This window comes from Phocoena sinus, chromosome 9, assembly GCF_008692025.1.
Source record: "Phocoena sinus isolate mPhoSin1 chromosome 9, mPhoSin1.pri, whole genome shotgun sequence".
NCBI classification, from domain to species: Eukaryota; Metazoa; Chordata; class Mammalia; order Artiodactyla; family Phocoenidae; genus Phocoena; species Phocoena sinus.
This window is the reverse complement of record NC_045771.1, coordinates 17469124-17578119: the sequence shown is the minus strand read 5'-3', so window position 1 is coordinate 17578119 and position 108996 is coordinate 17469124. Positions and strand designations below refer to the sequence as shown.

The following is a 108996-nucleotide window of genomic DNA, read 5'->3' as shown; positions in this document are numbered from 1 at the left end:
ATGATGAAATAATCACTTGCATTTGTTCCTTAAAATATTTGTGGAACTTTTCAAATAAATCATCTGCCTGTATTTCTCATATAGTTAATAGGATGGCTGCAGTTAGAGAAAAAGAATTTACCCAATCACCACTCTGTTTCTTGCCTGATAGTATTTATGTGCATGTGACTACCTCATCTGAAAGTCCGTTTTCCTGTTTCCAGCCAAAAATTATTTCAGCCTGATATATAGAAGAGACTGCTGAGAGGGGAAAGAGTCTTGACTCTAAGGTAGTGGCAGAAGATTAACACTTAGTTCTATGGTGTTATGGAGGTTTTACCCTTATAATAAAATTTCCATGGCTTTTTAAGCATTTATAAAAGGCTTTGTCATTGTTATTGTATTTTGAAATTAATCTACTGCCTACCACTTATAGATATCAAGCCTTAGCTGTAAAGCATCCTATTAATAAAGAGCATTCTTAGAGGGATGTGAATGAATAATTAACTGGTCCAAGATATAGTAATACTGGCTGTTGCTCCACTGGTGAGGCATATGGTAAACTTTATCCTGTGGAACACAGGCATGAACACAGAAATAATCAAAAAGAGCCTGGGGCACAGATTCAAAGCATCTTATAAACCTCTGAAGTGTGAAGCCTTCTGCAGGACAGAGATATTAGCTAATTTGGAATTAGTTAAGATTTGGGATTTACTAAGCTTCTTTATTTTGTTTTCCCATCATTTCTTCCAAAATTACAGCAGACTGGGGGTCAAAAGTTAGGGCAGTGGAGAAGTGTGTGGGAGGGAGGAGAAGGAAGGATTGCAGCTGCACGTATGCTACTTTAAAAGACTGACCAGAAATGCTGTTTGTGTAATAAATACGATGGGGAGAGGCTAGCACTCAAGGCACACGCCGCCTGACTCAGCACTGTTTCCTGGGGCGTGGAGAGAGGCTGTTGGATGCAGCATGTGCTCTTCAGCAAAGCAAAGGAGATTGAAAGAGATTTTAGATGGCTTGTTTAAAAATGTTTTAGCATTTAAAGGTAGATTCATCTGTTCCTCAACAATAATAAATATAGGATCTTAATATGTTGTTTTTACTGAGTTAATTAGTTTGGTGGAATTAGAAAATCAAAAAGAGGTGAGTACCTTCTTCCTAGTTATTAGTGTTTTAGTTTTGATAAATTAGTGATGTTTAAATATAGCTGTCTGAGCTTTAGCTGAGCTATTTATAAACGCAGTCATACACAATCTAGTCTTTTCTAAGTATTTGTCTCTTGTTTTCCCAACTTATTTTGACAAACTTTGAATCTTCATAAAAGTTGAAAGAAAAGTAATGAACCCATATACCTTTCACCTAGCTTCATCAGTTATCAATATTTTGCACATTTGCTTTATCTCTTTTTTTAATATGTATATATACTGGTTTGCTTCCTTAACTATTTAAAAGTAGGTCGTAGACATCATGACACTTTATCATTAAATATTTCAGCAGGTAAGAACAAGGATATTTCCTTCCTAACCACAGTACAATTATCACACTTAAAGATGTTTACCTTTTAAAATTTTTTTGGCTGTATCTCACAGCTTGTGGGATCTTAGTTCCCTGACCGGGGATTGAACCTGGGCCTTTGGCAGTGAGAGCAAGGAGTCCTAACCACTGGACCACCAGGGAATTCCCAACAATATTTTGTAATGTTTAGTCCATATTCACATTGTCTCAGTTGCCCCGAAAATGTACTTTTAGAACTTTTTTTTAAACCCAGGATTTAATTATCACACGTTACGTTTAATTATCTCTTTAGCGTCCTTCATTCTGAAACAGTTCCTCTGTCTTTTGGGGGAGGAGAGGGTCTTTTACAACATTAACTTTTTTTAGCTGTTTTGAAAAGGGTATTTGGTTTTTCTTTATTAGATTCAGGTTAAACATTTTTGTCAAGAATACTGCAATTATTCAGGTGATATGCCTCGGCGTGTCATATCAGGAGGTACGTATCAGTTTGTCCCATTATATTGTTTGATCATTTGGTTATGGTAGTATTCGACAAACCGTCTCTATTGTAAAGGTTCTCTGTTTCCCATTGCAATGAGTAATCTGTGGCTTGATATGCTGAGACCATGAATATCTTGTTTCTAAAAAATCTTTCAACCATAGCTTTTATCATTCATTCCAATTAAATATTTTTATTAAATTGCATACTGTTTCAATCATACAAATAATATAGTCAAGGTAATAAACGCCCATCTGGGTGTTCTGTTCACTCTATCATTTCATACAGCTAATTTTATCAAATCTTAAAATTAATTATATTTGCTATAGATCTTTCTAAAGAAAGAAATATGGGGAATGTAAATTGGTGCAGCCACTATGGAAAACAGTGTGGAATTTCCTTAAAAAACTAAAAATAGAACTATCATATGATCCAGCAGTTCCACTCCTGGGTATATATCCAGAAAAAATGAAAACACTAATTCAAAAAGGTACATGCACCCCAATGGTCATAGAAGCACCATTTACAATAGCCAAGACATGGATGTAACCCAAGTGCCCATCAACAGACAATTGGATTAAGAAGATGTGGTATATATACAATGGAATATTAACCATAGAAAAGAATGAAATACTGCCACTTGCAGCCACATAGGTGGACCTAGAGAATATTATGCTTAGTGAAATGTCAGACAATGAAAGACAAATATATGCTAGCATTTATACGTGGAATCTAAAAAATAATGCAAATGAATGTATATGTGAGACAGAAACAGACTCAGATACAGAAGACAAACCTGTGATTACCAAAGGGGAGAGAGAGGGGGAGGGACAAATTAGGGGTATGGGATTAACAGATATTGTACAAACTATATAAAATAGATAAGCAACAAGGATATATGGTTTAGCACAGAAAATCATACCCATTATCTTATAATGACCTATAATGGAATGTAATCTGCAAAACTACTGAATCACATCACTATGCTGTACACCTGAAACTAAGACAGTATTGTAAGTTAGCTATACTTCAATTAAAAAAATATATAGATACAGTTGAGGTTCCTGTGAATTCTCTGATCCCATTCCCCTCCCTCCTTCTCGGAGATAAACATTATCAAGCATTCGTTGTTGTTCTTTCCCATTTATGCTTTATACTTCCACTACATATGTGTATTCATAGGCATTACAAAGTATTGTTTTGCAGGTTGTTAATTTATATATGTGTATCATCAGGTTATTTTTTTTTCTTTTCTTTGGCTGCACTGCATGCGGTGCGGGATCTTAGTTCCCTGACCAGGGATGGAACCCGTGCCCCCTGCATTGGAAGCGTGGAGTCTTGACAACTGGACTGTCTGTGTCATCGTAGTATGTCATCATATTATGAAGCAATTTGAAGGTTGGTTTTCTTGTTTTGTTTAGCATTGTGTTTTTGATAATCCCTCATGCTCATTTATTATACTTATGGAATTATAGTATTGCATTTTACAAATACCCTAATTTATTCATTCTACTATTGGTGAGCTGGTAGACATTTAAGTTCCCAATATTTTGCTATTACCATCAGTGCTGCAATAATGATTATCATACATATAAGAGGGCTTCTCTGGATTATGCAAATAGAAATGGAAATCCTGAGTTGGAGATTAAATGCTTCAATTTCACTAGACATTGCAATATTTTTCTTAGGGATCGTACCAATTTTCTCCTACCCATAGGGAGAGCTCCTGTTCGTCCACACCATTGATAACACTTCCAGTTGTCATACTTTTTTTAAGAGCAATTTTTTTTTTTTTTTGCGGTACGCGTGCCTCTCACTGTTGTGGCCCCTCCCGTTGCGGAGCACAGGCTCCGGACGCGCAGGCTCAGCGGCCATGGCTCACGGGCCCAGCCGCTCCGCGGCATGTGGGATCTTCCCGGACCGGGGCACGATCCCGTGTCCCCTGCATCGGCAGGCGGACTCTCAACCACTGCGCCACCAGGGAAGCCCCAAGAGCAATTTCTGTTTTACAACAAAATTAAGAGGAAGATACAGAGATTTTCCAAATACTCCCTATAGCTACGCCTGCATAGTCTCCCCTGTTACCAACATCACTCACCAGGTACATTTTTACCAAGGATGTTCCTACATCCTACACTGACACATCATAATCAGCTGAAGTCCATGGTTTTTATCTTAGGGTTCACTCTTGGTGTTGTACATTCTATGGGTTTGGACAAATGCATAATGACATATGTCCTTCATTGTAACATCGTACATCGTATTTTCACTGCTCTAAAAATCCTCCGCGATTTGCCTGTGCCTAATCATTTCTCCACCCGCCCTGGCAACCAACGACCTTTTTATTGTCTCCATAATGTCATATAGTTACCTTTTGCAGAATGTCATATAGTTGGAATCATATAGTAAGTAGCCTTTTCAGATTAGCTTTTTTCACTTAGTAATGTGCATTTAAGTTTCCTCCATGTCTTTTCATAGCTTGATAGCTCTTGTTTTTTTTCTTTTAAGCACTGAATAGTATTCCGTTATCTGGATATACCAGTTTACTTATGCATTCACCTACTGAAGGACATCCTGGTTGTTTCCAAGTTTTGGCAATTATGATCCAAGCTGCTGTAAACATCCATGTGCAGGTTTTTGTGTGGACATAAGTTTTCAACTCCTTTGGGTAAATACCAAGGAGCACGATTGCTGGATCATATGCTAAGAGTATGTTTAGTTTTGTAAGAAACCACTAAACTGTTCCAAAGTGGCTGTACCATTTTGCATTCCCACCAACAGTGTATGAGAGTTCCTGTTGTTCCACATCCTCTCCAGCATTTGGTGCTGCTATCAGTGATCTGGATTTTGGCCATTCTAATTGATGTGTAGTGGTATCTCATTGTTGTTTTAATTTGCATTTCCCTGATGACATATGATGTGAAACATCTTTTCATATGTTTATTTGCCATCTGTATATCTTCTTCGGTGAGGTGTCTGTAAAGGTCTTTGATCCATTTTAAAATCAGGTTGTTTGTTTTCTTATTGTTGAGTTTTAAAGTTCTTTGTGTATTTTGGATAACAGTCCTGTATCAGATTCATCTTTTGCAAATGTTTTCTCCCAGTTGATGGCTTGTCTTCTATCTCTGTTGATAATGTCTTTTGCAGAGCAGAAGTTTTAAATTTTATTAAAATCTAGCTTATCATTTATTTCGTTCATGGATTGTGTGTTTGGTGTTGTATCGAAAAAGGCACCACTATACCTAAGATTATGTAGGTTTTCTCCTATGTTATCTTTTAGGAGTTTTATAGTTTTGTGTTATATATTTAGGTCTATGATCCATTTTGATTAATTTTGGTGAAGGGTCTGTGTCTAGATTCATTTTTTGCATGTGGATGTCCATGATCTAGTTTTACTTTACTTACTTTTTTCCCAGTTTTCTTTTTATGATTCATTGAATAGCCCGTGCCTTCTCACCGATCGGTAATATTGCCTCTGTCATATGCCTCAGATATGTAGGAGTTCTTTATATAAAGGAACTAGTCCCTTGTCATAGGTACAAATGATGTTTTTCTTTCTTTCTTCTTTTTCTATTTGCCATACTAACACTTTGCTTTTTTCCACTTATACTGAAGATCCTTCTATATCAACACATATAAAGCCTCTCCCTTTCTTTCTGTCTCTCTCACAAACACACATATACACACAGTATTTCAATGTATGTACATAGCATGATTTACTCAGTTACTTATTAACATTTCTTTTTTTTTTTTTTTTTTGCCATGATGAATGTTTTTGAATATACACAAGTTCATGCGATTGCTGAGATAAAGGATATGCTCATTTACACTTCTGATAGTTTTGGCCAAATTGTCCTCCACAGAAGTTTTTAACAGTTTGTTTCCGGACTTCCCTGGTACTTCAGCGGTTAAGAATCTGCCTACAATGAAGGGGACACGGGTTCGAGCCGTGGTCCTGGAAGATCCCACATGCTGCGGGACAGCTAAGCCCGTGCACCACAACTACTGAGCCTGTGCTCTGGAGCCTGCGAGCCACAACTACTGAAGCCCACGCGCCTAGAACCTGTGCTGTGCAACAAGAGAAGCCACCGCAATGAGAAGCCCACACACCGCAACGAAGAGTAGCCCCTGCTCGCCGCAACTAGAGAAAGCTCACATGCAGCAACAAAGACCCAATGCAGCCAAAAAAAACCCACCAACGACAAAAATTTGTATCCCCATTAGTACTGTATGGCTATGCCTGTTTCCCTACTTTTTCCAATACAGTGTATAATCAAGCTTTTTGATTTTTGCTAATCAGGAGAAAAATGACACCTCATTATGGTAGTAATTTACATTTCTCTTAGTGTGAATGTCACTGAGTATCTTTCCATATGTTTGAGCCATTTGTATTTCCTTTTCTATGAGCTGTTCATATCCTTTGACCACATTTTCTTGGATTGTTGGTCTCAATGAATTGTGGGAGCTCTTTACATAAAGAAAATTAGGCCTTGTCACTTATTTTACAAATAATGTTTTTCCTTCTTCCTTTCTGCCATACAGAAAATTTTTTATTTGTATGTAGTTGATTTTATCAGTCTTTTCTTTTATGGCTTCTGGGTTTTGTACCATGTGGGTCATGTGAAAAACCTTCAAATTTGGAAATTATAAAAGAATTTCTCCCTTTTTAGTGATATTAATATTTTTTTTTGTTTTGCTTTGTTTTATTTAGGTTGTTATTTATTGTAACTTATTTATGTGTAAAGTGTGAAGTAGGAACCCAACATTATTCTTTCCAGGTGGAAAAATAACAGTGAACCTCATTAGATCAATATCATTTGTTGAATGATCCATGTTATACGTGTTTGATGCTCAGAATCACTGGTATGGAACTGAAAAAGGCAGACTGATCAAGAATTAAAATTTTGAAATGCAAGTATCACAGAATGGCAATGGATATGAAATTTGAGGCTAATGGTCCTTGATTGAAGTTCTGATCTCTTGGGGGTTTAGACCAGACAGAAAAGGGTGAAGCCAGGAGGAAGCTCATAGCTTGTGAGAATATGGAACAGCTGAGAGACTGGACATCTGGCTAAGGTCAAAGAGTTGATAGGATAGAAGGTAGGATTTTGAAATGTAATGTTTCACAGGTGGAGCAGGTCCAGGAGGTGACAAAGTGTGGGTTATGAACATGATGGTGGATTGCTGAAGTGGTGTGAGGATCAAAGTCATTAGAGGTAAGGATTCTTTGAACATACAAATGTTCATGGCCTTTGAAGTCACCCATGATGATGATAGCTTGGAGTCGACTGAATGGAAGGCTGTTAGATGCCAAACCTTCAGTGAATGGGGGGACTGCCTAAGGAAGTCAGTAAGTTAAGGCACTGTGAAGGGGTAGAGGGAAGACATGAATTTTAAAGGAGGTTTTTAAAATATGAGAACATTTAAGTAATAACCTGAAAGTAGTCAAAGAATCCTGCCTTTTCCATGCCTCGTGGTTATTTGGGGTTATGGAGAGAGAGCCTTTGAAAAGGCCTTAGGGGAAAAGCCAGACTTCATTTAAGGCTTTATCTGTAAGGAGACAAGGTTTTATACAAGGAATTTCAATAAATATTGTGTTCACTTTCTGGGCACTAGGAATGGAGTTGTGAACCAAATACAGTCCTCACCCTCATGTAGCTTATAGTCTGGTGTCTTGTAACTCAAAGCATGGTTCACAGACCACTAGTAGCAGCATCTCTTAGGAGCTTAGTAGAAATACCGACTCTCAGGACCCAACTCAGATATGTTGAATTAGATTCTGCAGTTTAACAAGATCCCCAGGTTATCTGAATGCACATTAATTTTGAGAAGCCCTGGTCAAGACTTGACTGACTCAAGTTTTAACCTAGACATATTGGAAAGTAGAGTGTGTTACAGCCATCTACCAGCATCTCCTTCCTCTTGGCAGCCACTTCAGTTCAAAGAGACCCTGTCCCTTCTAGTTACAATTGATTGGAAAGCAACTGACACCAATCATCATTCCTTTCCCAGGTATCTGAAAATAGTAATGAAAGAGTGATCCAGTCTTTCTATTGGATGGACCATTTAATGAGTAAATTTAAGTAACAGTGGCCATATTCTGGAAAGCAGAAAAAAAACATAAAGCAAAGAGAGAGAACAATGAGACAGATGTATGGAGAAGGGCAGAAATGGAGAGAAAATGCTGCTTAATTCCTAATAGCTTTCCTATTCCTCCTTGTTGTCTACTGTATAATACACTTTCATTTGGTTTAAGCTAATATGATTTTGTTTTTACTATTTGAAACCAGAGTTCTACTTAATATAGCAGATAAGGGTGAATTCAAAAGGCTGAGAGCAAAGAGAAGACGGTGGTCTTACTTTGTAAGTGTGTGTGTTGATGGAGGTTGTAGAGGGATTCGAAGACCAGGAGTAGGAGGTGGCAGCTCTGTGTGCAGAGAGGCCAGGAAGAGGTCTTCCAGAGCTCACTGTCCACACCTGACACAAGACAAGCATTTATGGATCCCTTACTTTGTCTCATTTGATCCCCCTACAATTCAGCAAGGGAGCTGGTGCTAGCCCCATTTACACTGAAGAAAAGCAAACTTCAGGGAGGTTAAGTAACTCGTTTCTGGCTGCCCCAGGAAGTGCACGGCAGTCATGAATCGAACCCAGCTGTGCCAGACTCCAAAGGCCTCCATCTTAACCTCTATCACAGATCCTCAACGCAGGTTACACAGCATTATCTGTGGAGCTTTTGAAAAATACAACTCTGCGTGGGCCCCCAGTGGAGTATATCGCAAAAGCTCCACAGGTGATTCGCTTTGCACGTGGGGATGGGAACCACCGCCTCCTGTGATCCTTCTAGGCCAGGGAGTTCTAAGACTGGCTGTGCATCGTAAGTGTGGTGATGCCGGTTAATAATATAGATTCCTGGGCCCCGACCCAGCTTTACAGAAGCGGGATTTGAGGACTGGGCCCTGGAATCTGAATGTTCAAAGCTAATGCAAGCCCGGCTTGGGGCTTGGGACTTGCTCCTAGCCGGCCCCGCCCGCTCGCGCCGGGCGGTGAGTTCAGGAGGTGATCCCGAGGAGCTTCGGCAGGGGGCGCCAGGAGCCGCTTCCGGCTGAGGCGAGGCGAGGCGGAAGGTGCCAAAGGGGCGGAGCGGGGCGTGAACCGGAAGTCGGCCGCGGGCTCCGCCCGTCGCGCCGGAGGAGGCACTCTCGGACGGCCCACGGAGCTGCAGCTGACCTACGAGTTTTCCTTGCCGACATTATGCTCCAGTTCCTGGTGAGTGGAGCTGCCGAGGAGCGAGCTGGGAGCCCTGGGCGTGGGTCCCTCGGGTCCCACTGCCCCCCGCGCCTGCTAGTCGCCTGGCGGGGTGGGCTGCGGGGTTTTGTTTCTGCCTCACCCAAATCCTTTGGCCGGCATTTTTCTGCCTCCCTTCAAGTCCCTAAAACTTTTGAGGGGTCAGAGCGTGCGTTTTCAAAGCTCTTCTGTGACGTGCCCGCGTGCTTTGTGTATTCCTCGAGTTAAGGCTCCCGGGGTCCTTAATGACTTTTTCTGCGCTGCCACCCCCTGACGTAGACACATATCCCGTCGACTTAGAGCCCTGCTGGTTGGCGTCTTTGAAAACGTTGGAGGGCCAGGAATAAACTCTAAAGGAGTAAACCGCCAGAATTAGAGGCCTGGGGAGCCCTCATCAGACCTTTTATAGCTTCCAGACGGAGGATGGCTGGTTGCTGGCCTGAGTCAGGCCCTGGTGTACAAATAATTTTTCCAAAATGCTCACTCTAGGGTAAAACGACTCTTACCATGAGTAAACAAATTATTTTTCATGGGTCTTTCAGTTAAAAGCGGGTTTTCTGGCAAAGCCCCATGTGTTTCAAAGATTGCCTGGTTGAAGGTTTCAGAAGGACTTGCCAAACTTACAGGTGAAAGTCTTTCTTCCGGGTTTTCGCGCCTTCAAAACTGGATGTTTAAATTCTGATTCTGGTAAGAGGCAGGTATTCTAATACCTTCCAGGTGACCGATGGAAATTGAGTGCTCTTGGGATGAGATACTTTCCCAAATGTTACGTTCTTTATGAAAGAGTTTAAAGAAGAAAAAGTGCCCCTCTGTCCTTTTTGAGATGGTAATTAATTTTTCAATCTCTAGGCCGGAAAGAGAGTATCCTTGACATAAACTGCCTAAACAAGACATGGCTACACCTCTGCTTCTGGAAGTTTCTCCAGTGTCCTAACTGGGTATTAGCTTAGGAGTCAATAGAAATAATTACTGCCATATGGTTGTAGGAAACACTCAGGTTAAAAACAATGTCAGCCCCGAAGTGTGAGATGATGTAATTGAGTCTCTGGTACAGCCGTAGCTCATTGATAACTGGGAGGAAGCACATGGATTCATTTACACTTAACTTTCTAAGTACCTTTGCAGAGTGACTTTATTTGGTTTTGAAATAAACTTTTGCTGTGTATGAATATGGATGTGACTGATAAGCAAATTCAGAATTCTCGGCATTTAAGGAGAGATACCGAAGCCATTCATTAAATTCCTAGCTCAGAAGTAACACGGATATTCTCCCACCTCCTCATTGCATTTGTTGAAAGAAGTAATAGCATAACTTTACCTTGATTCTAACTCTGTCAAATGATTTACCAGCTCATTTGAACTTGGGCGAATCTTTCTCCTTGCTTTCAGCCATTTCATCTATAAAACAATGGGGTTGATGTAGGTGATCCCTGAGATCTCCTCGAGCTTTTAACCTGTGACCAGCCATCATGTCCTAGTGCTTAAGAGGTCAGATTCCAGAATCAGACTCCTGCCTTTGAATTATCATTTTTAAGCAATGGGAACTTGGGCAAGTTATTTAAATTCTTTATGCTTCAGTTTCCACATCTGAAAATGGGAGCCTACTTCATGGTTTTATTGTGAGGATTAAAAATGAGTTAATACATTAAAGTACTTGAAACAATGACAGTAAGGACTCAGATGTTGTTCATTTCTCCTTGGATTAAAATATTTGCCCATCATCCCTATATCGAAACTTGCTCCTGTGGTCCTGCTGCGTCTTTCCCCTTGCTTGTACTGCAGTAGCATCCTTAATCGCAGCATGGTTTAGCCAGTTTGGTGTAAGGAAACTTTTGAAGCTTTTAAAGGGAAACCTGATATGATGGGCACTGCTCGTGGCTTGTGTACACTGCCTGTTGTACTGTTACTGGGGTAATGTATTGCTTTTCCTATCTCTCAGAGCAGCAGCACCTGGTACTCTTAATCACCTCTTTAATCCCTCCTCCCTCGGCTTTTGGATACTGCACCTCAGTGCTTTCCAGTATTCTTACACATTGTAACACACATGGACATTTTTTAAAAATAAATTTATAATTTTATTTTTGGCTGTGTTGGGTCTTTGTTGCTGTGCGTGGGCTTTCTCTAGTTGCAGCGAGCGGGGGCTGCTCTTTGTTGTGGTGCATGGGCTTCTCATTGCAGTGGCTTCTCTTGTTGCGGAGCATGGGCTCTAGGCACGCGGACTTCAGTAGTTGTGGCACGTGGGCTCAGTAGATGTGGCACATGGGCTCAGTAGTTGTGGCTCGCAGGCTTTAGAGCACAGGCTCAGTAGCTGTGGTGCACGGGCTTAGTTGCTCCGCGGCATGTGGGATCTTCCCAGACCAAGGCTTGAACCCGTGTCCCCTGTATTGGCAGGCAGATTCTCAACCACTGTGCCACCAGGGAAGCCCTGGAGGTCCCAAATCTTACTGTTTTTTTTTTTTAATAGTTTTGAGATACAGTTAGTTCACACATCATACAATTCACCCATTTAAGGATTTAGTGGATTTAGTAGGATTTAGTGTTTTTTCAGTATGTTCACAGAGTTGTGCAAGCATCACCACTATCTAATTTTTATATCTAATATTTTATTGCCCCCCACAAAGAAACTCCATACCATTAGCATTCATTTCTCATTCCTCTCACACCTAACCCTGGACAACCACTAATTGATTTTGTGTCTTCTCTCTGGATTTGCCTATTCTGGACATTTCCTTTAAGTTAAATCATACAATACGTGGTCTTTTCTGACTGCCTCTCACTTGGCTTAATGTTTTCAAGGTTTATCCATGTTGTAGCATGAATCAGGACTTCATTCCTTTTTATGGTTGATTATTATTACATTGTGTGAATATGCCACATTTTGTTAATTCATTGACCAGTTGATGGGCATTTGGGTTGTTTCCACCTTTTGGCTATTATGAATAATCTTGCTATGAACATTCATGTAGTTTTTGTGTAGGTACATGTTTCAGTTTTCTTGGTCATATACCCTAAAGTGGAATTGCTGCGTCAGATGGTAATTCTGTGCACAGCTTTTTGAGGATTTGCAAGACTTTTCCAAAGTGGCTACATCATTTTACATTCCCACCAGCAATGTATGAAGGTTCTCCATATCCTTGCCAACACTTATACATCTTTTGGATTTAAGTTGCCCTAGTGGGTGCGATGAGACACCTCATTGTGGTTTTGATCTGCATTTCCTTAATGACTAATGATGTTTTCATGTGTTTGTTGGCCGTTTATTTGTATATCTTCTTTGGAGAAGTGTCTATTCAAATCCTTTGCTTGTTTTAAAATTGGGTTGCCTTTTTATCATTCACTCATAAGAATTCCTTATGTATTCTGGATACAAGTCCCTTATCAGATATATGATTTACACATATTTATTTCATTCTGTGGGTTCTCTTCACTTTCTTGTTGGTATTCTTTTTTTTTTCTTTGTGGTACATGGGCCTCTCACTGTTGTGGCCTCTCCCGTTGCGGAGCACAGACTCCGGACGCACAGGCTGAGCGGCCATGGCTCACGGGCCTAGCCGCTCCGCGGCATGTGGGATCTTCCTGGACCGGGGCACAAACCTGTGTCCCCTGCATTGGCAGGCGGACTCCCAACCACTGCACCACCAGGGAAGCCCTCTTGTTGGTATTCTTTGAAACACAAATGTTTTAAATTTTGATAAAATCAAATTTATCTATTTTTTTCTTTTGTTACTTGTGCTTTTGGTGTCATATCTAAGAAACCATCGCCTACCCCAAGATCATGAAGATTTACTCGTATGTTTTCTCCTAAGAGATTTACAGTTTTAAGTCTTACATTTAGGTCTTTGATCCATTTTGAGTTAAGTTTTGTTTATGATGTAAAGTAGGGGTCCAACTTCATTCTTTTGCATGTGGATATCCAGTTGTCCCAGCATTCTTTCCCCATTGGATGTCTTAGCACCCTTGTTGAAAATCATATGACCATAAATGTAAGGGTTTATTCCTGGACCCTTTATTCTATTCCATTGATCTTCATTGATTTTAAAGAAGAAAAACAATTCATTCGTGTTTGCTTGCTATCCCGTGTGCCTTCTCTAATCTGTATTTTTTCGGCCTTTTTTGGGAACAGCTGTCAGGTGAGTGCTTACAAAGCAGGACTTTCATCACGTTGCTGCTGGTAAAGAGCAGTCAGTGGCTCCCCACCGTTTTGTAAATGAACTAAACTCCATTGCTTGTTTTTTGAAGTCCACCAGCTAGCCCTGCCCAGCTCTCTGTACTAGTATTTCTCTCCAGTTTTTAGTTCAAATCCACTTTTCTTTTTTTTTTTTTCAAATCCACTTTTCTAATTGGGCCTATTTCTTTTATTCAGGTCATCACATTGTCATTCCTATCTTGTACCTTGATTCTCTACAGTCACGTCCCTTTCCAGTTTAAATTTTAACACTTCCTCAGCATCTTTAGAGCCTTTAATAACAAGTTGAGGTACACCGATCTCTTTCAGGTATGGTTTCTTAAAAGAATCACTTCTGTGTCACTCATTTTGTTACTTAATTCATGACTCAGTTCTGGTTTTTCATGCATGTATTACATTCAAGATCCTGTGCTGGGTGCTGCTTTCTCTTGTTATATAACTATTTTACTTATATGTGGCTTTTCTGTCTATACATCATATAAATTCTTTAAGATAGAGACCATTTTATAATCTTTTCACAGGGCTGGATATGAAATTGATTTTCAGGATATAAGGGACTGTAATCCTTTAATCAAAACCTTTGGAGGCCAGATGTATGTGGGAGGATTTTTTTCAGATTTCTTCTCACCTGTTTGTCCTTTACATTACTTCGCTCATGTCACTCCTCAGTCCCCAAACTTCTGGTGTTTTACCATTTATTGTCCCCAATATGTTTGTGAGAAGAAGCTACGTATTCCTAAAGTTTCAAAATGATGGCAGAGAGGACATAATAGTGACGTATTTAGTGTTGAGCTTGGGAAGAAGGCATTTCCCTTCCTTCTGCACTGTCTTGTCTGCAGGGAGTACTATGGGGGGACCCTGTGATGTGGAGGAAGACCATGGTGATAGCATCCAGCCATCCGGATGGACCACTGAGGAGGCTTCCAGGTCTTGGCCTGGAGGAGGTTAAGCATTCTTGGCCTGCAGAGAGGCTTCAGACTCATTCGAGACGTTTTATACTCTGGTTCCAGTCTAACTTCTCAGACTAATGAGTCCCTGTTCCTCAGATTTAGATTTTATTTTTTGAGATCCTTTATTTATTCAGATTAAAATTTTTTACCTGTCTAAACTTGTCTATTGAGTATCCCATGAACAACATATAAATGCTTTTCTGGTGTCATGCATTTTCCTCACATTTCTCTTCATGTGTCCATTTCTCTCATGTTGTTTATGTAATTTTACAATATCCCATTGGTAGACCTAGCAATATTCTGAAACTGGAATTGGATATGACTTGTCTAGAGACCCATGGTTTTTGTTTTGTGTTTTAAAATAACTGCTATTTTTTTCATGTGCCCTGATGCTTCGTGGAATTGCCAAAATGAAGACACATTAGATATGCCATATTTATTTTGAGACACACGCGGTAAGAACCAAGAATCCTAGAATGTTGGAGCTAGAAGGAGCAATGTTAGTATAATGTTTTAGAAATCAGGAAACTCAGATCAGCAAAGCGCCAAGGAGGTTAAGTGTCATGCCTAAAAGTACACAGCTAGACAGTGGTAGAACCAGAACTCTAATTTATTTTTCTTGAAATTTTTCAACCCTCTGTTCTTTCTGTTTGGTGTTAGAGCTAACATTCTTAGATGATTTTTTTCCCCTCTTCTTTTTTTTTTTTTTTTTTTTTTTTGGTACGTGGGCCTCTCACTGTTGTGGCCTCTCCCGTTGCGGAGCACAGACTCCAGACACGCAGGCTCAGTGGCCACGGCTCATGGGCCCAGCCGCTCTGCGGCATGTGGGATCTTCCTGGACCGGGGCACGAACCCGTGTCCCCTGCATTGGCAGGCGGACTCTCAACCACTGCGCCACCAGGGAAGCCCTTCCCCTCTTCTTTTAAGCAAATTTAATACTCTTTCTGGATTTGGAAAACCTCTTACTGCCTGGTTTCAACCCATAGGAGTGAAAAAAATCATTTTGCTTCTTGGTGCACATTGGTAAAAATATTCACAAGATATGTTTGATTAATCAAATGATCAGAAGATGGTCTATGGTTAGACTTGATAGCCTCTTTTATGCTTCTTAACTTACAACAAACCTATTTAAATTATGCTTTTGGTGTTTAAAGCTTAGTAAGCTTAAAACTTATTAAGGATCCAGCTGTGTTCTGAATTTCTCCAACTTGTTCTCTGTTCTCCAACTTGTTCTCTGTTCTCCAACTTGAAGACGATTTGACCACACCACATATGACCATTAGTGTTAAGTGCTGCGCTTTGTTTTTCTCTGTTAACCTCTGCTGTGTATTGAATAGGAGTGACACTGATTAAAGAAAATGATAAAAAAATCAGATGCCAGTTCACATTTATAACATTAGAAGTTAGGCGTTCAGTTGGAGATTTTTTATTATTGGGGGAAAAAAACCCAGGAAATTATAGATCATCATTGAGACTCCAATCTTAAGGAACTTTGAAACTCTTTTGGTGTGAAGGGAGTGCTTTAAATTTTCATGAAACAGGTTTTGTTCAGGAAGAGTCACCCAGTGGCATAAACACTTATAGTTCTCTAAAAATCGTGCCTGTCTCTCTTGTCACTGATTAAGAGATGGTTAGGGGACCTGTGTTCTCTGCAGGTCTTAAGTGCCCTGCCCATTAGACTCCATCCAGGGCAGAGTGCTAAACCATGTGCTGTCTCAGTTGCACGTCAGCTTCCTGCTTTATCTCACTGTATATTTTAGTGTTTGAGTGTGAATCTAATTTAGGTTGTCCTATGCTCCTGTTATGAATGGCCATGTCCTAGGCCTCAGGTGCCTCTTGAAATATGAAGAGATTGAACTGTGAAGGTCCCTTCATTTTCTAAGATCCTACGATTTAGCCGAATGCTTTTTAAAATTGAATACTTTTTACTTGATGTAGCAAGAAATAAAAAATCTCAAAACCATAAAAATAAATAAACTGGCTTTTAACAACAAAAATCGGAATTTTGGCTTGAGTTTCTAGAACTTACAGCCAAATATTTATAAGGTCGATGTGTTTAGTGCTACTGTATATTCTTTCGTGTACTCTTTAACCTTTTGGGAGGATATTTCTGAGTTTATTTTATAGAAGAAAGATGTGAATTTCATGCTATGCACGGCCCTAGCCTGGACGCCGGGGTCTTATAACTGTCCTGCGCTCCTTAGGAGAATATTATCCATGTAGTCTGGTGTGGTATCGGGTAGCACAGAGCTCCGTCTCCAGTGTGACTCTTCCTGTTCTATCCTTACAGCTTGGATTTACTCTTGGCAACGTGGTGGGAATGTATCTGGCTCAGAACTATGACGTAAGTGACCATATTCACGTCTTCCTTGATTTCACGTAGCTAATACATAGTGACTTGTGTTTGCTGAAGTAAGGTATGCCTTCCAGCAAACAAGGTCCATAGGTCTGAGGAAAAAGTCCTGAATTTTGTAGAAAGATTTTCCACTGTTTGAAAAAATAACAGAACTCACAGAAGCACCTGTCACCATAGGAGTGCAAAAATCCCATCAGTTTAGGTGGTCTCATGGTGATCCTGATGAGCTGGGTTTGTTAGCATAGAGTAACACTGTTAGATTCTTACAGTTCTATGGAAAATCAAGTGATACTTAAATTGGATAATCTTTTCAGCACCCTACCCAGTAGTAGAGATGACTGAGTACTTTGGAGGTGGATTCATATAGTGCAGCACATTTAAGGAGAACAGTGTTTTGTGAAGTAGGGAGTTGTATTAGCTTCACTTTACAGATGGGGAAGTTGAAAATCAGGTGACACAAATGCCCATGAATGGGGATCCTAAAAGGTAATGCTTATTTTAAAGAGATATGGAAGGGAAACATGATATTAACTTTTGATTTGTTTTATAGTGAAGCTTTTAGTGTGATAAAGGGAATTCCCTTTGTCAACCTTCACCTGAGTCATGTGGTTTTCTAGGCAGGTGCTTGTTAATTTATGTCACATTTATTGTTTATATGTACAACTTTTACTTGGCACTAGATTGAGGGGCTGAGTGGGTATATAAAAGTAGAAGTCAGGTTCTGGCTTTTGGGGAGGGAGCCTACTTTAACTTACATCTTTTGGTATCCTTCTTAGGCAGTTATGAGGCCAAGAAAGACCACTGTTGAGCAGGTTTCTTTTAGAGGAAAAGTAAAAAATCCATTTATCTTTAGAGGAAGAGAAATGAAAAAATATTGATTAGGTAGATGAGAAATGATAATAATCTCTTTTCTCTTTAAAGATACCAAACCTGGCTAAAAAACTTGAAGAAATTAAAAAGGACGTGGATGCCAAGAAGAAACCCCCTAGTTCATGAGGGTGACTCCAGCACTGCCTCCTGGATAAACTGATTCTACTGTTCTTGAGGGCCTCCTTTACCATCTGAACCAAAAGCTTTTGTTTTCATCTCCAGCCTCAGCAGTTTTCTTCTTTGCTAGACCCTGCATTGCCTTACAGCACAAATGGGGCCACAAGTTAAGAACAGCCCTTACTTTTCCAACATCCTCACTTCTTCCCTTCCTCCTTCCAGCCACTTGGGAGGTCCTGAGAATGGAATTATGGTGCTAGATTAGTAAACGTGACCTTTAATTAGTAGTCTCTCCCTTATTCTTTGGGGTTTGTACTACCGTTTTCAAAAGAAAAATTGATGAGTTTTGTATAGCTGATGAGATATAAATAATGCTGATTTCACAGTCTAGAAATTATATTGGGTGTTTAAACCTTTGGTACTAAATTATGTTGTTTCAAAATAGTAATTAAAATGAAAATCTAGAAGCCAGTTTCTGGTGAGTTATCCACTAATTTTATGTTGTTGTCAGGAAGCTCCATAGTTGCTAATTTAACCAGTAAATCAATTTGCTATTCATTAACCAAGAAACTCTGTTCTGAGAACCCTGTCAGGAACTGGGGAATTGAAAAGTATTTAAAGTAATGGCCTTTGTCCTCAGTAGAATTCATAGTCTAGTATGCATGTTTTTTCCTAATGATGCATTTGATCTGGCTCTGTTCTCTCATAAGAATCATACTTATTTTATGGGATTACAGGCACATTTGACATTACATGGTAGATAAATGAGAAGTTGTCTATAAAGGAAATTTTATGCCTTTTTACATTAAAAAATATTTAAATTATAACTTTATAGTGATTCTCATAAGAAGACTTCTTGTGTTTTTCTTTCTGCAACCGTAAATTACTCTTGTAATTTTTCAAGTGTATAATCAGTCCATAATTTTTTTTAATTGATAAAAAAGTTTAAATACCTAACTTTTCCCCTGGGTCAGTACAAAGTGATCTGTGTTGTCCCTCAGCTCCTAGTTCTTCTCCCTGGAGTCAGGCACTCGCTAGTTTCCTGTATCCTTTTGCAAAAGATTTTGTGCCTGAACAAACACATGTACATGGGAGTTTTTATACAAATGATAACAAACTATATACAGTGTTTTCCCCAGTGGAGGTCATTCCGTATCAGTAGGTAAGGAACAAAGAAACTTTCCTTTTTTTGGCTACATAAGGTTCTACTGAATGAATATACCATAATTTATTTAATCTGCTCCTGAGGAACATTTAGGTTGTTTCCTGTCTGTTGCTATTACAGTGATGACCTTGAACCTAACGTTATTATACATATCTCTGCAGGGGGATAGCTCCAAGCTAAAGTCCTGGAAGAGTATTTTGCACTAAATATAAATAAAGGCCCATTTCACTGGGTGTTTGGTTCCAGAGGGCTTGTTGGGCAGCTTCACTGATGATGCCATTTCTGAAGACATTTTAGCAGAATTAGTAAACTGGAAGAATGGTTTAGAGACTGTTTTTTTCAGACAGTGATGCCACTGATACTAAATGTGATTATAAAATAAAGTGATTCTGCTTCTCTTTGGAAACATGGATCTTTCATACATGGAGATAAGTTTTGTCCCTGCAGGTTGTACTGGTGCGTGAGACAGGTTAGGATCATATTATGGTTGGCTTCTCCCTTGCAATGTGATCAGGGGCAAGCAGCTTGTTTTTCTGAAACTGTTGTGTTCTCTGTAAGATGTGGATACAATACCTACCTCACAGGGCTTCCATGAGAAACAGTAGAAATAATGTATGTGATGTGTAGCACATTGCTTTGCAAATTGTCCAATAAATAGTAGATATTAGTCCAAATATGTTGCTTTTGGTCAGAATACTTTTTCTGCACTCACTTTTGGAGCCAGTTTATGAACTGTGCAAAATTTGTCATTATTCTATGGTCACTCTCTTTGTTGATGAAAATCTATAGTATGCACCTTGATCATACCACCTGGCTTACAAGGTTTGATCTTGAACGACCAAATCCTCGAAGGCTAGAGGTTTACCATCCTTGAGGGTATTCAAAATGCCACAAGCTTGGAAAACTGTTTCCAAAGAGGCATCCCTTGTTATCAGCCGTGGAGCATTGTTATTTGTGCGTGTGTTCTCCCAGAGTGGCTTCTTTGAGGGTCACTTGGACGTTGGAAAATTAGGTCTCTATAATTATATATTGTAAACAAAGCTCGTTTGGACTTGGAGCTTCCCTCAGGAGTGACACTTACCTCGATGACAGGATCATTTCTGCCAGTGGGAGCCACCCAGCAAATCACCTTCACCGTGTAAACTGCTACACAGTGAACGCAGGCTGACTTCCTGGTCACCATTCAGAGCCCCTCTCCTAGTTTTAGGTTCTTGCAGGAGTGAAAAGGAGCTCGGAGTTCTCAGGCAGGATTATCTTCACTGAGATATATTGTTGGAGGAACCCAGAACCATCATGGCTTTTAAGGGGTGTGGTTATTGTGATTGTGGCACTGAAAGGTACATTTCCTGGGTGTTTTGTAGAGGCCCTTGCCTTACAAAGCAGTGGAGGGATGGGAAGAACCATTGCAAGACATGCCTTTTTTTCTTTTAAAAAAGTTTGAAAACAACTGCTGATGTGACTTAAGGAAACTTTTTGCTACACCTGACCTTAAGAGTGTTACATAAAATTCTACTGAAGGTTACTCATGTGTGAAAAATAAGACTTCAGGGTTTATGTTGGGAACCTAAAAAATACATTGAACTGGAAAGCTTATTCTTAAACTGTAACCCTCCCAAACAAAAAAAAAAACCAAAGGGAGAGAAAAAAACAAAAGAACTTCACTTAAAATTGTTAAAAGGCACTGTATTTTATGAGTTGAAGTTACCAGTTGATGTCTTTAGATGTCTCTCTGATTTAGTGTTTTATACAGTTAAGCAGTTTTGATTTAAAGGGACAATTTTATTTCCTTCTTTCTAACTCATAGTGAACTTCAAAAAAAAATTTATGGCTGCATTGGGTCTTCACTGCTGCACGGGCTTTTTCTAGTTGTGGTGAGCGGGGGCTACCCTTCGTTGCGGTGCGTGGGCTTCTCATTGCAGTGGCTACTCTTGTTGAGCACGTGGGCGCGTAGGCTTCAGTAGCTGTGGCACGCGGGCTCAGTAGTTGTGGCTTATGGGCTCAGTAGTTATGGCACACGGGCTTAGTTGCTCCATGGCATGTGAAATCTTCCCGGACTAGGGCTCGAACCTGTGTCCCCTGCATTGGCAGGTGGATTCTTAACCACTGCGCCACCAGGGAAGCCTCTTCTTTCTAACTCATTTACTCAATTTTCATTTGTGTGACTCTAGAGAAAAGTTAGGATGTGTGGGTTTTCCAGTCGTCTGTACTTAACGGGTTCATGGAGCATGTAACATGCATCATGTTTTCACTTCCACTGGGCAGTTCACTCCCTAGGTACTAATGCTGATGTTTGTTTTTCTGCGGAGCTCTCTCACATTTTAAATGCTTTTTCTGTTACTCCTCCTGAAGCAACACTATATACCGTACTGGAGCATATGAGGCTTTCCTTCAGCTTCCCGGCTCGGGACTTTGCACGTACCATTTCCATGCCTTACACAGATGAATGAGTTCTTCTCTCCCTACTGACTTTTAGGGCCTTGCCTTATGGAAAGGAACAGGGCGGTGAAGGGGAAATATATTGAGACCTTGCCTGGTCTTAATAGGGAGTCTGTGAGACTTGGATTTTCCAATGTTCAGTTTATACCTTTCCTAAATCTGGGTGCAACATAGTCAAGTACTGAAGACCTAGCGGATGGCATGTTTTGAGGCACTGGGAGAGAAACAACCCAACGGTGAAGATTCGTGGAAAGTGCATGGGGCAGGGTGGGACATTGCAAAATCTGAGTTCTGCGCCTGCTCTGAGTTCTGCGCCTGCTTAGGAAAAGTGCAGTGAGGTTGCCTGGTTCTTAGCTGTACAGCTGTACAGGATTGGGCCAAGCAGAAGGTGCCCTGTAAATAGTGCGGGCAGCGTGCTCCACGATCCTTCTGTGAGCACAGCCCCAGGACGGCTCCCTGTGCCCTCGGGTGCTGTCAGTTCCCTTTCTCTTTTAATGGTTTGGATATCTCAGCAGTGCATGAGGGTGATTCTAGTGTTCAGATGTATTTTTCAAACAGGGTCCTAAAGCCACCTGCTTTATTTGGGCTCAGCTAAATAAACAGGGTTCTATTTTGACAATGGAGGAAAAACTAGCTATTTTTTGCTTCCTAAGATGGCATGTGTGTCTTTTTCATGTAAATACTAACATAAAAGATAGTATACCCTGTACTTCATGGGTGACTTAAAGGAATTTGAGAGACAACTTTAAGCAAATTTGATGTATAATCGAGAATAAGATGCAACTCTACTTAGTGTTTCTCAGTTTCATCATCTATAAAATGAGCTGGTATAAGATGATCACTTATAGCTTTTCTGCCCGTGTAGAGTTGTGATACGAGAAGATAAAATCAAATTTAATATATTTGCAAGAGACCAGACTAGTAAGTACAGCTATTATTGTAGTTCCTGTCCAACAGCAGAGTGATTTTAGAAGACAAAGAATTGTTAGTCATAGCTGACCATTTGTTAGTCATGTCTGGAATGAGCAGTATTCTTTGGCCTGAATCTGTGGTCTGGGGAGAGAACAGTGCTGTTCAGGCTACTGACCAGACCAAAATAAACACCCTTTCTGAGCTGGCTGCTTAGCTGACTGGCGGACCTGGCAGCAGCTGCAGGGGGGCTCCACTGCTTTCCCTTTCGAAGTGAGTCAGGGTCTCAAATAGCTGAACAGGGGCCAATGATTCTAAGTCAACTTTTCTTTCTCTTTTTACTTATTTATACTCCCAGAATCATCTTATCTGTGCCTTTGTCTTATTGTCTGACTTAAAGGCTTGGTGTCTAGGTTCCGTAATAGGTCGGACATTCGAGGATTTGGCTACCCTGACATTAGGAGTGACATTCTAACTCTTCTGAACATTTTTTTTTTTTTTCCGGTACGCGGGCCTCTCACTGTTGTGGCCTCTCCCGTTGCAGAGCACAGGCTCCGGACGCGCAGGCTCAGCGGCCATGGCTCACGGGCCCAGCCGCTCTGTGGCATGTGGGATCCTCCCGGACCGGGGCATGAACCCGTGTCCCCTGTATCGGCAGGCGGACTCTCAACCACTACGCCACCAGAGAAGCCCCTGAACTTTTTTTTTTGCTGTATGCGGGCCTCTCACTGTTGTGGCCTCTCCCATTGCGGAGCACAGGCTCCGGATGCACAGGCTCACAGGCCATGGTTCACGGGCTCAGCCGCTCCGCGGCATGTGGGATCTTCCTGGACTGGGGCACGAACCCGTGTCCCCTGCATCGGCAGGCGGACTCTCAACCACTGTGCCACCAGGGAAGCCCCCCCCGCTCCCTGAACATTTTAAAGCCACGTGACTGTAGTGATCTGGCTTCGTCAAACCAGACGTAGTGTACCTAATACTGGTATTTCACATGGGCTCATTCACTTTTATAAGTGGCCAGATAATTTGGCTTAAGCTAATTGGCAGAAGCAGTAATATTCCTGATTAAACCTGGTGCAAGTTTGGTACAAAAGAATTTTATAACTCACAGATACTTGGTAAACTAAGGGAGTAACTTATTGATTAATTATTATGGGAAAACTGCACGTGTTATCAATACTAACTTAAAATCAGTTCAAGAAGTGCAGCAACTATGGGGTCCTCCTTTTCCCATAAGGTGTATTTAGCAAGTAACTGATGGTAGAAATCAGAAATGTGTAATGCCTGAAGACTGGAGGGCCTGGGAGCTTCATCCAGTCCTATAGCAAGGACCTCTGTCTTGGGGGAAAGGGTGTATAGTACAGGAGGAAGGAGGAGGCCTGGATTTCCAAAGTGATTTTTCTCAAAGGAAACGTTTATTGAGCAGGTACAGTTTACTATATAAGTTGTTGGGGACTTTAGGAGACGTAAGACATCTCCCCTCCCCTCAAGAGGCTCATTAACTTGTAGAAAGTGACTGATGTGTTTGGACCTTTCTGTGCTTGTCTTCTCAGGGACGAACTACTTATTACCTCCAGAAGAAAGTCCATCAAATATCATTAATAATGCTATGGTCTTAATCACAGTTTCGGCCTCCTTAATAAGACAAGTATGAACGTTTTTTCTCCCTCCCGACACTTAACCAGCACGGTGGTATTGATGGTTAGTGATGAGTGAAGAGAGAGACACTAATCTCAATGTGTCTTCTTTCTCTACTTCCTTTTCCTTAGAGAGAACAGCACCAGCCTCTTCCTGAAGGGGACTATTTCTTTACAGGAATTTGGTGCCAAGGTATAGAGAAGCCATTGAAGAGAGACACTTAAAAAGGAATCAGAGTAGTGATAAAAGAGTACTGATTGCCACAAAGAGGACTTACTAAGAACTGCCTTTTTGTGGAGAAAACTTACGATAGAAACACTTGAGAGAAAGGAGGCAACATTAGGTCTCAAGTTGTAGGTGAGATTTTCCCCCAAAGAGCAGTCACTGGTGTCACTCTCTGTGCATAGGTAGGATGATTTGTATTTCTCCTTCTACTCCTAAAACGGATCGAGAAATTAAGAATAACATCAAACCCAGTGAGACTAGTCAGTTTGTGAGGATTAGCCTCTGAGGGGCAACAAAGACAGACTTTTGTTTCTTCCTGTCTTCAGAAAGAGCTGATTGGAGAGACTAGATACAAGGAAGTGAGAACGGTTTTAGGTTTCCTTGAGCTGTGGTGCTAAGGAAGGAGGGCAGAGCAGAAGACACTAACATCCGAGCCTGTGCATTTGGTTGTTGGAGGCTCCCTGCAATTCACTCGAGGTGGTAGCTGGCGGAATCTTCTGCTGGGGGTTTTGCACTCCTGGTGGTTTGCTTGGCCTGTTGGTCAGATTCTGCCGGGTGCTGGCAGCTCCTTTGGTTGGGCCATTTGCCCACTTGTGTTAGGCCTGATCAGTGATGTTACTGACCTTAGCCCAGGCGGGAAAAGTGTCCAGGTGGAAGAGGCTAATTCCCCATGTATTGATGGCCACCATCACTATCACCAGGCCAATGACATTGACCCCCAGACCAGCCTTCACCTGCAGGAGACAAAGCAGCAGGACACACAGACTAGTCACTGAGCAGGCAGCAGCACAGATCCCCAGATGCTCCCCACCTGTGTCCCCTGCCTGAACCTCACCCCCGATGTGATCACAGCCCACCTGCTTGGCCCCGATTTGTTCCAGTGACTGCCTGGGGTGCCCTAGTGGTGCCTCGTAGGGGGCACAGGACTGTTGAGGACAGGAGAGCAGGGAGGACTTGGGGCTGGGAGACGGCCGTTAGAACCTTCTCTGTGTTTGTAGCACTCTCGCTATTACATGGAGGCCTAGAAGCTATGTACTTGGAACACCAGATCTTGGGATGTTAAGTTACGCTAAAAAAAGGGTTCTGTAGCTACATAATAGGGAATGTGTTCATCAAGATTAAACAGAGCTTGTAAAGCAGGAACCTCTCAGAGCCTTTAATGTGCTGACACATACATACGACTCATAGGAGAGCCTGTATTCTATGACTGTTACCTTTTTTCCCCCAAGGAACAGCTCATGGAAGTAGTGTACCTTAGGTTCACCTGGGGCAACAGATCAGCTGCCTTCCCACCAGCCCTTCCACAGGAAGGTGACACAGGCACCCTGGCTGGCATGGGGCCTTTGCTGCTTTCTCCTGAGGGAATGTCACCTCCACAGCTCTGACCCCTTCCATTTCTGTCATGGCATTGACACTACCAGGCGGAAGGGGACGTGAGGGATGGCAGAGCCAGGGCCATTTGGAAAAGTGTACAGTAAGGATGGCTGGCATCCTACCAGGTGATGACCAAGTATACAGCGTGTCACCACAAGTCCACTAGCTGGGACTGAGTTGGGAAAGTTGCAAGGGAAAAATGAATGCCAGGAAATTGTTCTAAGCCAATGACTAGATGTGCCTTTCTGCCTTCTGGCTCAAGGCCTGGACTTATTAATCACCCTGGCCTCCTGGGCCTTTTGGCCTGGAGAACTGACCATGTTTCCTAGCAGATGAGAGGAGGCAGGTTCTAAAGGAGCTAAATTAAGGCCGTTTTAGAGCTGAAAGGGACCACATAGAGCATCTAGTTTGAACCTCCTCACTTAGCAGGTGAGGAAACTGAAGTCTTTAGTCGGTGCCCAGGCTGGGAATAGAACCCAGGACCGGCTCACTGCTCATCATCCAGTGCCTTTAAAAATGACTCTTTCTTCTTAGAGGAAAACATAGGCAGAACACTCTATGACATAAATTACAGCAAGATCCTTTTTGACCCACCTCCTAGAGAAATGGAAATAAAAACAAACATAAACAGATGGGACCTACTGAAACTTAAAAGCTTTTGCACAGCAAAGGAAACCATAAACAAGACCAAAAGACAACCCTCAGAATAGGAGAGAATATTTGCAAACGAAGCAACTGACAAAGGATTAATCTCCAAAATATACAAGCAGCTCTTGCAGCTCAATATCAAAAAAACAAACAACCCAATCCAAAAATGGGCAGAAGACCTAAATAGACATTTCTCCAAAGAAGATATACAGATTGCCAACAAACACATGAAAGGATGGTCAACATCACTAATCGTTAGAGAAATGCAAATCAAAACTACAACGAGGGTATCACCTCACAGCAGTCAGAATGGCCATCATCAAAAAATCTACAAACCATAGATGCTGGAGAGGGTGTGGAGAAAAGGGAACCCTCTTGAACTGTTAGTGGGAAGGTAAATTGATACAGCCGCTATGGGGAACAGTATGGAGGTTCCTTAAAAAACTAAAAATAGAACTATATGACCCAGCAATCCCACTACTGGGCATATACCCTGAGAAAACCATAATTCAAAAAGAGACATGTACCACAATGTTCACTGAAGCTCTGTTTACAATAGCCAGCACATGGAAGCAACCCTAAGTGTCCATCAACAGATGAATGGATAAAGAAGATGTGGCACATATATACAATGGAATATTACTCAGCCATAAAAAGAAATGAAATTGAGTTATTTGTAGTGAGGTGGATGGACCTAGAGTCTGTCATACAGAGTGAAGTAAGTCAGAAAGAGAAAAATACTGTATGCTAACGCATATATATGGAATCTAAAAAAAAAAAATGGTTCTGAAGAACCTAGGTGCAGGACAGGAATAAAGACGCAGATGGTAGAGAATGGGCTTGAGGACATGGGGAGGGGAAAGGGTAAGCTGGGACGAAGTAAGAGAGAGGCGTGGACATATATACACTACCAAATGTAAAATAGATAGCTAGTGGGAAGCAGCCACACAGCACAGGGAGATCAGCTGGGTGCTCTGTGACCACCTAGAGGGGTGGGATAGGGAGGGTAGGAGGGAGGGAGATGCAAGAGGGAAGAGATATGGGAACATATGTATATATATAAAACTGATTCACTGTTACAAAGCAGAAACTAACACACCATTGTAAAGCAATTATACTCCAATAAAGATGTTAAAAAAAAAAAGACTGTCTCTGATCACTGGATTCCAGGGTAGAAGGCAGGGGTGATCAGGGGAAGCACATGGCAGAGGGAGCGGGCCGGGGAGAAGCGGCGGGGGTGGTCTTCGTGGGGACAGGGGCGTTGGGGCAGAGCTCAGTAGGGGCAGACAGGGTTGTGTAGTAAGATCTGAGGGGGACAGAGGGGTGGCTGTGACCTCTCTTCCCTGAAGTAATACAGATGACTCAGCTGAGCAGTTTGAAAGTAGAAAGGATCTGAATATCTGCTCCCAGCCTGAAGCTCTTCCTTTTCTTCATTTGATATTTACAGGGCTGCTGAGATCAAGTTTGGATCTGAGTGAAAAGTAAATAGGCCCTCAGCAAGGGTGAAGCGGCCGGGTTTCAGTCAGCCTGGCCCAGTCATCTGTATTAGTTTTTTCCTCCTTTCCCAGCCCCGTCAGCCCTGGGTATTAAAAAGCACAGCAGTGCGCATAGGTTGAGGGGTGGAGAGTGGATGTGCTGCACACTAGAATCGGCGGCAGAATGTACCCTCAGAGCCGTCTCTCGTGAGCCTCGCTGAAAACTAAGAAATGAGCTGAGTGCTTCATTTTGTAGTTGCTGCTTCGGGGGTTCCTTGCTTGGGGGAGAGAGTTGAATAGAAGGATCCTGTTCTTATCACCCTAGGTTCATGCAATGTCTCAGACTTAACCTTCTGTGAATAAACCAGCAACTCTGAGTGAATATCCCCACAGTCCAATGAAGAAACTGAGGCAAAGCCTAGAACAAGCTCTTACCTTCTGGAACTGGGTCACATCCCGTGTCTGTCCCAGCTTTTTCTGTCCACATTCCCACTTTCTCCCAGATTAGGATTTTGGGAAGAGCACATTTTTGCTATTCTTGGTGGGCATGGACCATACAGAAACCTTTTACCAGGACCGTTCTTTCTGCCACAGCAGACTGAGCTATGACAGGTCAAGGGCACCGCTTACAAAATAATAAACTTGAGAAGGCCGTGGGGCCAGTCAGCCGTGTCCTCATGGCAGGTGGGCCTGGCAGGAAGAGGACACCCGCGACTCACCATATCTTTAATCTGGCAGTGCCCATAGCTGAAGACGATGGCGTTAGGGGGGTTTCCCACTGGCAGCATCACTGCAAAGGAGATGCACATGGTGACTGGGATCAGGGTGTAGAGTGGATTTATGTGCAGCGTTTCGGACTAGGAGAAGAGAGAATTCACAGAACCATTAGCCTTGAGATTAGACTTGCATTTCCTGTGCTTACTCTCATGAATGTGCTTTAAATGATGGCCGTGTTGGCTAACCTTGGCTGGACACCATGTGCTGGGGGCAGTTAAATCACACCCTCAAAAGCATGTAGTGCTGGGCTACTTGGACGGGTTCCCGCTGCTCACTCACTTCCCATGGAAACACGGGCTCCAAGTTACTTCCCAGAAGGGATGTTTCATTTCTTGGTGCTGGTCTAAGGAAGTGGTTTTAAAATTTGATTCTTTAGCTGAGAAATTCTTCAAACACAAATCTCATGAATAAGCTGCTTTGACTGGAGTAGGCATCTCTCGCTCTTGGGGTGCAGAATTAAGCTTTTTTTTTTCCTAGGTAAGATAATTGCCTTACATGGGACGTGAGCCCGTGGTCTTACCCTCAATGCTGCCAAGTTTTAACTAAGTGCATTCCCATGCCCGCACAGGCAGGGTGACGGAAGGGAGAAGTTGGAGGGAGTCGTCTGAGCAATGAGCAGAGTGGCCGGGAGGAGTTGGGGTTAGAAGGAGCAGGAAGACATTATTTTGTTGGCAATGAGAAGGAGCCTTCTTTTTACAGGTTCCACCTCACAGAATGGGACAGAGGCAGCATTTTGTTTGGTGCATTACCTGTGGGGCTGCTTAGCCAGGCTGAGATCTGGCAGTTGCTCCCTCCCCTATTCCATTAATAACAAATTGTTCTGAGACCGTGGAATGAGGCTGGCATTGCTCATAATTCTCAGAATCTCCTGGACAGAGAAGCTGGGTGGAGGCGCTGATGACAGAGTTGTGGTTTTGGTCTCTGCAGCCGAGAGTACTTCTGGGAGCATTTTGCCTCCATTTTCTGTAGCTATTTCTCCCGCCCTCCTGTTAGGTCTCATCTTAGGAGAGAAAGGTTGATGATGATTGTGGGGAATTAGAATCCTAGGGTTTTAAGGTTATCTTGTCCACTCTTGTTTCCATTCAGGGCTGCCCCTAAACTAAGCCTAGTCCTTTGGAAAAGGGTTTCTAGAACTCTTGCTGTTATTAATTATCTATTTACTTATCAGTTACTATTTGAAATGGACTTCATTTATCAAACTATGGCTTGAACACCAATCAGTGAAGGCTGTGGCAATGACCAGAAGAGAGAGTCCAGCCATGGAACTGCCCCTGGGCCCGGGCCTGCCCCTGTCTGTTCCTGTGGTAGCCGGTCTGGATATCTGGGAACCCTGCTCTACTCACCAGACTGCACAGGATGGGCAGGAAGATGGTGATGGTGGCCGGATTGCTCACAAACTCTGTGACAATGGACACCAGGATGCACGCCAGCAGGGTGACGGCCCACGGTGGGAGGCTACTCAGAGACAACATCTGGTGCCCGATCCACGTGGAAAGGCCGGAGCTCTGCAGGAGACAAGGTGATGCAGTGAGAAGAAAGCGGGAAAGGCCACTCCCAGTGGAATTCTTAGCCTCCAGAAGGTCAGGGATGGTGAGGGGCTGAAAGGGACCACCAGGAGCCATCTAATTTGCTTCCCTGTTTTCAGGCAGACTGGACCCACAGGCATTCCTGATTTTTTATGGTTAGATCACTATGTAGCCCAGCAAATTCTTTTTTTTTTTAAATGATTGTACACCCTTCAGTCTAATTAGGGCCTCCTGGTCAGTCATTGTCACAGGGCATGGAGAGCCTCTACTTGCTGAGATCCTCCTTAGCCCTGATATGACTTGGCAGGGATTGGAGATCTTTGGGGTGATGAGCCCCTCAACTTCAAACTTGTTACTCTTTCTCCAGCCTCTGACAGTCTCATGCTGTGCATTCAGTCAACAATGCCCTTTACACAGATTGCCAAGTGTAATCCTTAATCCTGCTTTTGAAATCTATTTCTCTTATTTTATCACCCGTGAAATGGGAAAAATTATCAACATGTTTGGATAGTAACCTTTCCTCTGGTTTTGGGGGCCTTGAATGGGCAAGACTGAACATTAGAAGTTTTACATGAGTAATGAAGGAGAGAGGGATTACAGTTCTATCTCCACGTAGTGGGGAAGGTGCCACATCACTGGCCTAGAAACAGTCATTCAGTCTCAACCTGTGTTAGGTTCAAATCTCATCATGGCTGACATCAGGATCTACCATCTGCCCATGCTTTTTGGCAACACGATATAAAGGCATATTACCATTTGGAATAATTCATTAGGTTGGAAGATGTTCATCTGCCAATGATGAGGGCTCTCCCCCTCCCCTAAAAACTGCCAATGATGAGGGCTCTCCCCCTCCCCTAAAAATGAAGGGCACAAATGAGTTTATGTTCTTAAAAAACCCCAGGTTGCCATATGCCTTCACCAGCTCTCCCCACCCTCCCTCCTCTCCCTTCTGTGGTTGACAAGCTCTGACTTTTCCTATTTACCCTCTAGATTGCAAATGCAATAAAGAAATGGGCAGTAGGGCAGAAAGCAAGGTGAGACATTTTATGATTCCTCAAGCTGTAAGCCCTACTCATGTTCTACTGTTAAAGACTGCCTTACTACACTGTCAGCAGGCCACCCTTTCTCCTCTTTTCCAAGTTCATCAAAACCTCATTTGATCTCCACAGCACCCTGGCCACTTCATGACATGCTCATAGACGACTGATGACCAAAGGGCTTCAGAATTCTCTCATGTAGCCATTTTTACCTTGGACCACTTCCCTTTCTTTTTTCTCAACTGACCGAGAGCTATAAATCCAGTATGTGGGGACTACCTCAATTAATGGTGGGTGCAGAGTCTCGAGGCCTACAGGAACTCTGTAATTGTTATCTCTTGTGACACATTAAACTTTGCTCTCTGGACAAAGAGAGGGGAGGGAGAGCAGTTAGCTGAGTGGAAACAGTATATTTTATAAAGAAATGGATTTTTATTTATCATGTTTTCCACATAGTACTTGTAAGTAAAGTGAAATAATGGCAATTTTTTTTTTCAGAACAACTAGTTGATACTATAATGAAATAAACTGGTAAATTAGACTGCAAAGTTAGGGAAAAAACCACAACAAAGGAAACCTTAATTTTTTAAACCCTTGGTATGAAAACATTTTTTATTGGATTTTCCTCACTAATGTTAAGACTGAAATTATTTGAAATTCAGTAGGAATCACACATATTGTACCTGAATTATATTATTAAAGTAGTAGTCAGTAGGTTCTACAGTTATACCAACTATACATGCACAATTTTGGTTAAAAAAGAAAAAAAAAAGATCTTGCCAGGCTAGGCTCAGAGACCAAAACTAACCACTGAAATTCAACAAAGATAAATATGATATTGTGAACTTGGAATCAAAAATATTGACAGCATATATACAGGGTTGGTTGAAGGACTTGAAGCTTAATAGTGGCTAACGATGAAAAGAATGAAGCGTTTTAGTTGACTGCAGTTTCAATACAAATATTGACATGAATGACAATGAAGCCTTATAAAAGCTTCCATAAAGATACAGGATGGGGCTTGGGTAATTAACTATTCTACCCTGCACTAGACCGACCACCCCTGGACTGTGTTTGAGCAAAGGCAAAGTGGTCCTAAGGAGAAAGACCAGCATGGTAAGGGGTCACTACTATGAGGAATGGTTAAAGGAACTAGGGAGTTTTAGTTGGAAGAAAAAAATGATCTCAAGGGACCTGATTGTCTTTGTTGTTTTAATAATTATTACAGGAGAGGAGAGGGTTCCTGAGAAGAAAGCCAGAACAAAGAGTGGAAGACATCCAGAAGACCTGAACTGAAAGTAAAGAACAATATTCTCTGTTGGCTGTGCAGGGCTTGCCCTGTCACTGGAGGTGTCCTGGAGGGAAATCTCTATTTGGGTGGGAAGATGGGACTCAGTGTCGCTCCATGGCTCCTTCCAAGTGGAGGATTCTGTGACTTTGTTACTGATGCAGAAAGCATTTAGGCCCACAATGAATGGGCAGTGAAAAGTGAGCCAAGTTTAGAATGGGTGAACGTAGATAGACGAGCTAGAGGAAGAAAACAGGGAGACCCCTAACCTGCTTGATTCTTAGGACTGTTTATTTCAGGAAGGGCTAACAATCTAGGAAAATCAACTATTTCCCACCAGCCCCCTTTAAAAGATCTCATCCCGAATCCTCCCAGTCAGGAAGTGGGGGGCATTTACATCTGCTTTAGCATACATTCTCCAAAGGGTCTCAATATATGCATATGGAGTCCATATGCATATGGACTCACAAGTTGCTGTGAGTCAATCTGGAGCATCTCTGGGCCCTTACACCTTACACCTATCACCACTGTCAAAACTCCAGAAGGACATGCCTACAAAGTCCAGTACATCTTTTGCTTGTAGCAGTGTGGGCCCATAAGTGAGGTGTGAATGCCTGTGTGCCGTGACTGTGGCACAGCTATCTGTAACTCTGTTCCCAGTAGTGCCAGCTTAGAAGGCGGGACAGGATGTCCATTCCTGGCTGAACTGCTTCCCTTCCCAGTGACTTGGGTGAACATTCACCTCTCAGCGCCTTTGAATCTTCCTTCCCGGCACCATAATGACTCATTAGGTCAAGCTGCTGGAAAAACATTGGACCCAATAAGAACAGATTCAAGGGTTACCTTGCTGCCAGAAGCCAGAGCATAGCCTCCTCCCACCAGAATGACAATCTCCCAGGGCATGGTCTTCTGGAAGTCCTTCCACGTGATCATGGGCTCCGTCCCCGGTGAGGGCTCCTGGTCTTCCCCTGGATCACAGGTAGACAGCGAGGCAGAGCCAGATGAACCCTAATGGGTGTGATTTGTGGAGACAGGGGCCTAATTGATGAACCAGAGGATACTCTGCTATTCTGGGAGGAGTTGGAAGGGCTTTGGTAAGGCTCCTCCCAAAATTTTGACTTCGACCATTATTTGACCAGAGCCAGCCCCAACTTCTTCTCTTGAACTCCTCTCACCATCGTTCTTTTTCCCGAAGCAAGGCTTCTTCGCGGGAATCAGGAAGAGGAGGAAGCCAAGGAAGACAGAGACTGTGGCGTCAGTGCGGTAGCCCTTCCTGGCGAAGAGACAAGAAAAGCTGGGGAGAGGGTCAGGAAGCCCAGGGGTAACACAGTGTCTCAGGACAGCCTGTCTGAACACAGTGCCTCTCTTGACCTAGTCTAGAGGGGACATCAACCTTCCTTCTTGCCAGTTGCTGCCATGCTGTCCGGTGGTGGATTTAATGGGCAACAGTTAATGTCTGGAGGCAGGGCCTGGTTAGGGTAGATGTCTTAGTGTGAATTTATGGACCTATTAAAAGGAGTGGTCAGGAGTTATTTAGATAAAGGAGACTAGAAAAAGATGAGTTCTCTTTCCTGGGAGGGTCACTAGCTGGCACTGAGAGCTTGTGGCCTGTGGCCCTGGCCCTCGGGAATATGTAGGGATGGGACAGGCCTCGGCCACGATGGCCATGGTCTTTACAGGTGGTGTTTTACTCTACAGACATATTCTCCTTTAACTCTCATAACAATTGAGGTTCCAAGAGCTTAAGTAACAAGACCAAGGTCATGTGGATGGTAAGTGGCAGCTCTTGATCCCAAGCCTGGACTCAGACTCCAAAGACTATTTTCTTCCTGACTCCACACTGCAGCTTCCCTAAAAAAGGGGGACTTTCAAGGGAACAAAGTGCTTCCTGGGTTCACGACTATCCCGAAGAATCTGGGAGGGGACACCGGCGGGTACTGCCTGAAGGGATTGGGTTAGCGAGCGGGTTGTTCTCAGAGACAATATCCTTTACTTTTCAAAGAAGGAATCCCAACCAGGAACAAAGCCAGGCTCCCGGGTAAACCACAGCACCGTCATCAGGATGAAGAAAAATCCAGTCACCATTTCCGGGTAGCTATAAAAGAAAACAGACCCACTCCAGGAACTGGGAAGTTTCTGTTAGCTTTCAAACTTTGCTTTGGGATGCTCCTGTATGCAGAGCTCCAATAGTGGAGACCTAAAACGCAGCTACTGCTTAACCACTTGGACTTGGAATACAGCAGAGGGGAAGGGTGGCCCTTAGAGTCTGGGCCAGCTTGACTTTGGCATTAAGTAGCACCTCTAAATACCTAGATTCATAGTTGAGGAAAGTTCCCCCAGCTCAAGGGACCGCTGAGAACAAGCCTGCTTCTGTGCACACTTTACCTGCCACACTTTCTCCTGGGGAAGGAGAGAGGGTGAAGGGCTGATTCTTACGTAATGGCTCCCAGCTTTTCATATTCCTCTTGGATCCTCTTCTCTGATAACTCCTCCCTTTTGGTCTTCTTCTTCTTACTCAGAGAGCAGGTCTCTTTAAAACTGAGATGGGAGAATGAGCAAAAGAATAAAGGAAGCACACTTCTGAGGCCCGGAGGAGAACAGGTCTTAAGCAAATACTAAACTACTGGCTGGCTGGCTGTGATGGCGCTTCTCTCCACTCGCCCCACCTATCACGCGACTTGATCTCTTGATCTGCCAAGTTACACAGCCTCTCATCAGCCTTCTCCCCAGCCTTTCGGGTATATCTGGCATAGAAATGTAAAGTCATGTCTCATGGACTTGTGCAAGTGTACTTGTGTGAGGTTGTTTCTACACACTTGTCTTTTTAATTTTTTTGCCCAGTTGGGTTTTTTAATTAATTAATTAATTAAATTTGGCCACTCGATGCAGCATGTGGGATCCTAGTTCCCCAACCGGGGATGGAACCCGCACCCCCTGCATTGGAAGTGCAGAGTCTTAACCACTGGACCACCAGGGAAGTCTCTACACACTCGTCCTTTACATAAGTGAGAATCGATGTGACGCGGCATATGTGTATAGATGCTTATATATTTGTGTGTTGCATACACACATAGGTGCGTGCATGTGTATCTGTCTAGAGACAAGGCTTGTCTGGGGTGAAAGTGGGTGTTACTTTTCAATTAGCAACACTGGAGGCATAGAAGTATACAGTTATCTTTGATTTGACAATTGTCTCTGAGTTATTAAAAAAAAAAAAGTCAACTCAGAGAACATTCCCTGAGCAATGGGAATGTTGGGTCTCCGGACTAATAGCAAAACATCATATACATCTTCCCTTTATGTGTTCGGAGCTGATCAAATTTGGAGTAAGCATCCGTAATGGGTAAAAGGCTGGCTAAGCAAATTAATATTAGAAATAATATTGCACGAGGAATGTCTAATATTATTTTGAGGGATATGAGCATATTTCATACAGCTACTAAGTATAAATCAGTCATGTCTATAAAATTAAGCCTAAGGGAACTTCTACTTGGCATCATTTCTTTTTTTTTTTTTTTTGTGGTTCGCGGGCCTCTCACTGGCTCCGGACGCGCAGGCTCAGCGGTCATGGCTCACGGGCCCAGCCGCTCTGCGGCATGTGGGATCTTCCCAGACTGGGGCACGAACCCGTGTCCCCTGCATCAGCAGGAGGACTCTCAACCACTGCGCCACCAGGGAAGTCCTTGGCATCATTTCTTTAGAAATTAGTTCAAATTACTCTGTATGGAACTACATTAAACACTCTCCGATTCAGACTCTTTATGAATCCAGCACTTCCCCTGACCAGTTGGTTGAAATTAAGAACATTTCATTGCAGAGCTCATAGTGAAGTGCAGAGTCCATGTATGTTCAGAGTGTCTGGAAGACGTGATGCCCGACTCCTCATCTAGTCCACTGCATCCTCCGGGCACCCTCTGTGGTTACTTGGCAGCTCCCTGTTGGATGGCACCCTCCAGGGCTTGTGCCATGGCCCTGGATGGACAGGAGAGCCTTGCTGGCAGGGCCCTGGGACTCACTTGCAGCCCAGGAACAGCCAGTGCATCCAGAACCAGCTGACCACCAGCATGATGAGGGAGATGGGGAAGCTGAAGAGGAACCAGGTGCCGAAGTTGACCACTTCTGCTGCTGGATACTGGCTGGAGGGGAAAGAACCAGGTCAGTGATTGGAAAAGGGTGGATTTCCATTTGGTATTTTGGGGTAATAAGCTAAATGGTCCTTCAGAAGACAGAGCAGAGCTAATGGTAGAGATAATGATAAAAATATGGTAAAACATTATCTAGAACTCACTTGGCAGCTGCAACTGTACTGAGCCCTGCCAAGAATTATGAAATAAGCTAAAAAAGCATCCAAGCAACCAAAATCGATACCACTGAAGTGTATATACTTTGCACTCAGGAGAATCACTCTGGATCTGTTTGCTCTTAATTTATGTAGAGATTCTGATCTGGATTTCAAGACAACAGAATAGAGGAGGCAATCTGATGTACTTTGTTTATAAAGTCACTGAAGGAATGTTTTTTTTTTAATTTATTTATTTAATTTATTTTTGGCTGCGTTGGGTCTTCATTGCTGCGCACGGGCTTTCTCTAGTTGCGGCACGTGGGGGCTATACTTCGTTGCGGTGCGTGGGCTTCTCATTGCGGTGGCTTCTCTTGTTGTGGAGCACGGGCTCTAGGCGTATGGGCTTCAGTAGTTGTAGCACATGGGCTCAGTAGTTGTGGCTCAGGGGCTCTAGAGCGCAGGCTCAGTAGTTTTGGAGTACGGGCTTAGTTGCTCCGTGGCATGTGGGATCTTCCGGGCCTAGGGCTCAAACCCGTGTCCCCTGCATCAGCAGGCAGATTCTTCACCACTGCACCATGAGGGAAGCCCCCAAGGAATGTGTTTTGACTGGGGGACACAAGGCATCAATTCTGGAGAACTTCGGTCTCTAGAGCCTCGTGAAGGTTCTAGATGTGAACTTTGCCCACAGGAGAACCATGGCTTGGAATCTCCAAATCTGTTATCAACATCCACTGCTTAGGGGGCCTCCTTGGTCTTAGGGGGCCAAGGAGGTTATCTGGTGGACTACTTGTTCATCATTGGGCAGAGCTGTGGCCCCAGCCCAGGTGTCCACCTGGTCATCTCAACCTCTGTATCAACATTTCCTCGTCTTTCCCCTCATTTACGTCAAGGGCAACTCTGTTTCCCCAGCTGCTGCAGCCCCAAGCCTGACAATGAGACTTGGGCTTTCCCTCTCTCAGGCTCTTCCTAACCCTACCCAGGCTGGTCGAGTCTCCCTCTGAATGTTGCTCAGATCTGGCCATTTCTCCTCCCACTGCTGCCCAGGCCACCATCAGCTCTCTCCTGGGCATCTGTAGCCATGCCCTGGATTATCTTCCTGCTGCCTGCCTTTTCTGTTCCAAACCATTGTCCATTTTTAAAATCCAGAATGAGTTTTCAAAACTGTAAATATGATAACCTCACTCCCTGCCTAAAATTCTTCAAAGGCTTCTCACGGCCTTTCGGACGAAGTCCAAGTTCCTTAGTGGGCCCTGCGAGGCCCTCTGTGATCTGCGCATCCACCTCCCTGGCCTCCTTTTGCCCTCTGTCATTTTCTTTTACGTGCTCTGCTCTCTTGCCTCTGAGCCTACTACACTGTTTTCTTTGTCTGGAAGATCTCCCTTCATCTAGTTAACTCCAGCTTGGCCTACACGTCTCCACTTTCATCGTCACCTCTTTGGGAAGTAATTTCCTCCCTCTAGAGTGGGTGGGGTCCCTCAGCAGGGCTCCCCCAGCAGAATCCCACCCTTCTTGTCACATTTAACTGTAATGACTTGATCATCTTTTTTCCCTCTTAGTACAGAAACTGCTCTGGTTCGATTTTCTGTGGTATACTCAGCACCTGGTTCTGTCCCTGACACACAATGGGTGGTTAGTAAATATTTGTTGACCGAGTGAATTACTTACTTATTGAAGTGTTCCAAGAAAATGAGGCTGGTGGAGGTGCCAATGATGGTGGTCAGGCCCCCAATGGTGGCGGCGTAAGAGATGCTCAGAGAGAGGCATTTGCAGATCATTTGGTCATGCTGGGACTTGTACTTTCTTTTGAGTTCCTGGTTCCTGGGGCTGGGGGTTAGGACTGGTGGCTTTTCCTACCAAAGGAAAATCAGTGAATTTCTCCAACCCAGCTTGGGCTGTCTGGCACACAAAGCATGAAAAACAGGGGCACCATTGTGCAGTGGAAAGCTTGGGTGTCAGAAAAACAAATCCCAGTCCCAGTTCTACCTTTTACCAACTTGGGCAGCCCCATCTCAGCTGCAGTTTCTGTAAAATGGGGAAAATCCTATTTTCTCTGCCAGATTGTTTTGAAAAGTACATGGAAAGCACTTGGAACACTTCCTGGCATTTAACAAATGGTAAGCTATTATTATTTTTGTTATGGGTATTAACAGCACATTCTGTTTTTCGCTTGAATTCCAGTAAAACTGACTGCTCTCCAGTTTGTGTCTAAATACCAAATAGAAGGTGGTTATTCTACGTGGAATTAAAATACAGTCCTGGTTGGGAGATGACTGAAAAATAAGCTTTGCATTATAGAAAGAGTCCAGCTTTCACTGGGCGGAGAGTCAAAGTGTGTGATTCTCTCCTCCCTTCTTTCTCACTTTTTCCCTTCTTGCCTATTGGCTTTTCCTTCCCGCTTTCCCCTCCCCCTTGCATATAAACCTCAGCCTGGCCATGGTCCTTTCAGGCCCTGCGTGGTCCATGTGACGGCCTTTCAGGGTCAGCATATAAACCTCAGCCTGGCCATGGTCCTCTCAGGCCCTGCGTGGTCCATGTGACGGCTTTTCAGGGTCAGCGGTTGCTGACCTCTGGTCTAACTGTGGACTAAAGAAGCAAGTGCCCCTCTGTCCTGCCAGGCCTGGCCCCAAATTGTGAAACTAGGAGTAGCCTGGTACAAATGTCAGCAGGCCAGGTCATAGGAAAACCAAGGGGAAGAGACCACCCTGCCACATTTCTCAAAGCCCGTAACCACTGCCCCATCTGCCTAGGAGGGCCCGGAAAAGGCTGGATCCCACCACATTTTCCTAAAAGATTCATTGATTATAAGAGCTGGGGGAGACCTCAGAGATTCTCTGGTCCAGTGGTTTTCCACAATCCTTTCTCCTAATGAAAATTTACATGGACCTCCAATAGAGAAAACAAATGTAGCATTTAATGGGCAAACATCTATTTTTTAACTGAAATTATACACGTAGGGTCAGGGAGACTTGGATTTGAATCGAGGTTCTCCTCTCACTAGCTCTGAGGCCTTGGGTACATGATTTCATCTCTCTGCGTCTCTGTCAAAATGGAGTTCAAAGTTGCTCCCTCTCTGAGCCAAGACTAGAGAGCAAATGCTCAGCCCAGCGCTTGGTGTTTAATAAACAATGGCATTTATTTATGATGATACGGGTGTTACGTAATTGAGATGATTTTGATGAACACAAAAATTTGAAATCAAGGGCTATAAATAACGGTTGCAATTTAACACCACCTCTTCGACGTCCATTGTACTTCTGCATTTTGTTTCAGTGATAAAGTACCAGGAAAATCAGGGAACAGAAAAGCAGTTGCCTTAAAATCTCAGGATACTCGAATAAAATATTTGCAGTGCCCCTGAAGCACCTTTGAGGAGTAGTTTGAACACCTCTGATCTAGACCAAGTCTCAGTTTTTATAGCTGAAGAAACTGGGGCTCAGACAGTGGAATGACTTGCCAAAGTCAACAGTGAGTGGGATGTCTTATCTCCGTGGCACACGCAGGCCAGACACACAGATGGATGAAGTGTGCCTGGCGACAGCCCGCTAGCCTAACACCCTCACAGCTTCACGAGCAGGGCCCCTTGGGAAGCTCAAGGCACTTCATGTAGGAAACAGGATGAGGCGGTGCAGTTCCATTACCTGAGATGCGTGCTGCTTCTTGTCCTGGTGGTTTGCTGTTCTGGCGGAGCTGGTGATGGCAGGCACGCCATTCAGGTTCTGTCGGGACACAGACCGTCACACTATCACGAGGAGACTGTGGGGCCTGAAGAAGCCACCTGATCACCTGGGGGCACCCACGCCCCCTCCCTGTGGGACTCGGAGACCAGAAGCAGGGCGAGCAGGTGGTAGAGAGCCACCCCTACTGTGCCTGCCTCCTTCTTGCAGGTTCCCCATTTGAAGAGGCTTTTGAAACTTGGAAAAACATGGCTCTGTCCTTATGGGAGAGCTTGGCTTTCTAGAACTTCATTAGCTAACGAAGAACCCTTCATTTTTCTTTAACACAAAGAACATGAAAAAAAAATCGCACACAACCAAGTCCACAGTTTGGACGGATCAAAGCCCATCCATTGGGACTGAGGTAAGAAGAGATGTAAAACCAGCCCTGGGCAAGGGGGTGAGGCCACGTAGAGTGTGCAGGCAAACTTGGCTTTCCCCTATAAACGTGTCCCCTTTTTATAATAAGATTTTTGTAAACAAATCCCTCCTGAAAGGGATCCTGAGGCTGAATACGTGGCTCTTGAATATCTGGATGGCTGATTATTGGGTTTATGCGAGGAAAGGTTAACCTGTCCTTTGTGAAGCTAAGCCCAGTACTCAGGGCTGGGGCTCAGAACTGCCCAAAGCCTCACGCATCCAGGCTCAGGGGAGCACCCCTGTGCCCTCACATCAGAGAAGGCTGCTGGGCCCTCGATAAGCTGCCAGGCTTCTCTGGCCCTGAGTTATCTTGAGGGTCTTTCAGGTATCTCAAAGCACAGAAGAAACCCAGGGCCATACCTTGTTCTGCATCAGAGAACTGAAGTCTGCATTCGACGTGCTGGAAGAAAGCAAAGGAAGTGGGAAAAACAACAGTGGCCCAGACTTGATGAGATGGGAATTCTCCCCCATGGTGTTTGGTATTAGTGACCCTTCTAGACTCAGGTGTTCTATGCTACACCTAGAAGAAGACGAAATCTCACCTTCCAGAGATGTGGTGAGGATTTGTGGGAACAGGGGCAGGGCATTTCCTTTGGAGGGAAACTGAGACTCCTAATAATAGCTAACATGGAGTGCTTGTTAGGTGCTGATCACTCAAATATGGGCTTTAATCCTCACGACAGATCTAAGGGGCGGGTATCACCACCTGCATTTACAGAGTAGGAAACTAGGCAGAGAGAGGTTACTAACTTCCCGAGGGCACCGGGTGCTAAGTGGTGGTGCCAGAGAGGAACCTGTCTCTGTCTCTGCCTGGAGAGCCTGGGCCCCTGACCTTGTTCTCACTGGCTCACTTTCTAGAAGGAGAAACATGAAATGCTTATCTAAGGTGACAGGAGCAGGGAGGGCCAGGGCCACACATGGTAAAAAGCATGTGAGAGCAAGAAGATGGGGGTGAATTTCTCATCAGCAGCTGCACCTCAGAGGGTGGCAGGCAACGCGTGTGCTGAGTCCCTCCCACTCTTACTGGTCCCCAGTCTTTGCCTTGAGGAGAGAGGAAGGTGGGGATTTAACTACCAGCATTACGGACTTACACTGAGCACTAAATGCATGTTTCTGGTCTGTCCTAGTTCTGAGGACAGTGGGTGCTATGAGCTCAGCTGCTGGGAAGGCCAGTGAGAGGGGCTGGACACACGTGCAGGAAGTGGGGTCCTGGGGTCGTCACCCACCTCCAGGCTCTATCAGGGAAGGATAAGGCGTTGACGGGGCTCCGGAAGCATTCACGGGAGAGAGTCTTTAGGCTGGGGGGAGTATTGTGATGTTTCCCCGCCTTCCTTCCCAAATCGGGTGAGGAGGCTGGCATGGAACCCCTCAGACAGCATGGGAGGTGCTGGCGTGAAAGAAGACCGCCAGCCTCACACCGTGGCAGCCCTGGATCCCCCCTGCATGCCGCTGAGGAAGTCCGGGACAACTTGGGCTTTGGCTTTGGAGTTTGGGGACATGTATTTTCATCCAGAAAAGAACAAAGGCAAGAGGCCAGTGTGTGCTGCCCAAGAGACCAGAGTGAGGAGAAAAGGCCCGCTGCACTGGGAGCAGGCTGTGCCCTCAATGACCAGTGGTCTTCATTGGGGGCGGCACAGGGAAGGTGGCTGGGCTACTGCCACCTTGAAAAGGCCCTGCCCGAGAGGCCAGAGGCGTCCCCAAAATAAAGAGGCTGGGGAGCAAGCCACCAGAGCACAGAACCGAGGGAGCCCAAGCGGTCACCCAAGAGCACCTCGTGCCATGAGGCCCAGGCTCTGCAGAGGTGGCCTCAAGGGGACACTCCGAAGACCCTGAAGGTAAGTGCCCGACGTGTAAAAGAGTTGGGGCCTGAATCTCAGGGCACTGACCGCACTCTGGAATACCTCCAGCCAAGACCCTCTTTGCCCCTTTATCTTTCCTGCTCGCTACAGCCTCTGCCCTGACCCTGGAGAATTCAGACGCAGAGTTGGTGAGGGGAGAGGAAGGAGTGTGGGGGAAGAGTAAGAGAAAAGTCAGTTGTCTCACCTGCTCACTTCTACCTCTTATCTTGCAGGCCTGGGCTGAAGGGGGGTTGGGTGAGAGCGTGAGAGGAGGCGGGGAGAAGCTTCCGACGAGGGATTGAAATTTTGCTATGAGTCTGGACTAGACTGCCGAGTATCTAAAAACGAGATCATTCTAATATCTGAAAGGAACCAGAAGAGCTATAGGATTTGCCTAAGATATGGTCAGGGCTGGGGAGGAAAGTCCAGTATATTATGATTGGAGCCAGTGACGGGAGGAAGATAAGCTGATGGCACCCTTCTGCCTCTGTCCCTTCACATCGTGCTGGTCTCACTCAGTGTGAGTTCTCCATTTTTCAGTGAAAAGAGCAAATCGCAAAACTGAGCTCTAGTACAAATCCAACTTTCCAAATGTCCTATTCATCCCAGTATTCCTTGAAGACCACATTTTGATATTAGATCTCCAAAAGAAATCAGCTGTTAATGGATCTACCCCACATGGGTGTTTGAGGCGATATTTCTCCTTTTCTAAAAGCTGCTTTTTTCATCAGCACATGGCTGTCTCACCAACTGTCCTCGAATCCCCTACCTGCCACCTAGTTTTTCTTTGCCATATCTAATAAGACCGAATCTAGTAAGACCACATCTAATATCTAAAAAATACTTTGTGATTCTCTAAGAATCTCCAGTGACATCTAAACTGTGAGCCTTTTTTCATTAATAGATTAAATATATTATTCTCCCAAGAGGGACATCAATTTAGCTGAAATGCTACTTGGTAGATGTACAGATAGTCCACATACTCCCTCACATTCAGTGTAGTCTTTTCCGCTCTTCCCTCAGCCCTGCGATACCCGGTGGTTAAGGGAGGTTCCCTCAGGATCTTGGCAAGTGGCTCCCTGGTATGGAGAGGAGAGTGGGATGGGGGGAGGTGGTGGTGTGGCAAGATGTGAGCTTGGCCCATGCAGCTGAAAGAGGCCCTGTCTGGGAGGAGGGAGGTCATACTCACTCTTCATTGACAAAGATGAGTTCCAGGGAAGGTTGGCTGTTGTTTACATCGAGATCTACGGTAGCAAAGGAAAGCAGGAAGTGAGATGTGGAGTCTGGACCTGACCCTGAAGGGCAGGGGCTCTGGGCTGGGGCTGGATAAGGAAACAAAGGCATCAGGGCTCCTGCTGGGCCTGGTGCCTGACGACTCCCCTTCCCTCCGCTCGGAAGGCATAGTGGGACTCAGCGACACAGACAGGCCTGGGGTCTTGTCGTAATCCTTGAGCGTTTGGGGGAAAGGAGCAGCGGTGGCTGCTTTAAGTAGGGCAGGAAGGAAGAGCTGGGAATGGGGGGCACAGGGGAGCTTCAGGTTACAGGGCTGGTACGGGGTAAGGGGCCAGGAAGGGGAAGAGGCGAGACGAGAGGCGGGACGCAGGTGAGGGTCAGTGGGGGCAGGCGCAGAGCTGGGCAGTGTCACTCGGGCGGAGGAGCAAAGGGGAGATGAACTCTAGCAAACTGTACTGATGGGCTCGGCCTCTTCGGCGCTGGAGCTGCCGGCCGCGAGCTGCTCCTCCTCGGCCCTGACCAGCTCCTGCAGCACGGCCTCCACGATGGGCATGACCATGGCGGTGGTGGACGTGTTGGAGAGCCACATGGACAGCAGCGTGGTGCAGCACATGAAGCAAAGCAGCAGCCTGGAAGGCAGGGAGGCGCAGGGGGAGCATCACAGCATGCCCACCTCCCCGGGTGCAACTTGCGACCTCGCAGGGCTCCCTCGGGGCCTCCTGCAAGCCTGCTGGTGCTGGCATTTATCCAGAAACTGGGGGTTTTATGTCATACGTTCAGCTTTGTACTCCCAGGGCTTGGTACAGAGTAAACATTAAATAAAGATGTGTTGAATGAATGCATCACACTTCGTGGGCTAGTGGCCTCAGCCAAAAAAAAAAAGAAAAAGAAAAAGAAAAGCCCTTGCTTAAGCAAAGAATAGCTTTGGTGGTAGGGTCACAGGGCATGGACTTCCTGATTGCTCTCGTCCGTGGACATTAGCTTGGTGATGATGTGTGTTTTTTGTGTATAAAGGAATTCTTTTCTCGGCCCTTGCAGCCAGCAGTCCTACGAGTACCATCCCATTCCTTGCTTTGCAGCCAAGTCACCGCAGTTATTAGCGACCAAATAGAGACTAACGGACAGAGCTTACAGTTCCGCCCACTACCAACCGTTGAAAGCATAGCCCCCAACGGCTCAGCAGTGTCCCATTGCACTGTGTGCACTTTTTCAAGGCTGCGTCTATGAGTTGACACTTGGGGGAAAACACAAAGATAACTCTCGAGTTCTCCTTGACTTTGAAAACATGCACTGTGTGTTTGTACAGATATAGTTCTTATTTCCGTAAGAGAAGCCAGCGTAAAGACTACCCGTGTTGATCACCTTAGGTGGGATCATTGACTTTTCACAGTTTGGGGCCAGCACAGCTGTCCTGTGGATCATGACCGGGTAGGTGCCAGAGCCCTGATGGTGTCTCTGTTTAGGCTGATGGAGACATGAGTTTGTTCGCCCTGGACGTGCACCGGCAAACAGAGGGCCCCGTGGTGGGTGGAAACTTGCTGGAGGGTGCAGTAAATAGAGACGAGTAGAAACGCAATGGGATAAAAATTCTTGACGATAGTACCCGGGGGTTTCAAAGAGCCGCCGAGCCTTAACATGATGTGGGGAAATGCCATTGTGTGTCTAGGAGGTCGAGTGTGGAGTACAACATCTCAGGTTATTACTGAGTGATTATGCCCTGAGTTAGGCTGTGGTTAAGTGGGAGACAGGAACGTCTTTTTAAGTATAACATGTCTTCATCTAATGACTAGGGATGAAAACTAACACCATATTATTTATTTCTGCTCTGTTGGACTCCCAGGAGAGTCAGGGCAGCTTACATAAAAAGTGTTGCAAGAAAGTTGTAAACTAGGAGGTGAGGACGATATTCCAAAGGGAAGATAAGGGCAGTGTTATCCAACAGAGCGGGAATGAGTTCACGCAAAACCATCAATCCTGACCTTCCTGCACATTCCTGAGCGGCCTTCTTGACAGCAGAGAGAAAAGAGGAAGCAGCTGAGGGCCTGAGTGCCTTGCAGATGCCGGGTCAGATGCCACATTTGACAGGCCTCTGGTCTAAACCAATGGCGACAAGAACTCAGGGTGGATGGGAGGAAACCTCCATGCCTCCTTAAATGACAGAGGAGAAGACACCACTTCCTCATCCAGCCTGTTCCCTGATACAAGGGAAAAAGGTTGGGAAGCAATTTATGTTGGTCCCTCTTGTTTTACCAGATGAGCCCCTTAGCCCTTGTAACCTGCTGCCCCGGCAGTCTAGGTTACTCAGGTTATTAGAGGACACCAAAGTCACCCACTCAAGTCTCCATTCCATGGTCACAGGCCCTCTCACTGGAGGGGGAGATGGGAGCCTTGAGGCCCTGGTGTCCTCCCATCCCCACTGGTAGAGAGCCTCAAGTGGACGTCCCTCTGACCGTCCAGGGGGCCCACTGGGAGCTGAGGGGATGCACTAAGTGTGACTTACATGCCCGGCTTGGCTCCGGCCATCAGGACCATGCGCAGAGCGATGCGCTTGTGCAGGTTCCACTTCTCCACAGCCGCCGCCACGCAGATGACACCCACCAGCAGCAGCGTGGTGTTCTTGAAGTACTCGGCCGCCACCTGCAGAGGCCAGCTCGGGTCACCCCTACCCGACCCGGGGCCTGGCCCCCGCCCGACTAAACTCAAGCTCAACCGGAGGCTAGCAAGCAAAAAGCAGGGAGATGAGGGTTATTAAAATAGCCAGTTGTTGTATATTACATATATATATAATTTTAAATTAAAAAAATTTATGTACACGTACATACATACATACTACCTTGGGCAGGTACTGTGCTATGCACTTTACAAAGATTTCATTTAATCCTGCCAGCAACTCTGGAGGGTGGATGTTCTTCTCCATTCTCACTGTGACATGAATACGATTTCAAAGAATGAACGTATTTACAATTTTACCTTCATTCTTAAAAATTATGAAAATAACTCTGGGTTTGTCAACTAATCTCATTTTCTTTAGCTTTTTAGAAAATTACGTTCATTTTTTTATTGGAAAGTTAATACATGTTCATTATGGAAAACTTTAAAATATAGAAAAATTAAAGATAAAATTACCCTTAATCCTACTACTGTTAGTACTGTGGTATATTTTCTTCAATTTTTTAATGTCTATATAGATACATAATTGGATTTATACAGTATGTACTGGTTTATATCCTGCTTCTTTTTTTCATTTGACATTGTACCCTGATCATTTTCTTATGAGACTTAAATTTGCTGAAAAAATTCATGCTAATGACAGCATGAAGCACCATAGAATTTACTTAGCCGTTTTCCTTTTGTTGAATATTTAAGTTGATTTCTTTTTTTCTTATCTTTGCTGCAAATGGAGCAAAGAATAATTTTCAGCTTATATAAATGTGATTATTTCCTTAGGACAGAGTTCTTGAAGGTGTCTTTATAACCTGCCTTAAACCTTTAAAAAAAACTTTATATTTGAATAACTCTTTAACTCCAAATAATTCCAGAGTTCCAAAGGGTTCCAAAATGATAATAGTGCAAGAGATAGCCATCCACTGTGTGTATGGGTTTTTGTTTTTTTTTCCTGAACCGCTTGAGGGTAAGTCATATACATTTTGGTCCTTTATCCCTAAACACTTCAATGTTTATTTCCTAAGATTAGGCGTTTTCTCTCACACAACCGTAGCACCAGTTACCAGCTGCTTCTTCTTGCTTTTTAATGACGAGGTAATTGAGACCTAGTCCTGCTCAAACGTGTTTCCTATGTTTGGGCTCCAGGACCAACTCTTCGTTGATTCCCTCTCTTGGAACATTCTCTCCTTATCTCCACTTTGATGAGACTTCAAAGCCCAGTTCAGGCCTGGTGGTGTCCAGAAAACCTTCCTTGTGACTCTAACCTCTGACTCCAGAACATTCCTTGTGGGTACTATTAACTCTACACATCACAGAGCACATAGGGCAGTGCTAGAACTGTTGCTTCATGCTTGTACTGTTTATTTTTTTATGTGTCTCTCTCTTGTTTCTGTATCTCTTAGCACCTAATAGGATAATACGGAAAAGTCGATGCTCAATAAATACTTGTCACATACAAGAGAGTTGTTCCCAACAATGCAACCATGATATAAGTTGGGAGGAAAAGATATAGAAAAGTTTAACTCCTAACTTAGAAATCGTCTTAAAGTGAGAAAACAAGAACATTTTTAACTGCAAGAAAAATAAAAACTGAACAGGGAAGGAAATACAAATATAGTAAAATCTGCAGTGTTGGAAGTAGACAGAACTTATATAATCATACTGTTAAACTTTGATTATTGAATTATATGCCTGTACTGGGAAGGTAGAGGGAGGAGAATTGGGTGATGTAAGAGTACAAAATCCTCACCTGCTATAATCAGAAGTCAACTGATAATGTCTAAAAGTGATAACTCAAGAATTAATATAAGAATATCATATAGGACCTTGGAGCTTAATACCAGAAGCAGTTAACAAAGTTAAGTTATTGACTCTGGGTCAGGGGAGGTGGGATTTGGTGGAGGGAGGGGTGGGGAAGGAGTCTGCTGTTTTTTTCATTGTGACCTTTTCAGTATTATTTGAGTTTTTTTTTTTTTTTTTTTTTTTTTTTTTTGCGGTACGCGGGCCTCTCACTGCCGCGGCCTCTCCCGTCGCGGAGCACAGGCTCCGGACGCGCAGGCCCAGCGGCCATGGCCCACGGGTCCAGCCGCTCCGCGGCACGTGGGATCCTCCCGGACCGGGGCACGAACCCGTGTCCCCTGCACCGGCAGGCAGACTCCCAACCACTGCGCCACCAGGGAAGCCCTTATTTGAGTTTTAAACTCTGCACGGAACACCTTGGTAAGATAAGAGCCCCCAAAAAGGTAACCTGCTCCATTTCTCCCTTCTCACTTTTTCCCCACAGAGATTTCCTTGTGTCTGGTTGATGAGTTCTGTGCAACAGAAGGGTCATCTCTCCTCTCTGAGACCATTTCCTGGGGTAAGAAGCCTCTGCTTCTGGTTAATCTAGTCCTCGTCCTCGACCCCAGTCCTCATGGACACTGTCAGTAATGCTCCCGGAGGGCAGAGAAGCTGTGCTGGGCTTGTGACTCTGGCGCAGAGTCCGCATTGGGAGGGACAGGAAGGCCTCGGGCCCTGACGGTGGGTGGAGGTGCTGCCCCCTAGTGGGAGGTGGTAGCACTGCTGGGATGGGAGGGCTGGCTGAACTGGGGGCCTAGGACCTTCCTCACTGCCCACTCATGTTCCTAGGCAGCTGAGAGGCAGCTTTGTGGTGGAATTGGTGTTTTAATTTCATCTGTTTACCAAGGAGAGGAACCCACAGAAGACTTGAGACACCATTGTCCTCCTGGGTGATGGTCCCCCACTGGCCCCATGACTCATGGCTCTCTGGGAAGCTTTTAAAGACTCAGTGTTACCACTGAGGTACTTTCCCAGGGGACTGACTGACAACATTTTAGTTTTCTGCCTCTTTGGCACATATCCTAATAGACCCCAGTTGGTGATGGCCTTTTAGGGGGATCAGAGCCTGCACAAGAGGTGGGGCTACTTTCTCGGGGTTCCTCTCAAGGGCAAGGAGAAAGGAACCAACATGTGGTAGAGTGCCTTTTACATGCCAGAAATGTATTTTGCATTCACTTTCTCACTTAAGGTGAGGAAACAGACTCAGAGACGTTAAGGAACTTTTCCAGGGTCACAGTGTGAGGTGTGGAGTTGGGATATCAATCCAGGTCCATCTGAATCTAAAGCTACTATTCGACATGCCACTCAGGGTGGCCAAGTAGAAACACTCATCTAATTCAACTCCAGGGGAAATTCTGGGTACCCCAGACAGCACGGGCCAGCCCACATTCCTCATCTTTCTTCATACTCACAGTCCTGACACTGGCCCCAAATACCTGGGCCCGGTCCAGTGAAAGCCCCAGGCCCAGGTTTGGTAGGATATTGGCCCTGTGATGTTTTCTTATTTGGTGTTTGGTGTGCTCAGGTCTGTTCATGTGTCCTTCCTGCCCCCTTGTAAGCGATGCCAAGTGTTTGGTGATGTAGCCTGGGTGTAGTTTGTGACTCGGCTGTATGCTGGGCAAGTTATTCAACCTCTCTGGGCTTCATTTCTCTCATCTAAAAAAATATATGAGGATTATATGAGTCCCAATCTTCTGTAAAGCTGTTGTGAAGATTAAATGACACATGCAAACCAGCTAGCGTGGCCCGCCACATTGACAGCCAGGGTTCCTGGTGGCTCTTCTGTTACTATGTGGTCCACACAGAGGCTGACCTGGTCTGAGGCTGTTAGCATACAGAGAGGGCCCAGGCGCAATCAATAAAATCCTGTCCAATGGTGTTGTTGGTTAGTTTTCTAGCCCACTGATTTTTTTTTTCTTTACAATAAAACCTTGGTTATTTACAACCCCTCTGGGAGTTCCAGGATTCTTGAGGATTATTTTAATCGTTTTCTAAAATGTGTTGCGTCCTCACACTTGCCGTGAGCATTCCTTTCCCCACTATCTAATTTCCAAGACTAATATTCTGTGAGTTGGGAAACTAGATAATGAAAATTGTTAGAACTATTTGCAAAGAGAAATTAGATTCTAAAACAAGTGCTCCTCCCATGGCTAGACTGCATGGATTTTGTGACATTTGTGTTGGCAGTGTTATCGCCTTTACTGCATTTCTGCTCTGTGGTTTTTCTCAGTGTGCCCAAACCCCAAGTTTGGAGAGCAGAGATGTTTCTGGACTGTGTTTAAGAAGAGATGGGCTCAAGGAGGCCGCTCTGAAAAGGTGGAGCAGAGGATAGCAAGTAAGAACTCAACCTGGGTTCAAATGCTTGCTCCCCACAGATGAGTTGTATGTTCTTGGACCAAATACTGAACCCCTGTTCCCCCATCATTTCAACCTTTTAAGTAGTAATACACAACACATTGAATCCGTATGGGCCTTAAGTAAGATGATACAAGACAGGCCTGGCACATAGGAAGTGCTCAGTAATGGTCCATTATTATTGTTAAAGAAGTGAAAAGATGAAACGCTTCAAGATGAGATAGAGGCTTAGGAATCATGTATGCCAGCATGACCACGTGGGGGAATAAGAGAAAGAAATGAAGTAAGAAGGAGCAAGGTGGACCTAAAAGACAAAGTTTCCCCCAAACTTTCTTAAGTGAAGGGTGAGTACATCTCAAGAGTTTTCTAACCCAGCCTGGATTGAGAGGCACAAGGACAGAAGTGTTGACCAATGTAGTCTTTTAACGAACTAGTTCATTGTTAGTAAATTGCAGGTGACATCTGTTAGTGATGAGCTTTTAAAAACATCACTCTCTTTGGTCACGGAATTATTTGTTGCTCTCTGGATATGTCAGGTTTTAATTTTTTTTACAAAGTTTTTTTTTTTTTTTTTAAATGGGAAGGTGAGGGGAGTTGTGGCTTTAATCCTAGAAGTTTGAGGAGAATGGAAATCTGGATGCTGATCTCAGTTCAGTGCTTTTCTCACTAAGAACAGGGCCATCGTCAGAGAGGAAGACAGATGGACCAGTGAATCATTCGTGCAGATAAGCTGGGTGCTGTGATCTGTCACTCAGGTAGGTCTAACATCCTCACAGCTTCCCACGAGGTGGGTATGCCTATTATTCTCATTTTCCAGATGAGTAAAATGGAAGTTTAGAGAGGTTACACACGTAAAGAAAAGAATGTTGCCCGCCATTCCAGTTCTATAAGGATCAAGCCATTAGCCACTGCAGTCGTGTACCCTGAGGGGAATTCAGGATGGAGAAAAACAGGAAGCATTCTGTACTTTGGGTACTGGCCCTAAATAGTTAAGATGCATATCTAAGGGATCATTTCAATGACCCCAGATTCTTACTTCTTCCCATAGATAGAAAAGCACTAAAATCATTAACTTGAAATGGCTGTTGTGATTAGCAGTAGTCTTTTGATGTCTGACTACATGTTTTTCCAGGAAAAAAAAATTCATATATTTCCTGGCTCCTACCTTACCTCTTAGGAGCAGTACCTCAGTTACCTAAGAGGGTGTCTCCCAGGCCATAGTCCTCAGTAAGTTCCCCAAATAAAACTCAACTTGCAACTTTTATTTCAGTCAACGCACAACTTGCTCAAGACTGGTCAGTGAGAAAACTGGATTCAAACTCAGTTCGACCCTACTCCCAACTTGGATCCTGACCCTCTCCACATTGCCAGTGTCCTTGCTTATAGTGGTGGCAGCCAGAGACTGGCAGAATGCGTGGATCTGAACGTGTCCTGACGTAGGCATTGGTGGCGTTGTATGGGCCCCGTCAGAAATGCAGCCAATCAGCACGCTGCTGCTGGCTGGACACACCTAGGCTCTCCTTGCAAGTTGCTGTGGCTCTTCACGCGGCAGGAATGTGGCATTCCCTCAGGAGACCAGTGGTGGTCTCTGGAAACGGACCTATTTTGAAGCTCTTTTGGTTCATCTGAACAATTTTGCTGCGACCCCAGGATGGGATGCCTGGGCTGAGCTAAACCCCCATCAGAGCTGAAGCCCCTCACTACACCATTCCAACCGCCACCCTGGCAATGCAGCCAAGTCCTGCGTGGCTGCCTCTCCGCCTTTCCCTGGGGGCAGGAATGCTGTTTCTGCTGGTAAGTCTCTGGGGGCTCAGACACCCTCCTAACCACCTGTCTGTATTCCCTGAGGACAGAGGTTTTCAAACCACTCACTGCCTCTGAAACTTCAGCGGCAGCTGTGGGAACAGGGTGGCCGTGAAGCATTGGGAGGGAAGGGCCCGGGCAGCCAGGGCTCTGGGCCCCCATGCCTAATCAAAGTAGGACTTCCCCTTCCATCTGCTTCATGTATTGATTTTCCTAAGATTTAGTTTAAAGGAAAGGTTTTGTTGCTTAAAAAACATTCTTTGTAAACCCTACCCCAGAGATGTCTAAAGCAGAGAGACCCAGATGGGTGCTGACCTGACCCGAAGTCAGCCCAGCTCCTGCAGAGCTTGGAAATGCTGACTCATAAGGTGTCCCCAGTTTCTTCAAGACTGAATGATCTGCCCCTGTAGCTCTTCCTATGGAAACATCAGCTTGGCCTCAAAAGGCTGCAAGATCTGTGGGTTCCTGGTATCGGGCCCACGTATGGCCTGGGTGTGCGCTCAGCTCTGGGCTGTGTCTGGATGGCTGTGGGTGAGGGTGGGTAGCTGGGCACAGATGCTCAGCCTGTATCCTCACAGGCCTGTATGTGTGGCTGGGGGCGTGGAGGTAGGGGTGTCAGCCTCCATAGTGAGTAGAGGCCAGAAAGGCAGAGTGGAAGGTGATATATGAAATGCCCCCAGGTTTACACACAGCAAGTCAGGGTCTAGGCACTGGTCAGGAATCCAGTGGGTCAGAAAGATCAAGAGCAAACAGGGAAGCAGATTTCATGACATCAGACTCAAGTATCACTTGGCTGTAGAGGCTGTTTTGTTTCTCCAGCTGGAGCTGCCTTGCTGCCTCTCTTGCCTTGGCAGGAGCTAGAATCTGAATTAGACTTGCTAGAAGCCTGCAGTGCAGGGCCACTGAGACAGCAGAAGGAGCGTGTCTGTATGCGCGTGCGCGCATGGGTGCATGTGTTGGGGGGGTAGATAGAGAGCAGGTGTAATCTCTACCAGAAGTAGTTCCTGACCCTGGGCATCTCTGAGGCTCCTTACAAATCCCAGTGTTCAAACCATGCTCTTTAGTTCCCCAGAGAGCTGCTTGGTCCCCACATCTATGCCATTCTCCTATAAACAGTGAATCTCAGCTCACTTGATTGACACAGGTACTGTCCCCAGCTACGGCAACACAGTAGAAAGGCTTAGAGGACTTTCAAGGCCTATATGATGACAGTAACGAGAGTCACAATGGAGGCAAAACAAAAAAACAGACCTAAAAACAAATCGGAAATACAGGACTGAGCTCTGTACACCAGCAGAGGGGAGCAGAAGCTGGATGCTTACAAGCCGATAGAATCCTAAAGTCAAGGGGCCCTTAGAGCCCAGCCCCTCTCCCGAGGCACACAGTCTACCTCTAGTATCCTTGACGTGGTCATCTGGCTTGTGCTTCTGGGGACAGGAACACCAGGACCACGTGTGGCCCCCATTTCAGGGTCCTCCCTCCCAGAGAGGGGATCTACCTTATGGTGCTTTGACTCTGGTTCTGGTTTGACCCTTTGAGCCTGGTATGTTGAGCTGTACAAGCCAGGAATCATGCCCCTCTTGAGGCTTTTCTTCATTCCTCATGTGACTTAGCTTCTAGATTTCAGACACCTTGGCTACCTACCTCTGAATGAGCTCCTTATCCAGAATTTCCTGCTCTGAACACATACGTTTATTAATTGAGCAGATTTCAGTACATCCTGGCTAGCCGTTAAGGGTGAAAGTTCTGGGGTCAGGCAATTCGGGCTTCAAGTCCTGGCTCTACTACTTACGAGCTGTATCACCTTGAGTAAGTTACTTAACCTCTCTGAACTTCAGTTTCCTCCTCTGTAAAACAAAGATAAAAATAATAGCCACTTCACAGAGGATTAAAAGATACAGTGCATGTAAAGGACCTCCCACTGCGCCTGACATGTGGTAAAGGCTTGGCATTTTGGCGGCCACCCTGGACAGAGAGCTGACTCCCACTGTGTCTATACTCAGCTGAAAGCCAAAGATCTTTTTCACACACACTGCTAACATTTATCCTTATTAAGCTTCATTTTGCCTGGACTTCCCTTCCAGTCCATTGTCTCTTCTTGGCAGCACTGATTCTGTCACTGTACATTAGCTAGTCCATCTAGCTTTGAGTCATCTGCAATCCGATAACATGCCTTTCTTATTTCCATTTGTGCTCTCTCTCCAGCGCGATGCCAACATGTTACTCAGATTCTTTCGGTTCAGCTATTCAACCAGCACTCAAGTTACTCAACTGTGCTGTCGTCCAGCCCACATTTCTCTGACTGAGAAATTGTTATCCCTGGAAATATTGAAGGCTCCAAAGAAAAAGTTAATTTATGTTCAGCAACATTTGTTCAAAAGACCAGGGAAATTATAAAGCTTTGTGGAAAGACCTCAGTCAAAAAGTGGTCAATATAAAGTTTGGGCACACGACAGGGTAAATTTCATTTATATAGAACATTGCCTCATGTGAAATTGTGTAAATTGGGGTCTGCAAGGCCAGAAAAAAAGGCATTACTGCATAGGGTCTTCTGTGTTATTCCATGTGGTTTATACTTTCTCTCTGCTAGAGTAGAAACTTCTCAAGGTCAGGAGCCATTTTGACCATTTTCTATCTCTTTTCAGCATCTGAGTTCGGCTGATAGAAGACAGTCTAAGCTTTGCACACAGTGAACTCTTAATACCTGCAGACTGACAATTCATCACTGTACAATTTAACCATTTATATGCACACATCCAGCCCTAGGGGGAACTCAAAGCATTAGCTATGAGATTCAAGAGTGCAGAAATGATATATTAAAAAAAATTTTTTTTCTTTTTTTGGCTGCACCACACAGCATGTAGGATCTTAGTTCCCAGACCAGGAATTGAACCCGTGCCCCCTGCATTCGGAGCAGAGTCTTAACCACTGGACCACCAGGGAAGTCCCAGAAATTATATATTTTTTTCATTTTTGTCACCTGCAAGGTATCTGTAACATCCCATATTGTATTGCACATGGTAGGTACAGCACTCAAAATATTTTTCTGAATGTTGACTGAATAACCTGAGGGACAAAAGCCACAGATTCAGGGTCACACTGATCCTATTCACATGCCTTCCTTCATATGGAGAGTACACTACTGACACACCATCAAGAAACATTGCAATCAAGAAACGTGAACTAAGGGCTAGTGCAAGAATGGCCTGTAAGCATAAGACATCGTAAATCCTAGAGGGCGTGAAATCTGGGTGGAGAGAGGACGTGTCCACAGCAAGTTTATATCTGATGTATCTCATGTACCGTTTAAAGGACAGAGGTATCAGGGGGCTCCAAGGGAAGTGAACAACTCTTTTAGCTGAGGTTTTTGGAAAGGCTTCAACCAACAGGGTAATTGGGTAGGATCTTACAAGCTGAAGGAATTGGAGAGAACTTTCCAAAGTGGAAGAGTGGCCTGAGTCCCGGCAAGGAGCTGGGCAAGCACAAGGTGGGTTTGGGGAGTGACAAGTGGATGATTTGTCTGGAGTAGGGGGCGCCTGCAGACCCCCAGCCTAGCTTTTCCCAGGGAGCCATGGCACATGCTGGTGTAGGGGAGAAGTCGGTGGCTGTGGAACAGATATTTTCTCTGTCTGCAAAGTCAACTGGCTCACAAAGGGCTATAACCCATGTCCTCTACCTGATCGGCATGTCCTTTAATCTGAGTTTAAAAGGCTAGCTAAACAGATTATATTTGGCCTAAACTGCTCTCTGGAGCTCAGCTGTTAAATATCACCAACCAAAGCCACTTTATCAGACAGATGGGGTAGGGTTTTTCACCTCAAATGATAAAATTGGCCCCTGGCTTCTCCAGTGTTTTCCACCTCCAGCTCCAGCAATAGCAACACCCAATCTCTCCCTGGAAAGTCTTCTTTTTCTCCTTACAAAGTCCTGTTGCCTTTGAAAACAACTGCCTCCCTAGACTCCTTATAGGTTGAGCCTTCCTGGCTGTGCAGATGGGCAGGCCCTAGGATGAACTGTTGCCTAGCAACATCCCTAGTGTGTGGAGGGGCTGATTGGCCCACCTGTCTATAAGATTCCGCTGCAGGAGGCCCTTGGGGAAATAGAGACATCATCTACTTTAAGACTAAGGCATACTGTTGGCTTTGGGGCTGCCTGTAGTGAAATACAAAGATATTAGTCTTTTAATGAATAGTTAGCTCACTTTAAAAATGTTACTTAAGTTTCAATTCTTTCTATAACTTCACTTCTTCCTCTGCTCTCTACTTTCACCTCCCGACTCATTGGCTTTCGCTTTCACAATTTTAAAGAGAAATCTGCAAGACAAGTTCATTTATGTTTCTCTTAAGAAAAGTAATATTACACTACCAAACGTAAAATAGATAGCTAGCGGGAAGCAGCCGCATAGCACAGGGCGATCAGCTCGGTGCTTTGTGACCACCTGGAGGGGTGGGATAGGGAGGGTGGGAGGGAGGGAGACGCAAGAGGGAAGAGATATGGGAACATATGTATATGTATAACTGATTCACTTTGTTATAAAGCAGAAACTAACACACCATTATAAGGCAATTATACTCCAATAAAGATGTTAAAAAACAAAAAAAGAAAAGTAATATTGGTGCTTGTTCCTTTAGGCATGCACACAGACCCAGACAGACTACCTGTTCTCTTTCCACAAAGGAAGGGGGATAATTGGAGTGATTGCCTAGTGCTTCAGGTCCCAGGCTAGCTTTTATGTGGGTCCCCAGGATATTGGTGTTGGACCCATCTCCAGGAATCAAAGCACTGCTGAGGGTTTTGGGGATGCTATCCTTTTTGGAGAGTCTGAGGCTATTATGATTACTAAATGGCAACAAAGGAACTAATGTACCAACAGCCTCCAAACCAAACTGCCCCAAACCAAAACAAACAAACAAAAACCAGCCATTTGAGTCCATGTAGTAGAAGGACAACTTGTTAACTTGTAGTCAAGTACAGCAATTAGGGGATGGCCTAATTTTTATCTCCGGACTTTAAAAAAAATTCTGTTATCCATGGTTAAGGCATCCCATGGACCCAGGCTCATTATTCCTTCCTCACATCACACAGGTGAAGAGATGTACAGTTCTTAGTATTAACTCACCATGAAGCTACATAATACATTATGGAGTGTTTTTCTTATGGTACAGTAAGCAAGTGCATAGACTTTGAAACCTGACAGGTATGAGTTTGAATCCAATTCTGCTATTTCCTACTTTGTGATCTTGGGTAAGTTTCTTAACTCTGTGAAACTCTTTCCTCATCCGTAGAATGGAAATATTAATATCTACCTTGTAGACATCTTGGGAGTATTAACTAATACAGCACTTCTGGTGTAGTGCCTGATTCTCAGTAGGAATTCAAACATTAGTTCCCTTTCCTCTTTCTTCTGTGCCTCTGTCCTTAACTAACCTCTACCATTCAATCTCCTTCAGAAACCCTAAGCGGAGACCAGGTGCTATAAGGAGATAATCCAAATGGAACCAGGTGTTAATGAATGAAGACCGTTCTTCATCTTGCTCCAGGTTTCTGGCTGTGATTTTCTTCTTTCCTATTTGTGGTAGGCTTAACTGTTTGCACTGGCACCACCCTGGGCTTCCTGTTGACAATTTCTGTTAGAATTTTAAGAATGCCATAGAGAGAGAGAGTGAACAGAGGACAGATTCTAGGTAGACAGCAGTCGGGGAAAGAATATGCAGTAATCTTGAGTTGGGGAAGAAGGGACAGAAATGTTTTTTAGAGAAAGTGAAGACATTGTCAGGACTCAGGGAAACGCGATAAGTTTCTCTGTCGGCAAAGCATTTATTGAGCACCTACTCCATACGGACTCAGCTTCGTCATGAGATTCCAAGGACCTGGGAGGCCTGATTCCTGCCTTTGAGCGCTTAGAGTTTAATGGACAATCAGAAGAACAGAGAAAGAATCACAGCAGTCTGGCTGAATGTGCCAATCATACAGTTGCTAAAGGGTTTCAGGCTGAAGGAACAATTGGATGTAATTAACCAAAAGCCTTCCTGAAAGAGGCAGTTTGACAGAGATGAAGGTCATGGGTTGAAGGAAAGAAGCTCAGGGTCCAGGAGAGCAGGTGCAAAGGCTTAGTGCTAGTGGGTTGTCCCAGAGGGTGAAAGAAGCCCCCCCCCCCCCCCCCCCCCCGGCCCCAACTGCTCTGTGAGTCTCCCTTCACCTTGAGCCCTCTTTCACTGGCCCAGCAGGGACCGAGCAGAGGGCTGCTAATGGTCTAACCTCGCTGGATCGCAGGACTCCAAAGAACGGGTAGAGGAAGGCAGGCACCAGGGCTGCAGCTCCAAGAGGCACCGCCTCGGACACCCAGTACACAGCAGTCACGATCAACACGTAAGCACACGCAGCCTCCTGGAAGGGGAGGAAAGTGGGTGGTTGGTCACAGGGACAGCCACCGCCACCAAGGATCCAAAAGAGACCCAGGGCAGAGGCAGGAGGCACACGGACTCAAACGTGGGCACTGGAACACAGCTCTGGGAGGTGCAAAGGTGGACTTGGCAGAGAAGTTTGGTGGATACATGTCATCATATTTTGGTGGGTGAAGTTATGGCTGCTCCTTGGGGCGACTGATGCCTTGCACGTGGTTTGCACTGGTTTGCAGCAGGGTGGCCACCGGGACTGTTATGCTATCACAGCTCGGTTGGTTCCTGAAACTGAGCAGGGTAGGGACTGAAATTAACTGCAGTGTCCAGATCATGTACCTAAGGTGGAGTTCACAGTTTTAACTTGGTCTAGGCAGGATATTTTGGTGTCAGATTGATCAGATACCAGAGGTTCTTGGGGTAGCTGAAGGTGGGGATTAATTTGTGTAACTGATTCACATGTGAGTTCTGAAACTGGCCCGTTTGGGGCTGCTGGGTTGGGGGGGAGAGCTGTCCTGCGCATTGTCAAATGTTTAGCAGCGTCCCTGGCCTCTACCCACTAGATGTCTGTAGCACCTCCCCAATTGTGACAACCAAAAATGTCTCTAGACATTGCCAAATGTCCGTTGGTGGCGGGGGGAATCATCCCTTGTTGAGAACCGGTGCCCTAACCAGTGTCTGGGACACTCTACTGCCTGATGTACATGGAAACTTCCTTCTGACAAAGAGAGTAAGAGTGCTGTCTATCTGGAAGGGAAGGCCTGGAAATTTACCAGGGTTTTCCCCAGCCCACTCCCTTTGCTGGTTGTACAACCGTGGGGTGCACAGAATAAATAAGTACAACATTCTTATAAAAAATCAGTCCTCCTTAACCTTAGCTCCAGTAATCCTGGTTGCCCCGAATGGTGCTGATTAATGGTGGTAAGAAAGGTCACTGGCTTACTCTTGGAGAGGTCACTGTCCAAGGGTTTTAACAATGGACTCCGGAGGGCCAGTGAATAGAAGATCCAAGCTGGCTGTGGACTCCTCCGTTTATACCTAGTTCTAAACCCACTGCGCTCAGGTCTGACCTGCCCTGAGGCTGGCTGGTGATCAAGGAACCTGACAAATCTTGTTCTGTTTATCTCTCCCTTGGGTTCAGAACAAGCGTCCTCAAACTCTTACACAAAAGTTACAAAAGGTCGCCACGATCAGTGAGGGGCGTCACGAGTGATTAACCCAGCCTGGCTGGATGGAACCTTGTTCCCTCCTGATACGCATGGATTATGGGGTTGGGGGTTGAGAAATGGGAACTGGGCGCAACAATTGTTGACTGTAGCTCCCACTGAGATTTCCTCTGGGGCCAAAAGATCAGAGAGAAGTTAAAGCTTTTGGAAGTGCTGATAAGACAACAGAAGCAATACTGGGCTGGGGAAAAGGGCTCCATTTGAAAAAGAATGCAGTTTAGAGAAATGTTCCATTTACTGCAGAAATAAAAATACCTAAAGGAGTTCAAAGCCCTTCAGCCCACTTGAGCTCACTTATTCCCATCTCCTTCCTGGGAAAGAGACAGAATGGCAAGTGTTGTTTCTAGTTGAAGCAAAGGAGATAGAATGTCTTTCCCTCACTGAGAAGCCCTTATTCCTTACAAAGAACCTTCAGTCTTTCTTGGCTTGGTCATTACAGGTCCAGGAGCGAAGGAAGGAGAGAAAAGGGAGAGAGAGAGAGCAAGAGCTATTTCTTTCTACCATGCATCATTTTGGTTTGAATTAGGAGAATTTGGGTAAGCCAAGGTAAACTTTTTGATTGTAACTATTGTTAGGAATTAGAATAAGTTACTGGAGGAAGTCACCAAGCCACCTTCATCCAGCAGTATTAAGAACAGGATAAACTACCATCATTTTAATCTGAACTTTCCTTAGAGCTTTCTGACTTTCATTAGAAAAATGGCCAAGAGACCACCTTCAGACAGCCTTTCCATTCTACTTCGCACTCAGTACACCCATGGAATTTACATAAACTTCCTTTTGCCCCTTCTCAACTGTCTCAAAATTCAGTAGGGAAGCTTATATTCAGATAACCCAGAATACTCTGTGAAGTTTGTTTACAGGCTCCTGTGTCCCTGCATCTGGCCGTGGTCTGGCAGGTAGCTCAATCAGTGTTGGTGAACTGAACTGGGCTCCTCTGCTGGCTAACAGGTCTCTCTTATCTACTGGAGAAAATATTCTGGAAACCCGCAGCCTCTTATCACTGCCACTGGTCAGCAGGAATGTAGGGATTGGTGCATACTCGGGCAGTGCCTTTAAGGGATAGTGTGTACTCGGGCAGTGCCTTTAAGGGATAGCGTGTACTCGGGCAGTGCCTTTAAGGGATAGTGTTGTCAGTTCTTTTTTGCTCCTGTTGACAAATAAAGGAGCGAGTTCAAAAGTGGCATTTCCCCACAGCGGATGCTCCCTGACCCTGCTACTAACTGATGTTTGCATCTGCTTCTTTCCCTACAGTCTGACCACCCCGATGAAATACCATTCAGACTCCACTGGAAGGAGCTTGAGGTCACGTCATTTGGTGTCATAAATGACTGGAAGGGCTTTTGAAAATTTAGCTTGGGAGTTGGGTGTAACTTTTATCCCACCGGGATGCTGAAGCTGGGCTTAGCTGCAGAAGCCCCGCTCTTGACCTTCCTCTTCTGTGTATGGGAAATCAAGTCTGGGCCCCTGGCTTTAGAGAGCTGGGCAGGAAAAAACGGGAGGTCACACTAATCCTTCCTAAAATGCGGCTGCAGCTTGTCACTTTGAAGAAGCATCAGAACCGCAGGCCAGGAGCTCTTGCCCAGATCACTTCTCTCAGTTCCAGCCCAGAACAAACAAGGCTATTTAGGGATCTTAAGGATTAAATATCAGAATCTAAGTGTGATGCAAGGGGGCCGAATAGATGAGAGCCAGTCCCCGTGGTGGTTTGTGCCTACTGTGACCTCAAGGTGCTTCTGCGTCATTGCAGAGGAAGGAGAAGAAGCGTCTTACTGACACTGGGACACACGGAGGAATGATCTTTGCAGGGCACACTGGGGCGAGTGGTGAGCAGGCTGCATCCAGGTCTGAGGGCTTTGGCCACCCAGGCTCCATCTAGCTGTCCCGAGGACTACCCATGAGCACAGACTGGGAAGCTCTGAGGTAGCATATTTCTCTTTTCTTAAGGCACTGGTTCTCACCTGGAGCCAAGTTTGCCCCCCAGGGAATATTTGGTAATATCTGGAAGCATTTTTGGCTGTCACAATTGCAGGGGGTGCCTGTGTGCTGCTGGCGCCTGATGGGTAGAGACCAGGGATGCTGCTAACCATGCTACAATGCACAGCACAGCACGGCCCTCCCATCACAACAGAGAACCCTCTCCCCCCCAAATGTAACTAGTGTGGCTGTTGAGAAACCCCGCCCTAAGGTGAAGCTCAGTTGGACAGAAGGCGCTAGTTCAAGGAACGGCAAGGTCTCTTGCTCTCAGTGAGTCCATCTTTAAAAACCTGTTCAAGAATTTTGATAGACCTCAACAGAGCAGAGGTTTACCTTTCCTCCCTTGTCGCTCCTCTTTTCTTTTTTCTCCACAACCTCCCTCTTCTGTCACATTTATAGATTTTTTTTGTCTACTTCAGTAATTTGTTATTTTGTTTTCTTCTTCATGTGGATACTTCTCACTAGTCATTGGTAACTGAGAAGCTCCAAGACAGGCTCCCAGAATTAAATGGCAGCACTACCCCCCCAGAGTCATGGTCACCAGAGATGGGGCTGACTCAGGGGACACGGGGCGGGGGGTGCCTGATGCTGCTAATGAGAAGAGCAGGTGCCACTTGGTTGGCATTCCCTTAACCCATCTGACACCCAGTAAAACAAAACAAAAACATGAAAAGGAAAGAAAATCAGCCTACTGGGACAAAGCCGGAAATGGACTAGTGCATACGCCGGGAAACCTTCAGCACCAATCACTGTCTGCTAATCCCAGCCCGGTTTTCATCAGCAGCTCCCTGGTGCTCTGAGTTTTTATTCTACTAAAGATTTAAACCAGCTTGTTTTTAAGAAACCATCCTAATCCCCTTTAACTGTGTAATTTAATCTTGGTTACGAAGTTACTCTGGGAGCTGAGTGGAAGACACCCTTCCCCTCCCACAAACAAGATTAACCTTTCTTAGCTTATTTTTCCTAAAGTCTCAAGGGTAGTGCCAGCTAGGGTAAGGGGTAAAGCCACTGGGAGGAAGGGGGGGGGGGCAGGGAGAAAAGGAGCTGGAGGAAGGCAAGGAAGGCAAATGACGGTCTCAGAAGCAGAGCCCAGGCTCTTCTGCTCACACAAACCTGGACAAAAAATTGGGCCACAGTCTAGAGTTGGGGGCTCTTATTCTGTTTTATCGAGTCATTTGCTGTCTCTCCATCAAGAGCACAGAGAAGAAAACACAGAGGATACAAATAATCAAAAGGCCACATGCATGGGACCAGGGCAGGCTGCCAAGCTGCGCTTTCAACTTAAAGTTCAGAAGGAACTTGAGGGATTAAGAGTTTCAAGTCCTGGTTATCAGAGCCCACCGTGGTCACCCACAGACCCTGGCTAGATGCACAAGAGCCCGGCCGGGGACCCCCACCGCAGTGCACCTCAGGCTGGGGTCCACAGTCCCCTCCCTCCCCCATCTGGGAGGTCTTCCTGCATGTCCAGTTGCTCTCCCATATGGACGGTCACATGTTGACTCCTGGCAAATACCGGCTCTCCAGAGCGCCCTTCTCTTTATCGGGTGTCCGCCTGGCCCCTGCCCCCGAGCAGGCTGGCCCACTGCTCTGTGTCACACAGATCAGCCACTCCAGCCATCGGCCCTTCCTCTTATCTCAGTCCTGGCCAGGGGCCGTGGGGCTGGGGGACTGGGAATGGGGTGAAGGGATGAAAATGGCGGTTTTTAGGCAGAAAGTATGTTAGCCTCCTCCAGGAAAGCATTTCCATTTCTTTACACCAACAGAAGAATGCTGAGGCGCTGCACGAGCACCCCGCTCCCTCCACCGACCTCCCCTCTGACCTCCCACCTGACCCCCTGGCCCCAGGAGGGGACCGGCTGGTACTCACGCTGCTGGGGTGAAGCATGGGCAGAGGTAGCAGGAGGAGCGGCACGAAGATGACGAGCAGCAGCTTCCTGGCTCGGTGGAGGCCCTTCAGCAAGCCCATCCTGGACCTCCTCCCCTTGGAGCCCGCGCCCGCCAAGTGCCTGTGCTGCTGGCGACGCTCGCCTCCCTCCAGAAACACTCCTTCAACCTTTCTCGGCTTCCAAGAGTCCTCTCTCGTCTTAAGAGCAGAACAGGAGGGCAGGTAGAGCCTCTGTTTGCAACGAAGGCCGGCCTCCTCGCCTTCGGTTTTAGGTGGGATTGGTGAGCATAGTTTCATGCCCAGCGAAAAGGAAGCGGGAAAGGATGCTAAACGGGGGCATAATGGCTCTCTCTTTGCTTGATCAGTAATGGAGTAACTTCATTCCAAAGCTCAGCAAAGGCCCCCTTAATCAATCAAGATTGCACCTCTGCTGCAGCTGTCCGGCTGCCGTCTATTGTGCCCTCCAACATTTTTCCTCTCTCGGATGGCCTGTTTTGGGCAGTACCACTTTCGCTCTCTACCTGTGCTGGCTGTACCCCCTTTCCTTAAAAAATCTAGTCCCCCCTCTTCCCTTAAAACAAACCCCCGAGTTTGTCAGCAGACCATGGAGACTTCAAATAGGGCTGGTCTCTCCTCCCAGGACCTGGCACTTTAACTCTGTTCAAATTGCTCTCCTTCTAATTGGTTTCCCATTATAATTTGCCTTGAGCCTGGGCCTCCAAAGCAGAAAAAAAAAAGTCCCCAAGACATTCCTTTTTGTCACGGGACAAACTCTTGCTGGAGGCCCACCTTAACTTTTCTTCACCTATGGGACGCAGGACAGAGGCAGTAGCCACGCCCATTCCTCACAGCCAATCAGCACGTTGGAAAGAATGAGTCAGTATCTCTTCCAAAGGCAGTTCAGGATTGGTCCCAGCAGGGGCCTGCTGATTCTGCAGAACCTAAGCAATGTGCAAAGCTTGTTTTTGTTTCTCAAACATCCTAGGGGCTGGAGTGATGACCATCACCGTAAACAGAATCCCACTTCCTCAAGCACTGCTTTAACGTTGCAAAGCATAGGACCCTGAGTTTTCTCTGGGAGGGCCGCTTGCTGACCTAGTCCTTGGGAAGATGAAATGTCTGGTGGCAGGGAGAAAATGAAATATTAATCCTGGAGAACTTTACCCCAGAGTATAGAATATTAAGTCTTTTAGATTTCCCTGGTGGCAAAGTTGTTTGCTTCAGCACCCGGGTGAATACAAAGCATGAGTCAACAGAGGATGTTAGCCTGTCAGAAAGACCACAGACCCTTTTAGGGAGAATGGGAAGGGTACTGCCTCTCTGGAAAAATCTAGATGCCAGTCTCATTTCAGAGGCCCTTGGAGCCCAGACATCTGTGGTCTTTCTGGCTGGAGTAGGTGTTCCAATGTCCCTCTCTGAGGCTCTTTACCAAAAAAGAAGCAGGAGGCTTCCTTTGGCTGGTGTGCAGGGAGGAGGTGGGAGGGCAGGGAAAAAATGGATGGGTGCAGGAAGAGGGCCTTTGCAGCCCTTGGACGCTGGAATTTCTGCTGCTTACAGGCCAGGAGAAGCATTCTCTTTTCTCTGAAAAGTCATGTGGATATGGGGCAAGGAAGAAAGAAAAAAAGAGAGAGAGAGAGAGAGAGAGAGAGAAAGCCCCCAAACTTTTATATTTGGTGGTCCTTGGCAGCATTGCCTTCATCTGAGAGATGCTGAGCAGAGTCAAGGGTTATGAAATTCACGTTCGCTTGAATTCACAGAACGCAAGGAATGGCATTCTAGGGTCTGCAGCTATGCCAGTTGGAAATAATCCCCAGGCTAAAGGCAAAGTGACTCCAAAAAGGTGACTCTAGAAAACCAGTTCTTCTTGACCTCTAAAGCAGGAGCAACTGTGGACGACCCAGTTTGAAATTTTCTTGCCATTGTAGGATGCGCTACAATGACTCATCTCTTTAAGTGCATTTTAAAGACTGGCTACTGTATTTACTACATTCAGTCCTCATTTTGGGATGATTTGGAAACTCAGAATGGGCAAAAGCACATGTGTGATGTTTTGGTGGCAAATATTAAAGAGGCAGGGTACAAGTAAACAGCTGTGGAAGTCAACATTCTCTGTTAAACCCATGAGCCACTTCAAATTCCTTGGTGAGATAGTATGAGATAATAAAGATTCCATTAAGCCTGGAAACTCAATCATGACATTTTTATTACACCATAAGTGAATATTTGTTAAATAAAACTATGTGAGTGACATAGTAAGACCAGTAGTTCTCCTTCAGGACTCTATCCACTTTTTAGATAAAGAAAACATTTTCCTAAGGAAATTTTATACATTGCTTAAGAAATGTAAGACAGATTCCACCTATATGAGGTAACAAAAGTAGTCAAACACTTAGAAACAGAAAGTCGAATGGTAGTTGCCAGGGGCTGGGGGGAGAGGGAAAAGCGGAGTTGTGGTTTCATAGGTATCGTTTTTGCAAGATGAAAAAGTTCTGGAGCTCTGTCACACAACAGCGTACATGTAGTTAACATTACGGTACCGTACACTTAGAAATGGTTTGGATGGTAACTTTCATACGATGTGTTTTTTAACCACAGTAAAAAAAATGAAAGATATTAAAATGGGTTAGGAAAGTCAGGGGCACCATGTAAAGTCATTTAACAAGCATTTAATTTTAGGCCAGTGCTCTGGCCTTTACCACTTATGTGATTTACCACTTACGTGATTCTCCTTTATGAAGGCTTCAGCATATAGATGTTTTTCAGTGTCTCTTGAGTGACACCAGAGGTAGCCATGAGAATGCCGACTATAGAGGAAACTTCCAGAATTTTTAGATCCTAAAATTTCCCGGCAGTCTAGAAATGGCAGAAGGGTTCCACTGAGTCACAGGCGAGCTTCCACTGCTATGTCACACTCTGAATTATTCTTTGAGTAAATACGACAAAATGGGACTGGGGTGTGATGGGGGTGTGTACGGTGCGGCATTAATGAGGCAAAATGGGAGAGTCCGTTGCTGTCCAGGCTACTCCCTCACTGCTCACTGGGCAGAGTCGGGTTTTGGGGTGGTGGTGGTGAGGAGAATGTTTGATTTTGCTGTAAATGAAGTCAGTGCTATAAAACTTTTTGTGGGTAAACAATTCATTTGTATTCAGCCTAAAATAGTGTTGAAGTATCTAGTTACTAAACATGAAATTTTCATTTGTCTTTAAAAAGGTTGTGCCCTTCTTCTTTCTTTTATTTTTTCAGTTGCTTGCCACCTAAGTATGGACCCAATTTATCAGTACAAAAGTGCCTTTAATTTTTTGTGGCAGGGTGAATGAACTACCATTGCTATCACTGGTCCGGGGAACCACCCTCCCATTCACGGATCTCCTACCCCTGGGAGCATGTGTATCCTGACATGGTAGGCAGGGACGACAAGGGTGGGTCTTTCCTCCTGGTGCCTAGAAGAAAGCTCTCAGATCCATTCTGATAGGGGTGGAGCGCCAGGGTGTATGCAGGACTCTGACTGTTAGAGTATTGCCCAGTGTCTAAGGATTGAGGCCCTGCTGACCCCCTCTCCAGCCCACATCCAGGAAAAGCACAAATACTGAAGGTAGGCCGTGAGGCTTATCTGCTTTCTGGGCAATCCCAAACTTGTCTGTACCTCTGTCTTGACTTTGTTTTAATCAGACAGGGATCCCCAAAGGAGTCAGTGAGCAACAGAGTACGGGCAAGTAGAGGCAGCGAGAGGTCAAGCAGGAGAAACTGGGAGATGCCTTGAGGAATGGATATAAAGATAATCAGAACCGGACCCAAAGACAGAACAGCAGAGACACCAAGTGCAATGAAAAGAAAGAGGCAAGTGGAGTGACTGCATGAAAGAGAACATGCAATCTTAGAAAGAGAAAAATCGAACACAAAAGCATATATCAGAGTCTGTATTTGAGGGAGGTAAAAGAGCAATATAGCCACAGGGAGTGAGAACCAGAGAGGCTTAGTCCTCTGAGCCTGAGGACATCGGGATGCAAAGTGGGATTTTTCTCTGATGGTAAATACCTTGTTCCTGCATCCTGGTGTTACTACAAAAGATCATGCAGCGTGGGCTGCTAGGCGAGGCTCACTTATTCAAAGATCCTAAAGAAGTCCAGACCAGCTTTCGTCTTCATTCAGGGACAATTGTTAAATTCCCATTTCAGAATAAAAAATTTAGCCCAGTGAATCCTTGTTTATTCAAAGATCAGACTTCCTGCAGCTTTAGCCTCCAGAACCCAGCTGTAAACCTCAGAGAAGCTGGAAAGATCTCTGAGCTGGTGAGGAATCTTTATTAGGACCCAGGTGCTTTACTCCTAGCAGGGACCTTCATCTATTAACTCTTATTTAATGTGGAATTATAACAAGACTTGCTATCTTATTTTTCAGGCGATGCCCAGTAAGAAAGAACAAATTGCAAAGGGCGAGTTATGTTGGTAGCAAAGAAAATGCTACTTTTATCGCCTGACAGTGAGGAAGGCAACGGAAAAACTCACACCGGATTCAGAGTTAGGGAAGCCCGTGACTGGGCTTCCCTGGTGGCGCAGTGGTTGAGAGTCTGCCTGCCGATGCAGTGGACACGGGTTCGTGCCCCGGTCCGGGAGGATCCCACATGTCGCTGGGGCGGCTGGGCCCGTGAGCCATGGCCACTGAGCCTGTGCGTCCGGAGCCTGTGCTCCGCGCCGGGAGAGGCCACAGCGGTGAGAGGCCCACATACCGCAAAAAAAAAAAAAAAAAAAAAAAAAAAGAAAGCCTGGGACCTTTCAGGTTGATACAAACAGTCCAGCAGAGACATCTCAGGTCCAGGTGTCCTCCCTGTGATATCTCACAGTTAGTTAAATGCTTGTGAACATTTCAGAAGTAGAGGAATCTTAGAGATCATCTCATCTAACTCCTTCATTAGAATGTTTCCAAGATACTAAATTCAACCTTACTGGCTTTCATATATATCCAGTCAGTATTGCTAAAATGAAAGTTTTGGCATTTGAAAGGGTAAAATTCTGTCATCTGAAAATCATTTTTGTTTGGAGCACTTAACTCTCTGATGATGCTCAATAATTTTAGCATTAGGATAGGCAGGCCGTGGCACTGGTGCCACCTCTTTCGTTAGGATGACCCTCTCTGCATTAGCTTGGTTTCTCTGTTCAAAAGGCAAGGCATGACAGTAGCATTTCTGTTGGCCCCCTTCATGTTTCTCCTCTACATTAGACCAGCCTTCAGGAAAGAAGAGTCTAGATATATAGGTCATAACTGATTTTCTGACTGATTCTTTTTGGGGACTTTTGGAAAAGTTGAGAAGTATATCCTTGGTTAACAATGTATTTATTTGGCTATAGCTCTAGTTTCTTTATATCTTACTACAGAACTTTGGAAAGGTGTTCATTCAATCCAGCACCCTGATCCCTTAGGACCAAAGAAATCTGTCCCCCACTTTCCCACCATGCCCAGACTTCTGTTATGTCTCTCCTGGCTCTGTCCTCACTCTTGGGTGTTTGTGTTACAGTCACTCAATGTTAAAGCATATCTTAGACTCCTGCAATTCACCAGGCAAAACATTCAGCCTCTGGAGGCATCTTGAATTACCATTCCAGCCCTTTTTTCCAGCCCAGGTCACATTATGATATGAATCACTGTCTTACGCTTGTCAAGAAGTTACAAGGGGCAAAGAGCATCGGTGTTTCTTGTTTTATCTTTGCTGCTCTGAGTTGGTGGTATGTGTTTTGTGGCTGGTCTCTGTAAATGGAGTAGAGAATGAAGAATTTCTGGTTTACTGTGTGCTGGTCCCTGCTCCCTGGTCCTGGTGCCAGCCAGTCTCTCAGGGAGATGCTCTGGGACATGAGGACCGCATTAAGTCATGCCTCAAGGCATGGAAAAGGCTAAGGAGGGACTGGGCCCAGATATCCTTCTGATGCCCTTGGGACGAGGCTGTGCGATAGGCTGTGTAGGCCAGGGTCAGCGCTGTCCTTTCGAAGTCCTCTTTCTTGAGGATGCCTGGGTGGTTGGAGAGGCTGGCGCTCAGCCGCCGGATGTCTGGGATGCTCTTGGGGATCACATCATTGCAGATGGCGCGGAAGTCCGAGGCCTTCCGCAGGGAGGAGAGCTCCTCGTCCTTGATGGAGATCTTCAGGTCAGGGCTGATCTCAAGTTCAGCCAGAAGGAACTGGGGGGAAACATGGGGTGTGGAAAAGCATGAGGCATTCGTTGTTGAAGACATCACTGGATTCATGATCACGTGCGTTCATGTAGGGAGGTGGCTTGCAAAGAGCTTTGGAATCAAGAGACCTGGGTCCGAGTCCTGACTTTCCCACTACCTGTGTAACCTCGGATGAGTCACCTAACTTCTCTCAGCCTCCTTTTCTTCCTCTGTGGAATGATTAATAACAACAATACTTCACTGGGATATTGTGAGGAGTAAATAAGACAAATATGAGTGACATCTATCACTGTGCCTGGTACAAAGCCACAATTAAGGGACACTTTGTTGTTTCTAGTGTCCCGAATCACCCCCTTCTCTCCTTCCTCCCTCCCACCCACCAAAGATCTTCTAAAGCGCAGACTGACTATTTTGGATAATTTAAAATCAGAAGCTGGGAATTAGAAGGATGCAGAGAATTGTGCTAGGAATTAAGTGTGCTACAGAGATTTGTCCTCATTTCTTGACTGTTCTATAAGAGTAGGGGTGAGGTCTGTCATAGGCACCCCCTGCTCGGTGCCAGGCTCATATCAGGAACCTAACCAGTACAATTTAGACTGAGTCCTAACTCTCCCCTCTGTCTCCGGCTTCCCCCGGCTCTAATCCATCCTGCATGCTACTGTCTGTTATCTTCCTAAAACAGGTCTCTTGCTCTGACTCCCATATTCATGACCTGGCAGAGGCTATGCATTTTCCAGTTTGTTCCCCAAGGCAGGATTTGAAATCTTCTGCCTGGCTCAGCTGCTTGACCATGGCAGGCTATCTCCTTCTTAGTCAGACAGTTCTAGTACATGCAGGATGTCAGAGGGCGTCCAGACAGGAGGGGAACTTTGGCGATCTTTGGAGTCCCTCATTTAACAGCTGAGGAGACTCAGGCCCAGGGAGAAATGGTGGCTTATGCAAGGTTACATAGCTGATGGGCGGCAGAACCAGAACTAAAGCTTAGGTCTCGAACCTGGAATTTTTTCACTGAACCAAACCAAGCGGCCTTGGGTAAATTTACCTGTGGTTTGGAGGAGAAATGGCGTCTTGGTGCCAGAGGTATGAGAGGCAGAGGGAGAGAGCCTTTGGGGCGGCCCCAGATTCAAAAATGGGGCTGTCACAGTATGAGGTTACTGAGACACAACTCCACTCAGACAATAGGTTTGGCATTGCCTGGGCACTGCTGGTGAGTCCTGGTTTAAAGCTCTGGCTGGGGAATATTGCCCCGCTCTGTTGCTTGGGTGCAGGTGGAGGCGCCTCTGGGCCAAGCCTAAATCTCTAATTTTGCCTCGACTAAACCCCTAATGCCAACCTTCCCTGGGACAGCATGCGGGAAAGGAGAAGGGGGTGCGAAGAACACTTTCCTCTGGGATGGGCAGGATTCCACTACCTCCACACACAAGTCTAGGCCAGTTCCCCGGGCAACAGAGGTCACTCATTTTCAGGGGCTCAGGTCACTTCTCCAAAAAATATAGAGAAGGAGCAATGCCTTTTGAGTTACTTGAGTGGCCCACTCTCCCCTCTGCCTACCTCATAGAGCAGCTCTACTTCCTCCAGGGAGCTCTGCAGGACGGGGTTCAAGGGCACCGACGAGGATCTCTTTGGCCGGTGGGCGGCAGGGAAGAGCACTGCTGAAAGAGAAAAAGAGTGAGCTCGCCAGGCTGCAGCGTGCACTGGCTTCTCCCGTGGGTGAACCCCAAGGTTAGCCATCCAGTCTTGAAAGTGACTGACTCCACGTGGTGGTGGAGCTGCGAGAAAAAGGGGCAGCTTCTTTAAGACACTTGGTTGTGATTTACCAGAAAACTGGGCAATAACTGTAAAAACTGGTGAGACCTCGAGGTAAGTAGGGCCCCCGGAAGTTGTGCAAAGCACAATTTACGTAACCATACGTGACAGCTCTGCTTCTTGATAATGGCTCCCCTGGGCCATCAAGATAGTGTCCAGTGATGTCCAGAGTACTGTGTTGAAGAAGGGAACTGCATAAGCAAGGATTTCTATTAGAAGTGATAAGAATGAAACATCTTCAACGTAAAGGACACTGGTAGGCATCTCCCACCTCCCGGAAAAGCTGGTTGGCTGTGATATTGCTTTCTCTGTAATCCGTTTATTATCTAGCCCACAAGTTCCTCAGGGGCTTGGATCAATGTGCTTTCATGTTTATCCCTGTGCAGCATAGCCTGGCAGGTTTCCAGGGTGCACACAAGGTGCAGTTGTTGGCAGACCGCATCCCTGCATTGATGGGGGCCTTGACGGGCAGAGGGGTAGCCCTGCTTCTGCAGACCATCTTGGGGGATGGAGCCTACAAACTCCAGAGCAATAGTTCCTGGCCCAGAATTTTAGCAGGATTTGTTCTCTTTGCCAGAAAAGTGCCCATTTCCCACAGAATCATAGATTTTAGGACTTGAGAAGGCCTTAGCCTCTGCTCACTCACAGCCTCTGCCTCTGGTCTCAGGTGGAGCTCAGGAGGGCGAGGCATCTCCTTCCTACTCCACAGGTTCACAACCTTGACCGTACATTAGAGTCACCCAGGGTGTGTGGGTTCCGCTCCAGTAGTTCTGATTTAAGTGACTAGGATGTGATTGAGACAGTAAACTTTCTGAAAGCTTCCTAGGTACTTCTAATGGCAGCCTAGGTTGCCAGTCAGAAGGTGCTTGACCCAAGCCTGTGTAGAAGGAGCTGTTCCTGCTGAGTGGATACTCCCGATTTAGCGCAATGCTTCTCAGCCTTGACTGCATTAGAATCACCTGGGAGCTTTATAAACCTACACACCCAAGGCCGCCTCCCAGGCCAGTTCATGGGCATCTCTGGGGTGGATGTAGGCATCGGGACTTCTGACAGCTCCCTGGTGTTACAACGGGCAGGCAGTGTCCATAACCACTGGGTTACCCAGACCCACCACCAAGCAGCTGGTGCCCGGCTAGAATTCAGAGCTCATTCCCATCCGATGAGGCCTTATAGGGGCATCTGAAGAGACCAAGGCCCTCGTGTTCTCGGAGACGAGAGTGGCGGCACAAGGAGGGGCGTACTTTGACCCTACTTTCTCCTTGGTGGGAGGTGACACTAGGACCGGAACTGGTCCTGGACCAAGATGCGGCCTATTCCTTCTTACCATGAAACCCCTTTTCAAGCAACTCCTTTATGTCTTCTCTGTTATTGTGAAGTGAAAGGTATTGTCCCCTTTAAAAATATTCACACTGCAGCAGGTGAAGGGGATAGGAGGGAACAAGGTCCTGGCACAGGGCCCTTTCTGCTGCCTCCCGGGAAGTTATTCAAGGCCAGACCTACACGCTCTTCACTCAATTGCTTCTCTGCGAACAGCTACTTCCTTTAACATGCACACCCCTGGTGGACCCCTAGTTCTCAAGAGTTGGGAAGAAAATACTTCCTGATGCAAAGCTGGGCTTAATAATGGAAATGTTGCTTCTAGGAGGCCTTGTTCTCATAATTTTTAAAATAATAACACAGTTTGGGGAAGATTGTTAAAAAACAATTCAGCCTCTGGACTAGGGCTGATCATTGCTTCAGAAAGTATACGTGGGGAGCACCGGAGTCTCACAGATGGACCCCTTCCCCCTTCTTCCCACCTTCCACGGGTACCCCTCACGTTGCTGTGGCTGCTTTGACGGTGTGTGTGTGTGGGAGGGGCTTTTATGGCCCTCTGGGCTGTGACGTGCAGCCAGCTCTGGGGCAGGCGTCTCGGCAGCTGCCCGTGTCTGACTTCCTGTGCATGAGGCTAGGTCTGGAGACCTGGATTCATCCCCACTGGAGATGCTGCCGGTGGTGGGCGAGAGATAAGCTGTGTCTTGCCCACGTCGAAACATTCAGGTAAGAAGTTAAACGACTAGCCACTCCAGATGTCCTTGTCCATAATGACAGAGGCCGGACCCTGCCAGAATGCAAATGACCCGACCAAGAGCTGACCAACTCCAAGAGGTACACACGCAGACCTTTAAACCAGACCGGCTCCCACGTCGTTAGAAGAGCGGCCCTGTGCCCCTAGGAAGCCTTTCCCTGGGACCCCACCGTACACTGCTGTGCTCCTTCTCCATCTCCTTAATTCTCTTTTTATCTTCTTCTTGCATCCTTTCTATACATTTCACGTCTTGCTGTCTATTGCTGGCTCCTGGGAGGGAATGAATTTTATGCTTCTGACCTCAGTGTCTGCACAGAGCTCAATATATATACCGAGTGCAGTCTCAATATATATTTTGGAATGATTTTAAAAATAAACTAGGGGGCTTCCCTGGTGGCGCAGTGGTTGAGAGTCCGCCTGCCGATGCAGGGGACGCGGGTTCGTGCCCCGGACCGGGAAGATCCCACATGCCGCGAAGCGGCTGGGCCCGTGAGCCATGGCCGCTGGGCCTGCGCGTCCGGAGCCTGTGCCCCGCAACGGGAGAGGCCACAACAGTGAGAGGCCCGCATACCGCAAAAAAATAAATAAATAAATAAATAAACTAGGCATTAAAACAACAAAACAGAGCATCCCTGGAGACTCTCCAGTTCAGGCTTTGCTGCTTTTCCTTCCTTTCCCTTCTGCGCCATCTCCCAAATGTATGAGGTCATTTTAAGTTCGACTCCGTCCTCGCTGTGAGCGATTATAAGCGGCTCTGGGCGGCCCAGTCTTCGTGAGGCTGACAGTTCTGAGGCCTGAATCCTCCCGCTGGACAGCTGTTAGCAGCTGCACCCTCTCGGAGGGAGAAGGGAGAGAGGCGAACGGGGTGGGGAGGCCAGAGACGGGCAGAAGGATCCCACTCCCTCTTGGGCACCACCTGAGTGTGGAGCCTTGGGCAGGAAGGCTGCTGTGACAGTGTCGTTAAGATCACTGACTCTGTGTGTCTTCTGCCTGGTGTAAAACTAGGCCGATTTGTTTCTTCCTTTTTCACTTAACGCTCCACACCCAGCCCACGCTCCGGCTGTTTCTTCAGGTTGTGAACATGCCCACAAGGACCACTCGGTGTGATCAGGGGACTCCAGAGACTCCCCCATGGCCTTGCATGAAGGTCTGCTGCGCCGGCCAGCCTCGGGCAGGGGGGCCAGCCCCTCCTCCCCGAGCCCCCGGACTCATGAGCCTTCAGGGGACATTGTGAAACACTGGACCAACCCGCATGGAACAAAAAATTTACTTGCTAAAGTTCACGCCACATGCACTAATTTAGTTCAGGAACTGGATCCAGGGATTCACGTGTCTTAGCATGTTCTGTCCGTGTCTTCTATTGAGAGACGCATTTGGACCTCAGGCCAAAGTTGTTCAGATGTGGAGCCCGGACATCCTAACAGCTTATGAGCTCACTGTGGGTCAGTCAGCATGCTTGGTGCTTTCCTTATGTACCTTGTGAGGTAAACATTCACATCTCATTTTATAGATGAAGAAACTTGGAGGCTAAGAAACTTGCCCTTGGCCACCCAACTTGTTTGTAATAGGCCTGAGATTAAAATCCAGGTCTCAAGGGCTTCAAAACCCAACTGCTGTATTTAACATAGATAACCAACAAGGACCTACTGTATAGCACAGGGAACTCTGCTCAATACTCCGTACTAACCTAAATGGGGAAAGAATTTGAAAAAGAATAGATGCATGTATAGGTATAACTGAATCACTTTCCTGTATACCTGAAAATATCACAACATTGTTAATCAACTATACTCCAATAAATAATAAAAATTAAAAACAAAACAAACAAACATACAAACAAAAAACCCCCAATCTCACCAATAGGGTGAACCACGCTATCTTTTTGTAGGTGCATCTGCCCCAAGACTGGGCGTTCTTCAGTTGTGTGTAACCACGGGAAGGATACACGTAGTTAGTTAGGAATGAATGAATGCATATGGTATAAAACATACTCTTAAATGAATCACACATATTTAAACAAATCTCTACCTTTGATTGATAATGTGATATACAAGGTCAAGTTATGATCATTCTCTTGCACTAATCCTCGTCTCCTTTGATCCCTCTTCGTTCCTTTGCAGTCACTAGGCAAAAGCACACCCCATCTCTTTACCTGTTCTGCACCTGGGTTAAGTGGTCTCACTTGAAATTCGTGATCGTTATTCTCAGGAGGGGCCCAAAATGCTGCCTGACCATTACCCGTCTTTCCTGCTTCCCCTCACTCTATTTCAGCGTGAAGTGGATGATGATTTCACACCTCCTCCTTTCTCCTCAAACCAGTTACCGGCCTTGTGCCCAGGTCCTCTGACTTCCCTTCTGTTATTGTGTCCCTGCTCTCATCTCGAGCCAACTTGTCCCCGCGTGCACGAGGTCTCCAATAAAGTTGTTGCTCACCTTTCCACTTTTCTCTCCCACATCATTAATTTTCCCCTCTCTACCGATCTTTCAAGGCAGCATGAAAACACGTTGCTGCTGCTTCTTTAAAAAAAAAATCCCCCCTTGCTGGCCGCTCTTCCTTCCCCTCCGTCTCCTCACCTTGCAGACTCCTGGCCGCAGCCTGGGTCTCTCCCCTCTCACTAGCCACACTGACTTCGTACGGATGTTCTGCTGTGTATTTCTGGGCCTGACTTCTAGATATGCAGCTGCCTGCGGGACAGTCTCCTTTTGCATTCGTAATAGTTGTCTCTCCTGATCTCCAACCCAGTCCCAACCCCTGCCATCCATCACACCTGCTCCGCACCTCCTGCTTTGTCTGCTGTCTTCCCATCTCTCGTAGCTGCTCAGGTCAAAACCTGGGAGTTGTCAGTCATCCTTGCCTTTTCTCTTTCTTTCACATCTCACACCCCACTAATCAGCAAATCTTGCTGGCTCTACCTTCAGAATAGATCTGCAATCTGGCTACTTCTTACCACATCCCAGCTAGCCTCCCGGTCCAAACCTTGAACATTTCTCCTAATGGTGTCTCTGTTTCCATCCTTGGCTGCCAACTTCATCCTCCTCATTGTATTCTTTTTTTTTTTTTTTTTTGGCCATGCCACGTGGCATGTGGGATCTTAGTTCCTCTGCCAGGGGTTGAACCCGTGCCCCTGGCAGGGGAAGCGCAGAGTCTTAACCACTGGACCTGCCAGGGAAGTCCACCTCATTGTATTCTTAACACAGCAAGTAAAGGGATTCTGTGAAAACATAGGTTGGATGATGTCAATTCTCTGCCCAGAAACTTCTCTGGCTTTCCATCTCCCTCAGAGTAGAAGCCAAAGATCTTCAGATGGCCACCAGGTACTGCGCGACTTGACCTCTTACTACCTCTCTGCACTCATCTGCTATTATCCTCTGGCTCATGCCCCTCTAGCTGCAGGCCTCCTCACTGTTGCTTGAGCTCACCAAGCATGCCTCTGCCACAGGGCCTTTGAACTTCTGTTCCATGTGCCTGGAATACTCTTTCCCTGGAGACTGCATGGCTCACTCCTGTGTTTCCTTCAGGTCCCAAGTCACCTCCTCAGTGAGACCCTCCCTGACTCTCCTATTTAAACTTGTGACCCTTTATATCCTCTAGTCTGTCCCAACCTTATTGCCATCCAATGAACCAGATATTTTATTTCTATATGTGCTTATTGTCTGTTTCCTTTCACTAGGACGTCAGCTCACAAGGGCATGTGATTTTGTCTGTTTTGTTGATGCTGTATTCCCAGTGCCTAAAATCCTGCCGGTGACTGTTGAATGAATAAACAATCGCATAGAAACACATTCACTCTCCTTGTTACTCAACTCCATTGTTTTCAGAGTGCCTCACCAAATCCTTCTCTTTTTAACAGGGTGATTCTGGAACTTATTTGCAGTTACAGGTTCTGGATAATTATCAGAAAGTAGATGTTGTCTCCTGTCTCCATCACACCCTCCCTTTATCTATGAGGAACCCCTGTTTGGGTCTAGGAGAAACCGATTTTTTTTTTTTTTAAATGGAAGTATAGTTGATTTACAATGTTATGTTAGTTTCTGGTGTACAGTAAAGTGATCCAGACATATGTATATATACACACACACACATATATTTAGTTATACATATATATTCTTTTTCATTATAGGTTATTACAAGATACTGAATATAGTTCCCTGTGCTGTACAGTAGGTCCTTGTTGTTTATCTAGTTTATATATAGTAGTTTGTAGCTGCTAATCCCAAACTCCGAATTTATCCTTCTCCCATGCCTTTCCCCCTTTGGTAACCATAAGTTTGTTTTCTCTGTCTGTGAGTCTGTTTCTGTTTTGTAAATAAGTTCATCTGTATCATATTTTAGATTCCACATATAAATGATATCGTATGATATTTGTTTTTCTCTGACTTACTTCACTTAGTAGGATAATCTCTAGGTCCATCCATGTTGCTGCAAATGGCGTTATTTCATTCTTTTTTTTTTTTTATTTCATTCTTTTTTATGGCTGAGTAGTGTTCTGTTGTGTATATATGTACCACATCTTTATCCATTCATCTGTCAATAGACATTTAGGTTGCTTCCATGTCTTGGTTATTGTGAATAGTGCTGCTATGAACATTGAACTGCATGTAACTTTTCAAATTATGGTTTTCTCCTGATATATGCCCAGGAGTGGGATTGCTGGATCATATAGTAACTCTATTTTTAGTTCTTTAAGGAACCTCCATACTGTTCTCCATAGTGCCTGCACCAGTTTACATTCCCATCAACTGTAAAGAAGGGTTCCCTTCATACCCAGAGAAGCCACTTTTAATTATCTCAGTCAAGGCTTGCACCTGCACCTGTCTTGCTCCCCAAGCCTTACCTCCTTCAAGCTTTCTTGCCCAGATGTACAGGCAGAAGCCTCCCTAAATGGAAGAGCCTATTTTTGCTTTGAGCCTGATCTTCTCTTTGACTTTTTATAACCCGGGATAAAAATCTCTTCTTCCCTCCCATCTCCCAAATAGGTTAAAAAAAACCAGAACAATATTAAGGCTGACCATGGTTTCCATGTAACTGTGCACAGCATCTGTACCAAAGAGCTTATTGGAAAGGATTCACACTGTAGACCATATCATACCAAAATACAACCATATTTTTAATGAATCAGTTGAAGCAACTCTATGGAAATGACTGTGGGTGTGGAAAGGAAAAGCTCTCATTTATAAAAAGTCTTTTGCCAGATCCTACTGATGTCATTTACTTTTTTTTTTTTTTTTTTTTTCGGTACGCGGGCCTCTCACTGTTGTGGCCTCTCCCGTTGTGGAGCACAGGCTCCGGACGCGCAGGCTCAGCAGCCATGGCGCAAGGGCTTAGTTGCTCCGTGGCACGTGGGATCTTCCCGGACCGGGGCACGAACCCGTGTCCGCTGCATCAGCAGGCGGACTCTCAACCACTGTGCCACCAGGGAAGCCCGTCATTTACTTTTTTGCTCCTGAGCCAGCCCTTCAGAAACACAGTGATGTTCTGAGGTAGCCAGGACCTTGGCCCCGTGTGTTGGGGTCCCCTGGAGTGCTTCTGAAAGGGCTGCTGTGTGTTGGCTCCCCTTGGCCAGAATGTGCCACCGCCCAGGGGGAGCACCTGGAAGGGATGGAGGGGCGTGAGTGAGGACATTGAGACTCTGCCTCTGCAGACTGGGCTGGGGGAGTGAGATCCAGCTCTAAGCTTCCGGCTGAGGGATCTGGGGAGTGCTAAGTTCTCCCCCATCCTCCAGCTTTCTTACCTGTTAGTGGTCAGAATAACGCCTCCTAAGGCAGTGACCATGGAGTGAATGAGGTGGCCGCTTAGTCACGCTGGACCAGTGAGTCAGTTGACACTTACTGAAAACACCCACCCGGGACCCTTCCCTTCACAGAAATGGACGACTGAAAACACACACAGCACTAAACTGGACACGTGAAGATGACATACATTCCACCACTGCAGGGCCACCCTTATGAAACTGCTTGTCAAAGAAATAACATATGTATTTAATAAAAATCAGATACTTATAGGAATTAATACATGTATTTTTCTTTTTAAGACTGGCTAGTTCCCTGCAGCCCCCCCAGGCGGTGTGCCGGCAGGACCTGGGCGGGGCTGGGACTTGGGCCAGGTGTGTCCACTTCCCAGCAGCCTCGCTAACCACAGGTGGGTCCCTTGGTCTTAATCAAGGCGGTGGGGCTGGAGCAGCCATCCTGGCACAGGGAGCTGCCTCCCAGAGTGGAATCCTAGAGAGCGCCGAGGGAGAGGCTGGGAGAATGGTAGGAAAAAAAAAGATGTCCTGACGGCAGGGTGTATTCCTTTTGGGTTTATTTCCACACTTCTACCCGTGGAGGCAGGGGGTGGTGCTGGGGGGGATGGAGGAGGAGTTTTGTAGGGAGAAGTTGCCCTCTGACTGTTTCCAGAGGGAATTCTTCTAAATTAGGCCTAGCACTGGGGTGGGGGGGCAGGGTTGGGGTAAGGATGCAGGTGAAAGGAACAGTTAATACATTTGGAAAAATTGGTTTTTCTCTGGGTGTGTCTCCCATTCCGTCATAAAAAAAGGGCAATTGTGTATTCCTTTTACGATTAGAAAAAAACGTTGAAAACGAAAAAAAAAAAAAATCAACTACGTGGAAGACTTCTGATGATGGTTGGAAGGGCTCCGCATCATTTGTTGGCCCCGAACACTGATATGAATGGCTAATCCAGCACTTAACATCAGCTGCCTCACCATGGCCTCTGTTTCAGCTGTGTTGGCCTTGTGTCTTTATACAGATTGTTATCATTATTGGGGGGCAGACCCTCCCCAGTGAGGAGGGGTGCAGCCAGAGCAGCCGCTCTCAGGGCGTTGCTATAGAACCGATAGGTTTTCTGTTGAGAACCTCAGACTTTCTTTAATGAAATTTTTTCCTTTTTTAAGTGGTAGGTAATAGCTGACATTTATATAGCTCCTCATTTACAAAGCGTTTTATTTACATTTTTCAATATGACCCTCACATGACAACACAGTGAGGGTCAGTTTTTGTTACTGTTAATATGTTATCTGTTCATGAACTAAAGCTCAGAGAGGTTAAGTCTTCCCAGACATCACACAGCGAATTAGAGGCAGAACTTAAATCTTTGAGTTCCTTGCAGGATAGCTCATTATGTGTCTATTGTGTTTACAAGCCTTGTAACAAATCAAATCGTCTCGTTTGGCTTTCTAACAGCCTGTGCGTTAAAGAGTGGATATTATCATCCTTTTTTAATAGGCAGGTTAAGGAAGGCCCCCAGTGTCACACAGGGTAAGTGGCAGAACACAGCGCCAAGGTCTCTTTGCTCTGTGCTTCCGAGTGTTGCCCCCAGAGTTTGTGCACATCATGAGCAGGGAGATGTGTGTGTGAGGGAATAAAAACCCTAATAAGTGCATTGGCTTTTTCTTTCCCCGGTTTCGCATCTGCTCTGCGCCCCAGCTGGCTGTCCCTTCCTTCCCTGACACTCTCGTTGAGAACCAGGGGGCTCATCCTTTTGTTGCTGTGCAGTCGTCACCCTATTTTGGATCTCTGGAAACACCAGTGAGCCTGACTTCTTTTTCCAGTTCTTTCCAGGAGAGAGACCTCAGTTGACTTTAGGCAGTGGAGAGATCTCAGTTCAGATCAGTGTGGAGCAGTCAGCACTATTGGTCCCTTGCTTCCTAAGTGATAGACCCTCATTGACTGGAGGTGCCACCAGCGTCTGCCCACGGGAGCCATAAACGATGCCAGGCCGGCTCTGAGAAGCTGTGTCCCGAGAGCAAGGAAGTCGGCCGTGGGGAGCAGCCTTGCTGGGCTCCTTCCTTTCCGAGGGGGCTGGCCTGGGCGGTAGCAGCCGGGCAGACATGAGGGTGCTGAGGGGCTACTCGTCCTCTCCTGCTGCTGGACCAGCTCTCCCCAGCTGGAAAGATGCGTCCACTGCTGCTCAGGAAGCAGCATGGAGCCCTCCACGTGGACACCCCACTCCCTCCAGGTAGCAGGCCTCTTGCCGGTCAGCACCCCCAGTCCCTTCATGTCAGTATCAGTCCTGAGCACCTGTTCTCCGCACGCCCTGCCCAGCTGCAGCAGCCTGGGGAGAACTCAAGGGAGTCTGTCCACATTCTACGAAGCAAAGATGACTTCCCTCTGGCCTGTCAGAAAGGGATGCTCTCTGCATTCTCCCCCTCGACCCAGTTCCCTCAGCAACTTTGATTTTTTTGGTGTCATTTCCCCCATCACCTTCTAATACCTTCTAGCATGTCGAGAGGCATAAAGCAATTGGCAGAGATGAGATAAAAGGAGGGTGCAGGGCTTCTAATTTCTTCCTGCTCTCTCCGTTCTTCCCCCCAAATTCCTAATTGTATCGAAGAAAGAAGAATGAGCATCAAACAAATAAATTAAAAGCAACTCACCCCTGCTCCACCTGTGCGACAGGGTGGCCTGAGCGTCGTAATACAACAGCAGAAGCAGCAACGTCTTCCAACACATCTTTTCCTCCAAAAAGGTGAAAAATCGCCCTCAGACCCAGTGGGACCCCAGGAGCTACAGGTATGCCCGTACTGGTCCTCCCAGTGTGACGATATCGTTCTTACCTCCCCTTCTTTTTCAGACCTGCAGAGGTGCCCTCTCCTGCCTCAGAAGGGTAGAGGCAAGGGCTGCCTCCTGGGGAGGACAGGAGCGGGACTTCTGTTAATCCTACTCTCTCTGGGATTGGGGCACTGGGCTTCCACAGAGAGACTCTGTTTTTGAGCACATCTGGAGTGACTCATGGGGCATGTGATCTCCTTGGCAGTGGGGTGGATAAATATAATTTCTGTACTTGAGTTCCATGTGTTGGATGCACCCACTGGAATTTTTCTTTAACAGACTTGCAGAACTTGTTAGAGAGCCCGGCAAAGACCTGGCTGCTGTCCCCGTACACACACACACACACACACACACACACACACACACACACACACACACACACACACACACACACGCACACACCAGCGCCCGGGGCGAGGGCTGCAGCAAGAGCCAGGTGGCTTGCCTGGTAGACGCCGGGGCCGACTGAGCCCAGAATTGCCTTCAGGACGGCAGAGTCATTGTGGTGTCTGGGCTGAGCGTCACTCGTTCCCTTCCCTGCAGCTAGCCCTTGAGGAGCAGGAGAGAGCTGCCGTGGCGCCTGGGTATTGTACAGGCAGGTGATGATCCAGGGGCCCACAGGTGACCTCATTCACATTCGTGACACCCCAATTTCTGGACTGTCTAGATCTGGTACCAAATCACTTTGATCCTCTCAAGCAAAATGGTAGTGTTTTTCCAAGATCATTCTTTTGGCATTAATTAATTTTTATTGAGATATACTTGGTATATAACATTGTGTAAGTTTGAGGTGTACAGCGTGTCGATTTGATACACTTCTCTGTTGCAAGATGATCACCACCATGGCTTGAGTAACCAACTTCATTGCACCACTTCATTATTCTTTTTTGTGGTGAGAACTTTTAAGATCCATGACCATTTTTAAAGTTCTGCCATAGACACCTTGATTTTGTCCAATACCACTTCCTCGCCTTCTCTGAAATTATAGGCGTACAATGCTAAAACTTGCGGGATATTTGAAGTTGGTTTCACTCTGTGGGTTTCCAAGCTGTGGAGGTGGTGCCAGGGTGAATGAGCTGCTGGAAAGGACACCCCTTTGCTTCAATCAGAAGAGCTTTTTTATCTGTTAGAGGAAGTTGCTTGAAAAAAAGAAAACTTGGCTACAACATTTGCGAAACACTGATCTTTCTAATGTTAGGATCTTTCTAATGTCGCTGTTGGGTGCTTACTTTGCTCCAGGCACTGTGCTAGGTGCTCTCATTGTATTCATTGATTTAATGCTTGAAACAAACTATGAGGTCCATATAGAACAACACTCTCCAATGGAAATATAATTCAAGAAACAAATGTAATTCAAAATGTTCTAGCAGCCATGTCAAGAAAGTAAAAAGGAACAGGGAAATCAGTTGTACTCATACCTTTTATCTAACCCAATATATCTACAATATTATAATTTCTACATGTAATCAATACAACTTTCTATTCCTTTTTCATACCAAGTCTTTGAAATCCAATGTGTATTTCACACATTAACACATTTCAATTCAGGCCAGCCACATTTCAAGTAATGGCTGCAGATGGCCAGTGGCTACTGCATTGGGCAGCGCTGGGCTAGAACGTAAGAGGGCAGGTTCTGCAGCCAGAGGACCACAGTAGGTTTAATTAACGTCCATCACCTCACATAGTCACACATTTTTTTTTTTCCTGTGTTGAGAACTTTTAAGATGTACTCTTTGAGCAACTTTCAAATATACAGTACAATGTTATTAACTATAGTTACCATGATATATGTTACACCCCCAGAACTTATTTATCTTATAACTGGAAGTTTGTACCTTTTGACCACCTGCACCCATTTCTCCCCCCTCCCCCAGCTCTGGCAACCACCAAACTGTTTTCTGTTTCTGTGAGTTTGGTTTTTTAAGATTCCATGTATAGGGACTTCCCTGGTGGCACAGGGGTTAAGAATCCACCTGCCAATGCAGGGGACACGGGTTCGAGCCCTGGTCCGGGAAGATCCCACATGCCATGGAGCAACTAAGCCCGTGCACCACAACTACTGAGGCCTGTGCTCTAGAGCCTGTGAGCCACAACTACTGAGCCCACGTGCCACAACTACTGAAGCCTGTGTGCCTAGAGCCCCTGCTCCGCAACAAGAGAAGCCACCACAGTGAGGAACCCATGCACTGCAGCAAAGACCCAATGCAGCCAAAAATAAATAAATAATTAATTAATAATAAAAAAAGACTCCATGTATAAGTGAGATCATATAGTATTTGGCTTTCTTTGACTTATTTCATCTAGCATAATGCCCTTAAGGTCCATCCATGTTGTTGCAAATGGCATAATTTCCTTCTTTTTTACAGGTGAATAATATTCCACTATATTTTTACATACCACATTTTCTTTATCCATTTGTTGATGGACACTTAGGTTGTTTCCAGGTTTTGGTTATTGTAAATAATGCTGCAATGAGCATGGGGGTGCAGATATCTTTTTGAGATAGTGATTTCATTTCTTTGGATATATCCCCAGAAGTGGGATTGCTGGATCATACGGAAGTTCTATTTTTAATTTTTTGAGGAACCTCCATGCTGTTTTCCATAGTGGCTGCACCAATTTGTATTCCTACCAACAGCGCTTAAGGCTGCCCTTTTCCTGACATCCTCACCAATACTTGTTATCACTTGTCTCTTTGATGATGGCCATTGTTGACAGGTGTGAAGTGATATCTCATGGTTTTGATTTGCATTTCCCTGATGATTAGTGATGCTGAGCATCTTTTCATGTATCTGTTAGTCATTTGTACTTCTTCTTTGGAAAAACGTTTATTCGGTTCCTCTGCCCATTTTTAAATCAGTTTGGGTTTTTGCTATTGAGTTGTATGGATTCTTTATATGTCGCGGAAATTAACCCCTCGTCAGATACATTATTTGCAAATACCTTCTCCCATTCCGTAGGTTGCCTTTTCATTTTGTTGATGGTTTCCTTTGCTGTTCAGTGTACTTCCTTTTTAAATCTGCAGGGTTTGCCCAAAGGACCTGGCACAGGACTGGGTGCTTTGCAGTTGCACCTTGAATATTTGCTGATTGATGCTGAAGCTGAGAAAGCTTCCACTCCCCCTGTTCTCTTGCCAGGAGAACTCCCATGAGCGAGGAGGTTGCTGGGGAGGGAAGATGGACATGACTGGCCTGGCCACTCGTCCTGGAAACCAGGACCAGAAAGCACAGTCTTGGTCTCCAGTCCTGGACTTTCTCATCTTCAAATGCAAATCATCAAACTGTCACCTACTAATTGCTAAGCTCGGATGAGGATTAGCTTTTGGATCTGGGCTGGGGACAAATGTGTCTGCTACTCCTTTCATTTGATAAGGCAGGCCCTCTCTCCCACCACTTCACCCCAGCAGCAGGAGGCGGACGCGTTCAGTCTCTCTAGGAGCCTGATGGAGGTCTTGGGAAACCTTGGCCTAACACACTGATTTCCTTCTCTCTCCACGTTTTTCCTGGTCTTGCTGCAATTCCATGCACGCTGGGTAAGACTGACAAGTGAATGCAAGCACTGCCTTTTGTAACAGCACAGTAAACCCACAACAGTGGAGTTTCCCACAGCTACTGATTATGTGTAAAATACTTTTTTGTGGGGAGGGATGTTCTCCTTAAGGCAACAGTTGTCAAGTCCATCTTCACCTCTGAACTCCCACTGCGCCTACCTGTGTATCTCTTGTCAGCATCATTTTCCAGCTTAGTGACATCTACCGTTTATTGAATTCTGACCATGCACCTTATTTCATTCAATGTTCACAGCAAATCTGTTCGGTGGATGCTGTAATAGAGTTCATTTTACAGAAAACTGAAGCTTAGAAAGTACAAATAACGAAGGTCACACAACTCTGTATGGTAGAAACTTCCACACACTGCCTATTAGGGACTGAGATGAAACAAATAAAGCAGCTTCTGTAGGCTGGAAGATGATCAGTAGAGGGAGAGCTGAGCGGGGACCCATGCAATAGTGATAGTTGTGTGTGAGTGAGGCGGGGGCAATTCTGTTCATTTTGAGGGCATCTGACTTTAGCACAGAAGTGGCCCAGTCCATCCCCATTCGATTGTCATTCCACTCATTCATTCGTCTACTTTTGGAGCAATAGGTATAGGAAACCAAATAAGATATGGTTCCTGCCATCAAGGATCTTCATTCTACTGCGGGAAATAGCTCCACAGAGATTTAGAGCACGTGATATTAGATTTAATGAAGGATCCTATGGTGGGAAATGAGAGAGGAGGTGGGTCAGGGAAGGCTTCTTGGAGGGGTTGACACCTGAATCAAGATTTTAGGCATGAGCTGGATTTCACTAGATTGTGGGAGAGGGTACAGTGAAAGCTGGGACAACCTGAAAAGTGGCACAGAAGGGGAGAGGTGACTTGATGTGTATGAGGAGTTAAGGGGTCTGGCCTTTTGCTAGAAGATCAGGGATGGGCAGTGGGAGAGAGGCTGGCAGGAAGGCAGGGCCCGGTCACACCTGGACTATACCCTCCTGGGAGTAGGTGGTCAGGGAGGGTCGCCCGCAGGGGAGCGAGGTGGTTGGCTTTCTTGTGGCTGTGCTGTTGAGGGTGGATTCGCCAGGGTAGAGACCAGTCAGGGAAGGAGAGGATGCAAAGTTCTAGGGAGAGACGGAAGGACCTGAAACAGGGCAGGAGCTAGTGGTGAAGGAGAGGAAGGCATGGGTTTGAGAAAGATGGAGGAGGTAAAGTCAGAAACGCACAATGATTTCTCAGAGGAGGAGCGGAGCGAGGGAGAGGGGGAGCAGCTGAGACATGCTGGGGTGTCCCCAGTGAGTCTGGGAACACAGAGCGGGAGGCGCTGCTTTCGCGGACGCTGTGATTTCGGCGTCGGGTGTGTTGAGGCTCACGCGCGCGCTGGCCGTCTCTGTTCCTGGGTTTCCAGGGTGCGTGCTCCCTGCCATGCCCTCTGTGACGTGCCGCTGCTCTTTACCCGTAGCCCTGGGGACGGCCTCTTGCCCTCTGATTTGGGTGCTGTCTTCTGCACTGGGGTTCTCTGCTGTGGTCTGCAGCTGTGAGGACAGGAGAGAGCGTAAGTTCTTCCTGGAGAGAAGAGTCACCTGTGGATGGATTAGGATATGAATGAAGGTAGATCTGCCTTTGGGGGGAAATAGGGACACTGGCTTCCTCCTTCTGGGTCTTCTCCCTTAGCTGGGGGCGGGGGTACCTTAAGATCCCCTCTTTATCTGGTTGACTCCATTCATCCTCCACATTCTGGCTCCGGTGTCCTCTCCCTGGGAAGCCCTCCCTGACTAGAGTGACTCCCCGATTAAGCATGTTCAGGGCTCTGTGAACCTCTCCTTTGTGTCGCATCCCAGTTGCAATTTTACTCTGTGATATTTTGATTCAGCCAATTAAATGGCAGCCGGTAAGCCCCATGCAGGCAGAGACTGTGCTAATGTTTGCTCACCATCGTATTCCCTGTGCTAACGTTTGCTCACCGTCGTATTCCCTGTGCTAACGTTTGCTCACCATCGTATTCCCAGGAACTTCTGGCACTTACGAGGTGCTCTAGGGCAGCCAGGCAGTAGGGGTCTCAGTCAAGGTCCTGGCAGGAAACAGGGGGCACTTTCTGAAAAGGAATTGAAAAGACTCTAATGAAGGGACTATTTATAAAGGAGTGAAAGGATTAAGGGAGCAGTCCAGGGACTAGCCATGGTGGGAGGCTGTTACCACTTGTTAGGGGTTGAAGTATGTCCCCCAAGGAGAGATATATATATTTCCTTTTTTTTGGCTGCGTCAAATTGTTGAGGCATGCGGGATCTTTTGTTGCAGCGTGTGGTCTCTTCGTTGTGGTGCTCAGGCTTCTCTCTAGTTGTGGTGTACGGGTTTTTTCTCTCTCTAGTTGTGGCGCACGGGCTCCAGGCCACGTGGGCTCTGTAGTTTGTGGCACGCGGGCTCTCTCATTGAAGCGAGCGAGCTCAGTAGTTGTGGCACAAGGGCTTAGTTGTCCTGGGGCATGTGGGATCTTAGCTCCCCGACCAGAGATTGAACCCACGTCCCTGCATTGGAAGGCGGATTCTTTACCACTGAACCACCCGGGAAGTCCCTATGTTTCTTAATTAATTTAGGCTGCACTGGGTCTTCGTCGTGGCACGTGGGATCTTCGTTGTGGCATGTGGGATCTTTAGTTGCGGCATGCAGGCTTCTTAGTTGCAGCATGTGGGATCTAGTTCCCCGACCAGGGATCGAACCTGGGCCCCCTGGCATTGGCAGCATGGAGTCTTACCCACTGGACCACCAGGGAAGTCCCCAAGGAGACGTTTTGAAGTCCTAACTCCGTTTTTGTGAATGTGATCTTATTTGGAAATAGGGTCTTTGCAGATGTATTCAAGGTAAGATGAGGTCATTAGGGTCGGTCCTCATCCAATCTGACTGGTGTCATTATAAGAGGAGACATAGGCAGAGACACACAGGGAGAAGACAGCTGTGTGGTGATGGAGACAGAGATTGGAGTGATGCACCTATAAGCCAGGGAACACTAAAGATTGTTGGCCATCACCAGAAGCTAGAAGAGGCAAGGAAGTTTCCCCTACATGTTTCAGAGGGAGCATGGGCTTGCTTACACCTTGATTTCAGACTTCTAGCTTCCAGGACTGTGAAGCGATACATTTCTGTTGGATTCAGACACCTAGTTTGTGGTACTTCGTTACAGCAGCTCTGGAAAATTCATACACCACTTCTGGTCCTGAAGGGACAAGGGAAAGAAATGAACCATTTGCAATGATCTGCAGCAGAAGGGCCACCTGCCAGGAGCTATGGCCCAGGTAGAAGAACGCAACTACTGCAAACCCTGGCCGAGCAGGGAGGGAACAGGGGAATAAAGGCCTTGACCTCTCACCTCTCCCACTTTCTAATTTCCATGTCCTGCTCCCATCAGCCTAACCCATCTGGCAGCCAGAGGGCAAGGAATCTTGATGATGTGGTCTGTAGAAGTCAGCCTCCTAGACACAGAGCAGAGAGGCTGGGTCTGGAGGGCAGGGAGAGGAGGTCTCATAGAGGAAGTAAATAAAGTATTGAATGAATGAATGAATGAGTGAATGAATGAGGGGGAGCATGATGGAGACAGAACTGCAAGTTAATTCGCATTTCTAGTTTGGGAGCAGATGACTTTGTGGCACTGCCCTGTCTCCATCACTAGGTGAGAAGAGAGGAGTCATAGGATTTTCACAGTTAGGACTTTTGGGGTCGAGCTTGCAGCCCTGCCCTCTGGCTTAGCACCCAGGTTTTGAGTCTTGAGAAGCCTCCCTCTTTGTTTGTTCAGTCAGAACCTTTAGGCTGGATTCTATTTTAAGGCTCTAAGTGAGGTCATTTGGTACAACTACAGAAACACAGCTGTAATTATGAAGTGCCAGCCTCCGAAGCAGAAATGTCGTCGGCCCTCAAGGGTTGCCAACATGAGTGGCTCAGTCGTACATGCAGGCTTGTGCCAGGCCGGCCAGGCCGTCCCCCTGCAACGTGCACCGAGCAAAAGGAACACTGGGGTAATTCAGCTCCTGTGTTGACCTGGGCCCTCAATAGCCAGGTGCTGCTGGCTCTGCCAGCTGGAGCAGTGATACAGGGGAGTCAAGGTGGCCCACCGACTGATGGGCCAATCGAACAAAATGGGCCAGACCTCTCCTCTGGTGGAAATACCGTCAAGACCAGGCTGTACTGGCACAGCCTCTGGAGCTGGGTTTACGTGTCACTAAAACATCTGCAGTGTGATCGGGTCATCTACTTGGCTTTGTATAGACCTGATGACTGCCTCATCTCCATCCTCCATCAGGTAGCTTGACTTGCCCAGCCCAGGATCTTTTTCTTTCTCAGATTAAAAATAGCCAATTATACCCTTTGCTTCTAGGGGTTTTTGTTTGTTTGTTTGTTTGTTTTTGAGGGAGGTTGCTAAAGCAGAGACATGGCACGAGTAGAGATTTGGACGGAACAGGTTCTCGGTGTTCCCATCCATTGCTCGGGTTTTCTGACTATGCTAAGAACGCTGTGAATTCCCCTCAGAATTTTCCCAGATGACAAGCATTCACTGGTGCCCACCATGTTCAAGCCACTCTGGGGAAAACATACGCAGTGGCTCCGCCCTCTGAGAGGTGACTACTGTTTCCTTTTTTAGCAACCAAACAGTTCCTGTAGGAGCTGAACCAGAAGGGCACCTCAGCGCAGATGCCGAGACTCCTCATCTACTAAACACATATAAGGCAGGCGGGAGACCTCGAGAGGAGAGGCAAGATGAGTTCTCTGAGAAGCCTCTTTTGGTGTGAAACGCTCTGGGGAGAAGGTGGTCTAATTTGCACAGGGAGTCCCAGGGTATTCGGTGAGGGAAGGACTGGACATTAACTCTATTAGTCAGGATTTGCAAGATTACGCTGCTTTAACAAATAACCCCAGACTTTCAGTGGCTCACAACAACAATAATACAGGTTTGTTTCTTACTCATGCGACATATGCACCCTGAGCTGGCCATGGCTTTACTCCATGTTGTCTTTGTCCTGGGATCCTGGATAGTGGAGCAGCTTCTATATGAAGCACTGTTTGGTCTTCATAGCAGAGGGGAAAAGATTCATGTAAACCACACTCTGGTTCTTACAGTTTCTGCTCCAGAGTGACACACGTCCCATATTTCAATTCCTCCCACATTTATCAGTAAATGGCTAAAACAAGTCAGGGGGCAATTCCTGAGTTCAGCAGGGCAGGGGTGTATAATTCTCCATAGGATGGAAAAATGGAATATGTGGTGAACATTAATACAACCTGCCATATTTATTTGCGCCTTCCTCCTGAGGTTCATAATTAGGGAGATGGGGGTATAGCTCAGGGGCAGAGCATGTGACTGCAGAATTAGGGAGCTCGATCATTGTTGGCATCAGGCAGCTCTGATCATGCCCAGTTGCAGAGATGGGCAAGTGGATTCCCCAAACGAGGTTACCAGGAAGTTAGAGAGAGAGAGAGAGAGAAAAAAAATCTGATGGGTCCACCTGAGTGAGGCTGGAGAGAAGGGGGCAATGGTTCTGGGTCCACGAGGTGCTTGCCGGTACCCATCCTGACCCAGTTCTCCAGGGTTTGGCTCACCCTGAGAAACAGCTAAAGGAATCCTTGGGAGAGGAGCTCAGATTTTTGGTGTAGTTTTCTCTTTTCCCACAGTTTTATTGAGAAATAATTGTCATATATCACTGTAGAAGTTTAAGGCGTACAGCATGATTGTTTGACTAATATATATGGTGAAATGATTACCACAATAGGTTTAGTTAACATTCATCATCTCATATAGATACAATAAAAAAAAGAAAAAAAAAGAATTCTCCTTGTGATGAGAACTCTTAGGATCTACTCTCTTACCAACTTTTCTATATATCATACAGCAGTGTTAACCACAGTTGTCATGTTGTACATTCCATCCCTCGTACTTATTTTATAACTGATACTTTGTATCTCCTGACCACCTTCCTCCAACTCTCCCTCTCCCTGGTGTAGTTTCTTGACTGAGCATAGGCCAGAGGGTGGCTTCCAAGGGGGCACTTTGCTTATCCTGACTCTACACCCAGGGAAGTAAAACCTTTCTCCAGCCACCGGCCTGCCACTGCTGTTGGCACAGCTGGAGAAGACTAAATAAGATTCGACCCCTTCCCGAGGCTTCTCAGTTCCTTTGCATCTTCTCCCTCTATCCCCTACCTATGTACTAATCAGAAGTCAGATATCTTTGGATATAAAGAGGCAAAGGATTTGGGGTTTTGAAAACTTCAGACTGGATTTCTAGCTACTACCAACTCTGGAACCTGGTTGAGGCCATTTGTACTACAAACTGTGAAGAGGGACATCTGTTACATAAAAATGTATACGTCACAATTCCTCCAAGAATTATGACCTAGAAGGCAAGACATAGAATTTAGAAAAAAACTCACAATCAAGGCAATAATTGCTAAGAACAACAGGTATTAAATGTAAGAGACAAATAAGCCTTGGTATGCCAATCCACTGAGATGTTGGGAACGTTTGTTATAGCTAGACTGTAACATGACTAATGTAGTATGCGTGTATGTGTGTGTGTGTGTGTGTGTGTGTGTGTGTGTGTGTGTGTTGTGGAGAGGTAGGAATAGACATCAGAGATCCAGAAGGAGTTTCTCAGAGTGGAAAGTTCTGTGGGGTGGGCATCTTAGCTGCTCTTTGACTCGATTCCATAGAAGGAGAAGATAGTGCCGAGACTTTATGGAAGAAGAAGTCGTTGTCTCTGCAAGTTAAATCCCATCATCCCCCCTAAACTCTCGCCTGGAAGGGATTTGATGAAGTGGATGTGAAAATACACTGCGAAGCTGTAACTTATAGTAAGTGGCCCATCGGCCCAGCCCCTCAGAGCCAGTGGGTGGCCAGGAAGCCAGGAGAAATAGCGGGGGAGGAGTCTAGTTTCCTGATCTCGGCAGGCTTCAGTAAGAGAGGCTAGTTATGCAGGGAATTTCCTGCCTTCGAAGTCCTTCATGCCAATAATCACAGTTTAGCAAATTCACCTCCTGGCTACTTTTGGGAATTTTCGAAAAATACCTCAGAAGCCCTTTTAGGTTTGTCCTTAAAATCCAAACCCATTTCAGGACTGGTTCATTTCTGAACCAGATTTTGGTAGAAAAAGACAACAAAACCTGACAATTAGTTTATTTCATCAGCTCTCAAAATGGAAGAAACTCTTTTATCTTTTCTTCTTTATTTGGAAATTCTGGGGTGGGGGGAGAATTTGTTCTTGAAAGAATAAGAGGTGGGTGGAGGGCGGGGAGAGGTTAGAAAAATACCTTGGCTTCTGGATGGCGCCGTCAGAGCTAGAGCCGGCCAGGGGCTAGGATAAGGCTGATTGGGGTGGGATGAGGCTGTCGGCAGCTGGTTATACACAGTATTGTCACTTTAAGAAAAGGGGGAGGCCAGTCTAGGGAAAGGAAGGAGGAGTCAAGTAACAGACAGGCACCACCCCTGCCTGTTTTGAGGATGAGAGACATGTGAGCTCCGGGGCCTGGACCCGATCATTAGGATCCCAGGGAACTGTTTTGCTTCCTATCTTAGAAAAGCAAAGTGGGTGGGAGGTGAGAGGTATGTGTCTTGATTTGAAGGAGCTGGGAAAACAGTGATGTATTAGGTCAGCTGGTGCAGATGAAGTATTCCTGGGGTACACGCTGGGTAATTTGAGGGACAAGCAGTGCTTAAAGGGGAGATGGGGGATCTGAAAGCTTTCATAAAAGCTGTTTAGTTGTGACATCTACACCTGGTTGTCCTCTTCCCTTTTCTCATGAACCCCTAAAGAGTGGCGATCAGTAGAGAAATGGAACTAATTAGGAAGAGAAGAGGAGAGGTGTGGAAGAATGGAGAGATCAAGGTCTGAGCTAGGAGGTATGAGAGAAGCCCAAGAGGGAATGAGCTGCAATTTGTGTCTCCTCCCCCGCCCCCACGCCCCCCCCCACGCCCCCGCCACCTCCCACCACCCTTTCTGTGGTATGTTCTGTCCCAGGAATGTGTGAGGAGGGAGGACTTCACTGGTAGGTACCCAGGCTGGATGTTAACACAGTAATGATTCAGACCATTAGCAGTTTGTGTCTTTGTGGTTCAATCAATATTTGTTGAATAAACCTTAAGGCAAAGTGGTTATTTCTTATGTGTATCATCCAAAGGATTGTTCCCAATCTTCTTTTCTTTCTCTCTCTCTCTCTTTTTTTTTTTTTTTGCCCATGCTACGTGGCTCACGGGATCTTAGTTCCCGACCAGGGATTAAATCCCAGGGCCACGGTAGTGAGAGCACCAAGTCCTAACCACTGGACTGCCAGAGAAATCCCCGCCCCCGCCCCAATCTTTTCTTTGTATGGGCAAGAAAGACCCTTTCTGTGGTTAAATGGATGCCTGACCTTGTGCTGGAGTTTCAGTGTGCACTGCAGTTAGACTCACAAGGTGTAGTATGGACATGTTTAAAGCTAGTGTTAGACAAAATAAACAGCAGAAGGAAGAAGAATGATGGTGGGAATTCTCTGAAGGGTCCAGCAGCTCCATCTGCCAGAAATGCTTTGGAGACCCAGTTCACATTCCCGCTGTGAGCCTTGCCACATACCTCAAGGGAGAAACTGCTGTAGTTTTCTGTGGAAGACAGGAGAGCTGGCTGAAGTAGACACCTGCTTACACCTCACCATGGCAGCTGGCCCCTCTCAACTAGCCTCCAGTGGGTAGAACAGGAGAGCATCTCTCCTTCGTGCATAGATGTCATCTGGTGAAGAGAAATGGGTGTCTTTCTTGTACTTGAATAAGACCTGTTGTCTTTGTTGGTGAACTCGTAGGTGCAGGAGTCATATCTCTGTTTATGAGGAAACAAACACTCTCGCTCTGCAATTCAGAGCAAACACTGTCATGACCCATGTGAATGTAGGTGCTCCATAGCAGCTCTTAGAGAAGAGGCTGAGTTAGAGGACCTCAGGGCTGAAAGGACTGTCAAGGTCAGCTGGTACCTCTTCCTCTCTCATCATGCTGTGACCCACGGAGGGTGACTCTCGTTAAAGTTCATTTGAATGGAGAGTTAAAATAGGCACATGAGACTAATTAATTAAAAAAACCACATGAACATAGTAGCCCCAAACTGAAAACAGTACAAATATCCATCAATAGGAGAATGGATAAACAAAGTGTGGTATGTTCAGACAATGGAATACTGTCCAGAAATAAAAAGAACAAATTACTGATACATCATGGATGAACCTAAAACACATTACCATATTGAGCAAAAGAATACGAGGTTGATAAGAGGTTCGAGAATAGGCAAACTATACTATGGTGACAGAAGAAAAAAGAAAAAGGCGTTTACTCCTTGGGGTCAGGGTGGCTATTGAATCAGGCATGGAAGCACTTTCTGGAATGATGGAAGTGTTTTCTATTTTTATCCAGATGCATGCTGCATGTGTGTGTGTGTATGTGTGTGCCGTTGAGCTGTATACTTAAGGTTTGTACATTTTACTGAATGTAAATTATGCCAGGAAAAAAAAAAAAAAAAACCCAAACAATACAGAATGGGAACTATGTGGTTAACTGACTAAGGAACATTTACTGTTAATAATCTCAAGGAAGGAAACTGAATAGCCAGCAACACTAATAGAAGTCCCCTGACCTAGCAGTTTAAGTAACTTGGGCCTGTTACTTAATATCTCTGAATTTTAGTTTTTCTTTTATTAAAAAAAAAAAAAAAGGTTTCATTTGTTCCTTGCACACAGAACCTGCCACGTCGGATGGCACTGGTCTAGCAAGGGGAGGACACAAAGACTCCAATTGCAGACCTGATTGGATTCTGCCAGTACAGGGAGCCCAGTAACACAGAAATCAGAGTAGCTGCCAAAGACAGCCCTGCCCTGTCTCCCTTTCCTGCCTTTCTGGTTACAGCCAGCACTGTGGGAGCTGTGAAAAGGCCTGTGTTTAGGGCCAGATGCGAGCCTCTCTCCTTCCTCCAAGGAGCTTGCTCCCGCTGTGCTCCAGAGCTGCTCTTGGGCTCCTCCAGCCCAACAGCCCTGAAAGGCTCTTTCTGTTTGGTGAATGAGTTTGAAGCCAGGGAGGGAGGGAGAGAGAGAGAGAGAATGAATCTGAGGGCACTTGACTCACACCCAGCCCCAGTGCCTAAAATATGTGGCTAAGAATCCAAGTCTAACTACCCTGTAGGGAGACGAATGACAAAGGCCCTCCTTCAGGCAGTTCCAGAGACCTGTAAAGACGTCCTGATGCCTCTCCTGCCCTCAGCAGCCCAGGCCACTGAGCTAGCTCTAAGCATGGTCTCTCCTACCACTTCACTTCCTCAGAGCACCCCAGAAAGGGGGAAGAGTGGGGTGTATGGTTTGGACCTGGTCACCAGAGCAGCAGCTGGGTAGTTTTCCATCTTGCTTCACTTACTCCATCCTTTCTTCTGGACACAGGGAGGCAGACAAGTTGTGTCTCTTGTTTGCTGATGGGAAAACTTAGGCTCTGAGATAAAGACATCCTAATGGCATTCCTCGGGCAGAGGGCACACTTGCCCTCCCCGATTTACATTCAGGATCCACACAGGAAGCCAGCTTAGCTCCTTGACTAGGAGCGGAGTCAACAGACCTTGGTCAAGGCATTCTTCTCACAGGAGCAGAGTTCAGTGAAAGTACAAATACTGACCCTGTGAGACCATAGATTCTTATGCAGGAAGGAAGGTGGAGATCAGAGACTGCAGGGCCATTTCATAGATAAGGAAACTTAAGCGGTGAAGTAACTTGCTTAGGGGTAAAGGCCACTCAGTGGCTGAACCAGGAAAAGAACACAAGTGGCCACGTGGACTCCAATTCCTGAGCCAACTGGATAGAACTGACCACTGCATATTTGTCCCACTAGACCAGGCTTCTCAACCTCAGCGCTACTCACATTTTGGGCTGGATACTTCCTCGTTGAGGGGCATTGTTCGATGCGTTGTAGCATGTTCAGCAGCATGCCTGGCTTCTACCCAGTAGATGCCAGTAGCACCCCTTAACCCAGTTGTGACAACCCAAAATGCCCTCAGACATTGCCAAATATCTCCTGGGGGATGGAATAGTCCGTGGTTGAGAACCACTGCAATGCAGAGCCTGTGCTTTCAGTTCAACACGCAAAGATGCACCGTGATGCACTTCCTCTTTGTAGAGCTGTTCAGGTATTAGTCTGTGAGTGTTTTGAGGGCACAGACAGGGTCCGATCCCCCTTTATGTTTCCTGTGTCTTGCAGAGTATCTGGCGGGTGACAGATATGCAATAAAGGGTTTTGAATGGACAAATGAACCAACTCCCTGGGAGACACTGAAATTTAAACTTCCACTCCCTGGAAACCTGTATCATATTAAACATCAGCTGGGCAGTGGCTGGCGGAGGGGCAGGAGACTGACCTTCATGACCTTCTATCGGAGGGACGGGGGGGTCTCCTCTTCATCTGCTTTGTCATCCACTGTCCTGGCTCCACAGAGGCATCTTCTCCTTGAGCTCCTTTCCTCGTGCTCCAGGCTTAATTATGTGGCTTCTTTTCCTTCTTGCAAAAAGCCCCTAAATACTGCCATTAGCAGCCAGGAGAGCCACGGGAGGATTTTTGTGATGGCATCACAAAATTTTCGCATTGGGAAAAGTCATATGTAAAGTATAAAAGGAAACATTTCTACCACAAAATCCTATCTTACTGTTTTTCTTAATCCCAGAAATTTTCACAAACGTTGTCTTTGGGCAGGTGACTAGACTCTTGTGTGTCTGTTTTCCAAACAATTAAGTGCATGAGAAGGTAGAGTTCTTCTTGGTAAAACCCCCCAAGAAAGTAAAAAAAGATTTCAGAGGACCTTATATGTAAAGTTATAAAATATAAGTCCCAGGGAATTTTAAGATTCTGGATCCTCGAAATTCACTGGAACTTTATGGTTTACTTTGGGCAGAATAAAAATGGAAGGAACGGAGAGAAAACATAAGCTGTTGGTTACATGGATCTCATAGGGGAATTAATTAAAAAAAAAGATGGACAGACCTTTCCAAAGACCTTACTGGCCAATTAATTCAAATGGACAAATTGACTTGAAGGTAAATGGTGAAAGAGGACACAAACAGAAATAAGGACAGAAAGGGGAATAAAGAAAGGGCAGTGAGAGGGAAGAATGATTTTGTTAGAAGAATGATTGGGTACTATTGGCCTAATGTGATTTTACAGGTGAGTTCTGCTAAGCTGCTGAAGTGCATCCAGGACCCTACCATAGAGCCCTCATGTCTGGCCTCACAGTGTTGGAATTTATATGATTGCTCTTCAGCCTAAATTTTAGTAGGTCACTATCAGGAATAATGACTGTTTTTTAAAAATCTTATTAAAGTATAGTTGATTTACAATGTTGTGTTTAATTTCTGCTGTAGAGCAAAATGATTCAGTTTTATATATCTATATATTATATCTATATATTATATATATGTATTTCTTTTCCATTATGGTTTATCATAGGATAGTGAATATAGTTCCCTGTGCTATACAGTAGGACCTTATTGTTTATCCATCCTATATGCAATAGTTTGCGTCTGCTAATCCCAAACTCCCAATCCTTCCCTCCCCCATCCGCCTCCCCCTTGGCAATTACAAGTCTGTTATCTATGTCTGTGAGTCTGTTTTTGTTTTGTAGGTATGATCATTCGTGTCATATTTTAGATCCCACATATAAGTGATATCATATGATACTTGTCTTTCTCTTTCTGACTTGCTTTGCTTAGTATGATAATCTCTAGGTCCATCCATGTTGCTGCAAATGGCATTATTTCATTCTTTTTAATGGCTGAGTAATATTCCATTGTATATATGTTCCACATCTTCTTTAAGGGATAATGACTGTTGCTTATTTTTGACCAGTTGCTCTTGGGGACGCAGGAGATAAACCTGTGAGATAGACCAGTGAGAGAGCCAGAAGGCTTGAGGTCCCAACTCAAAAGAGGACCTCTGAACGGGACCCATACCTGAGATGGGAGGGAGAGGTTGGGAAGGTGGACAAGTGTCAGAGGTTTCAGGAACAGCTGGGGAGCAATTTGTTCTGGGACTGCCATTGAGAGAGGAGTTGGGGCAGGAGCTGGCCCCCTGGGTGCCCTGGGACTTGAGCAGGTCTGGGCAGCACATCAGGGAGGGAGACAGGACTTTCCAGCCCAGCAGGGGTGCACAGACTCACAGAATTTCGAACTGGAAAGGTCTTAGGAATCTAGTCGAAACCTCACAATTTTTAGCTTGGGCCCAGTGAGATTGACATGTGCAAGCAGGAGGCCTCCCTCAGAAATTTCACCATTTCGTCTAGAGAAGTGGCCCCTGTTTTCTCTGAGAGCATAGAACATATTTATTGGTTTTTTAGATGACCTTAGGCAAGCAAGTCTGAAGCAGCCAGACATGAAACGTCTCCCAGAGAGATTTATCTCCGATGCTCCTCAGTGCTGAACCTGGATGCTATCATTTTATATGCCTCTGGTGTGTACGCACATAAATTCTCATCTGCAGGTGACCGGTCCAGGACTGTGTGGCGACCAGAGCCAGCTGTGGGGGAGGGTACAGGAGATGGGGGTGGGGAGGGATGATGTGATCAGTTTGCCAGATTTAGCACACAAAAATACAGGACGCCCAGTTAAATTTGAATTTTAGATGAAGAATGAATGATTTTTTTTTTTTTTAGTATAAGTATGTCCCCCGTATTGCATGGGATATAATTACATACTAAAAACATTATTCTGTTTATTTGAAATTCAAATCTAACTAGGCTTCCTGTGTTTTATCTGGCATCCTTTCTTGGGACCCTCAGCAGCACAGAAGTCTGGATCCTTGATAACGGTACTGATGTTGAGGGTATCGTGCTGCTCCTGTATCAGATGGGAGATGGCTGCCCCGGTCCTCTTCTCTCCTAACTTCTCTCATTCACCTGGGGTTTCTAGAAGAGACAGGAAATCTTATTGCCTTGTAGATATCCAGGCAGTAAAGGAAGGACAGAACAGCGTTTACAGGAAATCCTATTGCCTTGTAGATGTCCAGGCAGTAGAGGAAGGACAGAACAGCGTTTGTAGGTCATTGCTACCACAAATTTCTTTCTCCAGTTCCCTTTTGTCTTGCTCTAGCAAGAGGCACAACTCGGTCTTTAAGGATTTGGGGACAGAAGGAAACATGGCTGGATAAAAGCTAGCACACACTGACTGGAGCATGTGTCCTGGGGAGATAATGGCTCTGAACCTACTAAAATAAATGGTCTGCTTTGTTCTTGAATAATAATCCTTTGGCAGCTTTGTTCTCTCTTCCCGGCAGCTGGATGAGGGGATTCTGATTTCAGAGGAAATTGGGTGCCCTAGGGCTGGCCATTTTGGACAGAGGGGGAGGGGAGATTTACCACACCAGGGAGCCCCATGATGGTGATACAGCCCCTGCTGCAAAATATTTCCCCAATGCCTGTCTTAATGCCCAAACGTCTGCCATAAGTCTTAAGGTTAATGACCGTCACCTTAAAAAATGCATATTTCCCTGAGAACCAAAACATATTAAGTGATTAGCCTTTTGGAATGAATTGGTTCCTTTTTTTTTTTAAAATAAACTTATAAACAATGGAAAGTTATTTCTCATTGAATTAGTTCCTTAGAGTCTTCCTAACCACACATTTGGCTGAGAGCAGGGTCTTAGGGTTGTTGGATCCTAGGCCAGACAATTCTCTGGGGGACAGAGAGATAGAGAGGTTGACCCACAGAGGAAGAATATGACAAAAGCCTAGAAATTAAGGGTCTGGGCAGTTCAGGAGGACAAGGGAAAGGGGAGAGGGGAGGAACAAGAGGAGAGGAGACAGAGGGGAGGGGACGGGGTGAAACTACCTACCTTATTTGCTACCATCTCTGCCGGTGCTCTGTGGACAGAAGCATCCTCCACTTTCCAGACACATTTGGGCTGGGTATTGCTGAGGTCAGGGCACTGAGTTCCTGGCCTGCTCCTCTGTGTGAGTCGGGGAGCCAGTTGGCTCCACTTAGTTTTCTTGACTCTCCTCCCAAGTGCCAGGAGACAAGTGAGAGCACAGAGAAGGAAGGCTCTGCCTGGCTATAGCTGGGAGGAGTGTATTAGGCTGCAGGGAAGGGAAAACTCACATCCAGTGGCTTGAACCTTATGGGGTTTCTTTTCCTCACATGACAGCAAGTCCAGAGTAGTCAGTATGGGCTGACTTAGTGCTTGAGCGTGTCATCTGGGATCTGGGCAACGTCCGTCAGCCTGCAGTAGAGGAGGTCAAGGGGCTTGGTGTTCAGTAAGCTGCAGTGGCCCGGAAGAAAATCACTGGAACACATTCAAGATAGCTCTGGCATTCTGGGCCTTTCTCTTTGCCACCCGGAGAAAAGTCCACCATCCTGATGTTGTGCTTTCCAGCACCATTCCTCTTGAAGTGGTTGAATGTTTCATTTCCTCCACAGATATCTGAGCCCATCTAGGTGCCACTTCTGTCTTCCCCTCTATTTGGGAGGGTACCAAGAACACTGCAGGGTCCAGTTTGGTGCCTGGATCTCAGTAGACTCTCTGGACACAGGATTACTTTTTGCTGAGCCTTCCATCCAAAACCTACTTTCCAGGAGAGCAGCAGTCACAACTCTTGCTTCCCCTACCCAAAGAATTCTTTTGCCACAGTCAATTCAGTACCATTTTATTCCTGAAGACTAAAGCCTGAGAAAAGATACAGTGGATGACTTGAAGGTCAGAGAGGTGGGCTAGCTGGAGCAATGCCTGCAACTTTCCACGGAGAGTGAACATTCCTGCTCCCCCTAAAATGTCTGTAAGTCCCCGAGGTTGCCCTCTGCCCAGTCTTGGCCAGCTGACTGAATACTATTTCTAATTCTGATAACAGCAGAATTTGGAGTGTGATGCAGCTGGATGCAAACTTCTCTCCATGGATGGATAGATCATGACATAAATGGGGGTTAGTGGTTCCAGGAGCATAGCCTGCACTCTGATTGGAGCCAGATGTCCTAGAAATGTGTCCTCTAGGTTCCAAAGGATAAAAAATGTGTAGCATGTCCTCTCCATGTGGCAAAAGCTGCCTGATGTAGTGACAATAAGAGCTTTGGAATCAGGAGGCCAGGAGGTAAGCCCTGGTTTCTTCCCCTCTCTGGTTGAATGGAGCCGTACAAGTACTTAAGCTCTCAGAGAGATTGTTTCCTCCTCTGTAAAATAGGGATAAAAATCCTGGATTGCTGCTCTCGTGGGAAGGTCATGGATATGAATGTGAATTTCAAATGCTGAGCTAGTACGCAGCTTTAAGTAAGTATAGTTTGGTGATTGTGATCATAATTGTGGATGGAGAGTGTTAATTTCATAATCAAGGGACAGTCTGTTTGGCCCCTGATTGTCTCTGACCAAGACAGTGATTTCTAAAGCAGTGCCTTGAATGAAGTAGCTGCTAATCAAAGTAAAAGTGACATGAATTAGTTCAGATGAACAAATGTCAAAGGCCCTTTCTTCTCTGTTTCATCTCACCCCAGGACTAGGACCACTGTGGATTCAAAGGAATTGTCCATTCTGAGACACCACACATCACTAAATGTGCCCGTGAGCCAGGGCTGACCACCAGTAAGGCAAAGTCCCATTGAATGAATCCCTTCTGCCTAAAAGGACATGAGAACTGCTTCCTGGTGGACACCCTTGTTTGTTCTAGCTCCAGTCTTCCCCAGGAACTCTTCTTTGCTACTAGAAAGTAGTTTTTAATTTTCTGGTTACAAAAAAATACTTTAGTGTGAAAAATCACTGGCTATCTCCAAAATGATTAAATGAAGGCAATCATCCAGATGATTCCAGTAAAAACCTTAGTGGATCCAAGCATCCTGTGCATGGACATGGGGGATGCAAATGGACGGAAGAAACAATGGCTAATATTTATTGAGTAGCTACTATGTGCCAGACACTGCATGACATGTTTACATGTATTATTTACATGTAAACATTTAATTCTCACATCAACCCACTGGGGTAACTACTACTGTACCACTTTACAGATGAGGAAACTGAGGTGCAGGGAGATCAGGGAATGTACTCATACAGCTAGGAAGTAACAGGGCTGGTGCCTAAACCCAGAACTGTCTGATTGCAAAGCCCATCTCTTAACCACCATGCAGTTATTTACCTCTTCGCCTTTTCTCCCCAACTTGTGATTTCCAATCAACCTAAGAGAAAACATACCTCTTTTGCCCTCTGACTACCCATGTCTCCTTTCTTCTGTCGGGCAGCTCTGGGTTGAATTCCACAGTGAGCCTCTGCTGAAAGGAGAATGGGCTTTGGTGTTGAGCTCTGGCCCAGGCAGGCTTTGAAGCTATAAGCAGTCTGGACCCCTCTTTGGCAATGACCATGCCTCTGGCACTAAGGGTGCTGCAGGTGCCCCTGGCAATGCTTGGTGGGGGGGCAGGGCTTAAAGGTTCAGGGACAGGATATTCTGCCACCATGGGGCACTACCTGAGGCAGGCGGGTGTCCTGCCAGCACTGTCCTCCTAACCCCAACACCACAGGCAATCCAAGGACAGAGCTGAAGTCTCTCTTTTCACTTTCTCCTTTGAAATGGGCATAATGATGGGATACCAAGGGATAAAAGGTTGAGAACATGTGTTTTGCCAATTGTTTTAAAAGGCTCAGAATCAACCCCATGCCTCCCTCCTGTGCAAGTCTTGCAGAGGTGCTCCTGGCTGCTACTTCCCATCTTAAATCAGTGCTGGAGCCACAGGTCCGGGAAGTCTTCCCTGAAGACCCAGGCTGGGTTAGGGCGCCCTCTCTCTGTGCATTCTGCTATCATTGTGCATTATCAGAGCATTAACGCTATCAGTGCATTTATTACCAGTTTCCTTATCAGTCTCCTCGGCTCCTTGAGGGCCAGACTACATTTCCTGGCATGTAGTAGATTCTTCTGCATGTTTGTTGATCTGAACCTAAACTGAGTTGAAGGAAAGATCAATATCCATCTCAAAGGTTTTTGTTGTTTTTGTCTTTCATTTGTTTTTAATATCTGATGCTTCCACGCTTTAGGCAGAGCTATTCCTCAGAATGTTAGACATCTTTGGGAGTTTCTTTGCCTCATTCAGATCTCTGGGTCATGACTTAGTGTTCCAGGGAACTCCAGGGGGAAAAAAATCATTTGCTTCTGCAAACCCTAATGTCCACTGTTCTGATAAAGGATCCCAGCTGTGACAAGGAGATTATTTACTTGAAACTAAAGCTAATTACTGCAGTAGATTTGGACAGGAACAGAGTGTACCAGAGCAGGCTTCTGACAGATGTCCCCAGTCGTCCAACTTGGCAACTGAGCCAGCAAGCCCACTAGATGTGCCAGTGCCTTTTGGTCCTTGAATTGCATGTTCAATAGCAAACAGACTTTAGGATTGTGGTTTGCCGCTCAATTTTCTGAGAAGAGCCAAGAATGGATTTCTGTGGGTTGTTCTTTTTCTCCCTGGTTCCAATTTTGGTAAAATATATAATAAAACAAAGTCTGACCTTTTGGAGGGTGTGGGATTAGAGGTCCACCCACCACTTACACAACTCCTACCCGGCTCCTCTCCTCCGCTTCTTTTTTGTGGTATGCGGGCCCCTCACTGCTGTGGCCTCTCCCGTTGCAGAGAACAGGCTCCGGACGCGCAGGCCCAGCGGCCACGGCTCACGGGCCCAGCCGCTCCGCGGCATGTGGGATCTTCCCGGACCGGGGCACGAACCCGCGTCCCCTACATCGGCAGGCGGACTCTCAACCACTGCGCCACCAGGGAAGCCCGGAAACCTGCTTCTTGCCTGCTGCTCATAAATGCCTGCTTCCCATGGCTCAGGCTTATGTTTCCTTCCCTGTCTGCAGTCGGAGCCATGTCCCTCCTAACACAGCTGCAGCTCACCTGCCGGGAAGTCACTGCCATCGACCCCACCTGATGATGGTCATGCCCTTACCTGGCATCCTGAGCCGTGCTTGTCCCAGATGCCAAATCCCATTCTACTGAACTACGTGGGGCATCCAGATTCTTTCCTTTGGGTGGAATTTTGTTAAAATTGGACCTGAGAGGGAGGAATAGTGGTATAGGGTGAGAATTAACTGTGTGAATTAGATAACATAGAGTGCTTGGTCCAGTGTCGGGCACAATTTATATACATTTAAAATGTATATAACCTGAATCACTGCCCTACAGCAGAAACGAACACAATATTGTATAAATCAGATACTTCAGTAAAAAATAAAAGATGTACATTTTTAGACATTTAATGTTAATATGCATCTTTAGAGTATATATTGTGAAACCCAACTCTGTTCTCTACACTGAATAACGGGAATAACTACCCACCCCCCGCCCATAAACCATAGTCTCTGCTCTCAGTGTGTTTGTATTTTGGAGGGAATGACAAGAGACGTGTCCCAAGCTGGAAGCAGTCTGCCTGTGATATGCACAGGCCACAGGGAGAGAGGTGGTGTGGAGCACAGGCTGAAGGATTATTGGGATTTAAAGTGAGGCAAGGACAGCCATGGGTGAAGTTAATTGGAAAAGGCTTAATGGGGAAGGATAGTCTGAAAGTGTAGGTACTGTTTTGCCAGAGACTATTGGAGAAGGCACCCTAGGTGTGGAGAAACGTGCGGGGAAGCCCAGAGATCGTTAAGAGGATGAGAGGGCAAAAAAGGATGAGAGGACTCTGAGGTGTGCAGAGTCTGATGGGCCATTGATTGGGTCTGTAGGAGCTGAGGATGTGATGGCCCCTGAGGTTGGATTGTTAGTGAAACTGAGCAGCAATGACTTCAGAGAGGGGTTGGTAGATGGTGGGTATTTCAAAATCGGAGTTAGGAAAACATTGGTTTTCCTTGGAATTCTGGAGGGAGGAGCATTACCCAGCTTAAGTTAGAAGCAGTCAGAGGAAGAGAGTCTATGTGTTTGAGAGGAATGGGGCTGAGATGTGCTCTGGAAAATGGCAAGTTCAGCCAAGATGAAGTGGAAAGGCATGAAGATGGCTGACAACAAGGGCAATTTAGCTCTAGGAAATGGAGCCTCACAATATGAACCACGGAGGCTGTAGCAGGAAGCTCTGGGGCAAAAAACAGTGGGCACCCATTGTTTTGTTTTTGCACTGAATTAGCAAGCACACGCTGTGCTTTGTGCTCTCAATCCTTAAGGACAAATAAGAAATTTTGATGGATCTAAGTTCTTGAATTTTTACAAACTTTCATTATCCCATACAATTGGTCAAAATAAAGAAAAAAAAGTTGACAAATCAATATAAAAATAGGACCTATGGGGCTTCCCTGGTGGCGCAGTGGTTGAGAGTCCGCCTGCCGATGCAGGGGACGTGGGTTCGTGCCCCGGTCCGGGAAGATCCCACATGCTGCGGAGCGGCTGGGCCCGTGAGCCATGGCCGCTGAGCCTGCGCGTCCGGAGTCTGTGCTCCGCAACGGGAGAGGCCACAACAGTGAGAGGCCCGCGTACCGCAAAAAAAAAAAAAAAAAAAATAGGACCTATGTATCTTAAGCATTTTAATTTAAAACATAAAATGTACATTCCCTAACATTTTGATATTCAGCCTAGGTTTTTTCTCTGACCATGGGGATGCTGATTGTAGTTCTCTATTTTCTTTCTTATATAAACAGCATTCTTAATGAATCAATAATGGCCCCCAAATCCTTTGCTGCTCCTTCCATTGAGGGGTGGAATCCAATTCTCCTCTACTTGCTTTGAGCTTACCTTGGTGATTTTCTTGACCTACGGAATGCAGCGGAAGTGGCATTCTGGGAATTCCATGTCTAGACTTTAAACTCCCTGCTGGGCTCCTTGGAATGCTCTTCTGGGAGCCCTGAGCTTTGGGAAGCTCATGGGAGCTGCCATCTAAGAATTCACTACCTTTAGTTCCCCTGGTTTGAAAGGCCACATATGGGTGCTCCAGAGGACAGTTCCAGCTGGGCTCAGCTTTCCAGGCATCCCCATGAAGCCACAAGACGTGTGAGTGCAGCTGTCTTGGGTCTCCTTCACCGATACCATGTGGAACAGAAAATCTGAATGGCTGAGCCCTCTCTGAATTTCTAGCCCACAAAATTGCGAGCTAGTAAAGTGGTGGTTGTTTTAAGCCACTAATTTTGGGGGCAGTTTGGTTTATAATAGATACCTGGAACTTTGTTGTAAAGAAGGCTGGGCACGTATTCATAGAGCTGGGAGAGAATAGAGATCAGGTAGTTCAGCTCTCTGATGTGCACATGAGAATTCTGAATACTGGCAGAGGCTTCCAGAAACTGACATCAAAATGCCGTGATCATACAGAAGTACCTGAGCCTCCTAATTTCAGCTTCACCTTTCCTGCCCTTGAAAGTGAGTGGTCTCCTGTGTTTACCTTTCCTGGATAAACTTGCTGGAAAAGCACCAGCAAGCCGAGTTAGATATATAGAGTCAGCCACATCATCTTGGCCATGGGAAGTTGTTCCAAGAATCTGTTCTTCAGCAGTTGGTGTCTGCCTCCCCCGGGGCCCCAGAGAGTCTCTGAGGTCAGGGACTGCATTTCCTGTTTGTCTGACTTCACTCTCCTTCCCATTCCTTCCACAGGATAGGCTCCCTCCAGCCCAGTGGGGGCAGCAGCCACACTTAGGGAGAGCTTAGAGCTTCTTACCTGAATGCTAAGTCTTCCATAGATGATCCATGACCAGGTCCAGCCCCATGGACATGCGACCAGCATCGTTGCTCAGAGCCCAACACAGAGAGGAGCCTCAAGCTTGCTTTAATGCTCTGCGGGCGCCATCTTGAAATTCTTAGATGGGCCCTGCACTTTCATTTTACACTGGCCCTGAAAATTAGGTAGGTAGTCCTGCCATGACTCATATACCACCTGTGGTTGAGATCAGGAGCCATGGCTGTTTCCTTAGTACAGCCTGTATTATCTCACTGAGAACTGGTGGAGGGGTGGTCAGTGAGGAAGGGAAAACCATGTGGAAAAATGAATGCTGTATTCCTGTTTCCCATATTAAATGATAAACTGAGGCATATTAAAATTTTTAAGAGTTTATTTGAGAAGAAAATCGATTGGAATCAGGCAGCACCAAACTGGACGTACGGTTAGGAGCTCTCTGACAGGCAGGAGCTGGGGAGAGACTTATAGAGAGAAAGTGGGGAAGCAGAGTAAAGAAATTATTTGATTGGCTGTAGCGTAAAGCCTGGCTGGGTGTTTGTTTTGTCCTTTGGTTGTCCTTAGCATCTTGACTTTGTGACTTTGAGGCATTTACAGGATTAGACTTTGGTTTGAGCAGGCTGCCATGGCATTAGAGCCTTGTCAAATGGCCTCCTTGTTTGATTACTTTAACACCCTCTGTAAGACAGAGCCCCTTCCCTGCACCCACAGCTGACAAAATGACCCACCCTGGGCAGGACTGACTGGGTGTGAGGGGTGCTTGTCTGGGAATGAGTCTGGAGGCAGACAGTGCCCTGCAGTTCAGGCCAAAACCCAGCTGCTTTCTCAGTCCTCCCTCACTAGGAGCCAAGGGGAGGAAGGGCCTTTCTCACCAGCCCGGTTTTCCTATGAAGGGAGACACAGGCAGTGAGGGGCAAGAGGCGTGGCAATAACTGGGGCAGGGCTGGGCCTGGGGGGCCCGGACACCCACAGTGTTTAAGAGAGGGAAGAAATGAAGAGCTAGGTCCCACCCAAGGCCTTGACAGAGGCCTAGGAAGCTGGGGCAGGGGTTAAGAAGACCCACACCCCCTCCTGCCGTAAACGTGAATCCCACTCACCCTCTGGCTAAGTACCCCCTCCTCATGCAAACTGTTCCACACTTGGCAATCATTTAAAAACTCTCTTTTGCCTGCTGTCAGCTTGCCGTTTCACATACCTGCTCAGGTCTAAACACAGCTGTCTTTTCTTTGTCTACCCCCTGTGTCTCGAAAAATCAATCAGGCTGGGCCTGAGGTTCCACAGTGGGTGATCCTTCGCCTTTTCACTTTCTCTTCGCTCTCCTAGAACGGTGATTCTCCAAGTGGTGTTCCTGAACTGGCAGCATCAGCCCTACCTGGTAA

The 108996-nt window shown here is 45.9% G+C and overlaps 3 protein-coding genes across 3 annotated transcripts; 1 reads left to right on the top strand and 2 right to left on the bottom strand.

The window, feature by feature from the left end:
- The first annotated feature begins 9122 nt into the window (after positions 1-9122).
- Positions 9123-19577, top strand: STMP1 (short transmembrane mitochondrial protein 1). The gene is made up of 3 exons (XM_032643641.1): positions 9123-9241; positions 16686-16739; positions 17673-19577. The coding sequence occupies exons 1-3, from the start codon at positions 9227-9229 to the stop codon at positions 17745-17747; spliced, it is 144 nt and encodes a 47-aa protein (XP_032499532.1). The 5' UTR covers positions 9123-9226; the 3' UTR covers positions 17748-19577.
- Positions 19578-24571: 4994 nt separating this feature from the next.
- On the bottom strand, positions 24572-66113 carry SLC13A4 (solute carrier family 13 member 4). Its single transcript, XM_032643307.1, has 16 exons — positions 63852-66113; positions 58642-58770; positions 46223-46359; positions 44179-44351; positions 43679-43733; positions 41012-41051; positions 40157-40234; positions 38184-38368; positions 36253-36372; positions 34673-34774; positions 34230-34331; positions 33412-33509; positions 33080-33204; positions 29729-29890; positions 28328-28465; positions 24572-24845 (listed from the first exon to the last, which is right to left on the bottom strand). Exons 1-16 carry the CDS (start codon positions 64164-64166, stop codon positions 24708-24710), a joined length of 2097 nt encoding a protein of 698 aa, XP_032499198.1. The 5' UTR covers positions 64167-66113; the 3' UTR covers positions 24572-24707.
- Positions 66114-69231: 3118 nt separating this feature from the next.
- FAM180A (family with sequence similarity 180 member A) lies at positions 69232-82358 on the bottom strand. Its single transcript, XM_032643443.1, has 3 exons — positions 82283-82358; positions 71585-71685; positions 69232-70039 (listed from the first exon to the last, which is right to left on the bottom strand). The coding sequence occupies exons 1-3, from the start codon at positions 82356-82358 to the stop codon at positions 69695-69697; spliced, it is 522 nt and encodes a 173-aa protein (XP_032499334.1). The 3' UTR covers positions 69232-69694.
- Between the last annotated feature and the right edge of the window lie 26638 nt (positions 82359-108996).

Bases quoted from the DNA above. Each gene is read 5' to 3' on its own strand.
- SLC13A4 (XM_032643307.1), bottom strand. From the start codon at position 64,166: ATGAAACTATGCTCACCAATCCCACCTAAAACCGAAGGCGAGGAGGCC. The intron at 38,369-40,156 runs GTAATGGAACTG...TTCCTTTGGTAG, and splicing joins AGAAGCAGCACGCATCTCAG to GAAAAGCCACCAGTCCTAAC. The intron at 33,510-34,229 runs GTAAAGGATATT...TCTCTTCGCCAG, and splicing joins TGGGATTCCTTCTTTGAAAA to GAAGGGCTACCGCACTGACG.
- FAM180A (XM_032643443.1), bottom strand. From the start codon at position 82,358: ATGTGTTGGAAGACGTTGCTGCTTCTGCTGTTGTATTACGACGCTCAG. The intron at 71,686-82,282 runs GTGAGTTGCTTT...TTTCTCTTTCAG, and splicing joins GTCGCACAGGTGGAGCAGGG to CAGTGCTCTTCCCTGCCGCC. The intron at 70,040-71,584 runs GTAGGCAGAGGG...GTTTCCCCCCAG, and splicing joins AAGTAGAGCTGCTCTATGAG to TTCCTTCTGGCTGAACTTGA.
- STMP1 (XM_032643641.1), top strand. The intron at 16,740-17,672 runs GTAAGTGACCAT...TTCTCTTTAAAG, and splicing joins ATCTGGCTCAGAACTATGAC to ATACCAAACCTGGCTAAAAA.